Genomic DNA, 144,179 nt, shown 5'->3' with positions numbered 1-144,179 from the left:
TATGTACAAACAAAATTAGTGCTGGTGTCAAGTGTGTTCACAGAAAGATACATTCAGTAATGTCAGGTCAAAGGGGATAAACATAAACATGCTGATACGCAAATAAATTGGCAGCAACCAGATTAGCGTACAGAAGGGTAGAAGGAATGAGCTTTTGAGAATCCACACTGGAACAGAATTTACCACTAACAATCCATGAGGGGAAGTGGCCTAAATTTGGTCATATGTCTTAGTAACTGGATGGCTGGGTATTTAAACTATCCCAACTATATTATCTTCTTATCCAGCATACAACCTGTATACTTACAACAATAATGATTAAAACCAAATTGGATAATTATTATGCCAGATAATTTCATATGATATAGTGCATTTTGAGTGGTCTGAGAACACACTCTCACGCTGTAGTTTAAGAATATATGTAGGAAACACAACAAGAACTGTAATGCTATCAGATTAGACACTAGTAATGCATTTTGTAAAATTGTATTCATTTATGTGTGTAAAAAAAATACTTGCACTGTTATGGTGTGAGACACTCTACTGTCATTTGGATTTCCCCTTTTTATACTGAATATAGAAGAAAATATTAGGCATCATATAAAGATGTAAACATCACTGCTTTACTGTAGAAAGACTTATTGTCGTAAAAATCATAATTGGTTGTACATTTCCCCTTTTAAAAAAATACAGAGTAGAATCTTAGAGTGGCAAAAGATTTTAATTTTAATGAAGCTAAGATAGAACCTCCCATTCAACTGCCGACAAAGTGCAGAGACAATATTTCAGATTCAAAGACAGTTTAAACAATTAAACTACATGAAGACTTTATAACTCTTTTGGACTATTCAGACTAAAAACTCCATGCTTCTAAACAAGGAGATTTTTTTTTAGGTTTGTTCTTCAAAACCTTAAGTATAAACTGATGGTAGACCAGTCTTTAAAATAATCATGGACAGAGAGCGGTTTATAGCCAAAGCAAGAGGTATTTGTAATTTAAGGAACTGCAACAGAAATGCAGAATCAGTTAAAAAGATGAACCGAGGAATTCCTAGCTTCACTGTGGGATAGAGAGGAGCAGTTTTATATGTATCTTCATTGAATTTATTCACTGTAAGTGGACTGAGCTTGGAGCCTTTTCTCAGCTACATCACAGTAATAACAAAATTAACTAAAACTGCAAGAGTACAGATATATAGCAACAATTTGAAGAGTGGGAGTTGAGAAAATATTGATAAAACTATTGTACAGGATGGCCTGGACTTTTCATATAGCTTCCCTCTAAGTAGTAGGAGAAATTTTCCTGGGTTAATCAAACTTTCTTAAAAGAGCTCTTTTCCCTATATGTTGTTGGAAAGATTACTTAAATGTTAGCCAAAAAGGGTCAAAAGTGTAAACAACAACTAAAAACAAGAATTCCAGAAATAGCATTAGAGATATCAGAGACTACATAATAGCTGTAGAGCAGTGTACCCAACTAGGAGATCTGGAAAGAAAACATTAAACAAATGTATATGGAGATTTTCAGGAAACATGGATTCTTGGATGAATATATTCACTCTAATCATAATAGATGGATCTTACTGAAGAGGCTTCAGACTCCCAGTTGGATGATATTCTATAACTCCAAAAATCAGAAAAAAAAGTTGAAAAGAAAACTATTGGAGTGAGGTATCTTATAGGAAACATGAGTGCAGAAAATGGTGGGTCTTGACAAAATGCATAGGGGGAAACTATGGTTTATCGTGTACCAAAAAATCTTGGGTGGAATGACTGCATAAAATTTGTGCAAAAGCAGTAAAGTTCCTGAACTGCCACAGAGTAAGATTTTGATAAATTGTGCTGATTGACTTTAGTCTGGCAACACTGTGGGTAAGAAAGCCCCCAGCCAAATATTGTGAAATTTAAACGTTTACAATTAAGGAGGAAATTCTACCCAATCTTTGGCAGAAAGTGAAGATGTTGATGATCAGTCTTGCCAGTCAATTCAGTGAGAATAATAACTTAACATAACCAAACAGAAAAAAATACATTTCTTCTAATTTTCAAGAAGGTTAAAGCAGCAGAATTGTAGTTTAGATTGTTATTTCCAGCACTGATTCAAGATTTACTTTCCCAATGAAGTAAAAATGTATGATGAGCCAGATATGGCTGCCAAAGTGCTGGCTGACTTTCAGCAGAGTTCAGAAAACTCTCATTCAGATGAAGTCACAGTTTCTTGAATTAACTCAACTAGCAATGCTTTCCATGAATTAGTAAAGTATTAAGCAGTGTAATTTTGTACCTGGGACGGTTTTATGTGGGAAAACCTGTACATGGTAAGCACGTTTCAGAAACCCATTCAGTTGTGCTGTTGGACCACCCTCTACTGTTGATGAAATTAGAAGTTAGTTACAGAGCAAATGAGGGGCATTGGAATTTCCAAGCATGCCTCTTTAAGAGACAGGAATTTAGGGATTGGTTACAAGATGCCTTGTAGGAATGACTTTTGGAGTTTAATATAAGAGGAGGAACATTTTTGTAATCTGGGAAGAACTGAAATCCACCCTGAAATGTAGGGTGATGATCAAAAAGAATGAATTAGGGGAGAAAGGCTAATCTAGGTTCAATGATAGTTTACAAGAGAATAAAATAATGGTGGAATGAGGGAGAAAGTAGGAGATAAGGAAAGGCAGCTGTTGTTTGAAGCTGAGCAGAATGCAAAAGGTCTCATAGGCAAATTACATGTGATAAAGATGATTATTTACACACAAACTTTCTTTGATAATAACTTAAAAATCTCAGAAAGTTTTAGGTAAGAGGGCAAGACAACACGAGTAGAAAGAACAATACATAAAGTTAGAAACCCTTCCACAAATGAGATGACAAACAACCCTGAGGATATATTGACAATCTTTAGCAGTTATTATTCCCGGCTGTACAGAGCAGAGCCCATAAGTTTTAAAGGAAGAGGGGAATCATGGAATTCATGGGGGGGGGGGGTAAACATTACTTAGTAAGGTAATTATGAAGTATCTGGACTGGGCAAAGGGATAACAGGTGAAGAAATAAAGACAGCATTAAAGAAGTTGCCCTCTAGTTCTGATAGATTGCTGAGCGAGCTCTGAAAACTAGGAGGTACAGAGTTATTTGCATTGTGACAAAACATATTCAATAAATTATTAGAGGGGGGACATATCCCAGAGTTATGGAAGAAAGCCTTAATAGTGGTACTTCCAAAGGATGGGAAGGCTTGTCTTGATACAGCATCTTAAAGACCCATCTCTTTACTCAACCATGACTATGATAGCTAAGAGGGTGGCTATCTAAGAGAGCAATGTTTCTTTGTGGAGGGTAGACAGCAGTTTGATAATATCAACAGAATGTTAATCATACAGAAAGAGATGAAATTAAGGAAAGAAGCTCTGCTGTTTGTAAGTTTAGATGCAGAAAAAACATTTTTAGAGTATGTTGGGCCTTTTTCCAAGGTAGACAAGAAAAATATGTTTTTTTTTCAAGAAAGTGTAAACAGTTGGTAGAGTGAATATATATAGGGGAACTCTAGGGAGAATAAAATGGTGGGTAGGTTGTCTATACCTGTTTAGTTCAGGGAGGGGAATAAGGCAGGAGTGTACCTTCTGACCTTTGCTGCTTGTTATTTACATAGAGAACCTGGCAGCCAAGATGAGATTATTAGAGATTGAGTTTTTCCTGTTAAGAAAAAAACACAAAAGATGGCCCTATTTGCAGATGATGTGTTGTTTTATTTAATCAACTTAGAATAATGTGTCTGTCTTTATATCATGAAAATGGCTCCAATCCATTTTTGGATTTAAAATCAATGAAACTTAAACTAAAAGTTATTGCAAAGAATTATAATCCCACTCATCAGTTGGTGCCACATTATCCTTACATATGGGGTCATGATAAAATGAAATATTTTAGTATTTGGCTAAAAAAAGACACAGTGGAAGCAGCAAAGAAGAGCGTGATAAGGAAAATAAGAATAGGTAAACTTTTAAAGATGGATTTGGAAAATAATACACCGTTTATAAAAATGTTTCTGGTTCACCGTGGGTCAATCTTACCTGTATTCTTCAGAGGAAAAGATCTGACAGAGTTTAAATCAGGAACTCAAGAAATTCATATGGGGAATGAAAAAAAATCAAGAGTCAGCTGGCAAAAGATGATCCTAGCCAGAAATCAAAAGGAACTGGTTCTGCTTAATTAATTAATTAATTAATTAAACATTTGTTTGCCATTTATTTATTTAACATTCATTTACCAGGATAGTCCGACTGGACAACAATTGTCTATTTTCAGCGGAGTCCTGGGGAGAAAAACTCCATAAGTTTACAGAGGAAGAAAAATTTACAAAAGGGACATTGCAAAGTAGTAGCATAAAGATTGTGGACTGTACAGCAGTTAGTATACAATAAGAGGATATTGTATAGTATAGAGGATAGTGTACATACACACACACACACACACACACACACACACACACACACACACACACACACACACACACACACACACACACACACACACACACACACACACACACACACACACACACGTACATACACTCATATATGGGTTATTGCTCACACATGTATAGTTAGATGGTGTTGTTTGTGTTGTCCAGGACAGATGGGGTGTAGAAATAGTGAGTGGACAAGGCTTCAGGGGGTCAATTACAGTTGCATAGATGGTTGTTGAAGAGGTATGTTTTAAGAAGACTTTTGAAGGAGGGTGTGGAGTTTTGTAGTCTGAGGTCAGGGGGAAGGTTGTTCCATATTTTTGCTATTTCTTAGGCAAATAGTGATTCCCTGGAGTTGTTTTTGCATGTGATGGTTTCGATTAAGGCTTTGTTGGAGGACCAAAGCTGTCTATTTGAATTGTAGAAGTTCAGCATGCCAGTCAGGTCAGGGTTTTTCTCAGGATAGTACAGAATTAGATGAGCTAGGCTGAGTTGATGGTACCTTAACAGGTTCGGAAATTCAAGCTAGTGCAAGGCTTGTAGGGAAAGGCAGTGGTGGGCTCATGATTTGGCACTGGTAGTGAATCTACTGATTTTGTTGTAACATATGGAAAGTTTATTAAGGTCAGTTTTGTAAAGATTAGTTAGAATTGGGAATGCATAAAGTAGAGTAGATAGGAGGTGGGTCCTAGTTATTGCAATTCAAGATTTGGTGGTTAGATAACTTTTACAGTGATAGAGGGAACCTAGCTTTTTGTGGACTTTAGTGATGGTTGTTGATATGTGCTTTGTAAATTTGAGTTGCTGGTCAATGGTAACTCCTAGGAGTTTAGCCTCAGTGACAGGGGTGATTTGGGTTTTGCTGGTGGAGAGTATGGAGAAGGTAAGGTTGCTCGTTTTAGCAGAGTGGAATAGCATTAGTTGTGTTTTTCTGGGATTTAGTATGAGTTGTGAGTTGTTAAGCCAGTTCTCTATTTCAAAGAAGGCTTCTTGGGCTTTTTGTTGGAGAAGTTGGATGTTGTGTGCAGAGCATATGAGAGTTGTGTTGTCAAAATATTGGACTGTGTTGGCTTTAGAGGTAGTTGAGTGGAGTTGGTTTGTGAAGATATTAAAAATAAGGGGTCTTGGGATTGATCCTTGCTGCACGCCTAAGGAGGTTGGGAGTGGGGGGGATAGAGAGTTATGCCATTTGATGGATTGTTGGAGGTTATCTAAATAGCTTTTAAACCAGAGGAGGGCGGGGTTGTTAAGGTTGAGGTCAGAGAGACAAGACAGTAGTTTATTATGTGAGGCTGTGTCGAATGCCTTGGATAAATCTAGGAAGGTAGCTGAGACAAATTTACCTAGATTCCTGTGGGTGTTTATAGTATTGGTGAATTTGAGTAGGGGAGTGGTGGTCATGTGGGATGGGCAAAATCCGTGTTGGGTTGACTAGTAAAGGTTGTTGGTGAGGAGACAGAAGAACTAGTGATGAATACATCTTCCTAGGATCTTAGAGAGGGATGAGAGAATTGCAATTGGTTGATAGCTGGAAAGTCCAGGGAGGGGCCATGTTTGTGGTGTGGTATGATATATGAGGTTTTCCACAGGGATGGAATGGTGTGTTTGGTGATGGATCTATTTATTAGAAGTGAAATGGGATAGGTTCATAGGTTCATAGGTTCATACTAGGCTATCTGCCCGAGGGCATTTACAAGCCTAGCCCATAGTTTTGTGGCTTACGCCACCCCTTTAGTATGGGGAACTATACCCATTATTTTGCTGTGCCTCTGTTGAGCAGTGACACTGAGGTAATCCCTGGGGTATATCTGCGATCTCCCATCCATTGGTCAAGATTTCTCTTGAACAAGGCCAGCGAGCTCTGCCTCACATATACCGGGATTTTATTCCACAGCATAGGGAGTCTTTGGGTGATGAATCTATCCCTCCAGCACGTCCTATTAATAGCCATGTCGAGGTTTAAGTCTCCCGCCCTTGTGGCTCTGACGGATCTAGATTTTTTGAGGTGAAGCATATTCATCAAATCTGGGTTTGACATGGCCTTGTATGTTAGGCAAAGGTCACCTCTGAGCAAGCGGTAAGCGACTGAATAGAGCTGGAGTTCTTTCAGTCGGGCAGCATAGGACAGATGTTTGAGACCCTTTACCCTTTTGGTGAGGAATAGCTGTGGATGCAATTTGGAGGTATTTGGCAGAAAGGTTATCGGCTGCAGGGGTGGTTGGTTTGAGTTTGGCTAGGAGTTTTTGGATAGTAAAGGTAGGAACAGACTTAAGTGTGAAAGGTATGGTATTAATTTTGGACTGAGATGGTTGTGGGGTGTTGGAGGAAGTGATGTTTAAGAGTTGTTTAATACAAAAGGCCACCCAACTAAGGCTAATGTATTTAATACAAGTGGCACATCAGTACCCCAAATCATACCTCTCAACTGTACAGATTTTTGCAGTATGTCCAGATTTTTGCCTCATGTTTTTGGCCCATTTTTCATAAAAATTTTGCTTTTCTGGCAAATTAATGGCAAATCATTAAAGACTGAAGTTAAAAAACAATGACAGATATTTGAGTTAAAGACTTCATACCCTTCAGAAATGTCAAGTTAAAGCAAAATCTATTATTCTATCGACTTTCTAAGTTTTTAAGAGCAATATTTAAAAATTGTCCCTAGTTTTGGGCCTTTGTCCCCCCATTATTTATGGCTTTGTCCATATTTATTGCTCTAAGAGGTTGAGAGGTATGCCCCAAATGGAGGGAACGAGTAAGTCATAAAAGGGGCACAGGGGCTGAAAGAGACAGGATGGGGTTCTGGAATTAGCTCAGAACAGAAAATAAAGATAATCCTATAGATAGGTATGTGTATATGGCTAAAATTATTTGTAAGAAAGCAAGTTAGAACATGGAAAACAGAAGTAAGTCCTAAAAGAATAAATCCAACATACTAGTAGTCAATACAACTTAAACCTTATAAACACAAACTGGTATTACCTTAACAAGGAACACAGATACTGGAAACAACTATAGGGTATAGAGGGGACAATGGAGTGGAGTGAAGCCAAAATGCCCTTTAGTCTACATGATATGATCAGTTTGCTCACTAAGGATTATTAGCAGAACATAGAAGCAAAAAATATCAGTTGGGGAATGACACCTGAGCTAGTAAAATTAATGACAGAGCCCAGGACAGGGGAAATTAACTTTAAGAGGGTTATTAATAGGGGTTATAAGTTCCTCCATGAAAATGTTCTTTGAATAGCAGACAAAATAAGAATAGAGTAGGAAGGTAGATTACTTATAGAAATGCAACCTATGCATTGGTCCTAGATATGTGAGACGCCAAGGTATGTAACCAAATCTATAACATTTAGAACTTTTAGATAGAAATATTTGCAAAGATATTCCTACATAACCAACAGAATTAACAACATGTTCCTTACTGCATCTCATAGATATTGGAGATGTGAAGAGAAGCCAAAGAAGAAGAGGGAAAGTAACTGCATGTTTTTGGGGACTGTTAAGAACTAGCAATCTTAAATGAGGATGCCCAAGGAATAATTTTTGATTTTGGGAGGGTATTATTAGGGCTAGCAAGGGACTTGTTTTTAATCTCTTTGGGCAAGTCAGAAACCTCTAGAGATAAGAAATTGTTGAATTGTCTGAAGAAAAATATAAGAAGGAAATGGAAATCAGAAGAAGGTCCTGTAATAGTCAAAGTTAAAAAAAAATATGCTGGCAGGTTAGGCAGGCTGAACTCAGATTACTGAAAAGAAAAAACAAAATGTATAATTAGTAAATGGAACTTATTGCTCTAGAGTGTACAAGAATAAATATTGCTAGAAGGAAGTTATTTTTGTTTGCCAGCGTTTTGTGTAATAGTTGGGGATTGTCTATGGAATAGAAGTATGTAAGCCAGCTAAAGTGTATATTCACCCAAATGTGTAATAACTGTTAGTATGCATTTCTGCTGTATACATTAATCTAGTGGTCAAAAATGTGAAATCAGAGAATTATACAGCTGCATCACCAGTGAGAATATACTAAATGCAAAACACTTTACATTACAGTCTGAATAAATTGGGTTGGAAACATATATTAACTAGAACGGAGTGTTTTGGGATTGTTAAATTGGGTGCATTGTTTCCCCATCTTTGAATAAATTGTTATGATCTGGCTATTGGTAATTTAAGGGGGAGTTTTTTTTTTTACGTCACTCTTTTTTATAGAGTTGGTGTTTAGGTGTTAGATGTAAAAGCACTGATGAAGGCTGTGGCCGAAACCAGTCTGCTTGCTTTTCATTTATTCACTTGATTATTCCTGGCAGTATAGAGTGCAGACCATTCTTCTATGTTTTGGACTTTGTGGAGGTTTATGCACCTTACTGTACTTGTGTGGTCTTGTTTTAATATATTCAATGCACCATGCATGAGGACTGCACAGCTTGAATGGCTTGTTTTGTCAAAGTTTTGTTAATAAAGCATTCTTCAAAATATCAGTTTCAATAAAGATGGTCTAAATTAAATGGAATGTTGCAGAGAAAAGTACTACTGTACAAGCTGGCATAATATCAACTACTGCAAACAATGTCAGTCATGAACAATTTGCCTTGTTAGATATTTTGTCTAAATGCGAATATACCTTTTCAGTGCATGCTGAAATACTTGTCCTAATTTAGGCAAAACTTAGTGAACAGTTTCTCAACTGTTATGGGGATGGAAATGGCTAAACTCATTTCGTAATACTTTCCAGATTTTTTAGTGCTCACACTAAAAAGTACTTGACAATGCATCCTAATGAATAATGTGGCAGTACCAATGTGCATTGCCTAGAAATTTCATTCAGGTTAAATGTTAGAGGTTTTAACTTTAACAAGGTTACAGGGCTGGAATAATACATAAAGTATTTTGGCAATCAGTGTTCACAATGCAATAACTAGTACATCTGCCTAGTGAAACTTTGGCAGTTTTGTTCACTCCTAAGGACATGAACCATGGCAATACAGATTTTGATTTTATCATACTCATAACCTGCTGCTGGTACAAAACAAACCAGCAGTGATTTGTGATAAACCAGCTTCCAGATATGGAAGCAGAACACTATTGGCCATTTTTTGGGGGCTTTTGGTGTAAATAGATGAGAAATTGTATGATAAGTACCAAGTAGGCCTCTGACCTTTATAGGTCAAGAAAAAAAAAACAGGTGTTTAGACTGACTTACAGTAAGTAGAATTACTTTCATTTAGGGAAGAGACGACTCTTGAACTTAGTAAAAAGAGAGCATTTTGAGATGGCCGAATAGCATGACTTCCATCTTTTTTTACATTTAGAGTAAGACCACAGTGTGTTAAACCAAATGTGAATTTTGGCAAGATTTCTAGCTAGATATTTAATGATTATCTCTATCTTGTTAACTGACCAAATTACCATGCCATCAGCATACAATCTGGCCTGAATTTTAAGGAAGGATTTTTTTTATTTTGTTTATAAAGATGGTAAATAGAAACTAGCCCGTTACTGAACCTTGATGAGTGTCTATGTCAACTTTTTCCAGGTGATGGACAGAGGTCCAGATTTGTTAATGCCTATACTAAGTGTTCACAATCTGTATTCAAGAACATCCCTACCACATTTTATTGTGCTTTCTAATCATTCAGAATGATTACACTACATGTAAATGTAGTCTTCACTTTGTGATAACCTTTATGAATCCTCCTTGATATTTAAGGCTGCAAGAAAACCAGTAGGAAAACTAAAATTAGAAGCAAGAAGGAAGAAGGAATGAGTTATGCTTGTGTTGTCTGTTCATGGTGTACACTTAGTGTAGGCATTAATGAATTCCAGGGAGAGTCTTTTATTTTTACCATGAAATAATGTTTGGAGAAGGTAATAACTGTAGTCCATTTTCCAACTTCTGGAGGTCAGGGAAAATTCCAGTAGTTTTGAAGAGGGTAATTTTATTTTGGAAAGGAATGAAAATATATTTATTTATTTATTTATTTAACATTTGTTTACTGGGAAAGTCTGACTTGGAAAAAAGCTAATTTTCAGCGGAGGATCAGGAAGAAATGCTCCAGGAGCATATGATGTGGGACATGCCTTTGGGCCTTTGAGGTAAGTTTTCCTGAACACACAACAGCATAGTTATGCAGTGTCTAGAGCTATTGGTTTATCTTCTGTATGTATACCTACATGAAATGGAAAGTAGCTATCACTTTGTAAAGATATACACCATCTGGCTCACAAAGTTTGCTATGCTCATGACATTAACTTGCTTTTATTTGAAATGGTGGATGGAAAGATTAGAAATTATTTATGGTGCTGTGACATCTAGGTCATGCTAGACTCTTTTTAGGAGACCTCTTTTATTTATACTCCCTGGGAGGTTATGCATTTCCAGAACTCCTAGGGTTCCACAGTAATCAGTTTTTCTGATCTTTGAGATACCAGATTTGAGCTTATTGAGTAGAGTTTTTGGATATTTCTGGCTGTGCGGACATTAACCCAGATGAAGACTGAATTCAGTAGTTTAAATATTTTCTTTCTGGAATTTTTGTCTCTGATTTTCATTTTGTCTTTCTGAGATATTCCTGGTTATTACATATGGTTGACTTTGATACAGATGGGTAATATTTTTCTAGATGATGCAAGAGTGAATTGAGTAGGTATGTCAGGATCGGTCTTTGTTCAGCTATTGAATGCTAAAAAAACGAGCTGTAGAACTGCAAAAATAAAGTAGTGAAATTAACAAGTAGCAAACAACAGCAACATTGAAAAATAAAACACCAAATGGCCATAGTCAGCCAACATCCCACACCCAACCAACCAAGGTGGGGGCTGCAATCCCCACACCCCCCACACCCCACCAAACTATATATATATATATATATATATATATATATATATATATATATATATATATATGTTTACTATCATTATTGCGAAAGGCAAAACATTTGCCATCACATGATAGCTGCATAGGAGCTGATGTAAATCAAACTCCTATATGACAAATCATGTTTTTGCAGGGGTTTTTGCACCCCACACCCCCTTCTACTAATATATTCCAACTCCAAGATCGCACTATAGTGGGGATATGGATGAATTTCCATTCCACACTGTACTGCGATCTCCATACATGCAGTCGAACACACTTATACGAATGCACTATTGCATTTGCATAAGTGTCTTCGACTATCCCATTCACTTTGTGCACGACATTCTGATTTTTGGCAGCATACATGCTGACAGAATGTCATTCACACAAATTATAGTAAACCATATATATATATATATATATATATATATATATATATTTATATATATATATATATATACACACACACACACACACACATATATATATACATATATATATATATATATATATATATATATATATATATATATAGATAGATAGATAGATACCAACTCTGAGATCCCACTACAGTGGGGTATAGGGCAAATTGAAAAGGTTTCCCTTCACTTACCTTATGCATCACGATACTTCCTGGTTGTTGGCCAATTATAGGCATTTGATGTAGTTTTCTGATGCTGCCATTGTTCAAGAATTGTCTTTTTCATGCTTTTACATTCGTTATTTTGTGGTTCGTGGTTTTCATATTCAGTAGCCAAACATGGAGCCTGCAAGGACACTGCTACAAACATCATCAAAAGTTACACAGGGTCTATCAATGTCAGCTGATTCATGCAGAAATGACAGCTTATAATTATGCTTAAATAACCCATATAATACTTTACAGACACTGTGATGATGTGAGGTATTGCCAGCTATGACAGGAGAAGTAGGGCAGTGCATGTGTAACATATGCCAGCACAGCTAGCTGGAATTTTGTAAAGAATTAAATGTCATTTGAATATCAAACTGATTTGTACAGATGCTTGTGTTGAAAATGTATTTGTAAAGTTGCTTGTGTTAAAAATATATGAACAGTGTGCCCTGCTGGGAAGAAAAAGAAATGTACATTCATTATTGTAACTGTTTAAATGTATATGCTTTAACAGAAGATACTGGAAGAGAAGAGGTTAATCTCAAACTTTAAAAATAGTAAGAAATTATACTATTGAGCCTGGGACATAAAGATATCTCACAGTTTTGAATGAAGTCAAAGACTCAGTGTCTGTAAGAAGTATGGTTTATTAACTCCTGTAGGAAGAGTGGAACTGCTTTATGGTTTTATGACTTCCAGGAGCAATAGCAGATCTTAACAAGGCTCTCTGTGTTTGTATTATTGACACATAGATGCTAAATCATGGAAGTTTCTAGCAATGGGAGGTTGCATGGGAACCAGAAGTCAGAGAAGTGATGTATACGTCACTCTGGAATCAATCACTAAAATAATTTTTAATATTAGGTCATGGGGTGTTTTTTTTTTATTTAGTCTTGCAATTAGTGCAGAGGGTTAAGGCTCTGAGCTGTAGTTCATGTGGTACAGGGTTTAATTCTGTTAGCCCTCATTTGCCTACTCTGTAACCTTGGAGTAAGTCACTTAACCAGCCATTCCTCCCAGATCACCCCCAAAAAAGGACCGTCTATCCAGGGGCTTATGTGGTTAGCATATGGGATTATTATTAGCCAACAACTTTGTTTCATAGCTGATTAATTTTAATACATTGCTGCAGTCTCTGGACACTAGGTGGGAGGTTGGCATAGTGGTTAAAATGTTTACCTTATAAACACAAGGTGAATGGTTTGATTCTGACATGGGGTAATTGGCTAGGCTTATAATAGCCCAAATGGGCAGTTAGCCTAGTACTACTCTATGAGCTAATAAACAAATAACTCAGCCAAAAGAGACCAACAACTCCCTGTACATAGTCATAGAATCTTGTGACATTTCACCTATCATATTAATCACCCCATGAAGGATAACCATGAGCATTTTTCAGTTATGCCCACAATCTTAAGGGCAACACCCAAAAATTGTGCAGAATTAGTTGCAGATGTCATCACCTATACTCATTCAGAACATATAGGAAATCTGATGGCCAACAAATTCAGCTCAAATTTCACCTCCTCATCACCCCTAGTTCTCCCCTAAGAAATACCCTCCACCAGTCTACTGCCAATTATCATCAAAGATCAGGTTGCCAGTGTGCTCTGTAAAGCTAAAAACATGGCTTCAATGGGACCTGATGATATACCCAGTTGACTTTTAAACAGCTTAAATCAGGACTTATCAGGCCCATTAGGATCTCTATTTAACCACAGCATCTGGACTGGCTTTGCCCTGATACAGTGGATGAGAGCAAATGTCATCCCTTTGCATAAAAGGAGACCATCTACTGACCCGGGAAATTATGGACTCATAAGTTTGACTAGTCTTATATATAAGGCTGTGGAGGGAATAATTATGGACCTGATAAATAATGACATAGGAAACCTCCAACCACTGGAATCAACCCAATTTGGCTTTGTTAAGGGCAGGTCATGCCTACAGAATTTGGTGGATTTCTTTGAGAAAGTCACTAAAGCCATGGATGAGGGTAAAACAGTACGTACTGCCTACCTCTACCTGGACAAGGCATTTGACACAATTCTCCACTCAGGTATTATAAATAAACTTGCAAAACTAGGCATAAATCTCTATGTCAACAGATGGATAGCCAATAGGCTCGCAGACAGGACACATGTGGTTAAAGTGGGTGAATCCAGATTGAGCAAGAGGAAGGTTACTAGTGGTATGCCACAGGGCTCAGTGCTGGGACCACTCCTGTTTGGAATATACTTTTCTGAAGTCAAAGCTAATGTGTAAGGCCTGTGGATGACAAAGGTTGCCAATGACTGCAAGCTGGAAGCAATCATTGAATTCCCCAGTGATGCAGATGCCCTTCAGGAGAGTGTAGATCAGACAAATGACTGGTGCCAGAACCATGGCTTAAAACTAAATGCACAAAAATGCAACATCAATAACACAACCCTATGAGTAGACTCAGAGGTGCGAGATCTAGGTACACAGATCGATAGTAGTCTGAACTTTGACCGCCATGTGTCCACAGTGGTAAGAAAGTCCTTCTATGTGGGACAACTTCTAAGTAAAGGTATGGCATGTAGATCCAAGGAAATTATAGTCCCACTTGACTCAGCCCTTATTAGACAAATAATCAAGTACACAGTGCCATTTGGTATGTACTTGACTAGGCGCTTACAGCAGCTGGAGTGACCTCAGAGGTTCCTTACAAAGAAAATACAGGATATCAACAAAATGTCCTATGTGGATAGATTAAAAGCCCTATCCCTGTATTCTGTCTCCTACCAACTATTAATGGGTGACCTATGCCTGACCTATGAGGCACTCAGATCCAGCCCTGATTAAGCTGCTACACATCTGCAAGTCAAACAGCACAAGGGTCACCTGATGTAGGGATCTAAACTTAGTCACCAACTCAAGCAAAACATGCTGGAGAAACAGCTATGTGTCTCAGAGTTTGCCCCTTCTTTGGAATAGACTTCCTATTAACATTAAGCAGAGCCCTTCCCTGGCCCTCTTCAAATGCAGTTTGGATCAATGGATGGGAAATCACAAATTCCCAGTGGGGGAGTGCCTATGTGCCTTATGGACAGGGAAAATCTGTAAGATAATCAAGGCATAATCACAAACCCATGCCATCCTTTTGCCTCTGGGGCCATATATTGGGTATAATCTAATTATATTGTCTATGCTTGTAAGAGCTCTTAAGCCATTAACCTAGTAATCGCCTATGAACCTATGAAGTCTTGGAAATAATTTTATCTGTGGCTTCTGGACTATCGTGCTATGACATCCATGTTTGCTGTTTCATCATGCACATGTAAATGACACTGCATTGATCACTGAATTAATATGTCTGCATGCTTCTCAGAAACTTTTTATATAATTACATTATTGAACATCTCTTGATTTATTATGCCCTGAATCTGTGCCTGTTTTTCAGTTGATCCTTATAATACTGTACTATATTGAGCTGTTCTGGGCTGTACTGAATTGAGCCATATCGAACAACATTACAATGTATAGTGTTATATTATATTATACTGTATTATGGTATATTGTACAGTTAATAATCAGTTTTGTTATTGGTGTCATTCTGAGGCCTGAAAGAAGATAGAAGACAGTCTCACCTATTTCACTAAGTATCTTATCAACATTTTTGCATGCTGGCTAAAACTTTCTATATGCCTATAGTGTCTTTTATAGGCAACACTAGTCTACTCAGATTACTAAACTAGTAAATACAAATTCTAATCTGGGAAATGCCTGTATAGTGCTGCTCAATACTATGAACCCAAATAAGAACATACCCACCTCAAGGTCTTCTTAATTCTGGGAAGTATGCTTATTTATGTTGGCACTAAAATCCAGTTGAACAAACAGTGACATCAAAACGTTGTTGTTTATTGCCTAGAGGGCATCAGAGTCACTTTACAAACTTTTTTCTCTACTATAAATCAATCAAATTGAAAACCTCTTTGTTCACTTACAGAGAACTCTGGAACACTTTTTCTGTGTTTCAACTGCATCCAGAGCCATCCAAGCTAAGATAAGAATATTTTCTTGGTTAACTGCACTTGTATTTGTTTTATATAGTGGTCGCTATTGTTTTTGACCATTTTTAAAGCATTTATTTAATTTTATGGCAAAAATAGTCATTTCTTCTTACACTAAGAAATTTAGGGATCAGATATCTTGTGGCAGAAGGTGTTTACCTGGTCTCTTTGAGTTGGGAAGCACTGTATGAAGCTCAATGTATTGACTAGAGGCAAAGGCAAAGGAGTCAGTTTTCAAGCTTTTTTCTCTACATGGAGCATTCCATCAGGCTCCAGAGGTTATCAGTGCCCAGTATAGTAGCAAACACCTAGAAAGTGAAATTTAACTATAGAAATAAGTTCAGAGCAGCTAGCTTGTGCATCAAATAGCACTACCATATCCTAGCACTACCATATCCTAGTGCTACCATATCTTAGCACTACCATATCCTAGCATTAGATAACATCTTGCCCTTAACTCCAGAAACTACCCTAGAAGATCCCTAGTAAAACTCAATCCTTAATCCCAAAAAGCCAACCCTATTACAGGAACAGACAACATGGAGATGCAATTCCAAATGTCTCCGTGGTTAGCTTGGTAGATTTGGGCATCCTGAGGTCATGCAGCAATTGTCTCATGTTCTCAGACAACCAGTTAATCATTCCAGTAAATAACACAGTATGCGAGAGTTGTAAATACACAACTTCCTTTGAAGCAAAAATCTCACATACAAACAAGGTTGTCAGGAATATCCACACTGTATCATCCCTCGCACATACTGTTCAGCACAAACACAGATTGTGTTATGATGGGATGCTTAAAAGAAACCTTCCCAAATTTCAAAGACCTCCAAAGCCACCTAATGGCAGCATTGCTCCTCAGTAATCACTAAAGCACACACCAAAAGCAACACCAAATATCTCACATAAGCCTACACCAAATGGTCCCCAAGTGAAAAACCTATAAGCCAAGCATACAGTTTTCATAATACATTTGTCATTTGAGATTCCATTGTGTGACACACAGATGCCCCACTCACCAGGATGGACAAGGAGAAAATAATGGTTAGTTGTCTATCTGGAGCCAGGATCCGTAATATGCACACACTGAAGTTACTGCACCCAAGGTACTAATATAATTCTATCATAGTCCATGCTGGTGTAAATGATGACACATACCTGACTGGAGTATAAGAAAGAGATATAATGTATCTCTCAGAATACGTGCAACAGACAGGCTTGAGCCTTGCACTGAGCATACCTTCTACCTTCACCAAGTATATTGCACAGTATGAACATAAAATGATTAATTTTAATAATAATTATATTACTTCCTGGTGTCACTCCACGGGGATCCAATATCTGTCAGCATGGGAGAACATGGTCAAAAGACCACATTGCTTTGCCAAGGATGGGTTGCACCTGTCCCCTCTAGGCTCTCTGATATTGACTAAAACTTTATCCACCCCCTTATAGCCTTTTTTAGGTTATGCCAAAAAGACAAAACTACCAACATAGTGAAAAAGTCTGCAAGCAACCTTAAGGTGTTACTTCTCACTGCTCGGAACCTAAACAAAAAACTCCATACCCTTCAAGACCTCCTCACCCTGGAGAATGTGGACATATGTGCCATGATTGAGACTTGGTTTAAAGCTATAGAAAGCACTCTGAAAGTGCAAGGCTACACTGCCTTCCACATATTAAGACTGATAACAACACAGACTGGGGCCAACGATGGAGGTGTTTTGATCTATGTTAGCAACAAACATACCTCCAGGTTGGTTAAACAGGATGAGACCAAGGAGTTCATCTACATGCAAGCCATCATAGGCAACATCCCTCACCATATCATGGTTAGTTAAAGGTCAGCATCTATGCATCTTGAGTCTGTTACCTAAACCTACTAGAGACGCTCACCATCCAACCAAACACCGTATTCATCGGTGACTTTAACTAAGCCTCTATAGACTGGGAAGTATACACTGCCTCAAACTCACAGACACAACCCTTCCTGGACTTTATTAGTGCAAACACCCTGGGGGAAATAAAGCACACTCCAACCAGAGGATCAAACATACTGGATCTGGTATTCACCACCATGGAGAGTGTTGCACCTTCCCCATGTCACATCCTCACTAGTGTTGTCATATCACAAAGCTGTCTCATTTGAAGTAAAAATCAACCCAGAAAATCCAGCTAAACCATTAACAGTTAGGAACTATTCAAAGGCAAGCTACATCATATTAAGTAACAATTTGTCAAAATTCAAGGCTCCCCCAACCCCCCGAGACCACAGCTACCTATGCAGAATTATTCACAGTCACCATATAAACATATGAATGGCTGCATACAGGCTGCTGTACCTATCATAAATAAACCCAAAACATACACTAAAAACAAGCCCCACTGGTGAAATTCTCAGCTAAACAGGGTATATAATAAAATAGGAATAGCCATGGCCAAAATCAGGAAAAGCAACTCCATTAAAGACAAGAGCTCTCTTATACAACTAACAAGAAACTAAGTGGTCAGGATAGCCTTTCAGGCTAAGCGCAATCAGAAGTCTTTCTTCAGCTACATCTGGAACCTTAGAGGTAACACACAACAGTGTGCTGAACTGGTGGTTTTTGGTAACATTCGCATTGATCAGGGTGACATAGCAAATCTACTGGCTGATATATTCAGCTCTGACTTCATCCCCTACTCACCCCCAGCTCTACCAGGTGAAATCCCCTACAACATACTTTCCCACAGCTGTCAGCAGGGATGAGCTGCTGGCAGCACTCTCTAAAGCCAAAAACATTGTCTTCATGGGTCTTGACAACATCCCCAGTTCCCTGCTTAACACTCTAAAACATGACCTATCAGGACCACTTGAAGCACTCTTCAACTATATTCTTGAAACAGGTTATGTATGTTCCAACAGAATGGAGGATCACACCAGTCATCCCACTCCACAAAGGTGAACCTCCAAATGACCCCGGAAACTGCAGACCTATCAGTCTAACAAGCCTAATATGCTAAGCTATTGAACAAGTTGTCATGGAAATGGTAAACAAGGACACTGGCAACCTACAGAGACTGGACCCATCACAGTTTGGCTTTTTTAAGTGAAGATTATGGCTACTTAACCTGGTAGACTTTTTGAGAGAGTCACCAAGACGATGGAAGAAGGTGAGACAGTGCATATAATGTATCTGGACCTTGCAAAGGCATCTGATACAATGCCCCACCCAGGCATTGCTGACAAACTCTTTGTGCTAGGCATAAACACTTATATAACTCACTGGATTGCTGGCTCACTCACAGACAATACCCAATAAGTCAGAATCAGTGAGATCACCAGCACCAAGAGACCGGTCATCAGTGAAATACTCCATTTTATTTTATTTATTTATTTATTTGCAGTTGGTTTACCAGGATAGTCCATTGGGCCAAAATGAACCCGTTTTCAATGGAGTCCTGGGGAGAAAAGCTCCAGTAAGAAGGTTACAATAGGTTTTACATTAGATTACAATGTTTACAAGTCAACAAATTAGAGCAAGACATTTCATGTAGTATGGCTTGAGAAACAAGGTTACAAGTAGGTTTTAGGTTATATTACAATATTTTCCAATGATGCAGTTTAAAGCATAATGTATCAAGTAGTACAGACAGGTGATAAAAGTTTCAGAAGATATAATACTGGTAATGAAAACATTTCTATATAAGTACTGAGAGGTCTTGTTAGGGCTGCTCCTGTTTGGCATCAGTTCTCAGAAGTCAAGATTAATGATAAAGGCCTCTGGCTTACCAAGTTTGCAGATGTCTGTAAATTGGGAGCTATTATAAATTCCCCCAAGACACAAACAACTTGCAAGTGGATTTAACACAGGCAAATGACTGGTGCCAAAGGCATGGCCTAAACTCAATGTGAAAAAAAAAATCATTATAACACCCTTTGGGAAACTGTCAATGCAAAATAATTACTCCATCGATAAAATGCCCCTAAGAGTTGACCCAGTAGTAAGGGGTCCTGGAGCACATGTAGACAACAATCTGGCTTTTGGCCAACATGTAGCTAAGATAATAAGAAAATCATTATCTGTCGCACAACTTATAGGTAAAGCTATGGCATCCAGGTCCAAGGAAGTTATAATACCACTCTGCTTATGTATCTAACCAGACACTTGCAACAGATGGAACACCCACAAAGGCTTCTCACCAGGAGAATTCAGGGCATGAATAACCTGTCCTGCACTGATAATCAAAAGACTCTGTAAATGAATTCAGTCTCCTACAGTCTGCTGAGAGGGGATATTTGCGTAGCTTACAGGGCTTCTTCAGACCCAGCCCTGATGGATCTGTTGCACATGTGCAAAACAAACAGCACCAGAAGCACTAGATCCAGGGATCTGAACTTCACTTGTGACATAAACAGAACATGCTGGAGAGATAATAGATATTTATCCTAAAGGATCCCCATGCTATGGAATAGACTCCTCCTCCATGTAAAACAGAGTTCATCCTCGACCATATTCAAACAAAACCTTGACAGTTGGATAGGAAATTATACATTTACAAAAGCACAGATGAATTCTGTGTGGTAAAGCCAATAGCACAAAATGTAGCAACAAAGAAAATCTAGTTGTGTTCAACCAAAGTTTTAATTCAAATATAGATAATATAAAAGTATATGAGCCCTTTTGTTCCTGACATTAGGAACTTCATCAGAACAAATAATCTAAAATACAGACATCATACTAGATATTTCATGGCAAAACCACACCTCCAAAAGGGTTAAAACCAATAAGATTATATTAATAATTTAATACAGTATTGAGGCTTAGAATTTATAAAGAGGCAAACCACATTTTCTGGATAATACAGCAATACTGAACAGGCATCATTCAATTCTGGTGTCTGTGTGGCATCCAGTAATAATTGCTACTTTAATTCATTTTTGTCTAGGTGATCATTGACCAAATAACCCCTAGGATCAAAAACTACCTGTTCAACAACAGTAAACTCGAAAAAATGCATTGAGAATTGCAATATGCCTATATAAGGCATTTGTATTCTTGCATTTTTAAATGTCAAGTAGGTGTTCATAAATTCTGCCCTTTAATCTCCTAGAGGTTTTGCCCACATAAAATGCTGAGCATGTGTTACAACAGGCCAGGTAGCCGACCTGTTTAGAATCGGATGAAAAATTCCCTTTTATAGAATAGGTGCTCCTTCTGACCATAATTTGCTTTCTCGCTAGTATGTTAGAGCACTGTGCGTACCTCCCACATTTAATCATGCCTTTTTTCTGACTGTGCAAAATAGCATTCTGCTCCAGTAATTTTTTGAAAGATGTATCCTTTTTATAAACAACATATGGTCTATCTCCAATTTTATTAAGTTCATAATCAGCAGAAAAAAATATTCAATTATTTTTAAAGGCAATTAAAAATACCCTTACTGTCCAAATTGTAAGTAGTAATAAAGCCCTTGTGCTGTTGATTCAACAGATTTCTTCCACTGCTGTTGGCTGTATCAACATTATTGTCAGTGGGCATTAACACTGGGACATTTGTCCTACCTAGAATGGGTTTGTAAATCCCTGACTATCTTTTTGCAATGGCCTCCTGTTTTATTGGTTCCACAAAGGAAATAGGATAATCTCTCCTAATAAGCATGCTCTGGATATTGTCACAATTCACTATAAAGGTTTTTATGTCTGTAATCATCGTGGCCATTCTCACAAGCTGCCCCTTCACCACTACCTTTTTCTGATGCATGGTGTCAGCTCGAGAAATGCAGAGATAAGTATTAGAAAAAGTAGACTTGTGATAAATGTTAGCAAAAATGCCTTGTGGTCATGGTTTTTGGTTAATTCAATGTGTAAAAAACAAATGTTGTTCCTGTTATAGAACCATGAAAATTTTAAAAAAGGAACAATATTATTAATGTAATTAAAAAATTCCACCAATCTCTGTTCAGTTGGTCCACAAAATAAAAAACTATCATCCAAAAATTGACTGAAATCACTGTTCAAAATATAATTAATCTCCCAAAAGGCCATGACCAAATTAGCATAACTGGAGGCACAATCCACCCCCATTGCCACACCAGTAACCTTGTTGCCTCACAGTAAGACGCTGTCCGGTTAGATTCTCAGCTAGAGCGTCTTCTGCGTGGAGACATGCATGAATGGGTGTACCTTCGTTGAAGGTTGTGTATCAGGGCTGGTAACTCGGCACGTACAAATCAACTACCAATTATTAGCGAACCGGAGTTCCACTGTGGTGACCCCTAACCGGGAAAAGACGAAAGACACAACAACAAAGAACAGAAAATTATTTATGACCACTAATTCCATGAGTCTAACAATGATACTAATATAGAAAAATTCCATTATGTTCAGATCCTGCAACACTTGTTCAAACCATGAAAATTCCTCCTCATGAGGAATGACAGAAAAAAGATTGTTAACATCTATAGTAACAAAAATGAAATTCTCATCAAATGAGAGGGTATTAATTTTTTCTAGGAAATGTCATGAATCTCTGCATATTTGTGAAATGGCAGCTACCAAATCTTTAAGTGGTCAATACACTTGGCAATATAATGTGGTTTTGACCTTTTTACATCTATAATAGGTCTAAGGGGGGGGGGGGTCAGAAAGATTTTTATGAATCTTGGGTATGCTGAATATTCCGGCTATAACTGGTATATCATTAAATAGAAATTCATAATTTCTCTAATTCAGTTGGCCCTGCATTAACATGTTGTACAGCACAGTGTCAATTTTTGCATAAACAATAAAAATGACATTCCTAGATACCTCTTCATAGGTATCAGACAGCACTAATGACAATATCAATCCTAGGACCACTTCTTTTTAATGTCTTCACAAACCAACTCCACTCAGCTACCTCTAAAGCCAACATAGTCCAATATGCTGATGACACAACTCTCACATGCCCTGCACCTAGCATCCAGCTTCTCCAACAAAAAGCCCAAGAAACCTTCTCTGACATAGAGAACTGGCTTAACAACTCACAACTCATAATAAATCCCAAGGAAACACAACTAATGCTATTCCACTCTACTAAAATGAGCAACCTTATCTTCTCTATACTTTCCACCAGCAAAACCAAAATCACCCCTGTCACTGATGCAAAACTCCTAGGAGTTACCATTGACCAGCAACTCAGATTCACAAAGCACATAACAACCATCACTAAAGTCCACAAAATGCTAAGTTCCCTCTATCGCTGTAAAAGTTATCTAACCACCGAATCTCGAATTGCAATAGCCAGGACTCACCTCCTATCTACTCTACTTTATGCATCCCCAATTCAAGCTAATCTTTACAAAACTGACCTTAATAAACTTTCTATCTGTTACAACAAAATTGCTAGATTTGCTACCAATGCCAAATCACGTTCCCACCACTGCCTTTCCCTAGAAGCCTTGCATTGGCTTGAATTTCCAAACCTATTAAGGTGCCATCAACTCATCCTAGGTCATCGAATTCTGTACTATTCCGAGAAAACCCCTAACCTGACTGGCATACTGAACTTCTGCAATTCAAATAGACAACTTTGGTCCTCCAACAAAACCTTAATCGAAACCATCACAGGCAAAAACAACTCTGGGGAATCACTATTTGCCCATGAAATAGCAAAAATATGGAACAACCTTCCTCCTGACCTCAGACTACAAAATTCCATACCCTCCTTCAAAAACCCACTTAAAACATACCTCTTCACCAACCATCTATGCAATTGTAATTGACCCCCTGAAGCCTCGTCCACTTACTATTTCTACACCCCATTTGTCCACGACAAAACAAACAACACCATCTAATTATACCTATCTATGTGTGAGCAATAACCTATATATGAGTGTATGTACGTGTGTGTGTCTGTACGTGTGTGTGTGTATGTGTGTGTATATATATATATATATATATATATATATATATAGATATATATATATATATATATGGGTCTATATTACATAATCGAAGAGACACTTCTTCGAATATATAATCATCGACCCCTAAACACCGAAATGCGAAAACTGCAAATGGCCAAAACTCAACTGAAGGCAGATGTAACCCCACAGATACACAGGGAGAACATGCAAACTCCAAACAGGCATTGATCAGAGGTCAGGATTGAACCTTATACCTTGTGCATGGGAGGCAAAGACCTTAACTGTTATGACAACTGTAGCTCATACACTGTCTTTCTAGAAAAGTTAAAATAGCTCTCCACAAACAAACACGCCTACATTGTTACAAGTAAATATGCTCCACACTTCTTCGATTTTATCACTGAAACTTCTGAGATCAAATATTACCTTTCCTGACTACAGGCAACAACATACTCAGTCTTGTTCATACTATCAAAGACCCTGTTTACTCCTCACCAATCACCATACCATCACTGGTTAAATGACATCACTGTGTTGTTTTAGTCACCATACTGCCATGGTGCAGGTGACAGTCCAGCCCAACCATCTTTACAGATTTCTCCAGCGCCAATTTTTTTCTGCTCAGTGATGACTTGAGGCAGTTCAACAGCTCCTGTCTCTAGAAAACACTATAGCTTATACTGCTGCATATAGTCAAAGTTTATACTCTCATCAAAGGTTTGTGTTCTTATTCAACTCAAATCCAATGCCAAGCTAAGAAACAAAACCCACTGGTGAAACTTGACTATAAATAAACTCTGCAACAAAAGGAATCAATGAAAAAAAACTAGAGTATTATACTGAACTTAAAAGGATTAAAAAAAGAACTCAGGAGCAAAATGAAATCCTGCATAGCTAATTATGAACTGGACATTGTCACAGCAAAGGGTAACTATTGGAAATTATTTATTTATGTAAATGACCTGAAATAATAGCCATGATTTTACCAAGCTTGTGTCTAATGGCAGTACCTACTCTGACCATGAGGCTATAGCTGACAATCTTGCAAATAAATTCATCTGCAGTTTCTCCCTTCTATCACCTCTAGACCTTCATTAAAAAGTACCCGGTCCCTAATCCTCCAAGTAATTACCTCTTAATAGATAGTAAAAACATTATTCAAGACCAAGAATATGAGCGCTGTGGTTCTAGATAACATACTGCATCATTTCCTAGTCAGCATGACCTCATCCTGTAGTCATTCAACAACAGCCTCTATTCTGGATACATGCCAGGAGTATAGGAACTGCTTTAGTAGCTACCTCTATGATGGAGGCCCCACCATGGATGCAGGCAACCTCACCAGCATCATTTTCAAGCTTAAGGAATGAATCACACTCAAAAACTGGGACATAGGACACTTACAGTCCCTAGACCCTACTAAATATGTCTTTGTGAAAGACAGATCATACTCTTTAAACCTAGCTGATTTCTTTGAAAATCCCTTAACAAGCTTCTGTTTTAAATAGTATATCTGGTGTACGATAATGTCAAGTAAGTATATATATATATATATATATATATATATATATATATATATATATGTGTGTAGTTTACCATTACACTTTTGCCATGCAGTTGCTCGGCTATGAAGTATTCGAACAACAGATGTTCGAATGTTTCATATTTCGGCAGGTTACGTGAGCAAACGGTATAATTGCGAATGTAATGTGCATTCGCAATTATAACATTCGCTCATGTAAAGGGATTGCGGTACAGTGCGGTTAGGGAAATACATCCCTTTCCTCACTGTAGTGCGATCTCGGAGTTGGAATATTAAGTTAGTGGGGGTGTGGGGGGTGCAGGGGGGCTTGCCCCCCTGCATAAACATGATTTTAGGCTAGCTAGTTACGGAGTTAAGGGAAGGGTGGGATTACTGTTAAGTGTCAAAAATGTCGTGAATGACATTTTCAACATTAACAGCTGTTTTCTGACACTGGGAACGTTCAGAATTGTGTACTTTCGGCGAAACACTTCGTTAATAAGTGCACTTTTTTATTTTCGTAATTATGATAGTAAACCATATATATATATATATATATATATATATATATATATATATATATATATATATACTGTTATTATATATTGTACAGCTGCATTTTCATTTGATTTGCATATAAAGAGTGACTAATAAGAAATTAAAAAGTAAAAGAAAAGAATTGCAGTAATTGCATAACTATATAAATTACATAGCTCAGTAAAATGTGTCATGTTCAGTTAAGCAAAAATTCTTTCAATGTGATCTTATTGAGAACATTGTCTGTAGGGCTGGCTAGTATTCATTTGAGAACTAAAAGGTAAGTCTGCCTTCCAAAGCACCAGCCGGGGGTGGAATTCTCAATACGAGCTACATTTCATATGCTGGGATCAGCTGCACCAAGGGACTCATTGTTACTAACAGCTTAACAACAAGACTGCCTTATAACACAGCAGGGCACTCTCAAACTATTCCTGGAACAGAACTGTCAGAAAAAAGGTTCATTTTTAAGCCATGCCTTCAAATCTAGTAACCTTTAAAAAACTGCATTAATTTGCCCACATAGCAAGGCTTTGTGTAGTATGCAGGTAAGCAGTGTGTTAACCTTTTCTGAGAACGTCAAGAAGCAGACAGCAAAGTTCACAAAGCAACAATGGTAACAACAGTTTCTACTTGATTTGAACAAAGTTTTAAAAAAAGAGGTCTCATCTCAGGTAAACGTAGAGATAATTTGTGAAACCAGCTCTGGACATAACTTTTCTGAACATATGAACTTTAACACATAATGAAGAACTAATGAGATTTTAATTATATTTAGTATTAGACTCCTCGCATCTAACCTGACAGAGAAATCACAATTTTCTAATCATGTTTTTGAAACATTAGTACATAAGTTTATCATAGTTACAGATGCTGAATCTGGAACAATCTATGTAATGGTGTATAGATGCACATGACAAAATGCAGAAAATAGCTGTATTTATGTTAATTTTTCTTATTGAAGATATATGCTGTGAGAATTTAATAATGCATACCCATGTTTCTTATGATTCTTCATTACTTCACCATGGCCTTCCCTGTTTAACGATGCATGCTGCTCTTATATCTCAGTCGCTGTCTTGAACTCGATCCCCTTGATCTGTTTCAGTGAAGTAGGGCATTTTTGTGCCACTTTCGACAATGACCTCTGAGGGTACAGTGCATTTCTTTTGTAGTTTAATAAGACATCTGCCCCACGACATAACTTTGGTAAGTCTCTTAGACCATGCCATGGTCTCTGACACCATGGCATCTACTGCAGGAATAGGTCTGATTCATCTTCTCAGTAATATCCTTCTGTAGGTCAACTAGGTTGCAGTTTCTTTTTCAGGGTAAGACAAGTTGTTTTGCTGTATCTCGCCAACAAAAACTCTGCTGGGCTGATCCCTGCAATGCTCAAATAGCTATCTATAACACATGACAGCAAATAAATGAGCTTCTTTTCTGAGTTTTATTTATTTATTTTTGGCAATTGATTCTGTTTTTTTTTTTCAAACTATCATTAGTTTGGGGATTATCAGGAGGGGAAGTAACATATATTGTGTCTAACTGGCAGCACTCAAGATTCAGCAATGCCAAACTGTGTCTCATACTCACTCAATACCAGTTGTGTTGCCTTCGGTGCCCACTGTATTATAATTTAGTACCAAATGCATTATCATTCAGTACCAGCTCTGAAATACCAAAGTGAGCCAAGAAAGTGGACTTGAGGATGAAATGAATATTTCAGTATAATAGCCTGAAATAATCAGTTTGATGTATCTGTTATGTTACCAAATGTGTAAAGCTGTTGTCTTCCAAAGATGGGCAGCGAGTGGTGAAAGGATTAAATGTTCCTTCCTCTATGTCTGGCCCAGTTTGCAAGGTGGTTTCAGTGGTATAATTTATGAGATTTTTACTGACCACAGTGAGACATTGGCCCTGTTCCCACCTTAAATAGACTGATGATGCCCTTCATGTGCCCCTTCATGGATAACGGATGTGGAAATCTGTGGTACCACAGTTCTCAATTTTCTAATAATGAGATCATCACAATCTGGCAGGTCACTTTTCACTGGGTAAATATGTTTTAACTATAACTGATTTGGCTTGAATAAAATGACTGAGGATTTTTTTTTTATTTTATATATTTGTTAAGTGGGTAAACCTGCTGAACATAAGCATCTTTACCCAGGAGTCATCTGGGAGCGCTGTGTGGTTAAGTGACTTGCTCAGAGTCATACAGTAAGCAGATCGATGTGGAAGTAACCAAACCCTATACCTTTTGGTTGCAGAAATCATCTCATTAACTGTTCAGAACCTTAACCTGCTGTGCTAACTGCCAGATGATCTATAGTTTTCAACTCCTGTGGTTATCCTGTAATACAGTCCATCTACCAAAGCATTGTAAAGATGCCTTTTATAAAAATTCTGTGCAGTGACAGAGACCTGGTTCAAGGCTCCAGAGAGCACCCCTGCATAACCAGGCTATAATTCATACCACACCATTCGGCCACCTAACCTGGACCGAAACACTAAAGGCGGAGGTGTGTCCATATTCATTAAGGATATCCACAATTCTAGGCTAGTTGCTCAACATAATGCATCCGAAATTATCCAAGTGCAACTAACACTGGGCAAGACTGCAATCCAGGTTGTAGCTTGTTACAGATCCCCCACCATGCCTCAGGATTCCCACTTTTCATTTTTTAAGATACTGGAAAATATTATGGTACAACCCAATACCTTAATTATGGGCGATTTCAAGTACCTCATCATCAACTGGGAAAACTACTCATTTACCAATTCATTCGCTCAACGTTTTCTGGAATTCATAAATTCCAATGCCTTGGATCTGCTTGCCCACACCCCCACCAGGGCAGCAATATCCTGGACCTGGTCATTACCAATATTGGTAACCAGTGTTTCATGCCAGAGGTCAACTCCTTGCTGGTCAGATCTGACCACAAGCTAATCACCCTAGACATCCACATCCCACCCCCACCCCCATTAAGGATACCACTGTCAAAAACTACTCCAAAGCCAACTTCATGCTTCTTAAGACAGAAGTGACAAACTTCACGACACCCATGCAGACGGAAAATAGAGCTACGACTGCTGAATCTTACACAAATGCACTGTATAAGCACATACACAAGTGCATGGATTGTGTCATTGCCAACAGAACCAATAAGCTATCCTCCAAAAAAAGGAAGCCAGTCTGGTGGTCCCCTGCCATAAACAAACTCTGCAACAGAAGGATGATGCTGTTGCAAAAAAGAGTAAAATCCCAAGACTGGAGGAACTCCATGGTCAGCCTCAGCAAGAAGCTGAGATCCCTCAAAATCCTCTAAAGCCAGTTATGAAAATAAAATCACCACTGATTCCAAAGACAACCACAAAGCATTCTACAGCTATGTCAAGAATCTCAATGGCAACACTCAGATCTGCTTTGAGCTACAGCACAATGGCACTAAATATACAGAACCAACCAATATTGCCAACATCCTGGCAGATAGGTTCAGTGCTAACTTTACCACCCTCTCACCCTCCAAAGGGCCTATCTTAACACAGGAAGAATGCAAAGCCCCTGTAATCATGGATGACGAAGTAAAGACTGCACTCTCCAAAGCCAAGAACAGAGCATCCATGGGACCAGATAACATCCCAGGCTGCGTACTGCACGAACTACAGAACAAACTGGCACCCCACCTAAGTACCATGTTCAGTCATAGCCTCACCTCAGGCTATGTGCCTACTGAATGGCGCACAGCAATGGTTATCCCACTCCACAAAGGGGGTGCCACCATGAACCGCGGAAACTACCATCCCATTAACCTGATAAGCCTGATCTGCAAGGCCATGGAATGTATAATCTTGGAGCTTATAAACAAAGACATAGGTAACCTCCAAACCCTGGACCCCACTCAGTTTGGGTTTGTAAAAAGTAGATCATGTCTACTAACTCGGATTGACTTCTTTGAAACAGTCACTAGAGCCATAGATAAGGGCAAGGTAGTGCACACAGCTTATCTTGACCTTGCCATGGCTTTTGATACCATCCAAGACAAAATGCGAAAGCTCTCCACCAATACTAAATAAACCAACAAAAGAGAGCAAAGTGCGAATTTATATTAAAGTTTTTGGCTATTTATTCTCTCTCCAAGCACTTTGCTCTCTTTTGTTGGTTTATTTTGATACCATCCCCCACTCTGGAATTATAGATAAACTCACTAAATTGGGCATAAATCCCAATGTCACAAGATGTGTGGCCAACTGGCTCACTGACAGAACCCACACAGTAAATGTAGCCGACTCCAAGTCCAACTTCAGACCAGTGACGAGTGGAGTACCATAGGGTTTGGTCTTGGGTCCTCTCCTGTTCGGCATCTACTTCCCTGAAGTGCAGGCCAACACAGAAGGTCTTTGGCTAATAAAGTTTGCAGATGACTGCAAACTGGGAGTCACAATAGAATCACCTAATGATGTATGCATTCTACAAAAGGGTCTCACAGAGACAGATGCTTGGTGTCAAAGTCATGGCCTCAAGCTCAATGCCAAGAAGTGCATTGTCATCCTCTTTGGGAAAAACTCGGTACCCATGAACTACCACATAGGCAGTAGCTCACTAAACACTGAAAGTGTGATGAGACCTCTGGACACAGGTGGACAGCAGTCTCTCTTTTGATAACCATATCACCACAGTAGTCAGGAAATCCTTCTACGTGGCACACCTTATTACAAAAGGGTTCTCCTCTAGAAAAAAGGAGATCATTGTTCCTCTCCACTCATCCCTCATTAGACCCATTATAGAGTACAATGCCCCATTTGTCATGTATCTCACAAGACACCTACAACAATTGGAAAGGCCACAGAAATATCTCACTAAGAGGATTACTGGCCTCAAACAGATGCCATACGCAGACCATCTCAAAAAACTCCAGCACTACTCCGCTGCATATCGCCTACTCAGATGTGATATCTGCCTAACTTACAAAGCTATGGCAAACCCAGAGCTGTTGGACATGCTACACTAAAAATAATTCCAATCTCACTGAACCACACGCTCCAGGGACCTAAACCTTGTCACCACAATAAACAGAACATGTTGGAGGGATAGATTCCTGTCCCAGAGACTTCCAATACTCTGGAACAAACTGCCCATTAATGTCACGCAAAGCTCCTCATTGGTCCTCTTTAAGAAAAATCTTGATGACTGGATGGGAAACAGAAAATTCAGCCTGGGGATCACTTCTGTGGCACTGCTTGACAGGGGCACAGGGAAATAATTTTCTTGGGTGGCGAAAGCCAGGAACCTTTTTGGCTAGGCTTATATAAGCCCCAGGGCTGATAGCCTAGTACCTACCCATAAACCTATAATTACTATGTAACACTCAACTTCACTAGAATTGTCCATATCTTTTACAATGCTTTTCAAAAAAATGAAGACAACTTGGCTGTCAAAATAAGGTATTTGCTTGCACTGTACTCGGATGTTGTTTTGAACCTCATAATTCACATCAAAATGTCCTGACAACACAAAAGAGCATTAGAGAATGGGCAAACAGTACATTGACACCCTGATTGGAGAATTAATGTTCTCCAGCAGGGTATTAATGTACAAGTAATGCCCACTGACAGCAGCATATCAAGGTGCTGTGGAGTTCGGACTGGAAAAATCAAACTGTGTGTGTGAGAGAGACTGAGAGATAGTGAGAGCAGTCTTGTGTGAGTGAACGCTTGTATGAAAACAGAGGAGCCTGTGTGTGAGAGATTGAGAATGAGAGTGATCTTGTGTTAGTGAGTGTATATATGAAAGCAGAGGAGGCTGTGTGTATATATGCATGTATGTGTGTGAAAGCAGAAGAGACTGTGTATGTCTGTATTGACAGAGGATGGGCTATATGTAAAATTGTTGTGTTTTACTTGATTATTATTTTTTTAAGCACTATATTATTTTTTATATATGTTTGATGTAAAATTCTTCCTCCCAACACCATTAACTTATACTACATCAAGTTTGAAATATTAGATGGATGAACTATGTATGGTTCCAGAGATATGAATATTTGTTTGAAATGTGAGGACATAATTTGGGTCTGTTAAAAGGCTTAGGCTCCTCCCATTGGAAGTTACAGTACAACAATTTTACAGACAGTCCATTCTCTAAGCCCAATAATGCCCTCCAGGGTGTGTGTTAATGTATAATTAATGCCCTTCCAGGGGTATGAAGGCCATCCGTTGCACCCTGAGCGGGCATTAATTACACATTAACACACACCCTGTCAGACATTATTGCTTGCTTATCTAAGACCCTGCTGTTCATCAATGGAAATGACAGCTTATGGTCTCTCACCAACATGAAACTTTCCAGGTCTAATGAGTAGGTTTCAAACTTTTCACAAACTTAAGCAGATAGAACAATTATTTTTCCATCTAACAATACCTGTTTCTACCTCTTTAAGACATCCAAAGCAGTACGCCTCTAGCATCTACTTTTTTGATCCCACAAGTGTTAGCACCTACCGAAATGACAACAATGTGGTTAATGTCATAATAAGTAAAAACTGAGTTTATTGTTAATAGTTCTTTCAAGAGTCCAAACTTATGATTTTTTTTAATATAGTCCAATGTCCATGCAATTCTGTTGTTCAGCAGATCATGCAATAGCTTTCACAATGTGGAAAAGTTAGGGCTATATTTTCCCAAATATTTTACTATGCCAGAAACACTCATTCAAAGTTCTTTGATGATTCACATTGATTGATATCTTTGACATTGTCTTGATCTGACTTGTCCTCAGACTTTTTGAACAGGTATACAAAATGAAAGGCTGCTTCTGTCCTAGAGAACTGCACACCCCTTCTCTTTTATGTTCAGTTCTTCAGAGCTTCAAAATTGTTTTACTACACCAAGGACACAAGCAAAACATTGATGGGTTTTTGACAGTGGCAGTGAATCACTGATGTACAGTGCTGTCACACTGCATACAGGGTCATTTTGACAGGTCAGTGAATCACTGATGTACAGTGCAGTCACTCTGCACACTGCGAGTTTTTGACAGTGTCAGTGAATCACTGATGTACAGTGCTGTCACACTGCATACAGGGTCATTTTGACAGGTCAGTGAATCACTGATGTACAGTGCAGTCACTCTGCACACTGCGAGTTTTTGACAGTGTCAGTGAATCACTGATGTACAGTGCGGTCACACTGCATACAGGGTCATTTTGACAGGTCAGTGAATCACTTATGTACAGTGCTGTCACACTGTACACTGTGTCTTTTTGTCAGTGAATCACTAATGTACAGTGCATTCACACTGCACACTGCGTTTTTTTGACAGTGTCAGCGAATCACTGATGTACAGTGCTGTCACACTGCACATAGTATCATTTTGACAGTGTCAATGAATCACTGATGTACAGTGCCATCACACTGCATACCATGTCATTTTGACAGTATCAGTGCATCACTGATGTACAGTGCCATCACACTGCATACTGTGTCATTTTGACAGTGTCAGTGGCTCAACAGTCAGCATATTTGCTTTTGAGATTGGAAGATCAGAAGGTTGTGGATTTCTTCTGATATGAGGTACGTGGGATCACTTTTCAAAACTGGCACTGTTGTGTGTGCCTGTGTGTGTGGAGGGACGTTATTATAAATATAGAAGGGTATAAAGATATGGTAAAATATTGGAGTCAGCCAAAGACATATTGTCTGTGTAGGAAAGCTGATCATTTGATAAGTAATTGTGAAAAAAAGGAAATGTTTTGGGTATGGAAAGACAGAGCATGATATACAAAAATGTGAAATAAAGTGCTATAAATGTAAGAAAGAATGAGATTTAGGGATGGGATGTAAATATAAAGTAACAGAAGTAGACCAAGCGATGGTAGAAACATTAACTCATTCACTCCAGTGGAGTTCAGGAAGTTTGCACTGTAACTTCCAATGGGAGGAGCCTAAGCCTTTTAACAGAACCAAATTATGTCCTCACATTTTAAACAAATATTCATATCTCTGGAACCATACAAATTATGAAATATATATGGCAAACTCTTCAGCAAAAGCTATTTTTATAGTGGTAGTATTCTTTAGGTTTTAGGTCTTAAACCAAATTTTATAAGTCACAGTAAACACTATACCCCGGATTCACTAATCCTCCGTGTAAAACTAAATAAGTCTAACACGGAAACTGCAGTTGAACGGTATGACGTCAGTGTGCCATGCATATTCATGAGGGCACGCTGACTCATCCCCAAGTGTAACACGGACCGTGCAGGAAGGCAGGGGACGTGTCCGACTGACGAGTAGTGCAAAGGTCCACGCCCCTGCAAGAGTCAGATTTGTGAAAGGTCAACACACATGAGCGAGTCCGCTTAAATGTCAACAAACCCAACATTACACATCCCCACATACTAAACCCCTTTCAAATTGTAAAATGTAAAATTTGTATTTTTTTTATAATTCCCGATATAGCTGCCCGTATGTGCACGTGTTTGCGCGGGTGTGCCCATTGCTTAGCCACAGTTAGCAATTTTGACATCGAAGAGCATATAAGAACTATTTATGCAAATTAAGCCAAATAGCAATAGTGTAGTGGTAGAGACTTCGCCCAAAGAGGAGGCAGTCATGGTGCGAGTCCCACCACACCCCTTTCTATTTCATGTTTTAAAGTAGTATATGAAATAATTCCTGACATATATAAATAAAATTTTACTAAAATGCATTGAAATGGCCTATGTATCAGTGAACAAAAAGTATATTATTTACATATAAAAAGGATCCTGACATCTAATTGCACGTAGCTAAGCAGCGTATTACCCAGGGCAATAAAGTTGCCCATAGCTTAGCAGCGCTTTACCAAGCTCAATATAGTTGCCCATAGCTAGGCAGCACTTTACCAAGTGCAATATAGTTGCCCTTTGCTAGGCAGCACTTTACCAAGCGCAATATACTTGCCCATAGCTAAGCAGCGCTTTACCTAGTGCAATAGGTTTGCTTGGAGCTACGCACCGCACTAACCAGTGCATCGTAGGGCAACGTGGCTTAACGTGGAGCAACGTGGAGCAAAGCCAGCTAAACACAGCCACATCCCCTAGCCTGTCTGGACAGTTGTAAAATAAAAAGCAATGACAAGGTTCGAACCTGGGACACTATGCACCATAGTCAAAGCACTGAACCAGTGAGCCATAACAGATTAGGAGAAATATGCACTGTTAACATACATATACTAATAAATGGAAGATTAACCATTGCTAAGCAGGTCTGCAGTCAGCCGAGAAATTACAAAAACGACCAATCACAAAAAAGTGCGGGAAATTCGGTATATATTTAAGCTCCATAGGCGAGAATACTCGCCATAACTGATTGTAGCTGCCATCTGTAGTCAGAATGTCTGGTGCTGGAGAGGGTATTCGCTTTAGTGTGCAATGCTGGGGTATCGAGGAGTCGAAATACATGGTTTGGCTCCTTGTTCACCATCATGAGTCAAGACTCCTGCAGTGACCCTGTCCAAGGGACGGAGTACAAATCAGAGGCTGGGAACCGGTTAGCTCATGATCTCACCAGTGCCACAGGCATCCCTCGGACTGGTGAGCAGGTCTGTCACCACCATGCAGACCTGAAGAGACGGAAGCAGGACCGACTGAACCAATGGATACAGGAGGCACGTGACATGCGAGATTCCCCACCACTGAGTAGGTAGCCATGGAATGAAGTATGTTGGACATGCTAATTTAGTCTATATAATGGATAGGAATGTTTCAATATCCCTTCATTTACTCCACAGCTGCAGGTGACCATGCTGCGAATCAGCAAGCCTATGCAGATAGGCTGCTAAGGCTGCACCACCAGGCAGGTTAGTAATTCTTCTGCATGTATTGTTATTTAAAATAGGTGAGAGTGCCTGGAAAAAAAAGTGTTGTAGCTCCATAATAAAGGCATACAATGCCCTGAATAATGTCTCTGCATGTACTGTTATATAAAATAAGCCAGAGAGCCAGAAAAAGAGTGTAGTAACCCATTAATAAAGGTAAAAGAAGTCCAGAATACATATCTCTGCATGTACTGTTATATAACATAAGTGAGTGAGCCAGAAAAAAGTGTGGTAACCCATTAATAAAGGTCAAATAAGTCCTGAATAATATGTCTGTATGTACTGTTATATAACATAAGTGAGTCAGCCTGAAAAAGAGTGTTGTAACCTATTAATAAAGGTATAATACATCTTGAATAAGTCTTCTGTGTGCACTGTAATACCAAATAAATGAGAGAGAGCCTGTAGAAAAGTGTGTAATGTAATTAATAAAGGTATAATACTTGGAGTGTGTCTGTGTCACTTACTTTGAAATGTTGTTGTACCCTTGCATTTTATAAATAGTACTGTTGTATTAAGTGCTGTCAACCCACAGTTGGGCAGTCCCATATAAAGTGGATGAAGGAAGTGCCAGTAGTTGTGAAGCATATATACAGTCCTCAACAGTTGGTAATTGGCTGGCATGCATAGGTAAATCCGGCACATGAGTAGCTTGTTAATGTGTACCCCAGAAATGTGATTGTGCTACATGAAATGTAGGTTTCTGTAGAAATGTAACAGAAAATGTCACGTGAACACATCCAGATATGTAGATATATACATATATATAAAATATATAAGTATGTAGCAGTAAAATCTGCATCTTGGACAGTTAGTATGTCAGATATAGGTCAGGTATATAATGAACTAGCCAAACCCATTACACAACCTAATGCACGTTGCCAAGTGTAATAATACATGTAGGGGATATACACCTGCAGTCAATAGGAATGTAGTGTAGACTAAAAGTACTTATAAGATGTTAATGGAGGTATCTTTTTACACCCTAATGTATGTGCATAAACAATGCAATTCCACACCTCAATGGGTATGTCTAATCTCAACATTTGTTGGGACATATGTCCTATTGTTCTATAAATATCTGCATGAACTTTGATGCATGTGCCCTGTTCAAACACCCCAATCTTGGTGGCCTGTTGCCACCAATCATCCCTGCATGCTGTTGGAATGTCCACTGTCGTTCAATATATGCATATGTTATGCTTGCTGTTCAACTGTTGGAACCCTGGTGTGTTGGGTTAATGGGAATATTACTGCATGCTGTTACAACTAATTTGGAATGCTGTTGTCTATGTTGTAATTAAACACACCTAAACACAGAACGTATGGGAAGGCCGGTCCCAGCGGACCCACCTGTCCCTCCTCAGCTGGCAATTGCACCTGGCACCAGCAGGTCCGGTGCCCAGCCCAGGCTCCCCTCCCCCGTAGGTCCTGTGCCACCTTCTGGTGGAAGCGCTGCAGGGGATGGGGCTTGCCCCCACCATGCAAGTGTGGGTGGAGAAGGGCCACCTGTCACCCTCCGAAGGGTCCGGGCTGTGGTGCGTAGGGAGATCCAGCATTCAGTCGCTGATCCCCTATGCCAGCTCGAGGCGAGAGTGGCGTGACTCACGGGTGAGCCTGCCCCTCCTACGCAGCCCCCAGCACAGCCACCCTCGGGGCTGTGAAGGTGCAGTGGTGACTGCCCATGGGTAGGGATCTCAGTTCCACTGTTACCATCTGTGGGCTCATGGGCTTGCGATTTCCAAACATCCATCCCAGTCAATTGTGTACACCCACCCCATGTGTTATATTCTACCCCTGTATGCATAGCTCGAGGCGAGAGTGGCGTGACTCACGGGTGAGCCTGCCCCTCCTACGCAGCCCCCAGCACAGCCACCCTCGGGGCTGTGAAGGTGCAGTGGTGACTGCCCATGGGTAGGGATCTCAGTTCCACTGTTACCATCTGTGGGCTCATGGGCTTGCGATTTCCAAACATCCATCCCAGTCAATTGTGTACACCCACCCCATGTGTTATATTCTACCCCTGTATGCATCTTGTTTGTCTTGTCTGTTTACCTCCCCAACCTACCTCCCCAAATATACCTACTTCCTGTACCTCACTTTCCACTCTCACCTGAAAAAAAAAAAAGGGCAACCTAGCTGCCCATTTCGCACACATGTCCGCTGGACATGTAAACTGAATTGGTAGTACAACATACTTTGTTGTCCTCACCCATCTCTCAGGGGTGGAAGGTTCCAAATTTCACTCCAAATCTATTGCATATGCACAGCTGTTGCTGGTAAAGAAATGGGCAGCTATGGACCTTGCCTACACCCATCCTGCACATCCTGAGCTAGTTTCCCTACTGTCTTTTTCTCTTTGTGCCCCCTTTTTCACCACTTTCCTATCTCCCCATTTTCTTTTCTTTCAAAGAAATTAGCGCGGGGGTTAGTGGGAGTAAGCACCTTTAAGCAGTAGTTAACGGGTTTGCACCAGTGTGTGCATGTGTGTGCTTAGCATTGCTAAGTGTCACGCAAACCCGCTTACAACTGCTTAAAAGTGCCTTAGTCACTCTGTATGTCAGGGCCTTTGTTCTGCTCAGCAGCAAAATAAAACACCTCTGTCAGTCTCGAACCCCAGACCTTGGACACACTAAACTGCATGAATTACCACTAAGCCACAGCAGATATACAATAGTGTGGTGCTGAAATAAATATATCATGCATTACAATGAGGGAATGTAAAGGGAAAATAGGAATGCCATAACACAAATCTTGTTCTGTGGGTCTTTACCAGCAGTTGTTGTGGAACTGCATGACATAACTGTGAAAAGAGAACCAGCCATTCTAGCAGGGAATAATGTTACAGTAGCACCTTACAAACCCCACACAGTATCAGACCAAGATAAACACTGGCATAGTTGAATAGTGCAGAGGCCAGACTTCCCAACTGTGACTGCTTTACAGGGATGTCCCTGATTCATAAACAAATGTTAGCTGTGCCCCTCTGAATCACTCTGAAAAGTACTAACATTAGGCCGAAAAGTGGGGAATCATACTTAATGAATAATGTCAATAAGTGAGAGTAGACACTGCTTGCACGTCAGAAAAGGTGTAGTAATACATATGCTCCAATTCCCTCGAAGTCTCAACTGAAATATGTCTGTAATATATTGCAGGTGTATCTCACTTATATGTACCTTTCCCTGAGGCTGTTTAAATATATACCTGAGAGTATCTGAGGCCTGGCAGAGGCAGAAACACACAGGCATATCAGCATTTCTGCTATTACACACTCTGCAAATAGCTTTGGAAGGAGTTCCACAAGGATGCCCTTATGTAGGAGTACACCACAGAAATATCAAAGGATGTAGCCATGTACTGCTAGCAACCAACTGTGACAATGCCATTGTTCCAGTGCTGAAAAGACTGGTGTGGTGTACAGACAAAGAATAATAGGCTAACCTCTGGCTACCATCTGGATATGTCCACAGGTGGGAGCTACACAGACAGACTACTTGCCTTGATAGACTAACAGATACACAGCAACCCTGTATGTTCAGCAAGATAAACATCACACTATAATAAATAATGCTCTCTGCAGTTCTGCACCCCTACCCAAACGTACTATATACCTGTGTATTCAGGCAAAACCAAGGGTGTAGGTAGGCATACTCAATACTGAAATTTCTCCAGTTGTCTTGAACAGTCTGTGCTAATGTCAACACAAGCAAACCGCAAACTGTTCAGAAGTGAGTAACTTAATAATTACAGTATAGCAGTTCAAAAACAGTGCACGTGCCAGAGGAATACATTGCAATAACTACTTTTGTATGGCAGTTAATTGTCTAATTCAAAAAGAAAGTACATACTCCCATGTATCCTGTGTTAGCATTTGGAGGAGTGAGTAAAAGTCTACACTGAGAAGTGTGTACTGGAAGCAGCAACATTCAGGTTTGAGTACAACATGCATATCACTGGCTACAAACCTAGCTTCAGATATGAGACATATACCTACCTTTTGACTGACACAACGGTGTCCAGAGCAAACAAGCATGGGCCCTACCTTGGAAAGCTGAAAGGGCTACGCCTACCTAACCTAGCATTTTATAGCAGTGGGCTGCAATCACAGTGAGTACTGCAATTACCACACAGCAGGCTGCCTGCAATTACTAAATGGTGGGCACCAGTTGGTGCAGAGGCCGATGCACATGTGCCGATACCTAGAAAAGCAGGCTGTACCTGCTGTCCACACATGCAATATTATCATTGCAGGACAGAGAGAGAGAGAGCGAGAGTGAGAGGCAGAGACAGAGACACAGACAAAAGAGACAGAAACAGAAACAGACAGAGAAAATCCAAAAAAAAAAAAAATAAAAAAATAAAACAAAAACAGTAACAACAGACAGAGCAGAGAAATACAAAGTTAAGGTATGTAACACATATGTATTTGCTGGCATGTAGTAGATGTTCTTGAAGAGTACTCTACATACTGTGAATCATCCATATGTGGCAGCAGTATGTATCTATATGTATCTGCACATGTGCATAGGGCAAGGGACCTACTGCAACTGTTAGTGAAGGGTGGACATATATATGTTGTTGAAGGTTGTTATGTGCATATATCTATGTAGGTTGTAGTGTGTGGCATAGAAAACAGCATGCAGTGCTGGTATATGTCATGTGGTGGTTAAACACTGTGGGACTGATTTGTCAGATCTGCTGTGTTACAGCCAGTGAGGCCTGCTAAAGCTACATGGGCTGAGGACACCAAAATGCATTCTGCACAACACTGTGCAATATTATTACATAACTGTATATCTCACAACTGTTGCATAATTGATATCCCCACCATGAAAGGTGGACTATATATGTGCCTATATGTACATCTATATGTACAGCAATGGATGTTTAGATGTATGTGTATATATATATATATATATATATATATATATATATATCTATATAGAGAGAGAGAGAGAGAGAGACACGGAGTCATACGTACTGCAACAGGTGCATGGTGACCAAGGCATGGACTGAAGACCAGTGTCGATACTGCAGTGCCATCCCTCCTTTCCAAAACACTGTACCCATTAACTACCACATAGGTGGAAATCTACCTAACACTGAAGGTGTGATAAGGGAACATGGGACACAGGTGGACAGTAGCCTCCCCTTTGATAATCACAGTGCCATTCTAGTCTTGTAATCTGTCTATGTGGTACGTGTCATCACAAAAGGTGTGTCATCTAGGGAAATATAGGTCAGTGTTCCCCTCTACTCATCACAATGCCCCGTGTGGTATGTACCTCACATGACAACTACAGCAAGTGGAAAGGCCACAGACATACCTCACAAAGAGTAATACTGGCCTCAAACAGATGCCCTATGCAGACTGACTCACAAAACCACAACTAGACTGTGTCGCATACCACCCACACAGAGGTGACCTCTGCCGGACATACAGAGGTATGTCACACCCATAGCTGTTGGACAACCACCATGTCAACATATCACAATCCCTCTGGGCTACACACTCTAGGGCCCTAAACCTCGTCAGCTCACTAAACAGCACATGCTGGAGGGATAGGTTCCTATCTCAGAGATATGCCATACTCTGAAATAACCACCTATCAATAGCAAACAAGGCTCCTCATTAGCAGTTGTCATAAATACCCCTGATGATTGTTTGGGAGATAGGTAATCCACCCCGGTAATCACCTCTGTGGTTCTGGTTGACAGGGGCAAGTGAAATAAAATTACATGTGTGTCAAAGGCCAGGGTAGCATATGGCTAGGCTGCTCTAGGCCCTAGGGCCAATAGCATATTACCTACCTATGACACAATGCACACACACATGTACTCAGTGCAATACCTGCTATGTGAGGTTGAATGATTGTGACGGTGAATGTGTGCAAGGTCTGTAAAGGTGTGATAGCTTAGTGTGAATTTGTTTCTGTCATGGTAGTTTGTGTCCTAGCTGTGTGGCCAGCAAAAGATGTGTATGTTATTGCTAGGCAGACATAGTAGTATGGCATACGTTGTAACGTAGTTCCTTGTTGATGACTGTGGTGTCCCGTTGTAGGCTAAAGCAACACATGTATGCTTAGTGAGTGGTACTGCTGGTGAATCCAACTCCAATATGAACTGTAGTACTACCTGAAGCTGTAGGCTTAAACAGCACAGTATGGTGTATGTTCACATTGCTTGGAAACACTGCCTTGTGTGTTTCCTGTAGTCTGCACAGGTTACATACCTCAGGCATAAGGTTTTGTAAGTAGTGGCACACAGTACTGTATGGTACACAGGTAAAGCTCATCTGGGTTGGCATACATTTGTGTGTTGTATGTATGTCTGATGTGTGTGTAATTATGCCTGTACCATGCCCGCAGTCATATGTGTGTTACAGGGTATATGTGTGTATCTAGCAACATGTAAACTCTGTTACAGCAATATGCCATCTATATTAACAACTGTGCACATATGTTAGGCAGGGGTATGGCATCAATGACTAGGGTAGTTTACTGGTAATACTGTAACTGTACTTTACATTCAATGCAATGGATGACATCTTTCTTCATGCATTAGCTTGATATATACCCCTGTGGCGAGGTTGTGCATTGTATCACAAACAGTGTGCCGGGTACTGGTGTATAGTGGTTTGATATATAGAGTGTGCCAGGCACTGTCAGTCAGTTGTGGCCAGAGCACCAATATGTGGTATTGAACGTGTGTATCCTCTGACAGACAAACGGATGCTATATATGGCAGTTAAGTGATATCTGTAGTTAAGGGTGTAAAGTGTGCCACATGACTCGCGCACACATATTGCTCATTTCTCTTTCAGGGCGATGGCCCACCAACGTAATCCCTGTTACACAGCAGCGGAGGAACAGGAAATCCACCACAGCCTGGTGCAACACTACTCCCTGCTGTTTTCCAGAAGCAGCCAGCACCAGCATGAGCAGACTGCACCATGGCAAGATCTTGTTCATCGGGTAAATGACATAGGCATGCATAACCAGACATATGAGCAGGTACGTCATCACTGCAGTGATTTAATTAGACATGTCCGGCGGTGTGCGTCTGATATCCATAGACAACAGCTTGCCACAGGTTGTGGGGTGGCCATTCATCCTCCCATCACCACAGTAGAGGAGCTGCTCCTAAGCATGGTGGCTCCTGGCCAACAACAGCAACAGACATGTGTCATCATGGAGGCCGGAGCCACCCAGCATGTTGACATGGAGCATGCAGGTAACATGCCCTATCTGTAGGCTACTGTTACCTGTATTGTTAGATTATGCATATGTGAGATGTGTTCTGTGTTTTTAGCAGTTGTGCTGCCTAGTGTTGTGCAGTACTGATATTTGGAATATTATCTGTACACCTGTGACTGTTGATTGTTGTTCTACTGTAGTTTAGCAAACCCACAGTAGCAATGACACAGTTGTGGCCACTGACAAACTGTCTCATATTCTTGTAGGTCCCTCTTGTGTGTCAGCAGGGCAGACAATCCATGCTGGTGAGTGTGTTATAACTTTAATATTGGTAATGAAATGTGCATGTCATAGGTGAGGTGTAGGCCATGTACACGTAACACATCTACGCATAATGCATGCTGTGCATGTTTGCTGTGAGACATTGCACATCTCAGTAATGTCAGTAGCTGCCTCAATCACATGCAATGCACAGAGCATCAGACACACCTGTGGCAACACCGTACTGCACATTGGATAGGCATAGTTGATACACATGTACACAACATAACATGTTTGTCATACGTAGTACACCTCAACATGCTACACATGGCATAACCACGCACCCGCTGTAAGGTCACACTTCAGTATCCCACGTCATCCACACAGCACACATCATATACCTGAGGGGTAGAGGCCTATCATGGGGCTGTGCAACACTCTTCAACACATAACACAGTCATGTTAGGCAATGCTCCCTATTGGGCACCTCACACACCCATGTACAAATTGTCTGTTTAATTGTGAATGTAGCCACGGCACTGCAGTTCAGGTACAGCATGCTTGGTGGTGGTCTGTCACACATTAGTAGCCTTGAGTGACCACATGATGCATGATGATGATGATGGCTCATGGTACTACACCCCATCCAGTTACAGCGACCACAGTACTACACATAGCAGTCATTGCGTTGCACCTCAATGTTGTGTGTGTGCAAACATATGCACCAATACACAATATGCATAGCATGTTGTGTGTGCAAACATATGCAACTATACACAATATGTATAGCAGTCACCATCTGTACAAGGTGACACATATATGTCCTGGAATGCTATTGGGTGTATAGGTCACATGACACATATTGGGTATGTGTGATGTTTAATGTTGCAGTCATGTAGCATGCCATGTCATGACTGGCACTGACATATCTGCAATATGTCCCACACTCACTATAACCACTGTACAATGGCCATGTCAAGCATTGGTATTCCATCACGTATACATGCACCACTCATCCCGTGTGTGTACATAGCATGCATGTGCTACACCTGTGCCCACAATTATCTGCTACAGACACAGACACTGTAATCAGACATGGAAATCTATGTGACACACAGATAACACATGCAGCCATGGTATGTATACCTGTGAGTGATGGTGCACAGGACATTGCAGAGCTTATAATACTTGCACAGCAATGTTGTGTCCTTGTACACATTGTGTTCCATGGTGTAGCCAATCACTAAACAACTACACACATGCATCAAAGCCATGTATACTGTTATTAACTAGGGCTGTCTACACCCACACTGCGTGGTCTTGAGCAACACATATTCTGCATGCTGACACGTGTGAGGTGACTGTTTGCCTTGTGATACTGTCACCCACCTTCAACCACTATTGAGTATGTTTTAGATTGCTGGTGTGTGTGTGTGTGTGTGTGTGTGTGTATCTGCTGTAGTGAGGAGTGTATTAGTGTGCATGTGTGCATGTGTGCATGTGTGATAACATCATGTACAGATTGTAAAGTGTGTTTCCTGTCTTCCTCTCACAAGTGCTGAGGTTGGGTTGGCTGAATGCAGCATGGAACCTGAAGTCACTGCCACAAATAGTGGAGATGATGATACATGTATTGTGGCACAGGCAGGTTTGACAGGGTCTGTCGTTGGTCTGCCAATCAACAGTACACAGCTTTCCACCCCATCTATGCACACACTCATACTGCCAATACATCCCTCATCATCAATGGCCTTAGCCGAGGGACAGCATACAGTTGGCATTGACCAGGATAGTGTGGTATCCATGGCACATGCATCCCCTCATAGCAGCCATACCCAGATTCCTGGAACGGTACCACATAGGTAGATGTCCAGGGGTTCTCGTGGGAGTACCGCTGGTTGTAATGCCCCTGGCAGACATGCCCCCACAGGTCTTACAACCTCAGGTATGTTCCAGGCTGTAATGCAGGCACAGGCACATATGGAACGGTACACCAAACAGGGACTAAGGGTGCAGAGGGCCCATAACACCGCTATCAATGACAGTATCCATGACCTTGCCGGTGCCATCCGTAATTACACCGAGGTCATTGATAGATGTTGGGGGAGACATTAGATGCCCTTCACAATGTGTTTTCCATGAGCCAGGACCATGCGGGATGGTTGAGACGTTGATGTGGACGTATGCCAGCAACATCAATGGCTGGCAGTTGTCGGAGACGACCCACAGATCACAGCCACTTCTGTAGTGGCAGTACCAGCCCCAGCAATGCTGGGTCTGGGCTGTCGATTGACCGTCCTAGTAGACCATGTGCACATGTCTCTGGCCAGTCCCAGCAGGGACATGGGTCCAGTCGACATACCTCTGCCTCTGATGATAGTACCCAGTCAGGCTTGGTACCTGATACTGTCCGTAGCACCCCTGCCAGGCACATGTACCATGTCCGTGCCCAGAGACAATGATCTGTACAGCCTGGCAGGTACAGTCTGTGGCTGTCCCATAACCTCCCGTATATGGCAGCCACATGGTGGAGCTGTGTGCATGCAGACACACACACATAAACCAAACACCTAGGGCTCACACATACACACACACATTACATCAACATTGGCCCATGCTGTACTGTTGTCCCTCACACACACACACACACACACACACACACACACACACACACACACACACACACACACACACACACACACACACACACACACACACACACACACACACACACACACACACACACACACATGTCGATTGGATGGGTCAGTGTCGGGCTCTGGCAAACCAACAACACACCCTGTGCATATGATGAAATCTGTGCCACCCCCTGTCATCTGTAACATTGATGCAGGAACAGGCTAACATGGTGCTGATGCACAGGGTGACATTATAGCAGTGTAGCAATGTTAGCATGTTGTCAACAGGAAAGTGTAATGATATCCTTGTAGGTATATCTGAGCAGGCATGATGCATCAAAGCTATGATTGTCAATGTAGTATTGTTTACACCAGTGTTAAGTCTGAGTATGTATTGTCCGCCCATGTGCCACTTGGCTGAAGTGTATAGTGTTGCCAGCATGTGTTAGTGAGTGGACAGTATGTGTGTGATGTGTGCAGTACAGATTAGCAGGTGTACATCTGTGAACATGGTGGGGATGCACTGTCTGCATGTACGTGCATAGTGGACACATGGGACGTGTGACATACCCTATATTACACAGTGTTAACATCTCATAGTATCTCTCAGTGGCCATTATGCATTCTACTACAGATATGTTCTAACATGGGTACACATGTGTGTATGACATGGTTTGACACTGCTGTGGGTGATACTGTTACTATCCATCAATGTTTTGCATTCTGGTAGTATACACAACCTCAACAGCCTGATTATAACTAATCATTAGATGATGTCCTGACAACTGACACACAGATGTAGGGAACTCAGTAACAGCTGGATCCTTCCGGTACTATACTATAACAGTAACCAGTGGTATTGACCACCACCCATTCCTGGGACCACACCTGTTTGGCATATAGCCCTGTTAGGTACATGCAAACACACTAGGGATATATCCATCCACATCTGGAAATGCATGCATTGGCCTACAATGAATTCTCTGGATGGGACACATATCCTACACAAGGGTATCATACAGACAGATACCTGTTGTCCAACACATGCTGTATAGCTCTAAGCCAACTATAGCATAGTCATCCACATTTACTATACATAGTATCCCGACAGTATCACATAGGTGGTAGCCCCCAACATGTATGTCGGGTACCAATGTGTACATACAGCCAAGTGTTATGTCATCTGTCCTTTGGTATCCACATATCCAAAGGTATTGTGAAGTCCCTCGGTGTATCACATAAAAAATTAGGGGCCTGTATGCATATCCACAAGGCTGTTGTACACCTATAATGACTGCCCATTATTGCCAGACTTTGTGTATGAACATGACTGACATATTCCCCAGGCATGTACCCTCACTCACACTAGTCTATAGAAACTGTCATGGGTGTGTGTGACACAGATGACCTTGGCCACAGATCACTACAGTGGCCGGCCTTGTCACATACATACATATGTGACCTACGATCTGAGAAGCAGTGACACAATCTGTCAAAGGTAAGAAATGTATTCATGTAGTATGCAGGCTTCACACCTATGTATTAATTGAGGTCACATGTACATATATTTATTTGTCACACAGACACCTGATGTGTGCAATGCACATACTGTTTTAATCCTGATATGTCATACTGTAGTAAAAGCAAAACCCACACTGCATTGACCAACAGTGTCACACACTCAGCAATTACAGGATTCAAACCCCTACCTAACTATGTTATGACACTAGAAACATACGCATCACCACAACATGCTATATGCTTTACTGGGGTTTTTATTTCCACTGCTCTATTTGTAGAATGCTGACATCATCAGACTTGCCAAAGAGGAATAAACCTCTTTTAAGGTGTTTCCCTAGTCTCCAAAAAGGGCATTCCTCTCAAAGAAAGTCACACAGACACATACACTCAGCAACTGCAAAATTCAAACCCCTACCCAACTAGGTTAGGATACTAGAGACATACGCATTAACACGACTTGCTATATGCTTTACTGGGGTTTTTATTTCCACTGCTATATTTGTAGGATGCTGACATCATCAGACTTGCCAAAGAGGAATACACCTCTTTTAAGGTGTTTTCCTAGTCTCCAAAAAGGGCATTCCTTTCAAAGGAAGTCAAATAGACACATACACCCCACACAGCAATTGCAGGATTCTAACCCCTATCTAACTATGTTATGATACTACAGCGATACGCATTAACACAACACGCTATATGCTTTACTGGGAGTTTTCCTTTCCACTGCTGTATTTGTGGGATACTGACATCATCAGACTTGCCAAAGGGGAATTTACCTCTTTTAATGTGTTTTCCCAGTCTCCAAAAAAGCCACTCCTCTCAAAGGAATTCAAACACATACCCACCCACCTGCACACACACATTCAGTCAGCAATTGCAGGATTCAAACCCCTACCCAACTATATTATGATATTAGAGAGATATGCATTAACACAACATGCTATATGCTCTACTGGCAAATTAGGTTTCCACTGCTGTATTTGTGAGACACTGACATCATCAGACTTGCCAAAGTGGAATCTACTTCTTTTAATGTGTTCCTAGTCTCCAAAAAGGGCACTCCTCTCAAAGGAATAACAGACACATAGTAATTGCAGGATTCAAACCCCTACTTAACTATGCTATGATACTAGAGAGATACGCATTAACACGACACACTATATGCTTTAGTGGGTGGTTTCTTTTCTCCTGCTATATTTTTAGGATGCTGACATCATCAGACTAGACATGGTAATGTGTGTGCACTTTGTTTTATGCAATCCCAGGAATGAACCATGTGGGTCAGCAGGTGTTAAAAGCTTGAACAGGACTCCACAATTCTTAGCTTGTGTGATCTATCTGTGGACAAATTGCCATTCCTTCATATGACAATACATATTTATGCACAGATTGTTGATTTTGTGGATACGACATGTGTCTGGGATGTTGATAAAGGGCTATTCAAAGTCTATGTGGTACGTGTGCAGCTCCTTTTAGTGATGTATGTCCTGGGTGGCTGCCTTGCAAACAGTCTAGCAGGTTTGGGAACTATGATCTGCCCATGACCAAACCAAAGTTGGTAGGGTTGTGTGTTTGTAGGCTTCCAATAGCACTGTTTATGACTTCAGTCATGATGGACTCCATGGCCTTGCAGATCAGACTTCATAGGCTTATAAGACTATAGTTCCCATGGTCGGTTGTGCACCAACACTTGTGGAGTGTGCCATATGTTGCTGTAACACATTCAACAGTTTCAGATCCTGTAGAGAGGGTGAGGCTCAACAGACTGTTCAGGTGCAGGGTCTTTGTTCTATAGTTCACTCATGACACATATAGGGAAACAATGTAATCCAACTGATGCCATGTTTTCGGCTTTGGGGGGAGAAGTTTACCCATTCTACATGTGATATCTCCTGGTATGATGATAGGGCCTTTTGTCAGTGGAAGGTGGGTATGTATATATGGGCCTGTCTGACAGGATGTTGGCATTGTCAGTCAGGTACAGCTGGCCCTGACTCAGGACATATATGAGTGTACATTGCTATTTATGACATGGCTGAAGGAGGGGTCATGGTTCTGTCTGGACTCCTTCACAGATAATCTTTCCAAAACACCGACAAACCTAAGCACTAAACCCCTGTTATACTCTTTTACACACTTAACACCCTACTGATACTTTGTGATCAGTCAACAGACTATGTCATCATAATATCCTGGCATGTCCAAAGGTTGGTTTCGTGTGTACTCTCCAGTCCAGCTGGTGAATATTGGAATTCTGACGCAATGTTACAACTGCCTTATGTACACAGACAACCCTCTCCTCCTCCCAACAAACTCAGATATATGTGAGAGATGTAACTATATAGACAAACAGGAGGCTGAGCTCTCTCGACCCATGACTGGCACAGTCTATCAGGTGGTGAAGGTAACCACACACACCACAAATCCAGTCTCACATAGACCTATAGCGACAGCAAACAAAATACATTACCACACAAAAACATACTCGGAGGCTCTAAATAAACTCTGGCTAAGCAGCAGAGACCTCCAAACCAGACACCCAAACAACTGCTACCCCACAACAATACCCACATATCACATAGTTCACAAAGTCAGTGTGCCTCACAGTCACTGCCCTTAGGGCTAAACAACACACCTATTACACTTGTAATAGGTGACTCTTATTGTCAGACACACTGACGTCCCACTCAACAGGCTGAACAAGGGGAAGGTCACTTTGAGCTGTTTGTTGGGTGCCAGGATTCGCCACATAACACATGCACTCAGGTCACTCCAAAGCAAGTACAAATATGGCTCCATCATTGTCTATGCTGATGTGAATAACCTCAGATGTTCCTCCCTGGACTACATGACAAGAGACACAGAGGAGCTCTCTGATCATGTAGCACAGGCCAGTATGACCCTGACCTTGTGTAGCATCTTACCCTCACCAAGAATTATGTCACAGTATACAGACAAACTGATCACTTTTAACAGTTGGCTAACATATTGGTGTCATTCAAAGGGGATCCAGTGTCTGTCAGCCTGGGATGACATGCTCGACATGCCACGTAGCTTCGCTATGGATGGCTTGCACCTGTCACCCCTGGACTTTCGAATACTGGCTAAGGCTCTTGCCACCCCCATAGTGGCTTTTTTAAGCGAGGCTCAAAAGACAAACCCACCTCCATAGACATTACAAGGTAAAAGAAACTAAGGGTAATGCTGCTCAACACCAGATGTCTAACCCTCAAAATGCACGCACTCAGGACTCTCCTCAGTATGGAGAATGTTGATATCTGTGTTATTAACAGACACCTGGTTCAGGCTCCCAAAAGCACAGCAGCAATACCAGGTTACACTTCATACCATGCTTTTCGGCCACAAGATTCGGACCGGCCAACAAAAATAGTGGGAGTATCCATATACATCACAGATATACACACCTCCAGGTTAGTAGCACTGCACGAAGCATCAGAGACCATACATGTGCAACTAACAGTAGGAAAAACTGCCTTTCAGTTTGTAGCCTGCTACAGACCACCCTCCCAAACTCAGGAACCACACTCAGCTTTCCTGGGAACACTGGAGAATATGAAGGTCTCTCCAAACACCATTATATTGGGTGACTTCAACTACCCAAACATTGATTGGGAATACTACTCAAGACCCAACACCCTCGCCCAACAGTTGCTAGAATTTATAACCTCAAATGCTATGGCACAACAGGTCACCACACCCACAAGAGGGGAAAACATATTGGACCTGATTATCACCAACATGGGGACTCTATGTTACACACCAGAGGTATACCTCTCATTGGTAAGGTCAGACCATACATTTATCTCACTGGGCATCCATATCCCATCCCCACCCATATCCTAGGTAATCTCAGTGAAGAACTTCTCAAAAGCAAACGTCACACTTCTCCAAACCGAGGTGGTATCCTTCAAAGACCCAGGGACAGTGGTAAATATGGCTCAGACCACTGAATGCTTTACAAATGCATTCTATGGACACCTGCTGGAATGTATGGATCATGCTATCCCAAATAACAACAAGACTCACTCATCCAAAGGCAGGGGACCTGTCTGGTGGACCCTGGCCATTAATAAGCTATACAACTAAAGGAGGAGGCTACTACATGATAGAGCAGAATCCCAAAAAGGGAAGGCATCTCTGACCAGCACTAGCAAAAAGCTACGATCAGTCATGAATTCATCTAAGGCCCACTTCTAATGGAAAATTGCACCAGACACTAAGGACAATCACAAGGCCTTCTTTAGTTATGTCAGGAACCTGGGTGGAAACTCCCAGATATGCTGTGAATTACCGCATACTGACAGAACATACACTGAACCCACAGACATTGCCAACATCCTGGCAAACAGGTTCAGTGCAAATGTCTCCCCCCCATCCCCCCTAAAGAGCAAATGTCTATCCCAACAGAGTGTAGCCTCCCTGACATCACAGATGAACAGGTGAGTGCTGCCCTCTCCAAAGCAGACAACACAGCATCAATGGGACCGGATGGTGGCCCGGCCTGCATCTTACACGAGCTTCATGACGAACGTAACCCTCACATTAAGTCACTGTTCAATATCAGAGTTACTACAGGATATGTACCCAAGGAATGGCGTACAGCAACAGTGGTCCCGTTCCACAGAGGTGGTGCCACAACGGACCCCGGACAATATCGCCCTATAAGCCTAACTAGCCTGGTCTGCAAAGCTATGGAGCGTATCATCATGGAACTCATACATATAGACATTGGGAACCTACAGACACTGGATCCTACACAATTAGGCTTTGTTGTGGGCAGATCTCCCCTCTTGAACCTGTTCAACTTCTTTAAACAGTTACCAGGGTCCATAGACATAGGGAAGGTTGTCCACACAGCCTACCTGGACCTCGCAAAACCCTTCAACACAATACTCCACTTGAGCATTATACATAAGTTCACCAGCTTCGATATTGACACATATGTCACAAGATGGATTGCTAACTGGATCAGGGATAGCACCCACATGGTCAGTATTGCAGGTGCCATGTCTGACTATACACCAGTTACACGTGGCATCCCACAAGGCTCAGTCCTGGGACCTCTCTTGTTCAGTATATATTTCTCTGACGTACAGGCTAACACAGGAAGAATATGGCTGACCATGTTCACAGATGACTGCAAACTGTCTACCATAATCAACTCTCCAGCTGGCACAACCATCCTCAAAAAGGGTCTCACAGAGATGGATGACTGGTGCCAGAGCCATGGCCTACAGCTATATGCCATTAGATGCATAGTCATCCCCTTTGGGAATAACAATGTGCCCACAAATTACCACATAGGTGGTAATCCATTACGTACGGTAGGAGTTATTAGGGATTTGGGGACATGAGTAGTTAGTACTCTCGCCTTTGACAATCACGTTGCCAAAGTGGTTAGACAGACCTTCTATATAGTACACTTTATCCCATAAGGTTTCACATCTAGATCAAGTGAGGTCATTGTGCCCCTATACTCATCAGGCCCATGCTTGGATACAATGCCCCATTTGGGATGTACCTTACCCGATACCTGCAGCAACTGTAATGGCCATAAAAATACCTCACCAAGTAGATCTAGGGACTCACACAGATGCCCGGCAAGTTCGGATAAAGTAACTCCAGCTCTACTCAGTCGCTTACCGCCTACTCGGATGCGATCTGTGGCTGCTGTTTAAAGCCATGTCCAACCCAGAATTAATGGACATGCTCCACCTCAGGATATCCGAATCCCTTAGAGCTACACGCCCCAGGGACGTAAACCTCAGCACAGATATTAATAGGACATGCTGGAGGGACAGATTCTTATCCCAGAGGCTCCACTCACTCTGGAATGAGATCCCAGTCCCGCATAGACAGAGCCCCACTGACCACCTACAGGAGACATCTTGACAAGTGGATGGGTGATCGTATGTTTACCCCTGGGATATCTTCTGGGTCCCTGCTAGACAGGGGCACAATAAACTAAATGTAAATGGGCTATCTTGTGTGACCTACTATTCACAGGCACAGTCTACTAATCTAACAGGGTTGCGAAAGCCAAACACACAATGGCTAGGCTTATACATGCCCTAGGGCAGATAGCCTAGTATCAACCTCTGAACCTATGATAATGTTCGGGATGCACATTGTTTATTGATGATACTGATTGCAGGTTTTTTATCTTCTTTGCTTTCCCACGTTCTATGAACAACCTAAGTATCTGCAGAACATATTTGATTATGACAGGGTTCCACTATATTATATATGTGTCTGTTGTCATATAAATGTGTGCACAAGACGGATTGCTGAATAGTGAGAGGTTCCTGGGTTAACACATGCAACTGCCGGATATGTAGGGCCCACTGCTGTACTCAGACATGGCCTAAGTGTGTGAGCATGCCCAGTTCGGCCTTTCAGTGTTTTGTTGCCTGACATTTGTCTCATTTATTCAAGTGTGTGAGCATGCACAGTGTGACCTTTCAGTATGTTGCTGTCTGAGGTCCACTACATTTGTTGATGTGTGTGAACATGACCAATATTAACATTTATACTATATGTGTGTTGAAAATCAGGTTCTATTCTTACTGCAGGACTCACCTTTGTGTCATAACTCGACAGGGATTATGCTGTGCCTGCAGGGTTTCCATGAGATACTTTGCATAGACTTATCAACATTTCTTCATACAGGCTGACCACTGAAATGCTGTCATGGTTTAGTGGTTCAGTACTATGACTATAGTGCACAGTATCCTAGGTTTGAGGCCTGCCACTGCTTTATATTTTCATACTGAGCAGACCAGATTGCTTAAGGGCCAATAGAGCAAATATGAGCATGTTGGCTTTTGTTCAGCTATGCCCAACTTAGACCAAGCTTGTCCAACATTGCTCAACATTAACCAACATTGCTGAACGTTACCCAATATTGCTCAACATTGACCACAGTTGTGCTAGTTAGTGTGTGCAATTTTGTTTACATAAACTGAATGGTGGTAAAAGCTGTTTAGCCATGCTTTATATTGTTAAACACATGGCAATCATGCCTAGGGTGGTGCTGCAGGGCTGCCTATGTTGGATGCACATACTACACTTCCTATACATATTTGAAAACAGGTAGTGTCAAGTTAGGCATTCCTTTTACTATATGTGCGTGTCAGAGTGAGGTTTCACTTCCAGGGTTCCTACTGAGCCAGAGTATGTGCTTTGCCTCTTTGCCAAGGCCAAAGCATACTGGGCACGCCTCCTTCTGCCTACTGGGGCAGGCTCAGGTTGTTCCTCATCCTAGTCATGCTCTGCCTGTGATGGCCTTAGCAATGGTGGGGGGCTGTTTGGCCTGGGCCTATGCTGGTCCTGCTGCAGCTGTTTTCGCAGGATCATATTATGTAGCATAGCACATACCATGACAATTTGGGTACATGTAGTTGGTGAGTACTGCAAGGCTCCACCAGATGTGTCCAGGCACCAGAACCGTGACTTCAGCAGCCCAAACACATGCTCGATTACATTTTGTGTTTGTGCGTGCGCCTCATTATGGCGTTCCTGTTCAGGTGTGTGTGCGTTTCTGATGGGTGTCATCAGCCACGGCTCCAGTGCATAGCCAGCATCCCCCACTAGGTGACCATGAGGGATGTCCCCATTGGCAAATGTCTGGTACAGCTGTGTCAGATGCCAGATATGGGAATCATGGTAGCTTTCAGGGCAGTCAGCACACACATTCAATATTATGCCCTGAGCATCACACACAACCTGGCAGTTGATGGAGGGGAAGCCCTTGCGGTTAAAGTAGACCCTACCCCGCTCACTGGCTGGTGCTTTGATGCATATGTGTGTGCAGTCTATTGCACCCACTACCTCAGGTATTCCGCTATTTCCTGGAAGAGACGCATATTGCTGGCCAATACCTCATGGGAATTGAGGAAATATACATGATCACCGACATGTGCTGACATGGCATCCAGGAACTGGTGCAGTACCCTGGATGCTGATGCCTGTGATATCCCCATCATATCACCAGTTGGTCTCTGGAAGGTACCTGCTGCTAATATTCTTAGGCCAACACATACCTTGGTTTCCACTGGGATGGGTTCCCCTCTGTTGGTTCTGTGTGTGAGGTGTGGCCTGCACAGCTCAACAATTTGCTGCATGAGGTCTCTGTCCACTCTATAGTGCTCCACTATCTCCAGCTCATGTAGCCCCTGATAGGTTACCCTAGGCCTGTACACTCTTCTCCGTCTCCTCACTGTGGGTTTTTGAGCAGCATTTGCATTGTCACCACCCTCAGCATGTTGCATATGTCGCCTTATAACAGCAATGGCAGCCCCTAACATTTCTTTGTCTTAGTAAAGTTTTTTCAGTTTTCACTTCTATTAGCATACTGCAGTGTTGCAGTGTCTCTGAGAGAAACATAGTGGAATGTTGTTTGCAGAGTTTTAAGTGCTGGGCTGGGCTGGGCTAGTGTACTGCCTGTGTAATTGTCTGATTCTGATTGTTTTCACCTGCTAGCTCTGCTAGTACTCCCTGGTTAACTTCCAACTATTTGTTTTGTTTCCTTTTCCCTTTCTGTTTCCTCAGGGGGCAGCACAGCGTGCACAAGCGCAAACACGCGCACACCAGCTCACACGCGTGCACACATGCTTGCACGGACTAAAACTTGCTTACTCTTGCTAAAACACATGCACACAGGTGCAAACACGCTTACACAACTTTAAACAACCTTAGACATGTTTACTCCGGTTTAAACACGTGCACACAGGTGCACACATGCGCACACAGTCTTATTCGGATATACAGGCGCGCACCCACTCGCAAACACATTGCAAGCACTTCTACAAGAAACTTTAGTGTTATCCACGGCATACACCTTCAATTTCTTGCCTTTAGCTAGGGTACCTGTTGACACCCCTCTTCCAGTGATGAGTAACTGACAGCAAACACATGCCACTCTGCTCCAATGAGCTTCACTTCTTTCATACATACCCCCCTCGTGATGTCACCTATCTTCTACTCTGATACTCCCCTTATCCTACTCCTACACTCTACTGACTGTGCTCATTTGCTGTGCAAACTTGGGATTCACTATCCTTACCCTCATTTGCATAGGATTGCCTACTAATGCTTGGGTACATCTCTTAGACTATGTTTCCCCCCTTAGCAACCTCTACTCGGTAGCCATGTTGTCTTCGGCCTGCCATTCCCTTGCATTGTAAATTAAGAATTACAATAAAATCCACATTTGTGGATTTTAATTATTGGTTTTCTGTTTTATAGAAAACAGCGTGTTTGCGCGGTGCTGCGCTACGCTTAAACATCGGTGATCGGGATAAAAAAAAAGATTCTTTAATTTTTATTTTGCATCGGTGAACATTGCCAGTGGCCATATTTTTGGCCATTGGCGTGCTTCCTCAACTGGATGCATCCTTTTTTTGGAGCTGTCATGGCTCCGTTTTGCTATTTGCAGAACCGTACTCAGTTGTCAACGGAGTACATTTCTGCAAATAAAAGTGCTCTTACTCGGACAGGTTCGGGTTTCCTGGATCGCAAATTTACCTCATTTGCATAGCTTTCACCTGCTATTGAGGTAATTTGCATATCCTAGCCCTGTCCGTGTAAGAGTCGTTTTAGGAGATCTGTTGCACGCCCCTACCAGCTGTTCCTGGATCACTCGGTGGACATGTTGGCTGCATGGAGTCTTACTCTACTCTTAGGCTCCATGCAAGCCTTCGTGAATCCGGCCCCATAACTATTATGTTTGTAATATTTTGTAAACAACTTACAATATCTCAGCAACCACTCAAGTCACACACATACTGTCAGCAGCATTTGATTCATCTAGCTGAGAGCTTTCATATGAGGCTAAGTAGTTCTGTCTGTGTTAGTTATTGGGATATTTAGAAAAATGTGAAAATTATATCTATATAAATAAATATTATAAAAACAGTTAATATTTCTTCACCTGCACTAGACAGAGGTCAAATATTAATGCAGTTGAGTTTGCTATTGTGTAAACTTTAAGATTAAATCTTTTAAAACCTTGTACATAGCATGGCTTGGAATTATTGATGTAAATATGAACAAGCAATATTTGACACCTAGAGGCATCAGTAGGAGGTAACTGCTGATGCACCTGGAGGCATCACTCAGTTGTAATGAGTTAATCATGGCCAGCCTTAGGCATAGGAGAACTAGGCAACTGCCTAGAGCACCGTACATGCCAGCCTCACAAAGGGCGCAATTTTATTTATTTATTTTTCATTATCCATTTGAAATTTCTGTTCTTCTTCACTTCTTATCGCCCCGTACTGCAACGTTTGCGCCCTTCCACCACTTCCGTAGTCCAAAGCAAGATTCGCACAGTACATAGCACTGTCCCCTGCTGTGTTCTTCCATTCCCTCCCCCCTGCATCTATGTGATCAGACAGTAGCTAACATTACTAAGCATCATTGAAAGCATCCAATCAGTGATGCTTTCATACCACTGACGTCCCTGGCTACTGCTCCAATCAAGAGGAGGGTGGATCTATTGAATTTCTTATTTCCCCAGAACTGGACATGCGTGAATCGATGGCCTGATTCTCTTGACCACAGGCAGACAAAGATCAACTTTATTTTAATTTTTTGTTTGCATGCTTGCTTTAAGGTAAATGAGTCTTATTATAAAATTATCTGCTCAACTCATTTTACACGCAACACAATTGATGAGAAACATCTGCAGGTAGTTGTTAATTCTTAACTTTTATTTTTATTAGTTCTTTTCTTACCTGGCAAGACTCACGAGGTAATCTATAATGCAGATCTTTCTCAACAACTGTACCTTATGAATCTTGCCAGGTAGTAAAAAAAATAAATAAAAATAAAGGCTAATGTAACAACTGTCTGCAGATGTTATGTTATCTCAGGGTCGGGAAAATCTGCTCCTTTTTTTAAAATTTTTTTTAAAGATAATTAAGCCGGAAAATAATGTGGCATGCTGCATGCATACACTTGAGTTTAATTTATTCAAAATGCTGCTGTGTGCCAACATGAGGTTTGACTAAATGAATGTAGTCAGTCAGTATTGGCAAAGATTAGTTTCATAACTCACTGAACTGAAGTTGAAATTCAAGCTTGTAGTTCTATTAACGTTTGTTAATAGAACTAGCTTGAATTCAAATTGCAGTTCAGTGAGTTATGAAACTAATCTTTAGCAGTACAGACTGACTGCATTCTTTAATCTGTTAAAAACAACGATTTTAACACTTTGCTCCCCCCCTCCTTATTTTTGGCTTTGTCCAGAATTCTAAGCAAAGGAGTTGAGATGCTTGCAATTGTGCCTGTTCTTTTGTGGTCAAAGGTCAAGTGGCAGGAAAACCTGGAAGTGGGGGGTATGATCTTGGAATTCTGACTTTTCTGTGGGACATGGGATACGCCAAGACCAACCTGGGTGGGATTGCAGTATCAGATATTGTTTGTACACATGATGTTTAAGTGAAAGACGCAGGTTGAGATTTTACATTTTAATTTTGAACTCTGCTAGTTAAGCTTGTTGACTGCAATGGGTAGTCTGCATATGTTGTATTCTAGGGAGATGCTGTGTTTGTTTTACTAGTTTTAGTACATTGGCTGAAAGAAGCCATATTTCATTTGAAAGCACTTCACTAGTCCAGGAAAATTGGCTAAGCATTGGAGACCCCCCCAACACACACTTTTACGTTTTTGTTAATTTTATGTTGCTGACACTGTTTAATGTTTATAGCATGTTATAATTTTGATCCTAGACTTGCTGTGGTGATAACTGTCTTTCTAATGATGGAAGCATGTGTTTGTCTTTAATGTATTTGACTTATTTATTGGGTAGTAAATACTGTGGGAAGAAATAGCCAGGGAATTGTTGTGGCTAGGCTTGTAAAGGCCCTAGGGCCGATAGCCTAGTACCAACCTAGGAACCTATGAACATAATTTAGGCCATTGGAATGGCTAGGCTTACTAAAGTTTTGGTCTAGGGGCTAGCAATGCATTTGGGTGGCAGGTCTATTTATGACCGAGGTGTGTGAAGGAAAGCTATTGATATTTTTCTACCACTTACCCAAGATAGTTTGTTATTGTGGATTTTGTTTTCCTACTTTTACAAATATCCAGTGAAAGGCAAATTGTTATACTTTACTATAAGAGCTTTTAAATTAATACCTGTACTGCTGCAGTTTCAGTTTTTTGGTCAACAGTGTAAGTTGAAAATGTTTTGTAGACCCGACATGGGGAAAAACTGAATAAATGGCACATGAAAAGTGGTCTCAGGTATCAGAGATGCAACATCACATAGTCTTGTTACTACTTTTGCACAGTGGTGTCACCATCAGCCCATACATGGTCAGTTTACCACTTGCTCAAGAATTAAGCACACAGCTAAAACCCCTGCCAATAACAGACTGTAATTCCCTATCTACCAGGTTTATAGAGCTACTTGCAAAATAATATAAGAAGATGACAGCATTCAGGTTCATTTATCCCAGTAAGATGCCCAAAAGTGTAAACTGCTGTAACTGGGAGGAGGGAGGGAGGTTACTAAGCATTGTGCTGGATTCTGTGATCTGTTTGGGGTCCTGAAAATGTCTGGATTTGTTTTGTTTTTGCCATTTGTCTTCAAGTGTAAGCTACTGTAAACCAGGAGGGGAAGGCTGCTATGCATTTTGTTAGGGTGGTGAGAATGTCTGGATTTGTTTTGACTACTTGTCTCTGCTTGTACTTGTAACACATCTGGAGTGATTGAATTTGCACAAAGATGTACTGAGGCAGAACCAAGCAGTCTGCTCAGAACGGATGCAGAAAAACGGCATTTTTGGTTTGCTTGCATGCATTGCATGTGTAGGTAAATGAATGCAGGTTTGATAGATGCAAAATTAGTTTCTGTAAGCAAATTCTAGGCAAATGCATTGAATATTGCCAGCCTGCATTTTCAGTGGCGTAAGTGTACTGAAGTGGAAGATGTGTGACTGAGTTTTTATGGAAATTGCTACTTTGACCAGTTTAAGCTATGTAACAAGGCGACCAATTCAAAAGTGCTCAATGACTGTCTCACGCTATAGCCATTTTGCAAACCGGTCTGTATCTGGTGTCAATATTTCCATAGAATGTCCAGATTTTTGCCTTATTTTTTGTCTTTTTCATAAAATTGTGGTTTTGTGGCAAATTAGTGGCAAATCATTAAAGACTGAAGTTAGGAAATGACAGACATGAGTTTCAGAATTTATACCCTTTAGAAAATTCATGTTAATGCAAACCCTGTTACTCTAGCAGCTTTCTAAGTTTAAGAGCAATATTTAAAACTTGTCCCTTTTTTAGGCCTTTGTCCCACTTTTTTATGGCTTTGTCCAGATTTCTTGCTCTAAGAAGTTGAGAGGTATGAGTCCTGTGTATGAACAAACATTGTTGGAGAAAGCATTTCTTTCCATCAAAGGTGAAGTTCATTTGACAAGCTTCCCCTTTCCTATCTGATACAATTGCAGTAGATTAAGCTAAAAATGCTAGATGCATAATGATGTAGACACTTCTAAAAAGGCAGTGGTTTACAAATACCTGTTGTGTGGGCTTTTGGTTTCATGAAGTCATTACCATTCCTTTTCATGCTAGTTTTGGTGTAGAAATAGATGTTGTACAGTGGGCTGTTTCATAAGTCATTACCATTCCTTTTCATGCTAGTTTTGGTGTAGAAATAGATGTTGTATAGTGGGCTGTTTCATAAGTCATTACAATTCCTTTTCATGCTAGTTTTGGTGTAGAAATAGATGCTGTACAGTGGGCTGTTTCATAAGTCATTACCATTCCTTTTCATGCTAGTTTTGGTGTAGAAATAGATGTTGTATAGTGGGCTGTTTCATAAGTCATTACAATTCCTTTTCATGCTAGTTTTGGTGTAGAAATAGATGCTGTACAGTGGGCTGTTTCATAAGTCATTACCATTCCTTTTCATGCTAGTTTTGGTGTAGAAATAGATGTTGTATAGTGGGCTGTTTCATAAGTCATTACAATTCCTTTTCATGCTAGTTTTGGTGTAGAAATAGATGCTGTACAGTGGGCTGTTTCATAAGTCATTATCATTCCTTTTCATGCTAGTTTTGGTGTAGAAATAGATGTTGTACAGTGGGCTGTTTCATAAGTCATTACCATTCCTTTCATTCTAGGCTGTGTGGTCAGTTTAATTATAAATTATGTACAATACAAATCACAGCTTTCTTTCTAATGCAGCGAAGCAACTACATTACACAATATCTTTGTTACAGTATGGCAAGGTGTTCACTGATTTTTTATGCATTTAAACATTTGAAAGAAATAACTGGAGTGGCTTTTGTGGGAGTTATCTACCTGTGGGAGTTGCTCAAATAGGGGCGTTCCTTGAGTATGGTGTGGGTGAGGCTTAAGGGGCACCAGAGGCTTCACCTAGGGTGCCATTTCAGCTAAGGCCAGCCCTGGAGTTAATAGAACAGAATAAAGAGAGTGAGGATATCGAAATAGAGAAAAAAATGAACAGTGTACAAATAGAATGTGAGGAAGCAAGAAGATCTACAAAAAAGTCAGTAATGCAAGTTTTAATTTTAATAAAGGAGAGGAGGAAGAGTCTGGGTCGAATGATAGTGAATACATAAAATGGAATTTAGTCAAACAAAAAATAAATTCTATTGGTAAGAGGGTTCGAGATAGAAAAAGGAAAACTGTAGAAGGGCTTAATAAAGAAAAAAAGAAAGGGAAAGATTAGGTTTAATAAAAACTTAGCATTTTGTGTAAAACACTTGCTTTAAATATTAGTAATTTAAAGAATGTTATAAGAAGGATACGCATCTTTGAATGGTATAAGAAGCAGGAAAGTAACATTTTTATATTAGAAGATACTGGGTTTTTAACAAAAGAAGAGAGACAAGAATTGGAACTGTGGTGGGGAAAATGTAATTGCTAACCTGGAGAGAGATATACATAATCAAGAATAATTATTTTGTATAAGGGAATGATAAAAAAATGTAGATATTGCATTTGTTAATGTAGGCCATACTATGATTCTTGATTTAAGATTGGGAGATCAGGTATTTCGAATTTTAGTGGTTTCTGCATTTGTAACAAAAAAGGAGAGGTAAGATATGTTTAAAGATGTAATTCAGTATGCAGGACTGATTATGAGTATAGTTGTTGCAGATGATTTTTATTGCAGCATAAGGTAGGAAAAAAGCATATGATGTTAAGGTGATGATAGATATAAGATATGGAAATTTATGTATTTGAAATAACAGTACATGGACTTATGGCGGATGTTAACATAAAACAGAAATTATTTTTTTTTTATTTCGATAAGGTTAAAAATGATAGATGAAGGGGTTGTAGAAACAGTTTTCTTTGGATCATAGGGCTATATGGGTTACATTAAAAAATAACTCCAACTATATAAAAATTGGATAGGGAATAAAAGGGATTAATGAGGTTAAATGGGATGAAGAAGGGAGGATGAATATAATAAATTTATGGAAAGGCCACACAGAAATGAGGTCTTTTATAAAGATTGGTCTGAATGGTGGCTGTATTTTAATCAAAAATATAAAAATGTATTATATAAGCTGGGAAAGTATAAAAAGAATGAAAGAAAGACTGCATTATGAGCAATTAAATGAGGATATTTGTAACAGCTTAGAAAAAATGAAGAAAGTTATTTTATTAAAGCACAGAAATTATATGACTTAAAAAGAAAATACAGTATTTGTTATATAAACAAATATATTTTTGTAAGGAAAGAAGGTGGAACTTGCACCATATTTGACAATATTTGAGTAAACTTATTAAAGAAAATTATAGTATTATGAAACAGATGAAGGATGCATCAGTTATATTAGTACACAAGATAAGATAATGGAAATGATAGAAGGATATATTAAAGGAGGTTTTAGATGAAAGAAAATACAATCTATTAAAGAATGGAAAATTATCACTTTTTCAGATAAAGATAATAAAGATTTGGAAAAAAGGATTAAAATGGAGGAATTGGAAAATATTTTAGGAAAAGGAAAGTTAGAATCTGTGGCAGGTCCAGATTGACTAGAGTACAGAATGTATAAAAATATAACATAAATTAAAAAAAAAATAATATATATATATATATATATATATATATATATATATATATATATATATATATATATATATATTTCTTTTTTAGAAGTGTTAAATGAATGGCTAGGAAGGGAATTTCAATATAAATAATTGTGTAGTGATATAATTAAGTTCATATGGAAAAAAATGACAAATGTGAAATACAGAATTGGTGACCTATTTTGCAAAAAAGAATGGAAAGTACATTAAGTAAGATTATAAATAAAATATGACATAAAAGGTAAGAAAGTACAGAATTGTTAGCGATTAGAGAATTAGTGGATGACATTTTATATAAGACAGTCCAAGCAAAATTAATGGTGAGTGATCTAAATAAAGCATCTAATTAAATTCAACATAACGCCCTTTGGAGAATGCTTGATATCTATAATATGAGTAACAAAATAAAAGCTGTTGGTATTACACCATATAGGTTAAATATAGTTAAGATACAGATAAATGGGTGGTTTAGTAAGGAAATTATACTTGAAAAGTGTATAAGACAAGGCTGCTCTTTGAGTAGTATTATTTTTGTGTTAGTAATGAATGCGATTTATACACACATTAATACAGAGATGAGGGACATGGCATATATAACTAACGAAGATATTAATATTCCAATTCCATATTTTGGTGATACTATTTTTGTTACAAGAAATCATAAAGGCATGATTAATGTAATAAATTATTTACAGGAATTTATACAAGAAATATTTTTTCTATAAATAAATACAAAGTTCAAGGTTTAGGTTATGAAGGCATGTCAGGAGGTATTACTTTAAATAGAATAGGGTTAAATATACTTGGATTAACTTTTGAGGAAAGAGTAAACATGAGAGTTATATGGGAGGAAAAGTTAAAAGTCGTGGAAAACAGGTGCATTTTTAAAGACCTTTAGATTATCTTTTAAGAAAAAAATATTTGATTAATCCAGTTTTACTAGCTAGAATTGCTTATTTAGCAAGAATATTTAGAATTCCACTAACATTTGAAAAGTACTTTATAGTATTATACTTAAGTTTATTTGGGGATCAAGATTAAATCCAGTAAAAAGAAATTTTATATTTTAAAAAAGAAGAAGGTGATTTGGGGTTGATACATCCTATAGGTATGCAGCCTCTTTACACTTGTATAAATTATTAAAAAGCTTGAAGGATAATGATAATTCTTTATTGGTGAAAATTTTAAAAACTAAATATAGTGCTGAATGGATACACTTTTGAGTTTAAGAGAAGGAAATTATATGATTCTAAGGAAATGAATAATTATCAAGACATTTTGCTTTAGAAAATGAATATCAGTGAGATTGAAGATGGGAAAAAGTTGTTGTATCATAATATTGTAGAAAAGTTTTATTATATTTATCCTTGGAAAGATGTGTGCAAAAAAAGGCTGCAAGTAAGGCAAGAATGGAAAGATATAAAAACGTGGGAATGTTCAGATTTTTTATGGAGGTTAATGATACAAAAGTTACCAGTAAATGCAAATATGCCTTACAAAAGCAAGAATAATATAAACGGTATATATTGTAATCAATTTGAAAACAGTGAGCATATTTTTATGTTGTAAAAGAATTACACCATTATGGAAAAAGGTGATGGATTTAAAATATTTAGACAATTATACAGATGTAAATAGTGTTAAAATAGATTTGATTGAGGATGGATATTATCGGTACAAGCAAAAAAGTTACATCAATAGAACTGATAGAAAGTTGTTATCTATAATTTGGATAATATGGAATCAAAGAGTGAAGGAAATTATATTCAATGAAAAGTGGGATCTAGCAAAAATGTTAAAAAAATAAGATTGTGGCTGTGGAAAGTGAAGTGGGAGTCCAATAATGAAACATGAGTAAGTGTGATGTGTAGAGTATGTATTTATAAAAACTGTTAAATTTTTGTGATTAATGTATATATTGTAAATAAAATAAATTGTATATATTGTAAATAAGACATATTGTATATAATGTAAATAAATATTATTTAAATAAAGGACTCATACTCTTTTTGATATATGTCATGGAATCATGAGCTACTACCAGCTTAAGCTGATGGGATCTCAGTTTAACATCTCATCTAAAGGAGGGCACACCAAGGAGTGCAGCACCCTCTAATGCTGCATTGCACTATCAGCAATTTGAAATGTAATCCAATCACCTGGAGTGGGAATAGAACCCACATTCTTCTGGGCTTCCAGCATCAAAGACTACCTTTAGACCACTGACACTTTCCCAAGTTAGGTCAAATACATTATTTAAATCAGCAGCTATCAAAAACTTGTCCCTTCATCTTTCAGTTTCCAACATTGCTTCCCTCATTTACCACAAAATATATTTTTCTTTCTTTCTTTCTTGCTTTCTTTCTCTGTCTTTCTTTCCTTCTCTTTCTTTCTTTCTTTCTTTCTTTCTTTCTTTCTTTCTTTCTTCTTTCATTTTGTTACTGGGGAAGCGACTGTTAATTCACTGCCTGCATTTTCATCATACATCTCCCTGCACTTATTCATGACTATTTCTTGTATCCTCTTTTATTAGTCTTCTCAAATCACTGGAGTAGGTCTCAAGTTTTCAAATAGCTGATCATCCTCTGCTTTTTAAAAACTATATACATTTCTCATATAGCTTTGTACAGTCTCTATCTTTGGGTCACAGGATTGTGGGAAATACATGATGATTGAGTCACACCATTTACTCCTTGCCACTGCCCATCCTTATACTGCAGCACTGTCTCAAGAAGGGTAAAGCATGTCAGTCCTGGAGTACATTTATGGTTAACCCTCCAGTCATCCAGGTTTAATTTGAAGGATGCTAGAGTATCGCTTTGTTTAACTTTAACTGGTGCTATTTTTTAGACACCCAGGTAAAATATCAGGTTCCATAGAACTAACATTTTTGGTTTTAAAGAACACTTTTTGAGTAAGTTCAGAGTATTACTGGGTGTTATTTCTTAGTTTCCTTCTGTAACTAAATAAATACTTAATTTGCCCTACTAGCACTTTTGATGCAATATTTAATATGAAGAATCTTATCTCATTTATATGATTTAATATTTTTTCCTGTTATAGAGGTGGACCCCTAAAGAGGTTTGTACATAAACTTCCATTATATTTGGCTCTAGTTGGATCAAAAAGGTCTAGACACTTATCTATGTGGGAATAGAACTCCTCTGAATAAATGACAGCTATGTCGGTATGATGCTTTGCAATATTATGTGATTTTAAGTGAATTTTGATCTCTCTTCATAGAGTTTGAAGTGGTTTGCTCATTTGAAATCCTTAAATTCAGAATTATTCAATGCAGAAAGTTCATAGATTTTGAATGAGAAGGTTACAAGTTTAGGTTAAGATTTAACAAGGGCTGGAGACACTAGAGGAAGAGTGGTTATATTAGCTGCAACCAGGTCAAGAATATTATGTCCTCTGATTGGTTTGTTAATAAATAAAACTTTCCTGTAACAGATAGTAAAGTGTAAGAATCTCTGGGCATACTCCAATTTGGAGGTACAGTTGCTCTGGGTTATTGAGAAGCAGTTGAAATCCACCATTATAAAGGTGTTTTTGTTAAGAGGTATTTCCTCAAGTACATTTAGGAATCTTTCATGGTTAATAGAAGATATAGTGAGTAGGCTATATCAGGCTATAAATTGATAGTCTGTCTTGTTCCAATTAATACAGTGTTAATTGAGTTTAATGTGTGGATCTCTGTAAATCAGTCTAGCAATGATGATGTCCTTGACAAATATGGAAACATCAGTTTTCATCAGGCCCAAATGTATGTTAGGTGCAAAACCCAGGTATGGAGGCAGTGCTATCAATACATTGAAACCAGGTCTGAGTAAACTACACAAGCATGTATGTGTTCAACTTGTGGGGGTGCTTCATGATCAGGCAATTTGTTGTTAAGACTTCTGTCATTGAGAAGAGTCACCTTGATATGGTCTGATTAGGGATGAAAATGTCTGCATTGATATTTGATCTACTGGGATTTGCATTAGTTGAACTTTTTCAAAAGAAAAAACATACACTACCCGGGCAGCATAGGCTTTAGTCAGTAAGCAGAAGACCTGGAATGAGAGATATAGGCCATCAGCGATAATGGAGACCACTGGACCATGGTAATATGTTTGCTCAGAATGTTAAGGCAGTAGCATAATTTGACATCTGCCTACTACTGCCCTAACATATTAAACATTATTTTCGACAGTTAGAAAATTACTGATCCATCACCTGAAGTGCCAGATTCTGCAGAACAACTAGGATTTGCAATACACTTTTGTAGCTTCCCTCATAAAATGTTTGCTTTTCTGTTAAACCATAAAAAATTGCAGTCTGACAATAATGTCAGACCTTTGAATTTTATACTTATTGTTGAGTTTGTTTCAGAAAGTTCATGTTGATGCAAAACTGTTGCCCTATTAACTTTTTAATGTCTCTGATTGTTATCTTGTCCCTCCCAAACTTCTTACCATTCAGAAAACACATGTTGATATAAAAACTGTCTTCAGTTTAACTGTATAACAGCCTTGATTGTGTCCTTCATACTTTTGCCCCATTCCAAGTACGTTGTTTGATTTTAGCGTCAATGCATAATGATATAAAACATGTTTTTTGTTAATGTTTTAAGTGAAATGAAAGCAAAAATAAAACAAGCTTCACGCATATTGAAGACCAGCCTTTGTAGTGAAGTAAAAGAACCCAGCACTGCATTCACAGCCGCAAATTATACATGATCTAGTGTTCTCCATTACTGCTGTCTGTCGTTGGTGAAGCAAGTGAGTCTATATCACTTTACTGAAGGGCTATTCGGCAAATAGCCATTCGTTGAACCCCTATTTATTGAAGCTGTTCTTCATTGAATGGTGAATTTTAACTAGGGGAAATCAGTGGTTGGCCAACCAAGCTACCGTAAAAAAAACATAAAATTTAAAACCTACTAAGGTGGGGGGGGGGCTACACACCCCATACCCCCAATGTCTGTGCCTACCACACTCCCCCTAACTAACTCCAAGATTGCACTACAGAGGGGAAAATGGCAAATTCCAGATGCTGGCCATCCTTTGATTTGCCCTAGTTAAAATTCTCCAGTCGTTGAAGATAAATAGGGGTTCAATGAATGACTAGTCACTGAATAGCCATTTGATAAAGTGATATAGACCTGCAGCAAGTTGGGCTGCCAATCATCTCATCCCATGCTGACACATACTAGACCACCACCCCCAGAATGACACCATCTCGTAAGTCAGTTACTGAAGCCAATCAACTTTTCTTTGTATATAGGTGTCATTTTGGGTGAGGAAAGCATTACACATAAATGGTGAGATCCAGCATATTTCTCTGCATGTTTACCAGGGTTGTGTTACACAAGTCATACAGACCCACATAGATTACCACTGGGTCATAATCATATCTCTCCAATGAGAAGGACTTTAGAGCCCTCGTGATGTCATTGGTCTGGGCACCAGAACAACAACTGATTGTAACCCAGTCTTTGTCCAGTGTTGTGAATCACCAATTACTAAGGCATTGCTGTTTTTACTCTTGGAATTTAGGTGTTAGCTAGTTTATGTGTAATCTATCTTCTGGTGAGGTATGTGCGAGCAGGGTGCTGATGTAACAATAGACATCTGGTGAGATTTACTTTTCTTAATCTTAAGAGGTTTTGTTAGTGACTTTTTAACAGCTTCAGCATAAATCAGTTTAGTGTATTTGTGATTAGAAGTGGTTGGTAGTATGTGATGTTTACTAGCCATCTTATTGTATGAGAGGGATGCCCCTAGATTACATAAATATTTATCTCTCTTACAGATTGAATTACTTATGTCAAGTAGAAGCTCACTGTGAACATATGGCACTTCCTACTCTGCTTGAGAGTTCCAGTTATTATAATGCTGGCAACAGCAGGGATACGAGCAGAGTTACTTCTCATTTAGTCCAGATGGGTCTTGGATTTAGTTTGGTCTGAGTGTTTAAGATATACTGTCTGTAGCCTGGCTAGCAGTAAGAAGTAGAAGAAGAATTAAGCAAAAGCACAGCTAACTCTGAGCAGCACTGTTTTAGCACAGCCATGAACAAATTATAAGATCACAGGATCACTGGAGAATACCAGATAATGACACCAAAGGGCCTCTTTGATCCTAGCTGTGCTTCCCAGAAGTATTAGAAAGGTGTCAGTCCTATAAGTTATATGGGGGTATATAAACTTGGACATGAATGGTCGAGCATTGACAAGCTTCCACTCCCTAATAGAGACATATGTGTCAGACCACAGATAAATTTGCAATTTCCTATCCACTTATCAAAATTTCACTTGAATAAGTGTAAGAAAAAACTTTCCAGACAAAGGGCAGCCACTGAGACACATTTCTGTACCATCAGCATGTCCTGCTTATGTTGTTGTCCTTCATTTAGGTCTCTGGATCAGGTTTTCCTGGTGATATTCATTTTGAAGATATGTAACAGGTCCAGTAAGGCTGGATCACAGGGTACTTTACAGGTCAGGCATAGGTCATCTCTCATCAGTCTGTAGGAGACCAAGTATAAAGGTAATGCCTTTAGGCAATCAGTACAGGACTTGTTTTCTTTGCCATGTATTCTTTTTTGTGAGGAACTGTTATGGTTATTTCAGTCACTGCATGTACTTTCAAGTACATTCCAAAGAGAACATTGTACTCTGTGACTGGTCTGATGAGGGCAGAGTACAATGGAACAAAGACATCTTTGGACCTGGATGCCATACCCTTGCTTATAAAGTTGTGCAACATGGAAACATTTTCTTACTACTATAGACACATGATGGGCAGAGGCCAGGTCACTGTCTAAGTGTAATCCTGAATGCCTAACTACTGGATGCATTCATAGGGGAATATTATTGATGTAGTTATTTGCAGGAGTGGTCATCTTACCAAAGTGTACTATTATGCACTTCTTATCACTGAATTTAAGGCCGTGACTCAGTCACCACTATTGGGCAATGTTTGTGTCTTGGTGTGATTCATTGCCTACACCTAATTTTCAATAATCTGCAAATGGGGTTATCCAGAGGGCTTTGCTCTTAGCCTTCATTTCAAAGAAGTAATACTAAACAGGACTGGACCCAGCACTGAGCCCTGAGGGGCTCTGCTAGTGACTGGCCTTTTTGTGAAGGTAGACTCCATTATCTTAACTTCTTACATCCTATCCTGTGAGTAACATAGGAGTATATACCTAATTCAGAGATCTTGTCTAAGATTACTGAGTGGGGAATTGTGACAAATGCTTTAAATGACTTCAGGTAAGCAGTATGCACCATTTTGCCCTCATCCATTGCTTTAGTGATCTTCTCGAAGAAGTACACCAAGTTGAGTAGGCATGACCTTCCCTTGACGAAACTAACCTAAGTTTGGTCCAGTGTCTGAAGGTTTCATAAATTATTTTTTATCATGTCCATAATAAGTCATTCCATGGCCACACATATCAAACTAGTCAGACTTATTGGTCATTAGTTTCCTGGGTCCATGAATGGACCACCCATGTTTAGCAGAATAACAGTTTAATTCATTCATTCACTTGTTCCAAAGCCAGTGACCGAAAACTCCTGTCTATCTACAAACCTAGCAAATCTGCTGGGCATTGTCTGTACTCATACAAGTAAAGTTGTGGGTTCTATCTCCACACCACGTTGATGGATTATGAATTCTGCAGTGTATCATAATTGAAATGCTTCACCTATGAGTATGTCATCCTTTGGATGAGATGTTAAACTGAAGTCCCATCTGCTTGAGTTGGTTGTAGCTCAGGTGGACATAAAAGCTCCCCCGGCATCTATCAAAAAAAGTAGGGGTCCTTTATTTAACACAACATAAAAAATATTTGCATATTTACAAAATGTGCATATGTATGGGACTATTTTGAAATCCCGATGCCCAGAATATTGATGTTTAAAACACTGAGACGAAAATCACAAAACCATGGTAATTCAAATGCTAGATTTTTACTAGGGTAGGTTAGCACTTGCCCTACATGCCATTTTCCCCACTGTAGTGCAGTCCCTGAGTTGGTATATATAGTTACAGGGGTTGTCAGGGATGTAGCCCCCCACCTAGGTGGGTTTTACTTACCTCGTTGTGCATTTTGTTTCCATTTGGCCAAGTGTTTATTTACCCTAGTAAAAATCCGATGTTCGAGTTTCCACGTTTTTTTGATTTTCGTCTCAGGATTTTAAATGTCGATATTCTTGGCATCACACACTCATTTATTTATTTTTTTACTATTTATCATTTTTCTTATAACATCCTCATTGTTATTCTTCCATAATTGACTCCCATTCCATCTTTCACGACCATAATCTAATTTTTTGCAATATATCCAAGATCCATTTCACAATAAACAAAATTTCATTCAAGTCTTTCATTCCAAATAACCCATTTTCCATATAATAAATTCTTATCTACCCTTCTCACATATTCTTTTTTTCTTGTTCTTATAATGTCTATACAAATATCATATTTATATCTATATTGTTTATGTCATTAATATTCTCATTGTTTTCAGACAACTTTTTCCAGAGTTTCACTATTCTTTTACATTTCAAAAAACATGCTCCATTGTCTCTTCCTCCAGCAAAATAAACACACTCTTCAGGTTTCTTTTTATATGGTATATTTCCTTTTACTGGTAACTTGTTTACTTCCAATCTCCATAGGAAATCCTGACACTCTACTATCTTGGTACACCACTGCTTTTCCTTGCTATAATAGTTTTAATCATTTTTTTAAATAAATTTCACATGGATTTACATAATAATATTATTTCATCATACTATTGTATCACGTCATTCTATTGTTCTCTCTATCTTCATTTTTTATTTTCCATGTTAGTATTTTTTATCGATAGTTTTTAGTTTCTTCATTTATATATTCTTTTTCTATTTTTCTTATTCTCATCATCTTCCAGAATGTTTTGTATTTATAGTTAAATATTCTCACTATCAATTTTTCATTCTCTTCCTTTACATATATTAATTCTCTGTACAAGTTTAAAGAAGCAGAATAAATAACTGGATTTGTTAACCCCAGTCCCCCACCCCACTTCTTCTTCACTTATATACAACATAATTCTTTTCATTTGGTTTAATCTTGAATCACATATGAAAGAAAACATCAGTTGCATAATTTCCTTCACATATTTTTCTGGGATCATATAAACATTTGACATATATGCTATTTTCTCTATTAATACAGAATTCAACAGAAAAGTTTTTTTCCTGAATGTAAATCTATATGTCCTCTAAAGAAGACATGTTTACTTCATTTCTTTAATCAAACCCTCCCATTGCATCATAACTACATCAGTTTTCCCAAATTTTATTCATAGTAAAGATACTTAATTCATTGAAAAATACACCCTTCCCCAATTTTCACCACATCACTTCAGGATCATTCCCATTTCCTTTAAACATCCATTCAAACAAAGCAACAGTTCACTCATCCATATTTTGTTCCTATCAACTATCATTATATCATCTGTGTATGTCAAAAGTACTGGACTCACCACCTCCTTTTGTATCACATATTTAGCATCTTTCATTTTATAAGCTTTTTCACTCACTATCACATTTATTACCACTGCAAACAATATTCCACTAGTGGGACATCCTTCTCTTATACCACTCTTCATTCATATTTCTTTACTCAGCCACCCATTTAATAATGCTCTCACTCTATTATTTTGATATGCTGACATACACACATTCCTAAATCTATTACCTCTTCCACATTTCTCCATAACATCCAACAAAGCATCATGTTCTACTGTTATCAAGTGCCTTGCTAATATCACCTATTGTAAGTTTCACATCCTCCGTTTTACTTTATAATATCATCCACAATTTATGTCACAGCAAATAACAATTATTGATATCCCTTCCCTTTTATTCCAAGTATACTTTCTTCCATAATACCCCTCAGCCTTCTTTCCATTCTCCTTTGTATTGTTCTGATAAAAAATTATAATTTGTGGTATTTAATGTGATGGGTCTCCAATTTTTATTTCATTTTTTTAATCTTTCTTTCATATAAATTTTAACATCCCACTACATAACCCTTCATAAACAAACCCTTAATTCCACCATTCATTCAGTTCATTTACAAAATACTCTATTTACCAATCCATTAATTTCTTATACATTCCATACCTTATACCATCTGGGCCTGATACCGAATCAGCATTTACTTTCCTAAGTACCTTCGTTGAACTAGTCCGTTACCTTAAAGTCTGAGGTTAATGCAAGATTAGAAATGACACAAGACACCAAGGCTCAAACTTAACAATTTATTAAACAAAAATTACTAGATAAACAGAAAAAGACTAATAAATCATGTACTTACAAGCATATGCATAAACAAAATCATCTTTGCCACTGATAGGGAGACTTCAATCTTATCCAGTGCAGCTATCTGTTCAGTCAAGGCAAGGCCGACACTGGCAAAATGGCTCTAAGCTCAGTTCAGGCTGGTACTGTGATCAAATCCGGATGATGATGATTTCCATTTTAGCCTTTGAGCTTTTTATAGTCTTGAACAAACAACAGGGTCATTAGGTTCAACTAATGACATATTGATCACAAGCTCATCATGAGTTGATGGAATATTGTAGAAAATATGACATTACAAGATCATCATGAGTTGATGGGATATTTTAGAAAATTACAGATCATTTCCTAAGTTGTAAACAAGTCTCATAATGTCTGGTCTTATGCCTTACTTCCCTTTTCTAAAGAACAGATAGCTCACAAACTTGTGATATAGTTCCTCCTTGAAATCCCCATATCCTGGTAAACATCTTTTAAGCTGACAAACAACTTACAGGTCAACAAAAGTTCAATTAAACCAGTAATCAGTGAGCAAGGCCTGCTCTTAAGCATATTGTATTGTTACAATATTAGCAGCATATAGTGAGGTAGTAGCATGTCAGATCTAGCAATAATCAATCTAGCAATAATCAAACATACACAGTGATACGTGACTCGAGGCATAACAAAAACCTGGTAGACTGTGCGGATCCATCACACTCATCCACTAATAGCAATTTCTTTTACACATTCTTCCTTAACTCATTTTTTTTTTACTTTGCATTCTCTCTTGTTCTTTTTACATGCTGTATTAAAATATTTATAATTTGCCTGTGGTCCTTTTACCTCACATTTTACATTTTCATTTCTGTCTTTATATTAATATCATCTTTTACTGTTTTACCCATATATATAGATACCTCCTCTCTTCTCCCTTGTAAATAATATCTCTGTCTAAACAATAATGCCTTTTTTTAAATTTTTATATATTTCTCTTTTTATATAACAATACTCTCTGCTAAGCTTCTCTAAATTCTTTAATACATTTCTGTACATTTTCTCATATTTCACTTTCTCTTCCCTTCTTACATCATCCTGCCATTGAAAAAAACACTTTTTGTGCTTCTTTTTTTATTCAATCCGCCATTTAGACCAATTTTTATAGAGGTCCTTTATGGTTATACAATCCTTCCATAACTGCAATACTTCACACCCTCCAATTTCATCCCATAATTTTGGTTTATTCTTTTTATTCCATTTCCTGTTTTAATATACTTTCTTTCTTCAATCACCTCAATCTGTATTGCTAAACAGTCAGAAAAAGCTCTCACAGCTGTATCACAACCTGCTTCTCCAAGACTTCTGATAATACAAAATAATCAATGACACAGCTAAAAGTGTATCGTGACACAACTGAACACTGCATTATGATACTGCTTAATGTTGCACTATGAACCAGATGAATACTTAACAATGGCATACTAAATTCAACATTATATGACTGCTGACTTCTGTATTATGGCATTTCTGAATACTGCATTGTGACACTGCTGAATTCTACATTATGGCATGACCAGGATTCAGAGAGATTCCCTCCACTGATACTAATTTTCCAAGCAGGTTGGTTAATTATCATGATGGAAATGATCTCCAATTTAGAGACTTGGCAAAGTCACACAGAGAAATACCCCAATAGAAGAACAGTAACATGTCTCTGGGTTGAACACAGTGCTGTTAGTCCTGACTGCACTAGAGTTCTCCCTACAAACCTAAGCATCACAGCAGCGTAGGTTCCCCTCTATAGGCAACAAACATTCACACACGCGCACGCACACACGCACATGCACACACACACATATGCAAATATAAGATCACACAGACTTGCTGACACTCATGGAAACTATCCCACACACCTGCACCACAGACACACTGACAAACATACACAGACACAGTCACATACAGAAACACACAGTTTTGTATTTGTTTGGCGGGGAGTCACTGTTTGGATGTTTCACTGCAATGGAATATGGTTTATTTGGATTTGTGTGATAAATAAATACACTATTTCATTTCATTGGTGTGGGCCACGCTTCCGTGTTTTCAGTGTTTTAAAAGTCGTTTTACTGATGCTTGATATTATGAATGTACGGTGTTCTGACATGTCGGTTACTTGGTCTTGTTGTTTTAAATGTCATTCATGTGAAATGTCAGTCTACTGAAGTAGACCCATGTGGACACACGCACACAAACACACACACACACACACACACACACACACACACACACACACACACACACACACACACACACACACACACACACACACACACACACACACTCTTACTGTGCTGAAATTGGTAGGGTAGCTAGACTGAACTGAAGGGGGAGATTGCCCCAGGTGCTGTCATGTCCAAGGTGCAATTTGCAGATGCACTAAAATAAATAAATAAATAAATAAATCTATCTATCTATCTATATATATATATATATATATATATATATATATATATATATTTAATCACATGTTTTTTTATTATTTCTCTTTAAGGGAAATGGCAATGCATATGTCCTAAATGGATGTATGTGATGCTCTTGTGTGCCTCACACTCCTGCTTACATTATTTTCTTTAGGCACTGCACCTAAAAGACCTATGACTAGCTGCTCAGGGTAGAGGGGTGGTGCCACAATGCAAAGGCAGTCTCTTTGTCTATATGTTTGCCGCCCACAGTGAGCTGAAGGATATTGTGTTTGGCAATTGAAATCACTCACTGTGGGTGCATTAAACAATTGTTAAAATTTTTCATTCCTGCCTGGCAGTGGCTCAGTTTCACTGACTGATTCAACTGCTGGGGGTCAGGGCCTGAAGGGACAGCAGCAGCTTTCTTATGTGGGGACTTGGTGACAGAGACTGAGAGGGCAGAAAAAAAGAACAAGTAAGGAGGTTACTTACTAGTATGCTTGGGCATACATGGGAAAACTACTGAAGGGATCATTGGGGTAAGTGTTTCATTCTGGTATCATCTGAGTGTTTGTGCTTATATCATGGATAAACTACTGAAGGGGTTACCCGTTCAGTAAAATTTTTTACTTTGGTGTCAGTGAAAGTGCTTGTGTTGTGTGTACATCATAGACAAACTGCTGAAGGATCTTTGGGGGAACTGTTTCATTCTGGTATCATTTTGCATGTGCATATATCATGGACAAACTCCTGAAGGGATTGCCAGGAAATATAGAGAAAGAATGCAAATAATGCAGATGCACTGCTTGATAGGCAGCAGTGTAGCAAAGCCAAGAATAATTTTAATGGATTTTAAAACAAGGATATAGTAAATTCTTCCGCTATGACTCACCAAAGATTAAACAGCCTGATGATGAGATGCACTAAAATGTAAGTATCTTTGCAGGGGGAGCAGGCTCTCCTGCATCCCTAATGTGGGGGTGAGCCACCCACACCCCAGATTTATATTACTAGTCTTTTTTGGGTCATTGAAAAAGTAACACATGTCTCTGTCTCTCAAGAAAGCAGTGCCAGGGTGGGGCATACCTCTTAACCTCTTAGTGCAAGAAATCTGGACAAAGCCTAAAATAATGGACTCAAAGGACCAATAATAGGGACAGGTTTTAAATATTGCTCTTATAAAGTTTAAACTTTGAAAGGTGCTAAAATAACATTATTTGTATGAGTATTCATTGTATTAGTATTCATTTTTGAAGGAAATGAAGCCCGAAACACAAATATATGTAATTATTTAATGAGTTCAATCATCACTGATTTGCAAAAAAAAAAAAAAAAAAAAATGCAGGTTTTATGAGGTGAAAATCTGGACATTCTCCAAAAATCTGGACAGTTGAATGGTATGGCCACAGGCAGGGTAAGTATTCAGCACATGTTGCATAATACTTTGAAAGTCCATTTGTTGCCTAGGTGAAATAAGGAGAAAATTAATCAAAAATATATTTGTCCAGTCAAAAAATAAGGCATCACTGTACTCTGTATTCTTAATAGACTTCTTGAAGTCTCCATTAGAGTGTCTGAAAATAATTATGATTACTGAAGGTTTGCAGAATACCAAATTGTGTTGGCCAAAGTATTATACTGCATGTCTGAGCCAGAGATTGGTGTCGGGTTTTGGAAACCTCTCTTCCTTTAGTTTTTAAGCAGCTAAGAGTATCATAAAACACATGTATATCTAATGCAGTATACAAATAGTTATTGGATTTGATATTTAGCATTACTACTGGGCTTTTATAAAATGTGGGAGGGGGCTAGCATAATGGTTAAAGTGCTTACCTTCTAGACACAGGATACAAGGTTTGATTATCAACCTTGATAGAAATTGACTAGTCGTAAAACAGCCCACATAGGCAGTTAAACTAATACTAACCTATTAAAATGAAGCTGATTTTAGGTCAGAAACTTCCTTTATTGATGACTAGCATGAAAATTGTATATAGATCTATCATGATTTGTTATGTGTGGTAACAAAAGAATTTTGTGTGTGTGTGTGTGTGTGTGTGTGTGTGTGTGTGTGTGTGTGTGTGTGTGTGTGTGCGCGCACATTCAAAGATAAGTGCTAGGTTATCTGCCCTGTGGGCCATTTTAATCCTAGTCCAATTTCCCATCAAGAATCAAACCCTGTACCTTGTGCAAATGAGATAAATCTAGTATGACTCATACCATCAGAAACAATTTAATCCAATGGACTATTTTTTTCTTTTTTTTCCAATAATTTTTGTCTATTGCTTACTTAACTTGCTTAGACTTTTCATTTATCTTTATTTGTTATATTTGGGGGGCATGTTACAACTGAAATAAGGCATGTATTGTCTAGCTGAGCACACCCCTGTTGCTTAACAGTAAACACACTCAGTGTAAGCATCTGGTATGATATTATGTCTCTGGGGATGCTGTTGGCAGACAATAAACCACACATTGCTGTGAAGATGATTGCATGTTCAATGTAAACCAACTTGAAAAATGACCAAAACAAGAGGAAACAATGTGCTTTTAGTGTAAACTGTCATTTATTATCCACTTTCGTCCAAGTCTTCATCAGAAAATCCAAACGCATAAATGTTCACAATACTGCACAGTTTAAATACTTCTGCTACCAATAAAACCACTTTACAGTTATGACATCATTATTAGCTACTAATTAAACATTTAAAATAACATACACCTTATAACACCGAGAGAGTATTACTTGCGTAAATGCACTCTATGTTTTTAAAAAAAAAAAACATTTTATGTTAACTACATTGTTTAAACCAGGTTCTTTATCTGAATCTAGCCTAATCTGACACATAGCTTCCCTTTTCTCTAATTCTGTTTTAAAATTTTCACCTCTCAAGTTATGAACCTTCTGGTCTAGCACTGAAAACAAAAACTTGTAAGGAGAACATCTTAAGGTATGCTTATAAAATGCATTCTTATCATCCTTCCTTTTTATATCGTAATAATGTTCCCTGATACTAACACTCAATGAACGTGTGATCATCCCCATGTAAAAAGCAATACAGTTGGAACAAACTCCTATGTAAATTAACCCTTTGTCCTTGCAATTGAAATGAGCAGGAACTCTAATGGTATATGGTAAATGTGTCAAGTTAATGAATGGCCCTTCTAAAATATACCTACACATTTTGCAATTACCACATTTGAACATACTCTTAGATCTGAATACTTTGTCTTTCTCAAACAAGAATTTCATATTATAATGATTCTTATACACAAAATGTTGTCGAATACCAACTGTCTTGTAAAGATCCTGATTCCAGTTCATATTTACCAAGAGAGTTGTTGTTGTTGTGTCTTTCGTATTTTCCCGGTTAGGGGTCACCACAGCAGAACTCTGGTCCGCTAATGATTGGCAGTAGATTTTTATGTGACGAGTTGCTGGCCCTGACGCACAACCTTCAATGAAGGTACGCCCAGTCCCGCATGTCTCCACACAGAAGATGCTCTAGCTGAGAATCGAACAGGACAACGTCTTACTGTGAGGTGACAATTCTACCGCAGCACCATCACCGCAGTATTTACCAAGAGAGTAATAGTATAATTTGTTATGCTGCTGTTGGCATTTGGACTGTACCTGCAAAAAAAAAAAAAAAAATGGATTGCGCTGAATTCTGCTTTATTTTTAATATTTATATGGTTTCACTAAAGCTGTGTTGTGTTTTGTCATGCATCACATGACAATGAAATTATTAACTCTGAAAATGCTTCAGAAGAAAAAAACTCCTGTTTGGACATGAGTTTGAGCTTCTAGGTCTCTTATGTTTTTGTGAAAAGTTGCTGTCATGGCATTTTTCTCATCCCTGTTGAAAATAATTGTTTTTGCTGGGGGTGGGTGAGATGAGGGTCTTGTCCTGGGATGCAAATGGCCTAGCTATACCTCTGGTCAGCATACCCTATCTAACTCTTGTATTGGGATGGCATGGAGATACACACACACACACACACACACACACACACACACACACACACACACACACACACTTACACTCCTGTAGCGAGATTACATGGAGATGCACACACACTGTTTACTGAATTATGACACCACTAAATGCTGGATTATGAATGCTGAACTATTACACTGCTAAAAGTTGCATAATGACAGGGTCAAGTTCTCTACTATGTAATTGCTAAATACTGAATTATAACACTGCTGAAAGATGTATTATGACACTGCTAAAATGTGCATATGACACTGCTGAATATTGTGTTATGACACTACTGAACGTCTGTTACACCACTGCTGAATAGTACATTATAATCCTGTATTATGATACTGTTGAACGTTGCATTGTGACCCTAATGAAAAGTGTATTATGGCATAGCTGAATACTGTATTGTAACACTGCTGAATAGTGTGATGTAACACTGTTCCATGCTGCATTCTGACATTGTGAAATATGTATTGTGACATTGCTAAATACTGTATTATCACATTTCCCATTTCTGCATCATGTATTAAAATGGTGCTGAGTTCTGCATCATGACACTGCCGAATAACATAATTTTACTGCCGAATGCTGTATTATGATGCATCCGACACTGTATTATGATGCATTATGACACTATTCCATACTGTATTATTGTACAGCAAAATACTACAGTACAACATAAAACAAAAGTGCATTATGACTGTTGAATACTCTGTTATGACCACTGAATGCTGTATCTTTTCATTGCTATAAGGTACATCATATGACTGCTGAATACTGTATTATGACATGTGACTGGTCCAACCTATGGCTACTTCCACTAGATGAAGCGGTCTCATACTTTAACTCTACATTTCTTGCTATCCTGGATAACCATGCTCTCCCACGCAGAACCAATAACAAAGTAGCACCATGGCTGTCCAATGATACAAGACAAAAAATTATTAGCAAAAACAAAGTGTGGACCTCCTGGAGAACTACTAAGTCCCCAAATGACCACCTTATATATAAACAGCTGAGAAATGATACAAAGAAGTCTATTATGCTAGACAAAAAGAATTACTACTGTAATCTGCAACAAAAGCAACAAAATCAACCACAAAAATTCTGGTCAGGCATAAACAAACTTCTCCACCCAGGCCAATCAACTACCCCTACCCCCTTAACAACCTCCTAAAATTGTTGCTAACACCTTTAACACTTTCTTTACAGAAACCATACAATCCCTAGCCAGTAAGCTATCTCCCTATACCCCAAGTACCACCAACCCCAAACCTGATAATAAGATCCCCTTTAAGCTTGATCCAGTACCAACATCTTTTATTAAGTTCCTACTTAAAAAACTGAAACCCCTCACCCTTTCAGCAGACCTACTACCTGCAGAATATCTCCAAAAAGCCACTAATGAAATAATATATCCAATATCAATTTTAATCAATAGAACTATCCACAAAGCCTATATCCTCCACATCTGGAAAATCTCCCACATTGTTCCTCTTCATAAAGGGGGAGATTCCACTGAACTTTCAAATTATAGGTCTATAGCCATTCTGTCTCCCTTGGTTAAAATAATGAAAAAATGTATCCACAAGCAATTTCTTGCCTATCTGAATCAAAACATTCTCCTAGCTCCCTCCCAGCATGGATTTAGACCTTGCCATAGTACAACCTCAGCCCTTCTCTCCTTCTCCCATACAGTAAATCAAAACCGTAATGACAACAAGCTCTCCTCAGCCCTCTTCCTTGACCTAGCCAAGGCATTTGATATGGTAAATCACCAGCTACTCTTAAACACATTAAAATCACTCTCCATAGATAACCTAGCAATTACCTGGTTTCTTTCTTACCTGAGTGACAGACAACAAGCTGTACTATGGAAGAATAACCTATCATACCTTTTACCAGATACCCTTGGAGTCCCACAGGGATCTATATTAGGTCCCCTCCTATTCTTCATATTTATTAATGACCTGTACAAAGTCATCCCTGATGCAACTTGTATTCAGTATGAAGATGACTCAACCCTAATCTGCTCTGCCATTTCCCCCACAGATTTACAATCCTTGTCCCAAATCACTTTCAACAAAGTAGAGAACTGTCTCACTGGTCGCCAACTACTATTAAACCTAAATAAAACCAAACTATTACTCTTGTCCCCCACTCACAAGGTCCCCTCACCACCTCTCACCATAATATCGAACAGTGGTACCATAATGTCCCCAGAACCTAGTACTAAACTACTGGGAGTGATCATTGACAACAACCTCAACTATTAAAACAGTTAATAAAAAAATTAGGCTCTTTATACAGGATTAAACCATTCCTAACCCCGTCTGCTAGAACTGTTATTGCCCATACACATCTGCTATCGACCCTTCTTTATGCCTCATCCATCTTCGTAAACCTAAGCAAATCAAACCTCAATAAATTTACTAGGTGCTACAATAACATTGCCAGATTTGCCACAGGATCAGCTTATAGAACCCATCACTGCCTTAACCTTCAGTCGTTAGACTGGCTTAAACTACCCTATCAACTGCAATATAACCAACTAATAGTTGTTCACAAAATCCTCTACCAACCAGACAGTACACCCATACTGAAAAATATTATTACCCCTACAGTTATCTAAAATCCCTTCGCTCTTCCAAAAAATTGCTAGTGCAAACTGTTAAAAGCAACAATTCAGCTGGTGAGTCACTATTTTCCAACTGTGCCGGTAAACACTGGAAGCTACTTACTGCTGAATTCACCACTGTCCCCTCTTTATCCCAGTTCAAAAAATCCCTTAGAAAATGCCTAAAAATGCAGTGGCTTTGTCCCTGTACAAACCCTGACTAACCCCCACTCAAACATAATTCATAAATGAGAACCTCATTGCAAGAATAAAACTCTGACTCTCTAACTGTTTAAACTTCTGTGTATCACCCACCTACTGGAAAGATTTAAAGTTAATACTACGCCATGTATGATAACCACCTTAATATATGTGTTTTCCTTTTTCCGATGAAATCTTTAACTATTTCTTTCTCAGCTACTTGCTTCTAACCTTTGCTGTGTTTATGTGAGAAAAACATGTATGTACCTGTGTGTACATATCGTTAAACAAATCTCAGTTTTGTGATAACTCACTGTAATAATTTCACTGTATTTACACTTGTTTTTGTACATTTGGAGCTTTTCACCCCGGGCCTCCACTGAAAATGGACCTGTATCCAGTCGGACTTTCCCGGTTAACAAATGTAAAATAAATAAATAAAATAAATGACCACTGAATGCTGTATCATGTCATAGCTACAAGATGCATCATAACTGTTGAATACTGTATTATAGCACTGCTGCTGAGTGTTGCATTATAATGTTACTGAAAGGGGTGCCATAAAACAACTGAATACTGTGTTATGCCATTATGGCATTACTGAATGCTGCAATATAACATTACAAGAAAATGTACTCGGATACTGCTCAGTGCTGTACAATGACCCTGCCGAATGCTCACTATGACATAAATTGGGGAGGTTTCTGGCACTACTGAATAATGTATTATGGCACCGATGAATTGTGCATTATGACGCTGTTGAAATTTGAAACCTCATTAACATCACTGCTGACAGATGTATTATGAAACTTTCAAATTACAGTAATATGACACTGCAGAATGCTGCATTGTTACACTACTGAAAAGTGTATTATGACAGGGCTGAGCTCTGCACTATCTCCCTGCTGAATTATGACACTAAATGGTGAACGATGACACAGATGAATGCTGTGTTGGGATATCGTTGATTACTGGATTATGACACCAATGAAAGGAGCAGCCTGGCACTTTTGAGTACTCTGTTATAACACTGATGAATGATGCTTTATGACACAGCTAAACACTGTATTATGACACTGTTAAATATTGTTTTACAGCACTGCTGAATTATGTATTATGACACCTTTTGAATTCTACTTTATGACACCATCAAAATGAGTATTATGAAAGTCTTAAATGCTCTATTATTGCAGTGCCGAATACTGTATTGTGACACTGCTGAATACCACATTTTCGCCCCTCTGAATATTGTATTATGGCACTGTTGAATGCTGTATTACAACACCACAGAAAGGCAAATGATGGCTTGTTCTGTGATATAGTTGTGTCTTTTGGCTTTTCCTGGTTAGGGGTCACCACAGTGGAACTCCAGTCTGCTAATGATTGGCAGTAAATTTTTATGTGCCGAGTTGTCAGCCCTGACATGCAGTCTTCCACGAAGGTACACCCATTCACGCATGTCTCTACACAGAAGGCGCTCTTGCTGAGAATCGAACCGGACAACATCTTACTGTGAGGCAACAACATTACTGCAGCACCACCACCGCAGTATAAGGAATGCTCAAAAGAGTGAATACAAAAAGAGCTCTTTTTAGATCTATTCTAAAAAGATCCATATATATATATATATATATATATATATATATATAAACTACAAGATTGCACAACAGCAGGGAAAGGGCAAATTCCCAAATCCTGTTGTACCATGATCATGCACACAAAACAGCTGGCAGGCTGAAAAACAAGACAAAAAGGGCATTTACTCTTCTGAGAGTTCGTTTTTACAGACTGCAACCAAATTAAGACACTGTTGAATACTTTATTATAACACTGCTGAATTCCGTATTATTATACTGCTAAAGTCTACATTGTGACACTACTGAATGCTGCTTTAAAATTGCTGAACAGTGTATTATGACTCTTAATTACGGCACTATGACACTGCTGAACGCTGCATACTGTGTTAGGACACTGCTGAATTATTTATTATAATACTGATGAATGCTGCACTTAGGACACTGCTGAATTATTTATTATAATACTGATGAATGCTGCACTGTTGCACTACAGAAAGGTGTATTATGACACTGCTGAACACTGCATTATGACAGTGATGACTATAGCATTATATCATTACTGATAGGTATATTATGACTCCATGAAATTATGTAAAATGCTGCTGGTGAATGGTGCACTATGATACTGCTGAAAGTATATTGTGACATTGTTCAATACTGCATTATGACCTTGAGCAATTAGTCACTATGGCAGTACTGAAAATTGTATTATAACACTGCTTTAATACAATGTTATGGCAGTGTTGAATGCTGCATTATTACACTGTTAAATAATGCATTATAATACTGCTGAAAGGTGTATTCCGACACTTCTGAACACTGTATTGTGACATTACAACACTGCTGAATGCAGTATTCTGCATTATGCCCCTACTGAATTCTGTACTATGCCCCTACTGAATTCTGCACAAAGACACTGACAAATACATTATTATGACACTGTTGAAAACTGTATTATAACATTACTTAAATGTGTGACACTGCTGAGTGCTGCATTGTCAGAATGGTGAAAGGCGTGTGCCAAATACTGTTAAATTCTGTATTATGAACCTGCAAAACAATTTGTTATAATCTTAAATGTTGCATCATATTCACATCATAAATACTGTATTATGACCCTACTGAATGATGTGTTATGACATTGCAGAATGTTGCATTATGGCACTGTTAACTACTGTATTCTGATCCTTGCTAAATGATGTATTACAACATAGCAGAATGGCACTGTTGAATTCTATATTATGATATTACTGGCTGATACATTTTGACTCTACTGCATGATGTAGTATGACAGTGTTGAATACTGTATTATCACAGTGCTGAATGCAACATCAGGACACTGCTAAACGATATACCATAACACTGCTGAATACTGCATTATGAATGTACTGAAAGGTGTATTATGACACTGTTAAATACGATATTATGCCACTGATGAAATGTGTATTATGGCATACTGAATTCAGTACATTGCCTCTGGTGAATTACTGCATTATAACATTACTGAAATCTGTATTATAAGACTGCTAAATACTGCGGCATGATATTACTGAAAGATATATCATTATACTGTTAAATTCTTTAAAATACTGCTTCTGAATACCACAATGTGACACTACTGAGAGTTGTACTATAGTGTTGCTGAATTCTGCACCATGACACTGTTGAATACTGTGTTTATGGCACTGCCGAATGCTGAATTATTACATTGATGAATGTTGTATTATGACTTTACTGAAGAGTGCGTCATGCCACTGGTGTATATTATTATAACACTGCTGAATGATGTAATATGGCAATACTGAACACTGCATCCAGACACTGGTGGAAAATGCGTTATGACATGGTTGAATTCCATACAATGGCCTTCTGAATGATGTATTGCAACACTGGTAAACACTGCATTATGACACTTTAAAATACTGTATTATGATAACTGTTGCATGCTGCATTAAGACACTGTTGAAAGGCATTTTATAAGACTGCTGAATATTGAATTTTGACACTGCTGAATGGTGCATTATAACATTTCTAAATTTTGTACAATGGCCCAGTAAATATGGAATTATCAAAGAAACCACTTCTGAGAAAATAAATACGGCATGGAGAGAAAATGATAATGCAAGAACCTTCAGAATAACAAACTTTAAAATTTACCAAGGTTCAAGTAAAACAGCTAAGTACAGATAAGAACTGTGTCAACCAATAAGAGAAGCAGTATTCAGTGTCATAAAAAACGTGATACCTAAGAAACCCTGTAGGCATGTGACATCAAAAGGAAAAGACGTTAATAAAAGAAAATCAAGTGGTCACGTATTCCACCGTAAGGAACATTTTAAATTAAGGTTGTCATTAATACCAGGTGGAGACTCAGCCCCCAACAGAAGCTGCCAACTTAAATTGTTTCACTTCGAGTAAATTATTAAAATCATCCATGAAAGGTTGTACTTGCAAAATCACAAAAAAACTTACATTTATCAAAGTTAGGGCATAATTCACTGTGTTTACCTAATGCATTGAGATCTAATAGCTGCACAGTGCTCCTTAATCCTGTCTGATAACCTGTGGCTAGTTTTTCCTATGTAGAAAGCTGAGCAGGAGACACAAATAGCTGCATGTACTACAACTGTGCTGTGACAAGTGTAGTGTTTGGTAACGGTAATAGTGTAATTACAATGTGCAAATAAATATGAAGAACCTATGAGGATATATGGACAAACAACACAATAGTTGCACATAAACATGCCAGCAGGTGCATCAGAAAAGACATTATCAGACAAAAGAAAATGTTGCTCTCTATTTCCAAACATTGTCCATAATATCCTAGTTCTTTTGTAAGAAAATGAGGGACCATTGCCAAGTAAGCCATGCAAGTCTCTGCTAGAAGCAATAATGTTTCGGTTCTTTTGCAAAATATTACTAATTCCCATCATGTCTCTGCAATTGGGGATAGGAAAACTGCTGCATCTGTCAGATGACTGTGAGTTTATAAGTGGATTAGGAGAGAAGCCAACCTTTACAATCGCTTCAAATCTTGAATTTCTATCACCAGTGACTTCATGACAATAATAAAATGTGTAGTATGGTTCTTGGTAAATATTGTATTGATAATTGAAAGCTGTGTCCTGGATGGTGGAAGGTAGAGACCACAAATTAAGAATTACGTACCCTTGGACAAAGATGGCCACCATTCTGTAGACACTGTACATCTACAGCTCTCCAGATACTCGGAATAAAAATCAACCCTGAGTTTATACTATAAGATTTTTTGTATTAATCATTGGATATAACTATTCTACTACAATCAAACATTGTCTGAGAGGTAAAAGAACAGAAGGAAACTAATTCAAATTCACAGGATTAGAGCTGATTGTCTGCCTGACTCTGAAAAGAGTATTAAACAAAGGATCTGTCTGACTTCTGTTTCACGATGTCAAAAGAGGAAAAAAGCATGGAAACAATAACAACTAAAACCAAATTATCAGCACTGCAGTCACCAGAAAAAGATTCAACAATCAAAAGGCAGAAAACTGTAAAACAACAGGAACTTTTAAAAGCTGGAATGACAAATAAACCGGATCAGCTGGCTAACATGGAAGACATCAAAACTGCTTTGTTGCCCATACAAGAAGCTTTAAAAGAACTTTCACACCAGGTACTTTCTTTTGGTGCCACATGCAGTCAAATTCTTGAAAGGATAGATAAATCAGAAGCTAGGATATCCGAAAATGAGGACAGAATAACATTGCTTACAAAAAAAACAGATATTCATGACCTGGACATTCAATCTATGCAAAACAAGATTCTGGACTTGGAGGCAAGATCCATAAGGAACAACATAATTATTAGAGGAATTCCTGAAACTATTCAATATAATGATTTAATGTCTACCATTATACAAATACTGGAAACGTTGTTCAAGGACTCTGATATGGCTAAGCAAATTGTTATAGAAAGAGTCCATAGAGCTCTCAGAGAAACACAAGCCTCAAATATTCCTAGACTGGTTTATGTCAAAATTCTCAATTACCAGGATGTAAATAAAATAATTCTAACTGTCAAAAAGAATGGAGGTTATGTTATGTGGCAAAATAATAGAGTTTCTATGGGACATAATTTACCATTGCAAATAAGACAGGCCAGACAAGCATTAGCTCCATACTGCAAGTTCCTTATTGAAAAGAATATTAAATTCCAGATGAAATACCCAAACACATTAATTTTTACAGTTGATGGATCCAAATATTCCTGTTCTACAAAAAAAGAAGCAAAACTTACCTTTCTGAAGATTTTCAAATCCCTCCCAACTTCGGAAGCTTAACTGGAACATTCAGTCTGTTTACAACAACATGGATACTGGGATTCCATGCCTACTATACCTCAAGGCTCCAAAATCCTTTGTTTGTTCTTTTTTCTTCACCAGGCCCCTTGGTTAATAATTAACTAGTTTTTTTTTGCAGGTCCAGCTTGTTTACGAAGATTCCACGAACTTTTCCAGCTTCTACGAACTGTGTTCCTTCGTGAGGCAACAGGAAGTCCTTTAGATGCTGCTGAGGGTCTGCTTTCGTTGTGGCATATCCGGAAGTCCGTCCACGTAATGGCTCCCCCTTCGCAAATTCGAAAACAAGATTTCATGACCAGGAAGTAGATAGAGCTCTGTGGAAGAAGGGGAACCTACTGGGAACGTAAAACGCAGCTTCGTGGACTTTTAATGTATGTTTCAACTTTTATTTCTGTAAAAGGGAATGTGAATTCATTCAGGTAGGATTTAAACTGAATATTAATGTAGTGGTTAAAATGTGTCATGTAACTAATATGGTAGAAGTAACATAAAGGTATCATAGTTATTCTATTTTCCTAGGTAGTTTGCCTGAATGTGGATGTGCCAATAATATTGTACTGTACTGCAGTATTTATTCTCCTGCTTTTAGATTGTGTTTTAATACTGTAAATGTTTAGATACAAAGGGGTTTTAATACTGGGATAGTTAGTAAATTAAAAGCACATAATATATACTGGTATTTCTAGGAAAATGAAGGTTATTTTTCTGATGTGGTTCTGAATGTTTTGGGAACTGTCCTATTTAGATATTGTTTATATATTTAAATATAGTATCTGCTAAGCATAGTTAATGCTACTTGTATTCACCAATGCTGCTGTCATCACAATGTTAAATAAATTAGATTAGATAAACAATGTCAAATTTAATGCTTTAAATATAAATTAAACATATAGTGTATTATTTTGAAGTCAATAACATTACTGTTTAATAGGAGTACTGTCATATATCTGTTTAGGTTAGATTTAAATAAGATAATTAGATATTCTAGGGTAATATAACCAAATTATAGAACTAATAATATATGTTAACTATTAGAGAGGTAGAATAGTAATTTTACATGTAAGGAATATCATTTGTGTTAACTAAATAATGTGTTCAAGAGCTGTAGATAGATACCAGTATTTAGTAGGGAATGTTTTGGTTAGGTTTTGTAGAGTTAGATGTAGTTATTATAGGTTTTTTGCATGTTTTTAGTGTCTTATTTTGTAAGATAAAGAACAGATGTTTAGCAAGGATGTGTATCAATAGAAGTTTATACAGTGTAAAAAAACTATGTATGTCCTGGTCCAGGGGAATAGTGGATAGGCACTGGTTAGGGATAGGACGTCAAGATTGCTTCCAGATATTATATACTGTGCGAATACATCTGAATCTAGTATCGTCTTTCAATTTTAAAATATACTTTAAAGTTTTAAAAATCTTAGTATGTGGATAATAGACTCATGGAATGTTAAAGGCTTCCAGAACTTGAAAAAAAGGAAATTATTTTTTCATTTACTCCTCCAGTCAAAAGCATGTTTTATTTTGTTACAAGAAACCCATTTGACTAACGATCAATGGACTGCCCTCAAAAATAAGAAATGGATCAGAGAGGTGATAGCTTCGGAAGGGACAACTAATAGTGCAGGGGCGGTGATTATTATTAAAAGTCAGTACCAAGAGAAAATCCTAGATTTTAAAATGGACAAAGAGGGAAGATGGTGTTATGTGATTCTTGTAACCAAACTTTACAATAAACCGGTGATACTTCTTAACATATATGCCCCATGTACCAACCAACAATTTTTCATAACATCACTTTATTTTATCCTGAATCAATATAATAATTACTATATAATAATAGGAGGTGACTGGAATACATACCAAGACCCTAAATTAGATAAATCAAGTTCCCATAGGTCCTTTAATAACCAAGCAGTGATAGCACTACAGGAATTTAAAACAGATTTTAAATTATATGATCCATTTAAATACAATAAGAATCAAATGAATGCAAATAACTTTACATTTTATTCAAGTTGTCATAAAATGTGGTCCAGGATCGACTTTTTTTTAATTTCAGACGCACTAATGTTTTTTGATCCCTATATATACATACAAGCTCGACATTTGTCGGATCATTCTAGGATCACATTAACTTTCAATAAGGACACTAATCATAAGATACGTTTTAGAGGTTATAATTGGACATTAAATCCATATCTATTGCATAAAGAAGATGTAATAAAAGAAGCTCAGGAGTTCTTTAACCAATTACTAGCTAATCTTTCGGAACACCGTCATCCGTCTGACATAGAATGGGCAACTAACAAAGCACAAATTAGAGGAATGTTTCTCCAAAAGGCTACTTATTACAAGAAATTACAAGTGAGGGACATACAAGAATTGGAAACTAAAATTAAATTACTGGATCAAGATCTAATTGGAAATTATAGTAAACAAACTGAAACGGAGTTATTAAAATGTCAGAAGGACCTTTTTTTACTACAAAACAGTAAATTATCATTTTATGAGCAGAAAATGCTGGTAAAATATGCCAATCACATACAGACCCCTTCAAAAGCACTAGCACGTATTATTAATCAATCAAAAATACCTTCTCAAATCTCTGAAATACACTTTAATAATAAAACATATACCAATACTGAAGATATTATGAAGGCATTTGAACTAATATTTTCACAAGTATATGGTGAGCAACAGGAAGTAAATATAAAAATTTCTTCAGAGGAGATAACTGATGCAATTAAGAAGTTGAAGCCATATAAAGCTCCGGGACCGGATGGTTTGACCACAGAATTCTATAAAACTTTTAGTGATATATTGGGGAAAATACTTCCACAAGTATTTAATTATATAACTAACAATAAAATTACTGACCCACACTTTAATGCTTTGAAAACTATTCTTATACCGAAAGAGAATACTGATTTACATAACCCTGATAATTATAGACCTATTTCAATTTTGAATATAGATATGAAAATTATGACATCGATTTTGGATAATAGATTGGAGAAGGTAATTAACCTGATAATATCAGAAGAACAAGCCGGTTTTATAAATGGCAGACAAACTACAGATAATACGTTATCACTTCATACACTGATTTCTTATGCCACTCACAGGAACTTTAATGCATATGCACTCATAATTGACACACAAAAAGCTTTTGATAGAGTGAACTTAGAATGTTTGTTTGATATTTTAGCATGTTTTAATATACCGCAAGAATTCATTTTAACTTTAAAAAAACTATATAGCAATCCTTATACAAATCTAGTTATTAATAGGAATCTCTCAAAAAGAATTCAAATTAAGAATGGTACCCGCCAAGGCTGTCCGTTATCTCCTATATTATTCAATTTATATTTGGAACCATTATTTCTACATATCAAACAAAATATTTATCACAATGCTCCAATAATTTATGGTACGAAGATTTTCATGGCTGCTTTTGCGGACGATTTGAATATTTACTGCACAACACCTGTTTCAGATGTTAAGAAATTATTAAAAGCTGTGGAAGACTTTGCAAAAATATCTAATTACAAAATAAATTAAAAAAAAAAACAAGGTATTCCCATTAAAGACACCTACACCCTTCTCGCTTTTACCATTGGTAGGGCAAGTAAAATCCGAAGAAAAAATAAAATATTTAGGGGTTGTTTTTTCAACAGATAATAGAGACTTTTACGTAAATAATGTTAAGTTAATTTGGGAACAGATAGTCTCTGATTTAAAAAGATGGGATAATCTGCAATTACCAATAATGGCAAAGACCTCAATTATTAAAATGAACATACTTCCCAGAATACTATATATCTTTAGAGCTACTCAAGTTCAAATTTCCGGGAAATTCTTCAAACAACTTCATACAGAATTAGCTAGATTTGTATGGGAACCTAGAAAAGTTAGGATATCTTATGACAAACTGATGACTCCGAAAAATAGGGGTGGATTGGAACTACCGAATTTTGAAACATATTATTTAATAATAAATGCTAATAGACTTCTAAGAGTAGTTAACTTTGATAGGATCAATTCGAATTGGGCTCCTAAGTAGTTGATTTTAAATCATAAACATGTTGCTGGTCTGGATATTAATTGTAAGGCATTACCTTTTTTAAACAAATATACCCTTAAAATGTACGCTTTGATGGAGCATATCAAAATATATATAATATCAGTACAAAGTCTGTTTAACTCACTAAATCTTTTACAATATATGATGATTTTTCAACCATTTCATAAAAACCCGAATTTGAAAATTGGTAATCAGTTGATAGACCTTAAGAAATTCCCACTTATAAGTAATTTAACCATACTCGATTTATATCCCTTTCTAGGTATCTCAATACATAACATACTAAGAGAGATGGATCTCCCTAACTCGTATTTAATTATAATAAGACAGTTAAAGGACTTATTAATAAGCTATTTTAGTAATAGGAATTTCAAAATTAAAGAAGAAGATTTAAACATTTGCCTAAACTTATGGCAAACCTTAACACAGGAATGTAAATATATAACAGCGTCATATAGTTTGATGAAAGAGGTGAAATACAATAACCAAATAGTTTTATTGAAATACTGGAAGGAGAAATTGTTAATGATTTAAGATAGTAAAATAGTGAGAGCAATTAACCTAACCTTAAAATCAGTGTCCCTTCAAAAGTTATTATTTACTCAGTTGATGATATTTAATAATGCGTATTATACGCATCTCACTTTACATAAATTTAACTCAAAAAATTCACCCAAATGCCCATATTGTATAGATCAAACGGCTGACCTTTTACACATGCTCTGGAGTTGTAAATGTATTTTTAAACTCTGGAATTCTTTGAAATTCCAACTACAAAAAATGGGATATCAACAGTCTACACTTTCTTGGGAGTTTATGATTCTGCATATTCCGCCAACTAATTTGGATAGATCCCAAAGGATCATACTTGTAAATATTTTTTTGTTAATGAAGCTGTATATAGATACAAATTGGTTGAATCCATCCCAGACTTCATGGGAAAATTTCAAGAGTGTAGCGATAAAACATATCTTAGCACACAAATTATTAATTAGTGATCATAAGAAAAGTGTAAATAATACAAAAATATGGGAGCAAATCTTTAACATTGTCTTAGCATAAGGTTCCATTCCACTTTTCTCCGGGAAGTACAGACTAACTATGGAGTTGTCTATAGAAAAGCCTTATATTGATACTAGATTTTTATTCTTTTTTTTTTCTGTAATATCTATTTAGAAGTGTATAGTTATGTATAATGACTCTATGTAACTGTTGGAAGCATTCATGTATATATTGCAAATAGGTTGTAGTATTGTATTAACATTTAGAAAAAAGAAAAATAAAGAATTATTATTGAAAAAAAAAAAAAAAAAAAAAAAGAATTATGTACCCTTAAGTCCAAGATTACCATTTCCTGGAATATTCCCTTTTCTGCAAGGAAGGGTGATCTCCCAGTTGATATCTGTATCTAAGTATATCTAAATATCTAATTATATACAATATATATATTTGAGTGTGTGCATTTAGGGGTATTTAAAGGAGAAGAATAATGTTGCATATTTGCTTTTCTCATGTATTTTCAGTTTTATTCTGGTATTTTGGTATCCTGAAATTTCATTAGGGAGCCTACTCTATTATGACATTATTGAATACTGTACTATGACACTACTGAAAGATACACCATGAGTGTGCTGGGTATTATATTACAACACTGATGAGCAGGGATAGATCTAGCACAAAGTAACCTAGACAGCTGCCTAGGACCCTCTACTTGCTGGGAGCCTGGCCATATACTAAATAAAAAGAATGTGAATAAAACCTCCTGCTGCTCCATATATTACATTAAAAAAACTTCTGCTGCTCTGTATACATTTAAAAAAGCCCCTTTTCCATACACACAACTGATGATCACTTTAATCCATATGCACAAGACATTTGTGGTGCAGTGATTTGAAAAGGCAGGAATTATCTTACTGGTTTTGAATAAATTTATGATGTGATGCGATCTTTCAAATGGGAAAACCAAGAGCTGCTTTTCTGAATGGGTGAGATGCCAGAAATTAATCTGCTTATCTGAACGAGGGTTTTTTGTGTGAACTGTCCCATTTAGAGGGTCATTGTTTACTTAAGTGACTGACCGTGATTCAAACCTTGTACCTTAGCTGCCAAAGACAAGAGCCTTAGTCCTACAGACCAACTGCTAGACTACATAAGCTCTATTTTCCTTTGGGAACTTACTGAGAATTAAATTAAGTCAGTGTCAGTTTTTGTTGTTAGCAAATTACATGTTGATGCAAAATATGTTTTTCTGTGAACTCTTTATGTGATTTATGGTAGTCTGTTCTTATCTGTCTCCAGTTTTGCAGAACATTTCTGAGTTTGCCTATATTCATGTCATGTCCTTGAGTATGTCATTTAACCAGACAATGTTTTGCATACCTATTCATAGGTTCATAGGTAGGTACTAGGCTATTGGCCCTAGGGCCTATATAAGCCTAGCCAAAAAGGTACCCTGGCTTTCGCCACCCAAGAAAATTATTTTCCTGTGCCTCTGTTGAGCAGATCCACAGAAGTGATCCTCGGAGTGAATTTCCTATTTCCCATCCAATCATCAAGATTTTTCTTGAATAGTGCTAATGAGGAGCTCTGTTTGACATAGATTGGTAGTCTGTTCCAGAGTATGGGAAGTCTCTGGGACAAGAATCTATCCCTCCAGCATGTTCTGTTTATTGTGGTGACAAGGTGTAGGTCCCTACAGCATGTAGTTCGGAGGGATTGGGATTTCTTTAAGTGGAGCATGTCCAACAGCTCTTGGTTTGACATAGCTTTGTATGTCAGGCAGAGATTGCCTCTGAGTAGGCGATATGCAGTGGAGTAAAGTTGGAGTTTTTTGAGACGGTCTGTTTGACGCCAGTAATCCTCTTTGTGAGGTATTTCTGTGGCCTCTCCAGTTGTTGTAGATGTCTTGTGAGGTACATACTAAAAGGGGTGCTGTATTCTATAATGGGTCTAATGAGTGATGAGTAGAGGAGAACAATGACCTCTTTTTTTCTGGATGAAAAACCTTTTGTGATGAGGTGTGCCACATAGAATGATTTACTGACCACTGTGGCAATGTGATTATCAAAGGAGAGACTAATGTCCACCTGTGTCCCAAGGTCTCTTATCACACTTTTGGTGTTAAGTAGACTACCACCTATGTGGTAGTTCATGGGTACAAGGTTTTTACCAAAGGGGATGACAATGCACTTTTTGGCATTGAGCTTCAGGCCATGGCTTTGACACCAGGCATCTGTCTCAGTGAGGCCCTTTTGTAGGATATCCACATCATTAGGAGTTTTGATTATGGCTCCCAGTTTGCAGTCATCTGCAAACTTCATTAGCCAAAGACCTTCTGTGTTAGCCTGTACTTCAGAGAAGTATATACCAAACAGGAGAGGACCCAGGACTGAACCCTGTGGTACTCCATTTGTCACTGGTCTGAGGTCGGATTTGGAGTCTGCTACTTTCACAGTGTGGGTTCTGTCCATGAGCCAGTTGGCAGCCCATCTTGTGACATAGGGATTTATACCTAGTTTAGTGAGTTTCTCTATAATTCCAGAGTGGGGGATGGTGTTGAAAGCCTTGGTGAGATCTAGATAGGCTGTGTGAACAACCTTACCCTCATCTATGGCTTTGGTGACTGCTTCAACAAAGTCTATCAGATTTAGGAGACATAATCTGCCTTTTATAAACCTGAACTGGGTGGTGTCCAGAGTTTGGAGATTATCAATGTTTTTGTTTATGAGTTCCATGATGATACATTCCATGGCCTTGCAGACCAGGCTCGTCAGGCTAATGGGGTGGTAGTTCCCGGGGTCCGTCATGGCTCCCCCTTTGTGGAGTGGGATAATGGTCATGGTGCACCATTCAGTGGGCACAAAGCCTAAGGTGAGGCTATGATTGAATATGGTACTTAGGTGGGGTTCCATTTCATTCTGTAGTTTGTGTAGAATGCAGCATGGGATATTGCCAGGTCCCATGGATGCTGTGTTCTTGGCTTTGGAGAGTGTGTTTTTTACCTGTGCAGCCATGATTACAGGAACTTTGCATTCTTCCGGTATAGAGATGGGCCCTCTAGGGGGTGAGAGGGGGGTAAAGTTAGCACTGAACCTATCAGCCAGGATGTTGGCAATATCAGTTGGTTCTGTATATTTAGTGTCATTGTGCTGTAACTCAGAGCAGATCTGAGTTAACCTCTAAACACAAAAAATCTGGACAAAGCCAAAAATATTGGGGGACATGGTACAAAAATATGGGCAGATTTTGAATATTGTTTTTATTAAGTTGAGAGAATAACAGGTTTTGCATTAGTATGCATTTCTGAAGGGTATGAAGTCTAAAACTCAAATGTCTGTAACTATTTGGTGACATCAATCCTCAGTATGTCACCAGAAAACCCCACATTTTGAGGAACAGACCAAAGATATGAGACAAAAAGCTAGATGTTCTGGGAAAATATGGACAGTTGAGAGGTATGGGGGGGGCAACTGGAAATTTAAGATTTGGGCTAGACTTCTCAATGGTCCTCTGAGTTGTAAGCTTAGTAACTACTTGCGAAACAGTGTACTTGTGGTGTAAAGGAAGCAAACTGTTTGTAGTAAAGAGGAGTATCATCTTATGAGCCATGTTCTTTGAATGTGATCCTTGGTGTCCTTCTTCTGTTAAAAGTTGACAGCAGAAGCATAGCTGATTCAACCAGCAACCTGGGCCGGTATTGTGAACCAGTGCCCCACCCCCTCCACTATTCCACTTTTCAGGTGAAGAAAAAAAAAGCCCTTCACTGTAATGTCACTTCATACATTGGAAGCTTGGAAATGATCAGCTTATTTCAATTAGATTTATGCCCTCAGCTCTTCAAATGAAGAGCAAAAAAAAAAGAATGCACAACACATACCCCTCCTTTCCGCCTCAGCCATTCAGATCCCATTTCTTTGCCCTACACCCAATCTACCCTCCAACAATTTCTCTTAATTTTTTTTTTTTTTTTTTTTTTACTTTTAAACTGTAACAAACAGTATTGCATTAACGAAAGACTGGGATCAGCTAGTTGTGGCCCTACCAGTTTGTGCCCAGGATAGTTACCCATCTCACCCCTCCCTAGCTATGCTACTGATTGACAGGGCATTTATTATTTAAATGTGAATAAATTAGACAGCATAAAGTCTGTGAGCTCAATGTTAATATTTCAACTATAAATACATTTTTAATTTAGCTTCTTTTTTTGCAGGCACACAGGTATGAAATGTAGTGTGTTTTGGCTACAGCAGTTTGCCTAGCACATGGTGCAGATGAGTAAGGCAATGAGCTGTTAAAGAGCTGCTTCCTGTAGTGCATGGTTTGATTCCCTCAGCCTTCATTTGTCTATGTGACGCTACCAAATTACTTCATGAGACCTCACTCCTAGGCTGCTCTTGAAAAGAGACCCTTGAGTCCAGTGGGCTGTCCCAGGCTGTTAGCAAATGCACTCCACATCTGTTTTTTTACTCCCTGCACCCTTCACATAGATGCTAATTAGTACTTTATCATCCGCTATTTGAGTATAAATTCCAGTACGTCTCTTGTAATTTAATGGGTTCCCAGATGCATTTTCACTAAATGTGACTTTCAAGGGAAGAAAAGTTTATTGTTTCTCATGCTAAGACTGTTTTCACTGTGGGAGTGTGTTGTTTTGTTTAGAAAATTGCTGTTGGCATACCTCTCAACTCTACCTGATTTCTAGGGACATCCCTGATTTTGACTCAAATTTTAGCTCTGTCCCCCTTCATTTCTATTAAAGCTGATGGCCTTTGGAGGAAATGTGGTGGATTACACAAATAGATACAATAATTAATTGCAGACTTCATTTACTTCAGAAAATGTATATTCATTCACATTCTCTTATTCTGTCAGTGTCTTAGGTTAATAGTACTAATATTTTAACTGTCCTTTGGTTGTCCTGGATTATTTCTGGATTTGGCCCTGATTCTGTTGAGATATGATTCTGTTTCATTGAGAGCTATGTCCGTTATTGTTTTTTTTCTGTAAAATTTGAAATTAAAGTTTTAAATTAAATCCAAATTTCTGTGATCACTGTAAAAGTAAAGAAGCAAATAATATGTACACTGACAGGTTTGTACAGTATTTATGGTAACTGGTGAAAGGCAGCCAAGTACTGGGATGTTGGTATGGCTAACAGGGGCCTGATTCGTTAACCTGCAGAGGACTCCATTTTTCCACGTTCTGGATCTCTAGATTCTGGATGTGTATACTGCAATAATACAGCATTATTATCCATTCAAGTAGGTCAAACCTGTACTGAGTGATGTCAGGGGAGAAGCTATTCTTGATGACAGGGAAAACACAGGGAGGTGAAAAATGAGATGCAGGTGTCCTGCAAGCAAGTATGCCCCCCTCCCAAAAGCTATATGTTATATGCATTAATATTTTGGATTTTGCTATGATGTGGGTTAATGATGAAAAGCTGTGACAGCATTTATATTGTCTTTAATTCCTTTGTTTTTTTCCCATTGCACTAAAGAATGAATTAATCATTAATGGGCTTGGATTGTGCAATATAGTCTGAAAGTATTGCATTTTAGTAGTCTAAATATGTTACATTTTAATAAGTTTTTGCAGTGCCTTCTTTACAGCCTCTAGTAACTGCAAAGGGGTTGACATTTGTCAGTTCATATAGTCTGTGTTATTAAGAATGATGATAAGAACCATCTGATATTCAGCATGCATTATGTAGTTATTGTTACATATTACTGTGATAGTCTTCTCTAGAAAGATTGGATTGTAAAGGATTTTTGCATATAGTTAAAAACTGTTACTCTGGCAGTTAGCTCTGACTTCTTAATGAGAAACTTCCTGTGGCAATGGTGCAGGTTTTAAAACTTTCTACCTTCATTTATCAAGTATGTAACATTGAGCAAGTCACTTTACCAGATAGTGCTTTGGAGCAATTAGGGATTTGGCCTAGACCACTTTGTAGTTTCCTACTGCATGCCTAGTAACTATGAACCTTTTGTCATCTGACAGCAATTCCCTGTTGCTTAGCTAATCTAGTTTAGGGAATGCTGTGGCAATATCACCACCAACACATCATTGTTCTAGTTAATGTAACACAGGCAATTTATTCTTCAAGGGCAGCAAGCACTGCAGTTATTGATGGAGCACTAAAATGCAAAGTTGTCTGCTAGCAGCAAGTTCTGCTTTACTAATAATTCTCTTTAATGTTGAATTATTCAGATAACTTGCACTTCTGTAAAGATTGTGCATATTGACTGAGCATATGGTATCAGCTGGTTAATGTTTCTTATGGTGTCATGAATACTCTTCTGTTTGCACTGTGCTACACCTGGCAGGATCTAATGATACGATGCTAGCAATCTTTATACAATTTCATTTAGTTCATCTAAAGCTACCAATAAAGTACATGCACGTTACTTGTTCATAACAGTAAAGGGTGCACACAATCAACAATGGCTATAGCTACTGGTTGGGGCTCTCTGTGGATCTGGTTGGGGCACTCCGTAGATGAAAGTACCTTATGCTCTTATCATTTGGTCATTGTTAAACAGCATTTAATCAGGCTTTGCAGGACTAGTGTGCATGTGTGTGTATGAATTATCATCTAGTTTATCTTTTTTAGTCCCACTTAAGTTGACATAATTACTGTGTGTTTGGGTGAAACAAATTTGAAATATGTGACTATGGTTATTATTATTATTATTATTATTATTATTATTAATAATAATAATAATAATAATATTATTTGGCACAGACATCTGAAAATGATGCAGTCAACAATGTAGCTATAATTGCTGGTTTTGGGGGATGTCTGTGGATAAAAATGACTAACCCTCCTGAGCTGGTAAATTTAAAAGGGACTAGTGTGCTTTTGTGTAAAGCAAATTTCTGAGTTATGTATTATGACATTTGAATTCTGCATTATGGCACTACTGAACCCTGTATTATGATGTTACTGAAAGTGCATTACTACACTGTTGAATTCTGTAAAATGGCCCTACCAAATGATGTGTTATTACACTGGTGAATGCTGCATTTGACATCATTGAATTTGGAATTATTACAAATGATGACACTACTCAAAGCTGTATTATTTGACTTTTGAATACTGTATTATCTCCATGCTGAATATTATATTATGACACCACTGAATGCTATATTATGATACTACTGAGTACTGTATTATGACACTACTGAATGGTTTAAGCAAGACAAGGGCCTGGAGAAGTAAATATTGTGGGAAGAAATATCCAGGGAATTGTTATGGCTAGGCTTGCATAGGCCCTAGGGCCGATAGCCTAGTACCAACCTATGAACCTATGAACACTACTGAATGCTGTACTGTGAAAGTATTGAATGACACCATTGACTTTGGAATTATTACAAATGATGACACAACTTAAAGCTATATCATTTGACCTTTGAATACTGTATTATTTCAATGCTGAATATTACATTATGACACTACTGCATGCTGTATTATGACACTACTGAATGCTGTGACACTACTGAATGCTGTATTGTGAAAGCACTGAATGCTATATTATGACACTGTTGAATACTGTGTTAAGACCCTTGAATACTGCATAATGACATTACTGAATGGTGCTTTATGATGATGCTGAAAGCTGTATTGTGACACTACTGAGTGCTGTATTGTGACACTACTGAGTGCTGTATTGTGACACTACTGAATGTTGTATTATGATACTAGTGAATGCTGTGTTATGACACGAGTATTGAGTCATGACATTACTAGATGGTGCATTTTGGTACTGCTGAAAGTTGTATTGTGACACCAGTGAATTCTGTGCATTGGTTCTGCTGCTTGATGTATTATCACAACTGTTGCTAACTTCTCTGTTATGACCCAGCTAAATGCTGCTGTACTGCAGAGCAGAATACCTTATTATGGCACTCATTAATGTAGAATTGTGGCACTCCAAAAGGTGTCTTATAACACTGCTGGATATTTTATTAAAAAAAATGGTGAAAACTTCCTTAGGATTTTGCTGAAAACTGATAATGACATTATGTAATTCTGCACAATGTCCCTGATGACTGATGTATTATGACAGCTGCTGCAGAATACTATATTATGACACAGCTAAATGCTGCATTATAGCAGTGAAGAATACTTTATTATAGTATTAAATGAAAGCAGCATTATCCCATAGCTGAAACGTGCATTGCCACACTGTGAAATACTGAAATATGACACTGTTGAAAGATGCTTTATCATACTTTTGAATTTTGTGGAGTTGCCCTGGTGAATGACATATTATGACACTGTTGAACATTGATCTATGATAATGTAGAACACCATATTATGACACTGTAAGCCGCGGTGGTGCAGCAGTAGTGTTGTTGCCTCACAGTAAGAGATTCTCCTGTTCAATTCTCGTCTGGAGTGCTTTCTGTGTGGAGTCTGCATGTCCTCCCCGCGGTCAAGTGGCATTCAAAAGACATGCATGAATGGTCGTGCCTTCGCTGAAGTTTGGGTGTCAGGCTGGCAACTCGGCACCGTAAAAATCTACTGCCAATCATTAGCGGACCAGAGTTCCACTGTGGTGACCCCTAACCGGGAAAAGACAAACAAACCATATTATGACACTGCAGAAGACTGAATTTTGGCACTTTTTGCAGTTATATTATGGCTCTGTTGAATTCTGTCTTATGGTACTGTTGAATGTTGAATTATGACCTACTAAAAGTTGTGTAATGACATAGTTGAGTTCTGTACTATTGCCTGGCTGAACAATATATTATGAAACTGATAATACTTCATTATTATACAATTGAATGGTTTCTTATGAAACTGCTGAGTACCATCCTATGGCTCTGTTGAATCCTGCATTAATACAACACTGAACACTGTATTGTGACACGTCTGAATATTTAGTATGAAACCATTGAATAATGTATTATGACCATAGGTCTCAACCTCTTAACAGGCCAATGTGGAACACAGACCCTAACTATGTGTGACAAATGGTCAAAATGTGGAACACCCTATTTTCGCACTGCGTGAAACGTGCCCTCGCCATGGAGCATGGTAGAACATCTTTAAAATTCAATAAGACACACTTCTCAGATCCAAAACCTTTATTTTTATATTCTGCAATACCATAACCACACCATAAGTAAATGAGACAGCACTTTACAAAAATAAAAATCACATTTACTACATTTTCTAAACAGACATTACAAGTCACACAAATGATTTTTGTTAGACCAAGTAAAATAGCATCCTGTCATATGTCAGATGCAGACATTATATGCTGCTGTGGCTTTCTTGGCAGCCTCTAAAACTTGTTTCAGCAGCTTAACTTCACAGCAGTCCAGTTCTTCATTCATTTTAACTGCCAACAAAGAGTTCAATGTTTTTACACTCAGAGACTGACACAGTTCAGTTTTCACTTTTCGCACCATGCTAAATGCTCTTTCCGCTTGTGCATTTGAGTGTGACAAGCAAAGCAGACTCAACATCAGCTGCTTAAAGAGTGGCAGTTGCCCTTCAGTGCAAAGGTCCCTCAGAAGGTGTCCCCAGTACTTTGACACACATGAGTGGGGCCCATCTACTGGGCATGTCAGATTCCCTATGTCCTCGATCTGATTTTGGGTAAACTCATCGATTAATTGTTCAGCCTCAACATCATTTTCACACACACCCAGACGGAAGCCAACATTGCTGACAAGTCCCAAAGAAATGTCCAATTTTTGGCCGGATTAAAAACTAATGCAGCATCTTTCAGTAAGTGATCCTGCATGGGAAACTTTTTCAGCATTTTCTGCAGCACTGCAGCATAAAAAGCTGTGACTTTTTTATAAAAGTTAAATTCAATGACTGTGCTGGCAATATCCTCCTCATGGCTGTTCATGTACTCCTTGACTTCATAGCCAATACGCAGTTCACTATTTGGTAGAACACAGCTAGTGTCAGTCAACACTGACACATCACTGTGTTTGATTAGTCTGACATCAGCTGCAGGCCTGAGGAGTATGCCAGTGTACTGTTGCAGGAGTTTATGCACAGTGGCATGCAGTGTCAGTAGCTGGCTTTTTTTGGCTCTGAGGCTGGATATTGAATTCCAATATGGGTTTAAGTGCATACTTAAGAAACAGAAAAATCATATGCACTTCATGAGTCTGCAGGTTTTTTAGAAATTAAATCAATTTTAGCAGACCTTGGCTCTGCAGACAGAAAATATGAATTTAGAGCTGGCCACATGTCCGGAGTTCTGTTAATTACCTTTCCAAGACTGAGCCATCTAGTAGGTGCATGTTGAATTGATCTTGAGGGGGTCAGTATCTGTGAACAAAGCAAATTCTTGCAGTTTTTGTTGCCTTTGTGCACTGGAACTGAAATGGCAATACACATCTGATATAAGTTCTTCAACTGGTGAATGTAGTGCTTTTACAGCAGCCTTACTGCAAAGATTTGCCAAGTGGCAGAGACACCCCATATTTATAATTGTGGGCTTCACCTCCTTTAAGCGGGACAGCACAGAATTGTGTTTTCCAATCACTGAGGCAGCATTGTCTGAGTAAAAGCCCACAATGTTGGAAACTGGAATGTTAAATTTTGTCAGAGTGGACATTAAAGCATCAAACATTGCTTGTCCAGTTCTTGACACACATTCTGGCATATGAAGGAACCTTATCACATTTTTGCTTGAATTTTCATCAAGGTAACCAACAAGGATCACTAACAGTTTGTCTCTTCCCATGTCTGTGCTTTGGTCCATATACACACAGAATGGTGATTTCTGGCAGGCAGCTGCAACGTCATTCTGATAATGAGGCCCCAGAACATCCTGTACAATGCATGCTGCCTTTGTTGCTCCAAATGTAATTTTCCAGAAAACATCATGATCCTCTCCACACATCTTCATCAATTTCAGGATGTGTTCTCCTGCTGCAAATGATAAGGTGTGTTTAGCAAGGAGAAACACAAAACCAACCTCTGCCTCAACCACCTTTGTACTTGCTAAACTCTGAGGCCCAAAGAAATCCACCATAGATCTTCCAGCTGCATGCTTGCAATTCTGCCTGTTTCTCACTATTGGCATGTCATTGCAGATCATGTCTGCCCCTGTGATGGATTGTGAAATCTGTGTTCCAAGTCTTGCAGAAGGCATATTTTACTCAGCACCTACTCATAGAAAGCCAGTCAAAGGCACTTGCCCAACTTGTCTGAAAAATTGTGTAGCTTCTCTTCTTTGGGGTGCGATCTGTATCTACATCCCTGTCCTCATTGTAATCTGGGCAGTCTGTACCTAGCAGGTTTGTAAAGCAATGGTGTTAAACAATGACAAACAGATGGGGCTATACTACAAATAGGAAAATTAGAAAATCTCTTCAAAAGCAAAGATGAGACAATAGGGCCATAACCTACCCATATCACTGGAAGTTTCCTGACTTTGCACCCTCTTATCTTACTCATCTCTGCTCCTTTTGTTTACTATGAAGGCCTGTATTATCAGATTATTCACTTCCTTGCTTCAACAACAACACTCACTCCTCTGGTGCTCACTTACCCACCTAACCAGTGTTGCAGAAGGGAAGAGTGACTTTCATGACATTCAGTACTCTCAAAGCACTCTTGATTATATCTCAAAATCCATGCCAAGGATAAACACTTCCAGCTTAACAAATGCACTTGCAACACACACACATGACAATACTACTTGCATTTTACATTCACCACTTTAGATGTGTTCTACCCATGTCCTACAGCCAGTTCTGGGCCTGGCAAAGGTGCCTAAAAAGGGTACTTGAAACCAGGGCCCTCTGTATTTTTACATGACTGTGCCACTTAAGACATCATGCCTTGGAACAGTTATGACCAAAGAATGCACAGTCAAGTTACATTCTAAAGTTCTACCAGAAAACAAAAATGGATACTTTAAATCAACTCATTACTATAAAGAACTCACTTCTGACATCCATCCTGACATACCTCTCAACCTCTAAGGTGCATTCCCATTTATCTATCAGGAGTTGCTTCAGTTATCATTTAAAATCTTTTAGGTTGCAGACTGTTCTTAAATAAAGCATGATGATATTCCAGCTGTTATCAATGCAGTGTGACTACAGGGAGCATCCTGTACTGTTGTTAGGTTTAGTTAAGGAGAGTAATGATTTGTTACTGGAGCATAGAGTCCTCTTAGTAGTGTAAGGTTGAATGATGGAGTCAGATGAGGGGAATTGTTCATGGTTGCACAGTAGTCTGAATGTTATAAGTAATTGTGAGTACAACAGAGAATAGTCTAGTCTGAGGCAGTTTTGTTCTTTTACAGAAAGGCAGTGATGTTATCTATATTGTTGATTGTTAATTTGACTACTTTATTGTGCCATTCTTCTAGTTTGGCTGAAAGAGAGGACATGATGTTGGGTAGGATAGGAAAGGCATATAATAGGACAGGGAGTAGAAAAGAAGTAGCTATGTTTTGTCTAGCAGAGTCAGTAAGGTAGGGTTTTACTCTATACAGGCAGCCTAGATTTTGGTGTTTCTTCTTTATGGCTTGCTGAAGCTGGAAATCACATTTTAGGTAGTAGTCTATAATCACACCTAGTAGCTTGGTGTGGGTAGCAGATCTATATTGGTTTTGTTGGATGACAGTATCTTAAAAGTAGTTTTTGGGATGAGAGAGTTGAGGATGAACAGTAGTATTTAGTTTGTTTTGGATTCACGAGTCATGAGTTGTCGAGCAAAGCTTCTATGGAGGAGAAAGATTCCTGGGTGACTGAGTGGAGCATAGGTAGTGTCCTAGAAGCACATACTAGAGTGGAGTCACTGGTGTATTATACTATGGTGACCTCTTTAGCTGCTGTGTTTAGGTCATTGATAAATAAACAACAGCGGTCCTAGGATGGAGCCTTGTGGGACTGCGATGAGTATGGGAAGGAAAGAGTAGAAATCGTCTTGCCATTTCACTGCTTGGGGCCTATTAGTGAGGTAACCAAGAAACCAGTTAAGTGAGAAGACTGATGCCCATAGGAAGAGAGTTTAGTTAGAAGAACATTGATGATTGACTGTGTTGAATGCCTTGGATAGATCCAGAAATATGGCTTAGGTATGAAGGCCTGAATTTCATTTGTGACTTATTGTATCTATATACCTTGGAAAGGTGCTGGTTGTACTGTGATTGGGTCTGAAACCACACTGTGAGGGAGACAGGAGGTTATGAGAAGTAATATATGTAGCAAGTTGAGAGTCAGTATATCATTCCATGTTTCTGAATAAGGATGAGAGAATGGCGATTAGTCTATAGTTTGTGAGCTTGGTTGATGAGCCTCCGTTATGGAAACTTATTATACAGGATTCTTTACATAAGGTAGGGACATATTTTTCTTTGAAAAAGTGGTTCATTAGAATCAAGATAGGATATGCAAGGCTATTTGCAATGAGCTTGTGGTATTCAGATGGAAGCTGGTCTGAGGCAGTTGTTGTTATCTTAAGGGTGAGTAGGTAATTTTAATGGTAGATGCTGGCACTGGATTGAGTCTGAAGGTCTGTTGTTGCTTCAATAACTGGAGTGAAATGGCTGGATTTGTAGTATTTTTGTAGGAAGGATGTCACTGTATTTATAAAATGTGAGTTTAACCACGAAGCAATGTGTTGAGGGTTACTGATTGTGGATGGGCTGGCTTGGGTTGATTTTCTAGGACTGAGCAATGTATTTATTGATTTCCAGAATTTGTTTGATATTTTGATGATGAAGTTTGGTTCAGTGGCCGTGGCGGTGCATCGATTAGCATTGTCGCCTCACAGCAAGAGGTTCAACAGTTTGATTTTCGGCTTGAGCACTTTCTGTGTGGAATCTTTATGTCCTCCCTGCAGTCAAGTGAGGTTTTAAAGACATGCAGGTAGGTGTATGTGTGTGCCTTCTGTGAAGGTTAGGTGCCGGGCTGGCAACTTAACACCATAAAAATACCACTGCCAATCAATCTGTAGACTGGTGATCCACTGTGGTGACCCCCAACTGGGAAAAGCCAAACGACATTGCTTTGCTTTTTGATAATGAAGTTTAGTTGTGGCTATAATAAGCTTTTTTGCCCTATTTTATTGCATTGTTTGCTATGGTTTCCTAGCCACCTATATTGTTCCAGGGTTGCTTGTAGCCATGGCTCCCAGGCTTTATCTCTATGTCATATGAGTTGCTTTGTTTTTTAGTTAACCAGGGAGCTGATTTTTTTTAACTCTTTTGGTACTCAATGATGCATGCTTTGCCAGGATATAAAAAAAATATTATGTATCGTATCTACTGTTTTATCAAAGGGAAGAGTTTTAGGATCATTGCTGGAAGTGTTTTTATTGAAGATACTGAGGTTTTTGACTGTGTTATAGTGATGAACGTTGTGTGGCTGGTTGGGATATCTGATTATGTAGCACAGCTGGTGGTCACTTAGGCTGTCTGGTAGGGTGCCACCTTTAGCAACATTGTTTGATATTACTCTGATCCCATATCTCTCATTTCAATGTCTAGTAACAAACAGAAACTTTCCTAGATTTCCTCAGTACTCAATCACTTTTTTAATTTAAATTCTTAAACTCTCAAAATATTTAAAAAAAATAGCCTTTGGATATCAGATCACAAAAATCTAGAATGTTCCTCTTTTGTAAATAAATTAATATAGCTGTCTTTCTCTGTTAAATAATTCACCAAACAGTGGGCAGGATTCACGATGGCTTGCACGGAGTCTAAGAGTCGTGTAAGACTCCATGCAGCCATCGCGATCCAGGAACAGCCCAAAATCCCATGTAAGAGACCAACTAAAACGTCTCTTACACGGGCAGGGCATGGATATGCTAATTACCTCACTTGCAGCCGAAAGGCATGCAAATGAGGTAGATTAGCGATCTACGAAGCTGAAACCAGCCCATGTAAGAGTCGTATTAGGTGCAGAAATGTACTCAGTTGACAACTTAGTACGTTACTGCAAATAACACAATGGAGCCATGACAGCTCCAAATAAAGTGTGCATATGTAGCAGGCAGCATGCCAATGGCCAAATATGTGGCCATTGGCACGGTAACCCGATGCAAACATGAAATAAAATAATTTATTTTTTTTGGCGATCGGCAAGGTTTAAACGCAGAGCAGCCCCGCACAAATGGGCTGCGCTAAATAAGACATAAAAATAAAGGTTTGAAACCCACAAATGTGAGTTTTATGCAATGCATGGATTTGCAATGCAGGGACTAGCAGACGGAAAACAACATGGCCACCGTTTAGTGGTTGCTAAGGGGGGAAGCTGAGTGTAAGACACGTAACTAAGCATTAGTAGGCAATCCTATGTAAATGAGTGGTAGGATAGTGAATCACACTGTCACATAGCAAATGAGCACATTCCGTGTAGTGTAAGAGTTAGATAAGGGGGAGTAACAGAGTAGGAGATAGGTGACATCACGGGGGGAATGTAAGGAAGAAATCAAGCTCATTGGAGCAAAGTGGTATGTGAAAGATGTCAATCACACAGCATAGAAAGAGGAGTGTCAACAGATAAGCATGGGAAAGTCAAGAAATGAAAGTTGTACACTGTGGCCAACACCAAAGTTTCTTGCTGTGCGTGCATGCGCGCGTGTGCGAGCTGGGAGGCGCGAGTAAGACAGAGTGTGCACGTGTAAGGCAGCGTAAGCATGTAGGAGCCTGTGTAAAGATCTATAAACCTGTTTGTGCTGGTGTGCGGCATTTTAACCCAAATAAGCAGATTCTAGTCCGTGTAAGCATGTGTGCGTGCATGGTAGCCACTGTGAACGTGTTTCTGCTGGTAGGCGCACTGCTCCCCCCTGAGGAAACAGAGAAGAAAAAGGAAGCAGAAGAAATGGTAGGAAGCTAGCAGGGAATACTGGTAGAGCTAGCAGGTGAAAACAATTAGAAGCAGGCAATTACCCAGGCAGAATACTAGCCCAGCCCAGCACTTAAAACACTGCAAACAGCATTGCAGTATGTTTCTCTCAAGAGACACTGCAAGACAGGAGTAAGCTATTAGAAGTGAAAACTGAAAAAGCTGCACTCAGACCAAACATGCTAAGGGCTGCCATAGCTGTTATAAGGAGACATAGGAGATTTGCTGAGGGTGGTGACAATGCAAATGCTGCCAGACAACCCACAGTGAGGAGACGGAGAAGAGTGTACAGGCCCAGGGTCACCTACCAGGGGTTACATGAGCTGAAGATAGTGGGGCGCTATAGAGTGGACAGAGACCTCCTGCAGCAAATTGTTGAGCTGTGCATGCCACACCTCACACACATAACCAACAGAGGGGAGCCCATCACAGTGGAAACCAAGGTATGTGTTGGCCTAAGAATACTAGCAACATGTACCTTCCAGAGACCAACTGGTGATATGATGGGGATATCACAGCATCAGCCTCCAGGGTACTGCACCAGTTCCTGGATGCCATGTCAGCACATGTCGGTGAGCATGTATATTTCCCCAATTCCCGTGAGGTATTGGCCAGCAATATGCGTCTCTTCCATCAAATAGCGGAATACCCTGAGGTAGTGGGTGCAATAGACTGCACGCACATATGGATCAAAGCACCAGCTGGTGAGCGGGGTAGGGCCTACATTAACTGCAAGGGCTTCCCCTCCATCAACTGCCAGGTTGTGTGTGATGCCCAGGGCATAATAATGAATGTGTGTGCTGGCTGCCCTGGGAGCTACCATGATTCCCATATCTGGCATTTGACACAGCTGTACCAGACATTTGCTAAATGGGACATCCCACATGGTCACTTAGTGGGGGATGCTGGATATGCACTGGAGCCGTGGCTGATGACACCCATCAGAAACGCACACACACCTGAACAAGAACGCCATAATGAGGCACACGCACAAACACAAAATGTAATAGAGCATGTGTTTGGGCTGCTCAAGTCATGGTTCCGGTGCCTGGACACATCTGGTGGAGCCTTGCAGTACTAACCAACTACATGTACCCAAATTGTCATGGTATGTGCTATGCTACATAATATGATTCTGCGAAAACAGCTGCAGCAGGACCAGCATAGAGCCGGGACAAACAGCCCCCCACCATTGCTAAGGCCATCACAGGCAGAGCGTGACTCGGAGGAGGAACAACCTGAGCCTGCCCCAGTAGGCAGAAGGAGGCGTGCCCAGTATGCCCTGGCCTTGGCAAGAGGCAACGCATAGCACATACACTGGCTCAGTAGGAACCCTGGGAATGATACCCCTCTCTGACTCACTCATATAGTAACAGGGACGCCTAACATGACACAACCTGCTCTCAAACATGTACAGGGAGAGTAGTATGTGCATCCGACAGAGGCAGCCCTGCAGCACCACTGAGGCATGATTGCCATGTGTTAAGCAATCTAACACCATCTAGTATATGCAAACATGAAGACCCTGCCTAACATCTCACCCTCACCAAGCATGATGCCACACTATGAAGACAACAAGATCAAGTACAATAATTGGCTGAAGTATTGCTGTTAGCAAGGGGAACAAATGGCTGACAGCCTGGGATGACATGCTGAGCAAGACATGATGCCCCACCTGCTAGGGATGGCACGCACCCAGCACACCTGGCTGTGTGGATACTGGAAAAGGCTGTTGTCACCCCCACTGTGCCTTGAATAGGTAAGGCTGGAAACACAAACCCACCACCATAGGTAGCACAAGGGATAACAACCTGGATGTAATGCTACCCAATGCCAGAAGTCTAACCTGCAAGGTGCATGCAGACCAAACCCACCACAGCATGGAGAATGGTAATATCTGTTCTGTAACAGAAACCTGAGTCAAGGCCCAGAAGAGCACCCTAATACTACCAGGTTATGCCTCATACCATGCTCTACAGCTCCAAAACATGGAACACACTACAATAGGAGTGTTGCTATCAGTAATTGTCAAGGATAACCAAACCCCCAGGTTGGTACCACAGCAAGAAGCAGCATGGACTATCCACGGGCAAGTAACAGTGGCTCAAACTGCGTCCCTGTTTGCAGCCTGCTACAGACCACACTCACAAACCCAGGAACCCCAGCCAACCTTCCTGAAGACACTGCAGAGTATGAATGTCTCAACAAATACCAAACAAGGCACACACAAAGTATGACATAGGTGGCAATCCATTATGTATGGAAGAAGTAATTAAGGACCTAGGGACACAAGTGGACGGTAACCCGTCATGTGACACTCACATTGCCAAGGTGGCCAGGAAGACCTGCAATATTGCCCACCTTAATATGAAAGGATGCACATGTAGATCAAGAGAGGTCACTGTGCCCCCATACTCTTCCCTTATCAGGCCCATACGTGACAACAATGCTCCAGTTTGGATGTACCTTACCTTACACCTGCAGCAGTTAGAAAGACCCCAAATGTACCTCACCAACAGGATAAAAGGTCCAAACATTTGTCATCTGCTGTCTGGCTGAGGAAACCACAGCCCAATTCACAAGCATACTGCCCAGTCAGAGGTGATGTATGCCTGATGTACAAGGCCATGTCCAATCCAGAATGAATGGACATGCTCCACTGCAGAAACCCCAAATCCAGCAGAGACACCACAGTGAGATATCTGAACCTCCACACATAGATAAATAGGATGTGCTGGAGCGACAGATCCATAACCCAGAGGCTCCTTACACTCTGGAACAGAATCCCAGTCCATGCTAGGCTGAGCTCCACACTCATACTCAACAAGAGAAATCTGGTGAAGTGCATGGGAGATAGTAGGTGTACACTGAGGGCCATCCCTGTGTCACATCTAGTAAAGTAAACCCTAAATGGGCATAATATGCACATTGCAAGGGGTGTCGAAACTCACACACAGTCTGTCCATGCTCAAACATGGCCAGGGCAGATAGCCTAATATGAACCTATGAACCTATGATGATACATATTGTGCAGGACACAAAGGATTATCACACAGCTGTCCTACCTGATGGTAGGAACCATGATGATAATCCACAGATATGCTCTGCAGTACTCAAATATCACAAACAATGCACCAAACCCACACACATTGCCAACATCCAACCTAACAGATTCTTTGCAAACTCCCCACCAGCACCATACTGCCAAATATCTATCCCAGCAGAGTGCTGGCCCCCTGACATTGCAGATGCTGTGGTAACAGCCAGCATCTACAAAGCACACCACACAGCATCAATGGTACCAGATGGTGTCCTGGGTTGTGTCCAACAAGTACTGTAAGAAGAATGGAACACCAAATAGCACTACTGCACACTATTAGTCTTACCACAGGTATGTACCCAAAGAGCAGTGTAAAGCAACAGTGGTCCCTCACCACAAAGGTGGTGCCTGAATGGATACTGCAAACTATCACCCCTCAACCCTGACTATCTAGGTTGGCAAAGTAATGGAGAGGATGATCATGGATCCCAGGAATAACGAGATTGGGTACCTACAGACATTGGACCCTACCCAGTGTGGCTTTCATAAGGCAGCTCCTGCCCCTTAAACATGTCTGACTCATGTGAAATGTACATCAATGCCATTGATGTGGGGAATGTGGATCACACAGCCTATCTGGACCTTGCTAAACCCTTCCATACAATACCCTAGTTGGTCAGTACAGATAAGCTCACCAGCCTAACTATAAACCCCTATCCAAGTAGATGGGTTGCAAACCAGCTCAAGGACAGAACTGACCTGGTCAGACATGTTGCAGCCATGTCAGACTGCAAACCATGTACAACTGGTATCCCACAAGGCATGGTCCTGGGACCTCTGGTGTATGCTATATATGTCACATAGGTACAGGCCAGCATGGATGGACTCTGTCTGAACAGGTTCACAGAAGACTACAAACTGCCCACCATATCGGACCCTCCAGCTGACACAAGTATCCTACAAAAGGCACACATAGAAACAGACAAGTGGTGCCACAGCCATGTCAGTAAGCTAAATGCAGAATAGTGTATAGTCATCCCCTGTGGAAACACATTACATGGCCAGAAATTACCACATAGGTGTTAACTCAGTAAGTACATCAGGAGCAATAAGAGACCTGGGGACACAAGGTGATAGATATCCTGCATGTGACAACCATGTGTCTGTAGTGGTTACAGAAACATATCATATACCCACCTAATCATGAAGGTAAGCACAGCTAGGTCAGGGTAGGTCAATGTGCCTCTCCAGTCATCCATCAGCAGCCTCACAATTGCGTACAATGGCCATTGAGGGATGTACCTTAGCAGACACCTGCATCAACTGGAAAGACCCCACAAATACCCCACCAGGAGGATCACAGAGCTGTAACAGATGCCATGTGTCACCTGATTAAACAAACTGCAGCTCCACACAGTGCCATACCACCTGGCTGGAGGTGATCTGTGCCTGATGTATAAAGCCATGACCAAGCTGGTATCAATGGACATTTGGCACCATGTAAAATCTGAATGCTGGTGACCTATGCAGATGACAGGCCTGAACCCCAGCACAGACATAAACAGGACATGCTGTACCGATTGGTCCATAACCCAGAAGCTCACTCCACTCATGACTAAACTCCCAGTGCAGGTTATCCAGGGAGTCCCTCATTGACTGTCATCCAGATGAATCATGATGACTGGATGGGAGATGGTAGGTGTACCCTGGATATCACCTGTATGTCACGGGTAGACAGAGGCACAGCACACTAACCTTGACATATGTCATGGCAAACACCAGTAAATGTGTGTTGAAGGACAAACACTCTCTGACTAGCATTACAAATGGACTAGGGCGCATGGCCATTGTTTGTCACTGTCCACACAAGTTGTGGAATACATTAACAATGTCGGACAATCATGTACTATGCTGTCCATATCTGAACAAAATGCAACATGGTCATATCTGCATAACTGGCCCTCAACCAGTCTGGTGTGCTCACTATAAATATTGCAAGCAGTGATAGGACTGAAACTGATGATACTGTCCACCACAGTGAAAGTACTGAACCAGTACGCTATACGACAATACACTGTTTGGTCAGTAGGAAAGGATGTTGACAACTGTATACAAACTATCCCATGGCAACCCTGCAGGCACAGCATAATGCCTGTTAGGTTCAGACACAAAGCAGTTGGGCAGTAAGAACACAACCTGACGTCCAACACTCAACTGTACATGTGAAATATAGATGAAGTCCACACACAAACACAAATATGGTGGATCGCAGATCCCAACATAAGGAAAGTTCACACTGGGCATGCTCGCACACTTAGATAAATGAGATGTGTCAGTCAAGAAGCCATAGAAACTGTGAACTGGGCATGCTCACACACTTAGGCCATGTCACAGTTCAGCAGTTGCACACACATATCTGGCATTTGTATGTGTTAACACAGGAACCTCCCACAATACAGAAATCTGCCCAGTGCACACAGTGAAATTACAACAGAGACATAAGTAAAGTACTGGATCCCACTCATATGCAAACATCTTCCACAGTACACAAGTTGCTCATAGAGATAGGGAAAGCTATGGCAATAAAGACCCACAAACAGTATATGAGCAACAGATACTTGCATCTGACAGGTAAACATATGGCCGTAGAGTGCAATACTAGGCTGTTGTCCCTAGGGAATACAGAAGGCTATCCACAGTGATTTTTGGCGTCTGCCTCCGCAGTACAGTAGACAACTGTGCCTGTGCAAAGTTAATGCATAGATATGCTATCCCCTGTACTGATGGATATTAGAGATGTACATACCTCTTCATACATAATGATGTCAGCACACTATACATATGTCAGGAGCACAAATGATACCCAGTAATTTGAATAGCGTGCTCAGCTACTGTGTCTCCCACAAGTGTCATAATATAGTTAGGTAGGGGTTTGAATCCTGCAAGTGCTCAGTGTGTGCGTGACTGTGGGGGGGGGGGGTAGTGAGTGTGCAATTCCATGTGTAAGAGAAGTGTCCCTTTTGGCAACTAGTACAACACAACACATGCTGCATATTCCACTGTCTAAACACTGATGATTTCAGCACCTTATAAGTACAGCAGGAGAAAGCAAACCTCCACGTAATGCAAATAGCGCGCTCTGCTACTGCGTTTCTCACAAGTGTCATAACATAGTTAGGTAAGAGTTTGAATCTTGCAAATGCTCAGTGTGTGTGTGACTGTGTTGGGGGGAGTAGTGTGTGTGCAATTCTATGTGTATGAGAAATGTCCCCTTTGGCAACTAGTACAACACAACACATGCTGCATATTTCACTGTCTAAACACTGATGATGTCCGCACTCTATAAGTACAGCAGGATAAAGCAAGCCTCCCAGTAATGCAAATAGTGCACTCTGCTACTGCGTCTGTCACAAGTGTCATAACATAGTTAGGTAGGGATTTGAATCCTGCAAGTGCTCAGTGTGTGTGGAGGAGTAGTGTGTGTGCAATTTATGTGTAAGAGAAATGTCCCTTTTGGCAACTAGTACAACACAACACATGCTGTATATTCCACTGTCTAAACACTGATGATGTCAGCACCTTATAAGTACAGCAGGAGAAAGAAAGCCTCCCAGTAATGCAAGTAGCGCGCTCTGCTACTGCGTCTCTCACAAATGTCATAACATAGTTAGGTAGGGGTTTGAATCCTGTGAATGTGTGTGGGGGAGTAGTGTGTGTGCAATTTATGTGTAAAAGAAATGTCCCTTTTGGCAACTCGTACAACACAACACATGCTGCATATTCCACTGTCTAAACACCAATGATGTCAGCACCCTATAAGTACAGCAGGAGAAAGCAAGCCTCCCAGTAATGCAAATAGCGTGTTTTGCTACTGCGTCTCTCACAAGTGTCATAAAATAGTTAGGTAGGGGTTTGAATCCTGCAAGTGCTCTGTGTGTGGGGGAGTAGTGTGTGTGTAATTTATGTGTAAGAGAAATGTCCCTTTTGGCAACTAGTACAACACAACACATGCTGCATATTCCACTGTCTAAACACTGATGATATCAGCACCCTATAAGTACAGCAGGAGGAAGCAAGCCTCACAGTAATGCAAATAGCACACTCTGCTACTGCGTCTCTCACAAGTGTCATAACATAGTTAGGTAGGGGTTTGTATCCTACAAACACCATGTGTGTTTTTGTCACACAGTTTGTCCATGTGTGTGTGGTGTTGTTCCCAATATTGCACGACATACATTATATCAGTAATGTCAATGCACACATGATGTATGTGTGTGCCACCTACACATATGTACCTGTGACCTTCAATAGTTTCCATGTCCGAAGCCTGCCTCATGTGAATACATGGAATATGCATTAGACAACTGTATGACTGTGGTGTTCTGTGCAGAGGCTGCATGTGGTATGTGAATATACAGTGTGGGATGTAGATGGTGTCATCCCACCAGCAAGGGATACATGACTGGTCTGGAGCATATAGTCCACATGTTGGTGATGAACAGGTGCAGCATGTTTTCACCTCTTGTGGGAGTGGTAACAAGTTGTTCCATAGCAATGCAGGGAATGAATGCTAGGAACCCTTCAGCTAGGGTCTTGGAGCTAGAGTAATGTTCACACTCTATGTTTGGGTAGTTACAGTCCACCCATATAATGGTGTTTGTAGAGACTGTCATATTCCCAGTGTTGTCAGGAAGGCCAAGTGGGTTTCCTGGGTATGGGAGGGTGGTGTGTACCAGGCTATGAACCTGAAGGCAGTCTAACCCACTGTTAGTTGCACATGGATAGGCTCTGATGCTTTGTGCTGTGCCACCAACCTGGGGGTGTGTGTATCTGAGGTGCCTTTGGATACATCCCCCCTGTTCTGGTTTGGTGCATGTGTAGGGGACGACAAGCATGGTATGAGGTATGACCTGGCAGTGATGGGGTGCACCTGGGAGCCTTGTACCAGGAGTCTGTTACTGCACGGATATTGCTGTTCCCCATGCTAAGGACAGTTTCCACTGCATGCATCTTGAGGTTTATACTGCTGGTGTTGAGTAGCATTACTATTAGTGTCCTATCCCGTGTGATACCTGTGTAGGTGGCTATGTAATGTCAGCCTTGCATACAAAGGCACTATGTGTGTAGCAAGAGCCTCTGCCAATATACAATGGCCCATGGGTGACAGGTGCAAGCTGTCCCTAGCAAAGCAACGTGGCTTGTCCAGCATGTAATCCCACGCTGACAGGCATTGGATCCCCTTTGAATGTCACCGAAACATATGGTAATTGTAGAAACTGATCATCCTGTCTACATATTTTGGCAGCATTCTTGGTGAGGGTAAGATGCTACTCAAGGTCAGGGTCATACCAGCCTGTGCCACAAGCTCAGAGAGCCCCTCTATGTCCCCTAACATGTAGTCCAGGGAGGTGAGTCACAGGTCATACACATTGGCACAGACAATGACTGAGTCATATTTCTACATGCCTTGGAGTGACCTGTATGCTTGTGTTATGTGGTGGATCATAGTGCCCGACGGGCATCTCAGTGTGACCTTCACCTTGTTCAGCCTGGTGAGCAGGACCTCAGTGTACCTGATGATAGAGGTACCTATTACAACTGTAGCAGGTGTGTTGTCAAACCGTATGGGCTGTGACTGTTTGGCACACAGGCTTTGTGAGCTGTGTGTTGCATGTGCTCTGATCTAGCATAACGTTTGCTTGTGTGTCTGCTTTGCAGGTGTCAGCTGCTCAGGCAGGATGCTATTCTGAGAGTCCAAGAGTGTACCTGTGTGTTTCTGTGTTTGGATTGCGGTCGTGGCTGGTCTATGTGAGACTGGTACTGTATTCACTGTAGTATCCCACTCCACCTGACAGGGTATGCCAGTACTGAGTTAAGAGAGCTTAGCCCCCAGTTTGGCTATGTGGTTGCATCTCTCACATGTGTTGTAAGTGTATGGGAAGGGGAGAGGGTTGTCTGTGTACATGAGGCAGCTGTAACATTGCCACATGACTCACAGATTCACCAACTGGACCAGAGAATAGATTGACAGGTGACCTTTGCACATGCTACCATAGCATTGTGAATCCCATACTAATTAACGACACATAGGGCCTATGGGGAACAAGGTACTCAAGGTGAGTATGTGAGGGTGTAGTGCTCCTGATATGTTAGTGCTGGCATATATGAATGCTGTCTTGAGCAAATGCGAGGTAAGTCATTTGCAATGTGTTACAGGCAACTTACATGCAAACAGGACAAACAGTGATGTTCTGTCAAGTGAGACATGGACATCAGTACAGTAAGCAATACAGGTGTCACTAGGGATCCACAGAGGCACTGTAAATCTGCATTGCAGGTGGAATCAGTGTTTCAGGAACATAACAAGCAAACATGCATACAAACAAAGCTACAGTCAGCAGGCCTGTATGTAGACTATGCTACAACAAACAAGGTGTACGACTTCCAGTAGGTAACAGTGCATATATGCAGGCACTATAAGCCTGTACCCAGACATTCACAGGTCAGACGGGCTGGGTCCAGCCCCACTCCCCACAAGTGTACAGACCATGTACCTTCGTAATGTTGAATAACTGGCCTGAAACCCAAGTGCTCATACCTGTAATAATACACATTTTGAATAACAGACACTGAGCCCTCACTCAGCAGTTCCAGAGTTAGTATGATGTATGCTACCTGTCCTGGCACCACAGTATCCTTGACATGTATGGAGACTCTCCCTCCCGTCATAGTTAGTTCTGTGTTTTGGGGCTGTCATGCATGGTATGAGGTGTGACCTTGTAGTGCTAGTGTGCTCTTGTGAGTCTTGAACCTTTTGTGTATTACTGCACAGATATCAACATCCTCAAACATCCTCATTGCAGAGTCGAGTGTGGACAGCATGCAACTCGCAGTTGACATGACCATCATTGAGTATCAATATGTACATTTTTGTATCCCCTGTGCTACCTATGTAGGTGGCCATCTCCTGACAGCCTCACCACCAGTATGCAAAGATGTGCAGACAGTACACTATGGTAATTACTATGGGTGTACAAAACAATACAATGACATTCATACTGTAACTGCATCAGGCATGCTGGGATATACCCACAATGATATCATTACACTGTACTGTTGTCAACATTATACTATTACTACACTTTACTATTACTACACTTCTATGTAGTCACCCTGTGCATCAGCACCATGTTAACTTGTTCCTGCACCGATGTTACAGATTGCAGGAGGTGGCACAGTTTCATCATATGCACAGGGTGTGTACTTGGTATGCCTGAGTCTGCCACTGATACAACCAATTGACATGTCTGTGTATGTGTGTTGGTGAGGGACAGCAGTACAAGATAGTGCAATGTTGATGCAGTGTGTGTGTGTATGCGGTAGCCCTAGGTGTTATCAATTTGCATGTGTGTATGCATGCACACAGTCCCACCTCATGGCTGCCATATACAGGTGTTTGTGGACAGCCACAGACTGTACCTGCCAGGTCATACAGATCACTGTCTGTGGCCACGGACATGGTACCTGTGCCTAGCAGGGGTGCTACAGACCGTGTCAGGTACTAAGCCAGACTGGGTACTGTCATCAGAAGCAGGTGGTTGGTGACTGGAGACAGGTCCCTGTTGGGACTGTCCAGAGCCACGTGCACATGATCTCCTGGGGCGGTCTGATGACAGCACAAACCCAGCATTGCTGGGGCTACTGCTGGCACTATGGGAGCGGCTGCGGGCCTGTTGTCATCTGCGACGGCTGCCAGCTGCTGCTGTTGCTGGCATACGGCCACGTTGACGCCTCAACCGTCCACCATTGCCCTGGCTCATGGAGATGTAGTTGTGGAACAGATCTAATGTGTCCCCCCAACGTCTGTCAATGACCTCAGTGAAGTTACGGATGGTAGCCGCAACATCACGCATACTGTCATTCATAGCTGTGTGACATGCTCTCAGCTCCCTCAGACCCTGTCTGGTGTACCGTTCCATACATGACTGTGCCTGCATTACAGCCCAAAACATAGCTGAGGTTGAAAGACCTCTGTGGGCACGTCTGACAGGGGTGGTATGCCCACGGATGCTCCCACGAGAACCCCTGGACGTCTGCCTGTGTGGTACCATGTCAGGACCCTGGCCATGGCTGCTGTGTGGGGATGCATGTGCCACCGATACCACATTACCCTGGTCAATGCCCACTGTATCCTGTAAATCACCTAGGGACATTGGTGACAAAGGATGTATTGGCAGGATGACTGTGCGCATTGATGGGGTCGACAGCTGTGTACTGTCAATTGGCTGACTAATGATGGCCCCTGGCACACCTTCCTGTGCAATTACACAGGTATCATCATTATCACTATCCACAGCAGCTGATTCAGGTTCCCTGCTGCACAACACCAGAGCAGCACCAGAACCTGTGGGAGTAAGACAGGAAACACAGTTTACAATGTGTACACAATGTCACCACTGATACACACATGCACACATGCACACAGGGCACATGCACACATAAACACAGGGCACATGTACACATGCACACATGCACACAGGGCACATGCACACATGCACACATGCACACATGCACACAGGACACATGCACACATGCACACATGCACACATGCACACAGGGCACATGCAGACATTATCACATGCACACATGCACACAGGGCACATGCACACATGCACACATGCACACATTCACACTCCTCAGTATATGAGATATCAAAACACAGACACAAACACACCTGCAATCAAATACATAGCACTACTGCTTCAGTCTATTATTACTATTAGTATCAAGAGTATTGAAGGCATTGTTATTACACACTCACCAGCATGGATAGGCTGCCTTGCTGTTACACCAGAGGGACCTGCAGAAATGAGACATTTATTGTCAGTGGGCACAACTGTGCCATTGATACTGTGAGTATGATACAGTTCAGTAGTGCAACAGTTAGCTTCCACAGGTCTACTGCTGATATTGAGAATATCACTCTTGCACAATAATTACCAAGATTACAGTTACAAACCGAGGACACACCTCACACATGCATAAACTAACAGTGTACAGAACAGTCAACTATACATATGACATGTTACCTGCACGCTCCCTGTCCTGCTGCCACAACACTTAGGAGTCGTCCCTCCAGTCTGGTGAGGGGGGGATGTCTAGCCACCCCACCACCTGTGGCAAGCTACTGCCTGTGGATATCCGACACACGCTGATGGACATTTCTAATTAAATCACTGCAGTGATGGCGTACCTGCTCATATGTCTGGTTATGTGTGCCTATGTCATTTACCTGACGGACCAGGTCTTGCCACAGTGCAGCCCTCTCCTGCTGGTTCTGGCTGGTGCGGGAAAAGAGTATTGCAAAATCCCGCACCAGGCTCTGGTGTATCTCTTCCTCCTCTGCAGTGGAGTACACAGGGTTTCGCTGGTGAGCCATAGCCCTGAAAAGGGGAAGGAAAATATGTCAGCATTATATGTCAGCAAACTATGGCACACATAATACACATAATACTCGACTGTAGTGATATAACTTAACCCCCATATATAGCATCTGTCTGTCTATTGGGGGATACACATGTAAATGACCAGATATCAGTGCTCAGCCGACAACTGTGCAACAGTACCTGGCATACTCCATACGACAGACTAGTATACTGCAGCAGTCAGCACACTGGTTCAGGTCCAATGCACAACCTCACACTGGGGGTTTGTATCAAGGTACTGTATGGGGAACATTATCAACCCATGCACTGCATGCAATGCACGTTACATATTTCACTGGTAATGCACACTACTCTTACTTGCCATAACCCTACCTACACCACAGTCACATACAGGGTAACACAGCACAACATATGGCAATGTAGTATGTGTTGATCACAATACCTCACACATCTGTCTCTGGCCTCACACCAAGGACACACACTACCATGACAGACAGACAGTCATGGTGAGCAATCACACCAGTACATAACATGCACCCAGTCACTGGCACACTCATTCCACCTCACATATTTGGTTTGCAATGGGTTCATGGGTGTGCATTGTGTCTTAGGTAGGTAGTATGCTACTGGCCCTGGGCCTACAGCAGCATACTGTTATGCTACCCTGCCCCTTGTGACACATGTGATATGATTGTACCTGCTCCTGTCAAACAGTTACACAGGGTGACTCATATGGCATATTACCTATCTGCATAACATTCAGCAGGGGTATGTCTGACATCTACTCATGGGGAGCCTTGCTTCTTAATTCTGTGTGGTTTACTCCAGGGTATGTCGTATCTGTGGGTAGGGACCTGTACCTCCACCATGTGCTCTATACCGTGGTGACAACGACGACAGACATAGGTAATTTGGGTTGTGGATGTTGGAGGTGTTACCATGGTTGTTGGACAACTGTCATGGGTGTGACCTATCTATGTATATCCAGCAGTGGTAACCTCTATGTAGGAAGTCTGGGTGCACTCTGTGGTCTTGTCAGTCACTCTGCATAGGTAATGTGTTTGAGTGCATTGACACAGTTACTTACGTATGTCTGTGTCCTTCTCCATATCTGTAGCTGTCATGGGAGGTACATACCGTGTAGGACATTGTGGGGTGTAGAGGGGTACAGTGACCTACATGTCCATAGATGACACACCATGTCTGCTGACACATTCCATGTACAGGTATTACAGGACTAGTGTGCCACTGTGTATATCAATGGGGAGCCTATTGTACACTTGTTGCCCCTGTTCCCCCCGACACATGCAGTGGTGGGCAGGCCTGCACATATGTGGTGGTTACTGGTGTCAGTGTTTTGGAATGGGATATGGTACTCCAGTATCCACACTGGTGTTCACTCCATGCCTTTGTCACCAGGCACCTGTTGCAATACATCTGCACACATGTGCCTCACTCAGTATATATATATATATATATATATATATATATATATATATATATATATATATATATATATATATATATATATATATATATATATATATATATATATATATATATATATATATATATATATATATATATATATATATATATATATATATATATATATATATATCGATAGGTATATATATATATATATATATATATATATATATATGTATATAGATAGATATAGATACATACCTATAGATGTGGGAGAGAGAGAGAGAGAGAGAGACAGAGGGAGAGAGAGAGAGAGAGGGGTGGGACAGAGAGAGAGAGATAGTCATATACAGACATATCTGTTGTCAGTCAGATCTGTCTGTATATGTATATGTATCTACATATATCTATATATGTATGTGTGTATTACATATATCTGTACGTACATATTCTATCAATCTCGATGTCTGTGCAGTAAGTGAAACCTGGTTCAAGGCTCCTGAGAGCACACCAGCGGTACCAGGCTATACCTTGTATCATGCTTTTTGGCCCCAAAACTCGGGCCAAAACAAAAAGGGAGGGGGAGTGTCCATATTCATCAAGGACACTCACACCTCCAGGTTAGTGGCAACACATGAAGCATCAGAGACCATCCAGGTGCAAATAACAGTAGGTAAAACTGCTATACAACTGGTAGCATGTTACAGACCAACCTCCCAATCTCAGGCACCCCAGTCAGCCTTCCTGAAGACATTGGAGGATATGAATGTCCCACCAAACACCATCATATTGGGAGACTTCAACTACCCTAACATACACTGGGTGCATTATTCTAGCCCACACACCCTAGCCCAAAGGTTCACAGAATTCATTAATTCAAATGCAATGGAACAGCTAGTCACCTCTCCCACAAGGGGAGATAATATACTAGACCTGATCATCACAAACATGGGGACAATGTGCTACACACCAGAAGTATGCCCCTCACTAGTCACATCTGACCACAAACTAATCACCCTGGATATACATATCCCACCTCCACCCACGACACAAAAGACTACAGTGAGAAACCTCTCAAAAGCTGACTTTACACTTCTTAAAACTGAGTTGATATCCTTTAAACCCACTGGGCCAGTGGAAACCACATCCCACAATGCAGACTCCTTCACAAATGCTTTCTACGGTCATCTCCAAGAATGCATGGATCATGCAATCCCAAATAAAACCAAGACCCTCTCCACCAAGGGCAGACATCCTGTCTGGTGGACCCCAGCCATGAACAAATTGTATAACAAAAGAAGGAAGCTACTGCACGACAGAGCAGAATCCCATAAAGATAAGGCATCTCTGATCAACACTAGTAGAAAGCTACATTCTCTCATACAAACATGCAAGGCCAACTTTGAGAGGAAAATCGCTATGGACACTACAAATAACCACAAGGCCTTCTTCTGCTATGTTAGACACCTGGGCAGAAACCCTCAGATATGTTCAGAGTTAGTTCACAGTGACAAAAACTACACTGAACACACAGATATTGCCAACATTCTGGCAGACAGGTTCAGTGCAAATTTCTCCCCTCCTTCACCCCCAAAAGAGGAATTACTTATCCCAGCTGAATGTAACCTCCCTGTCATCTCAGATGTCCAGCTGAGAACCGCCCTCAACAAAGCTATAAACACAGCATCACTGGGACCCGAAGGTATCTCGGGTTGTGTGCTACGTGAACTCCAAGAGGAGCTAAACCCGCACATAAAATGCTATTTAACCGTAGCCTTATTACAGCATATGTACCTGGACACTGGCATACAGCAACAGTAGTCTCACTCCACTAAGGAGGCACCTCTACAGACTCTGGTAACTACCGCCCCATAAGCTTAACCAGCCTGGTCTGCAAAGCTATGGAAAGACTCATTATGGAACTCATACACAGAGACATTGGGGACTTACAGACACTTGATCCCACCCAGTTCGGCTTTGTAAAGGGCAGATCCTGCCTTTTGAACCTGGTTTACCTTTTCAAAACAGTCACTAGAGCCATTGATGAGGGCACAGCAGTCCATACAGCCTACCTGGACTTGGCTAAAGCTTTCGACACAATACCCCACTCTGGCATCATAGACAAGCTCAACAGCTTAAATGTAAATCCATATGTCACAGGATGGGTTGCAAATCGGCTAAAGGATATAAACCATAAAGTCAAAATCACTGGTGCCATGTCAGACTCAGAGCCAGTCACAAGTGGTGTGCCACAGGGCTCTGTCCTGGGAGCCCTCATGTTCGGCATTTATTTCTCAGATGTGGAAGCAAACATGGAAGGGTAGTGGCTGACAAAGTTCAAAGATGACTGCATATTAGGCACCATAGTCGATACACCAGCTGACACATACATCCTACAGAAAGGCCTCACTGAAACGGACAACTGGTGCTGGAGTCATGGCCTTACACTGAATGCCAAATAATGTATAGTCATCCCCTTTGGGAAAAACAAAGTACCCACATATTATCACATAGACAGTAACCCACTGAGTACAGACAAAGTAATCAGGGACCTGGGGACACAAATCGATATTGACCTCTCATTTGACACACACGTTGCCAAAGTGGTTGGATAGACTTCCTACCTTGCCCACCTTATCATGAAGGGATTCACATCCAGATCAAAGGAAGTCATTGTACCCCTATTCTCCTCCCTTATCAGGCCCATGAATGTGTACTATGCCCCATTTGGTATGTACCTCACCTGGCACTTGCAACAGCTAGGGGGACCCCATAAGTACCTCACCAAGAGGATCAAGGCTCTCCAACAAATGTCATATGCTGCCAGACTAAAGAAACTCCAGCTCTATTCCGTAGCATACTGCCTACTTAGAGGTGATCTGTGCCTGACGTACAAGGCCATGTCCAATCAGGAATTGATGGACATGTTCCACCTTGTAAAATCCAAATCCATCAGAACCACAAGAGCTACAGATTTAAACCTCAGCACAAATATGAATAGGACATGCTGTAGGGACAGATTCATAACTCAGAGGCTTCCCATACTCTGGAACAGAATCCCAGTTCATGTTAGGCAGAGACCCTCACTGACTCTCTTCATGTGAATTCTTGACGAGTGGATGGGAGATCATAGGTTTACACCAGGGGTCATCTCTGTGTCACTACTAGACAGAGGCACAGTAAACTAATGCTATTATGTAAGGGGTCTTCACTGTGTCACTACTATACAGAGGCACAGTTTTCTAAATCTATTCTGTACACTGTCTGCAGATAGCCTAGTACTAAACTATGACACTGTGAAACTATATATGTCTATGTATTTCTACATCCCTGTCTATCTATGTATACATATATGCATATTTTATATATATATATATATATATATATATATATATATATATATATATATATACATACATATCTCGATATACATACATGATATATATATATATATATATATATATATATATATATATATATATATATATATATATATATATATATATATATATATATATATATATATATATATATATATATACTCCTTTTTAGTTCCACATATGTATACACACAGTAATGTACTGAAGAACATCCATTACTGTACAACCTACTTGTACATTGCACTACAACCTACATTGCTATGTGCACATAGCTACCTTCACATACATATGCATGTAGAGCCTTCAGTGACAGTTGCAGTATGTCCCCGGTCCTATGCACATCTTTATATACATAGATACAGACCATTAACACATATGGAGGGTTCACAGTATGTAGACTATTATATTAGTACTTTACATTACCTGTGTTTGTTGCAGCTGTTTGCGTAGGCTTGCAGTTACTTGGCCTGCTGTCAACTTGTTTGTTTTGTTGTTACTTTTTTAAAATTTTTTTCTTTCATTCTTTTTCTTTCTCTCTTTCGCTTTCTCTTTCTCTTTCTCTTTCTCTCTCTCTCTCTCTCTCTCTCTCTCTGTCTCTACCTCCAGAGGGTGCAATGAAAGTTTTGCATGTGTGGACTGGGAGTACAGGATGCTTTTGTAGGTATCTGCACATGTCCATGTGATGGTCTCTGCACCAATTGTTAGCCAGCATTTACTAATTGCATGCAGCCTGTTGTGTAGTGATTGCAGTTCTCACTGTGATTTCAGGACAGTGCTATAAAAAGTTCTGTTAGGTAGGCGTAGCCCTTTCGGATTATCAGGGTGGGGAGCATGCTGGTTTGCTGTGGACACTGTTCTGTGAGTGTAAGGGTTGGTATGTCTCTCATATTTCAGGCTGTGTTGCAGACACTGCAATGCATGTTGTTCTGTAAGCTGAGTATTCCTTCCTCCAGTTTCCTCTTCTCCGTGTGTATGTAAACTGACACCTACAACTAGTAATACTGTGTATATGGGTGTGTGTGCTTTCCTGTGGGAATTGTGGTGTAACTGGTATATAGCAGTGGCTCTTGCAATCTGTTGCTATGGCTTCAATATTTGCCCTTTACATTCACTCCTTGTATGCCTGCTAGGTGTCTTTCCTGTAATGTGTTGCTATGGCTTTCCTATTTTCCATTTACATTCACAGCTTGTAATGCTTGCTATATCTGTTTGGGCAGCAATTCCCTATGTGTTTGTTGTGGTAGGGTGTTACTGCATGCAGTGTGGTCTGGCAGGCCTCAGATACTCTCAGGTGCATCTTTTATCAGCCTCATGGAATAGTACATATCAGTGGGATACTCCAATGAAATATTCTGATATTCTGCAGTTGTGACTGTGGGTTATTTTGAGCATATGTGTTACTACACCATTTGTGACGTACAAGTGGTGCATACTTTCAGTAATTCATAGTTACCATTGCATGTGTAGTAACACCTTTCTGCCTACTGTTAGTACATTTCACAGGGTGTCAGTGGGGCACAGCTGACATTTGTTTTCACATCAGGGACATCCCTGTAACTCAGTCACAGTTGCTATGTCTGGGCTCTTAACTATTCAACTATGGCAGTGTTTATCCTGCTCTGAGTATGTGTGTGGCTTGCCAGATGCTACTGTGACATTATTACCTACTAGCTACCAACTAGCATGGCTGTTTCTCTTCACACAGTACTATTTTACAAATCCACTAGATTTGACAGTAACTTTACATGACATGCTTTGTGTACTAGACATGCTATATTCCCTTTACATTAATTCCTACTATTTCATGATATATTTCTTTCAGCACAATGTTCTTGTATAGCAGTCATGGCTTAGTGGTAAGTCATGCAGACTAGTGTTTCCAAGGTCCTGGGTTTGAGACTGACAGAGGTATTTTATTTTGCTGCTGAGAAAACTACAGGCCTTGTCATTCAGAGTGACTAAGGCACTTTTAAGCAGTTGTAAGTGGGTTAGCGCTGGTTTGCGGAGGTCACGCATGCGCTTAGCTTGCACACTGCTTTTAGCTAAGCGCACAGAAGCACACTCCCGTTTACTACTGCTTAAAAGTGCTTACTCTCGCGCACACCCGCGATATTTTCTTTTAAAGAAAAGAAAATGGGGAGATAGGAAAGTGGTGAAAAGGGGGCACAAAGAGGGTAGGACAGTAGGAAAACAAGCTCGGGTTTTGCAGGAGGGATGTAGGAAAGGCCCATAGCTGCCCATTTCTTCGTCAGCAACAACTGTACATATGTTTGTAATTTGGTGTGAAATTTGAAACCTTCCACCCCTGAGAGAGGTGTGAGGACAACAATATTTGTTGTACAGCCAATTGTAATTGCCAGTTTACATGTCCAGCAGACATGTGTGCAAAATGGGCAGCTATGTATGGGGCGTAATTTTTTTGTGGGTACAGAGTGCCCTTTTTACAGGTGAGAGTGGTATGTCAGGTACAGGAAGTCGGTATAGCTGAGGAGGTAGGTAGGGGAGGTTAACAGACAAGACAAACAAGATGCATACAGGGGTGGTGTATGACACATGTGGGGGTGTTACACAATTGACGGGGACGGATGTTTGGATATCTCGAGCCCATGATCCCACAGATGGCAACAGTGGAACTGAGATCCCCACCCATGGGCAGTTGCCACTGTGCCTTCATTGCCCAGGATGGGGCTGTGCTGGGGGTTGTGTAGGATGTGCAGCAGGCACGCCCGTGAGTTGTGCCACCCATGCCTCAAGCTGGCGTAGGGGCCCAAGCACAGCGTGCCTGATCTCCCTACACACCACAGTCCGGACACTACGGAGGGTGAGTGGATGTTCTCCTCCGGCCATGCCTGCAGAGGGGGGACGAGCCCCATCCCCTGCAGCGCTTCCACCCGCAGGTGGCACAGGGCCGCTGGAGGAGGGTCCGGCCTGGGCAGTACTGCCAGGTGCACTCTCCAGCTGAGGTGGGAGAGGTGGGTCCGCTGGAACCCGCCTTCCCTGTCGTCCTATGTTTTGCACTATTTAATGCAGTTTGGGTTAGTAACGTACAATACCATTCACAATTAGTTGTAACAGCATGCATTAGTATTCCCATTAACCAATTACCCATAAATTCAAGCCATTGAACAGCAAGCATAACACATGCATAATTTGAACAACAATACACAATCCAACAACATGCAGGGTTGATTGATGGCAACAGGCCATCAGGTTTGTATGTATGAACAGGGCACATGCATCAACGTACATGCAAATATGTATGAACCAACAGGACAAATGTCCAGGGGAGTTAATTGTGAATACACATACTCATTTCATGTGGAATGGATTATTTGTGGTTATAGGGTAGGGTGAAGAAATATTTCATTAACAACTTCAAATACCTATATATATGCTGTACATTTCTACTAGCTGCAGATATATACACACTACAGGTCTGACTACAGTTTCCTATGTGTAAACTTATGCATGTTGGTTATAGGAATGTTACTGCTACATTAATATACATTTCATTTTTATTCATACACATTCATATCTGGCTCTGTGCAGCTACAGCATCCTGCTACATTTGCTTTATATGGCTCTAGACAACTGTGGATGTTTGGTATTTCATACAACCATACTATCTGCATATTGCAAACTGACAGCAACATATCCAAATTGCGGGACACACATTCCAGCTTCAGTACTTTATTCCACACATTTCGCTGTTTGGTTGTGCCTGTCACATTCATTTCATTCTGTACTGACTGCAGTATACTTTATTCAGGAGTTGTTACAACTTTATTGGTGGATTCATACCTCTTTCTCACATTCTAACTTGTTTTATTTTTACAATTCAGGATGGCACTTAATTCTAGGCTTTATTGACATGTTTTACTTGGTTAAAACAAAAATCCTTTCCAACAGTCTCACTTGTGTCATGTTTCAGAATTTAAACGGGGATATATTTCACACGTGTTTTACTCAGCTTGTGTAGCTGTAATTTTTAGCCTGCTGCAGGTTATGTACTATTATATTGCAGGTGGAACATCTTTATTTCAGACTTGTTTCATTTTTATTTTTGGATTACAGGCTGCATCACACTTATGTAATCACACAGTACTAGCAGAATCTATCTTACACTGTTACTTGCACTTTATATTAATAGGTGACTACACTGCACTATTTTGCAAGCTGTCATACTTATATTTTTTAACAGTTACAGGGAGAGAATTACTAACCTGCCTGGTGGCGCAACCGCACAAGCCTATCGGCATAGGCTCGACGATTCGCGGAACGGACGCCTGCAGCTGCAATATAAATGAAGTAATATTAGAATACACATCTCCATAATATCAGCTAGGTTAACTTTCTACATAAATAATTACATGTAACTTACTCAGTAGTGGGGCGTTGGGCATTTGCCAGGCCTCCTGGATCCAACGGTTCAGTTGGTCCTGCTAACATATCTTCAGGTCTGCATGGTGGTGACGGACCTGTTCACCAGTCCTTGGTATTCCTGTGGCACTGGTGAGATCATGTGCCAACTGGTCCCACGCCTCAGCCTTGTATGCTCCCCACAGGACCTGGCCCTGCATGAGTTGGGCCTCATGATCGTGGACGAGGAGCCAAACCATATATTTGGACTCCTCAACGCCCCACCTCTGTGCTCGGAAGCAACTACCCTCTCCTACACCTGCCATCCTGACTGCAAATCGGTTCCACAATCAGTTATGCTGTGTATTCCTGCCTATGGGGCTTATATATGCCATTTTTCCCGCACTTATCTGTGATTGGCCATTTTGGAAATGTATCAGCTTCACAAAACCTGCTTTGTCATGCTTCTCTTTCCATTCATTCCTATATATATGCTATTACTGCATTTCTAAGAGCAACTGTCATGGCTTAGTGGTTCAGTACTTTGATTATGGTGCATGGTATCCTGGGTTCGAGCCTGGCCATTGCTTTTTATATTTTATGACTGTCTACACAGGCTAGGAGGTGTGTCTGTGTAAAGGCAGTTTTGATACAGCTTGCTCAACTTTGCCCGCCAGTAAGCTTGTTGGCGCAGTGTGCAGCTCCGCGCAAACGGGTCACGCTGATTTACACGTTGTTTGGCTTTCAGCACGCATATTACACTCAGCTCAGCTATGGGCACACAGTTTCAGTGTGTTAACACGCTGCTCAACCCCGGGCACTCATTTTACACCTGTTAAACCACTGCTCACCTACGGGCAGATATACTCAGCTTGTTAGAGTGTAGCTCAGCTATAGGCACTTCTGACATTTGTTTTTTTTTTATAATCACACATTTCTTCATAATACATGGCCCATTTCATTACATTTTACATAAAAATAATTTTATATATGTACATATATGTCAGGGAATTGTTTTGTGCTTATTTCACTAAAAATAAAAATTAATGTTGTGGGGGCTTGAACCATGACTGCCTACTCTTCAGCCAACATCTCTACCGCTACGCTATTGCTTCTTGGCTTAATTTGCATATTTAGATTGTATATGCTTTTCCACTGACTGCTAACTGTGGCTAAGCGATGGGCACGCCCGCGCAAACGAGTGCAATTACGGGCAAACATCTTTAAAACTTATAAAAAAAAATTATAACATGTTCATTTTTACATTTTATGTTTATAGTCTGTGGGGGCATGTGTTATGTTGTGTTTATTGACATTTACACGGACTCTGTCATGGGGGTTTACTTTCGGGACTGTTACTCTTCTGGGGGCGTGTCCGTTTGCAGGGCTCGCCCTACGGACACGCCCCCCTACTTTCTTACATGGACCGTGTTAGCCTTGGGTGTGAGTCAGCATGCCCTCATGAATATGCATGGCATGCTGACGTCACACCGTTTAACTGCAGCCTCCGTGTAAGCCTTGTAACTCTTACACGGAGGCTTCGTGAATCCTGCCCAGTATCTTTACAAATAAAGATCTAGCCTGTCTGGAATGATGCACCTCTGTGTACCTCACCATTCCTCATCTTTATCTATGCAATATATTTCTTGATCATTCATCACATTGTACCTCTTCTGCTACGCAGAACCTACCAAATCATTTGCCCCACCCTCCTCGTTTCTTTTACTTCACCTGCCCACATCTGTTCTCTTCATCATCTCAATGGAAGTCATGTTAGATTAATTAAAGCAACATTATAGCATGATGATATGCTTACCTTAGCTAACCTTGTTACATGAGTTGTTATATGATCTGATAATGTTTTGTACAATATTTAATGTGTTAAAACTGTTTATAACATTTAGTGTTTTAAATGTTTGCATTAAATGTCTGTAACATTTTTCACCATACCTAGACTTCAAATGAGCTAGTCTAGATTGATAACTTGGTCAATAAAATAAAGAAATAACATATTAAAAGCATATAAATTCTAGCAGCTTTTCTGATATTTCAAGAGTAATTTATTCAATGTCTTAAAAAAGGTGACTTTAACATTTTTGAGAATATATTCTTAGTTTGCTCTTTGGAATGGCCTTTATATAAGTCCCAGTTTCATATCTATTCCAGTTTATACTAAGATGTAAGTGATTTTAACATCTGGTTGCATTGGCAAATGATCTTGTTCATTAGGGCCTTCCAGGAGTCATGGACCTGTATGACAATCAATCAGGTAACAATACAAAATGACTAAACTCATACATTGAGCAGTACATGTTGCTACAAGGGAAAATCTTCATTACTTTGAGGTATTGAGCCCCTGAACATGATTACCTTAATAAGTAGTGCAGGTATGGAGCCCCTGAAGCTGATTACCTTAATAAGTAGTGCAGGTATGGAGCCCCTGAAGCTGATTACCTTAATAAGTAGTGCAGGGTTGCAGTCTCCTGCATGAGGGATGTGGGATCACTGACTCTGCATGAAAATCAGACATTTTGCATGTAATTTATAGGACTTTGTTTTACCTGAAATACCATGTAGTATGTTCGTTTTATGATAGGTAATCCTATACCTAGTTGTTTTGATTCAAGTACTCTCAGCCATACCTCTTAACTGTCCAGAATTTTACAAAATTTTCAGATTTTTGTCTCATGTTTTTTGCCTTTTCCTTAAAAATGTGTGATTTTCTGGCAAATCATTGAGGATTGAAGTCACTAAATAATGGTAAACATTTGAGTTTCAGATTTTATGTCCTTCAGAAAGATGCATAATAATGAAAAACCTGTTATTCTGGTAACTTTCTGAGTTCACAAGAGCTATTTACAATCTCTCCTTGATTTTGGGCCTTTGCTGCCCATTACGTTTGAATTAGTCTAGAATTCTTGAACTAAGAGGTTGGGATGTATACTCTCAGCACTGCCTTTCCTTTGCCATTTATTTTTACTGTATCACTCATGTCTTCAGTGTTCATTCCAAAAACAACACATTCCTTCAGGGAAAAATCTATCACATTTTGTTTATCTCTCATCAGGTCTAAAAACATACAACTTAAATCTGGCAGTTTTAAACCTGAAAAGCAACAAACACTTCTGTTAACACTGCTTTACCTACGTATTTAGGAATCTGACTTTCCTATGGCTAGTCATCTAAAATTAGAGCATTATCTTCCCTTAAAACTTTCATTTTCTGGTCATGATGTTTTATCTGTTCTGTTAATTTCTGAGTTATTTTCATAATCTAATAGTAGTTTTTTGTCTGTGAATGCACATTTTGCTTCATTTTTGTCTAACACAATAATATATCCATTTTATTTGTGGTTTTGCTCTTGCTTTTTTTAGTTTTGAAAAGATCATCTTTACTGTTAGTGTACTTAGTTTATACTTGTTGCTTTTTGTGTCTTCCTTTTTTGCATAAAGCTGCTTTTTCTTCTTCACTTGTTTCATATTGCAATTCTTCTAGAACATAGTATATATTTTTGTACCATAATGTCTCAGTCTACATCTTAAATCTATTTTCCTCTTTCACCTTATTGATCGTCTGGCATTAAAATTTTCTTAGGTTGCATCTCATAACAGTGAAAATTATACTGTTGAACTCAACTTGCATTCACCCAATGTACCAAATTAAAAAAGTGAAGCCAAAATAACTTTACTGAGAACAGTCAACCTTTGCAAAAATGTAAAACCTCATTTTTATGTACTGAGCAATGTTCTCTAACTACACATGCTAGCCACTATAATTTTTAAGCCTCTGTTTAATATAGACATCTCTGAGTTTACTCTGCCTTAGTGTTAATGAGCATACTGCACTACCCCCAAACATTGTAAGTTGCACCAAAGTTTTAGTAAAACCACATGCAGCAATACAAAAAACATGCTCAGTAGCAGTTATAGTATTAAGCCAGAACTGGTACCAGGCAGCCATACTGCTGAGCCAGAGCCAGTACCAGGCAATCGTACTACTAAGCCAGAGATGGTACCAGGCAATTATACTACTAGGCCACAGCTGGTACCAGGCAATCATACTACTAAGCGAGATCCAGAACCAGACAACCATACTACTGATGCAGATCCAGTACCAGGCATTCACAGAACTGAGCCAGAGCCGGTTCCAGGCATTCATAGAACTGAACCAGAGCCAGTGCCAGGCAATCATACTACTGAGCCAGAGCCAGTACCAAGCAACCATACTACTGAGACAGAGCCAATACCAGGCATTCATTCAAGTGAGCCAGAGCCAGTACCAGGCAATTATACTACTGAGCCAGAGCCAGTACCAGGCAGTTATACTACTGAGGCAGAGCCAGTAGTAGGCAATCATACTACTGAGCCAGAGCCAGTACCAGGCATTCATACTACTGAGCGATATCCAGAACCAGACAACCATACTACTGATGCAGAGCCAGTACCAGACATTCATAGAACTGAACCAGAGCTCGTACCCGGCATTCATAGAACTGAGCCAGAGCTGGTACCAGGCAATCAAACTACTGAGCCAGAGATGAAACCAGGCAATCATACTACTGAGCAAGAAATGGAACCAGGCATTCACACTACTAAACCAGAGCCGGTACCAGGCAATCAAACTACTGAGCCAGAGATGGAACCAGGAAATCTTACTACTGGGCCAGAGCTAGTGCCAGGCAATCATACAACTGAGACAGAGCTGGTACCAGACAATCATACTACTAAGACAGAGAAAGAACCAAGCAATCATACTACTGAGCAAGAGCTGGTACCAAGCTGTCATACTACTGAGGCAGAACCAGAACCAGGTAATCCTAATACTGAACCAGAGCTGGTACCAGGGAATCATACTACTGAGCCAGCTACAGAACCAGGCAATCATATTACTGAGCCAGAGCCAGTACCAGACAATCATACTAAAGAGCCAGAACCAGAACCAGGCAATCATACTACTGAGCCAGAGATGGAACCAGGCAATCATACTAAACATGAAACATGAAACACAGGAGGGAAGAATAATATTAGCTGGGGGCTTACATTTACCAGAAACAGACTGGACTAATATTGATTAAACAGTGTTAGTAGGGACATTATTCACAGTGTATATTCAGGAACATCAATTGCATCAGATTGTAATAAAACCTACCAGGGGACAGAACAGACTCAACATTGTTTATGTTCATGGGGTTATAAAGGTTAATTTGTTGCTAGATAATTCTGCCAAACTAAAATCTAAACCAATGCACATAAGATTAATTACAAATTATATGGAAGCAAAACAGTCACTATGTAAATCTAACTGGAGTGAGGTGTTCAGTGGAAAAACTGCAGATGGAATGTGGAAAGTTTTGAAAGAGAAACTGAGTGCAAAAAAATCAAAAACATGTTTAACATCAGGATCTAGGCATACAACATCAGGGGGATAGATTTCCATAAGAACAAGATTTCTGATTAAGGTGAGAGACAAAAATATAAAAAATGAAAAAGAGGTTGAACTACAACTTTGGAAACTGAAATAAACAAGCCAGACAAACAGATTAAGTATAGTGTGAGACAAGAGCGAGAAAAAATTGAAGAAAATGTATTTAACGATATTAAGCATAATAGGAAACCTTTGTATAGCTACATAAGATGCAGAAGGAGTAAAGAGAAACAAATTGATAAACTGTGTGCAGACTCTAAAATTTATTCTCAGACACAACAGATTATATATATATTTACAAAATCTTATGCAAAACAGTTTGGCTCCACAAAAAGGGGTGATAAGTTGTCCTAGTGACATCCAAGTAACCCCAGATACTGGAATCAAATTAGATTATATTGAAAAATAACTGCACAAACTGGATTCACACAAAGCACGGGGAGGAGATGGAATTAGTAACAATGACCTGAGAACACTTCAGCAAGAACTTACAGTACCATTATATGTATTATTCACTAGGTCATATAAATATGGGGAGATTCCTCAAGATCGGAGACATGTGGTTATTAAACCTGTCTTTAAGGGAAAGAGAGTAGGACAAACCCAGAGACATATAGAACCTTAAATCTACTTTCATGTTGTGGAAAAATAACGGAAAAGGTAATATTTGATAAGTTATTGTCAGAACTGGATAGGTTGGGACTTCAAACCATATATCAGCATGCATATGTTGAAAATAGATCTATTACCACCTGTAACATGATGTTCTATAACAATATAATATAATAACAGCTATGAATGAAAAATTGTGATGTGATATAATTTATATAGATTTAATTTCAGCATTTGAGAGGGTCATACACAAAACACTGATCAATAAATTAGTACAACTAGCTATTGATATACTCTTGATAAGATGGATAGCTGCATGGCTTATAAGTAGGACATGACAAGTATCATACAGTAACTGGACAGGTGAAATCTTTGGTTACAGTCAGGGTGCCCCACAGGGCTCTGTCCTAGGCCCTTACTTGTTTAGATTGCATCTTTCAGACCTAACTTTTTAATCTGACGTGTTCTACAGTCTATATGCAGATGACCTGAAATTGGGTAAACTGTTTACATGTGTTATAGATAAGGTATGTCTGGAAAATAACTTCACTAAATTGACCATTTTGGCATAGGAGAACAATATGCTGATAAATACATCAAAATCTAAGCATATGAGATTTGGGAGACATAAATTAAAAGGTGAATATTTAGTACAACACACAGTGATTGAAACTGTAGACTCATTTAAGGACCTGGTTATATGGGTAGATCCAGCTAAGAGTTTTTTTTTCTAATCATAGCAACCAATTGGTTAATGATAGTTATAAAACTATAGGTTGTATAAAAATATTTATAAAGTCTGGGGATTCAAAATGATGAAGTCATTGTTTATTAGTTACATTAGACCCAAACTTGAGTATGGAATAACAGTATGGAATAACAGTATGGAAACCCTATAAGAAAACAAGCATGAGTGAACTGGAAAGAGTACAGTGGAAATATATCAAGGGCATCCATGGATGTGAAAATGTAAGTTATTATGAAAGACTAAAATATCTGAACTTATACAGTGTCTCTTATAGATATCTAAGATGAGATCTTATTCTGGTATATAGGGCATTTAGAGACAACTACCTCTGAGAATGTTTGGAATTATCAAAAAATACTAGAGAATCATCAGAAAACCTATGTAGAAGATTTTGTAGGCATGAAAAGTGTACTAATTGGTTCTCTGACAGAGCAGTTGATGCAAGGAACAGACTACCAAATTACATTAAAGCAAGTACTAGTTTAGATATTTTTAAGAACAGCCTGGACACTTATTATGGGAGCAAGTGTTTTGGTATATTGGCAAGCTAGAAGGCCATTAATGTCCATGCTTGAAATATTTGTATGTATGTATGTATACTACTGAGCCAGAGACAGAACCATGCAATGATACTACTGAACCAGAGATGGAACCAGGCAATCATATTACTGAGCCAGAGACAGAACCAAGTAATGATACTACTGAGCCAGAACCAGTACCAGACAATCATCCAACTGTGCAAGAGCTGGAACCAGGAATAAGAACTTGATTTATGGTGTGGCAGTCTGTCCTCACTTCTTTATCCCTCCTAATTTCAGTTTTCTGTATTTTGGAATTGTCTGCCAAAGCTGGATCCAGGCAATTGTACTACAGATCCAGAGATGGAACCAAGCAATCATACTACTGAGCTAGAGATTATACCAGGCAATCATACTACTGAGCCAGAACCAAACAATCATACTACTGAGCCAGAGCCAGAACCAGACGATCATGCTACTGAGCCAGAGTCAGAACCAGACAATCATACTACTGAGCCAGAGCCAGAACCAGACAATCATACTACTGAGCCAGAGTTGGTACCAGGCAATCATACTACTGAGCCAGAGCCAGAACCAGACAATCATCCTACTTTGCAATAGCTGGAACCAGGAATAACAACTTGATTTATGGTGTGGCAGTCTGTCCTCACTTCTTTATCCCTCCTAATTTCAGTTTTCTATATTTTGGAATTAGCTGCATTTAAGAATATCCTGAAGTTGGCTTTCTAGTACAATCTCCTTTCTCAGCTGTGTTTTGCAGATACCTTTATAGCTCATTGTTCCAGCCCTTTTCTCTTTTGTGTGGTTGTCCTTTTTTTACTCTAGTAGGTGCATTTTTTTCAAGTACTGGCTTTATTTATTTATTTGTTTATTTACTTGTTCTTTTTATATTAAGTGTTTAATAAACTGGTGATCACAGACCCATCCCAGCCATGACCTGGTCAAGGGTAAATAAAATATATTTTTACACTCCAGACTAGCAAATCAGCCAGTATGTTTTGTGAGGTGGGAGAGAAATTGAGTAGTTTTGAGAAAAAGCACACAGACATATAGGGAAAATATGCAAACTCTGCAAGACAGTGCCCAGAGATCAAAAATGCACTGTAGACCCTGAAGTTGTGAGGCAGTGATATTTACAATTGACTCATCATGCTGATTTCTTTCATATACTTTAAGACTTTTCATTTTGTTCACTCCGTTTTGTGACACTATAACCCAGATATACTCTTTTATATCTAAATGTGCCTGCTAAGTGTTCTGCATCCATATGCAATGCAAGTATAATAATTCAACCAGATTTATGAGAACCTACTGGATAAGATGAAAGTAATACTGATTGCAAGATGTCTTTGCCTGTTATATCATTATCATCATCTTCTCCAAAGTTGTTTGTCTTTTCAAAGTGAATGTGACATATGTCAGCCTCAAGTCCACTGACCCCATTTGAGCTTCCATGATATAATCTTTCCTTGCATTGTTCCCTTGTTTTATTTTAACTGTTAATTTACGTCTGTCTTTTATAGTATTTTCAAACAGACTTTTTACTTTTATTTATTTATTCAAGGAACTTCCCATACTCCTTGTGCACAGGAATGCTATTGTTGGTGGTGCTTCCAGCTTCCTGCTTCCATTGTGGGTGCATAGACAACTCAGAGAAGAAGAAAGGAGTATTGCAAGTGTCTGCAAGGTAGAAGTTGGAATAGAGTGAGAGAAGGAGAGTGTAAGCATTGAAGTAGCAGATCCTTTTTGAGTGAGGCTTTTTGAAGAAGGAATTATAGCAGAAGGAGTGGAGAAGTCATTCATATCAGCAAAAGGGGTGAAAGAGAAGAAGGTGGTCAGACCTTCTCAAGATTCAGAGTGCTTTTTTCAGGAAAGACTGTTTGAGGGAGATAGCAAAGTGCAGCAAGATTGTATTATTACAACCCTCCAATTGGGAGGGTTGTGGGATGTCTACTTAAAAGATATGTTAAGCCAGAGTGAACTAGAGTGAAATAGCACCTTTGTGAGGTGAAATTATGGATAAGATACAAGAGGAGGAGGCACAAGAGATAGAAACAAAGAAGAAATAATATGCTCCAAAGGTAAAGGAAGGAGAGAAGAGAGCAGAAGAAAAGAGAGAGACAAGAAAATATGTGTTAAAGTTGCACAGCAAAGAAGAAAAAGAGCTTAAAAGGTATAAAGTTTGGGATGCAGTAATTGCAACTCTTGGTATTTAGCAAAATAGGCAAGAGCTTTTATATATATTAATAAAGAGACATATTGTGGCATCTTGTTTGAGACAGGGCATTATATGGACAAATTCTTAGAGAAATTGGAAAATAAGAAAATTGCAGTCCTTAGAATTTGTATGTATTGCAAACATATAAGAGAGAAAGAGAGAAAGAAATGGATTATTGTGTAATTTTGAACCAAAGTTCAGGAAGAAGTGTTAAAGGATTATTTAAAAACTGTACGCAGAGAGGTGATGGACATTACAATAATTTATGATGATAGTGGATTATGGTCTGGGGATGGGATTGCGGAGTGATTTTGAAAAATGGAAATGAAAAATTATGCATATTTGAAGTGTGATAAATGTAGATGGAAATAGAGGCTGTGTTAAATATAGGGACAGCCAACACATGCGTTTCTGTGGAAAAGATGATCATTTGATTAGTAATTGTTATAAAAGAAAATGTTTCATTTGCGGGAAGCTGGGGCCTGAAGCTAAGAAGTATGATATTTTATTTTATTTTATTTTACATTTGTTAACCGGGCTAGTCTAGCTGGATATATGTCCATTTTCAGTAGAGGCCCGAGGAGAAAAGCTCCACACATACTAAATTTCAACGGGACAATTTACAGAATAAAAAATTAAGTACAAAATGAATATACATTTAGTAACATGAAACAAACAAAAAAAATACACGAAATACCTAAGGAACATACTATAAAATAGTTGTTCAGTAAAAGCATTACACAAAGTCAGGATTAGCAACATGGTTTCAAAAAATGTTGAAGAGAAGAAGTAGAACAGGAGATAAGAAGGGAATACAAAGGAGGAAGAGGGAAAGAAGCAATAGTCTAGAGAGGAGAAGGGTAAGAATGTGTACGAGAGGACAGGGGAGAGAAAAAGGAGGAGTAGGTTAGAGCATTAGAGGAGAGCAACAGGGCAATAAGAAGAAGGAATAAGTATATTTACTAAGTAAAGTGTAAAGTTCTAGTGGAGGAGGGGAAAGAAGAGATTAGTCAGGAGTCCTACAGGAACAGAGCCAGTGATTTTGGAAATACAGTTTGATTTTTTGTTTGGACAGAGGTAAGGAGGAGGTTAGAGTGATATCAGTGGGTAGCTGATTCCATATCCTTCCTATAGTATTAGTGAACAGAGAGTCACCAGCTAGGTTATGGGACTTTACAGATTTGGTCATGAGTTTGGAAGAAGATCGAAGGGAGGTAAGATTATTGTAAGGGATTAAAAGTTGAGAAAGTATAGGGGTATTATAAGGTTGGCAAAGTATCTTGTGAGCAATGGTAAGTTGTGAGATCAAAAGACAGTTTTGTAGCTCAAGCCAGCCTAGGAGTTTTAGGTTGTGACAGTGGTGTGTTTTGAAAGGGTTGCTGGTGGCAAATCGGGCAATACTATTGTAACAAGTTGCTAGTTTATTTAGGTTGGCCTTCTTAAGGTTAGTGAAGATAGGTGAGGCATAGAAGAGAGTAGATATAAGATGGGAGTGGGCAATAGTAGCTCTGGTAGAAGGTGTGAGAAAAGGTTTGATACGGTATAATGATCCTATTTTTTTATTAACAGTTTTGATGGTGTTATTGATGTGTTGATCAAAAGTAAGATTGTTGTCGATGGTTATTCCTAGCAGTTTAGTTGTTGTGTCAGGAGAGATAACAGTAGTGTCATTAGACAAAATGTTGAAGTTTAATGGGGAGGCTCGAGTGATAGGAGTGAAAAGGAGAAGTTTTGTTATTTTAGCATTGAGGAGGAGGTATCATCTAGTAAACCAAGTTTCTACAGTGTTGAAGGTAGTTTGAGTTAGAGACAGTAGTTCTGTGGGGGTAGATGCTGAGCAAATGATTGTCGAGTCGTCAGCATATTGGATGCAGGTAGCTTGAGGGATGACTATGTTGAGATCGTTTATGTAAAGGGAGAAGAGAAGTGGACCTAGAATAGAGCCCTGTGGGACTCCAATAGAAACAGGCAATAGAGAAGAGATATGATTGTCCCAAAGAACGGCTTGATGTCTGTTGTTAAGATAAGATGTATAAAATGTGTGGGAAAATGGGACATGCATGGATGAATTGTAAAAAAAATATAGAAGATAAAGAACAAGATGAAACACAATAATTTGTATATAGGGGTATAGAAAAGGAGTGCGGAGAGCAGATTGAAAAAAAAATTAAAATAATGAAGTGGAAGAACTGGGACAAGAAACAAGTGAAGATGAATATGTACTTTGGAGAGAGGTGAGAGGTAAGAAATTCCATAGGGAAAAGGATAAAAAGTAGAAAAATAAAGTTTAAGAGTGTTGTTGTGAAAGAAAATAAAAAAAGATAAAGGATAATGTGAAAGGAGGTAGCAAAATGTTATTAAAAGGAAGCTGAGAATCTTAGCTATAAATGTTAACCATATAAATAATATTAAAAGAAGAATATGTGTTTTAAAATGGTATGCATCACTTGATACGCATATAATTATACTAGAAGACCCAAGAATATTAACAGAAGACAAAAGGGTACAACAGGAAAAATTATGGGATGGAAACATTATTTGGAATATGGGAAAAGATACATGTTCAAATATTACATTGTTATGCAATGAGACAATAAAAGTTTTAGATTATATTATAGTAGAATGGGTCTATATCATTTGAGTGAAAACCCTTTTCTTTGACCACCTATTTATCAAACCCCAATTGCAGAAAGCTTGTTCCAGTGAATGGACATTTTAGTGAATGTTTTCCTAGGGGAAAAATGCTTGGCCACCCTAACAAACACCAAAAATGTCACAAAATTTAAAACTCAGCAAGGTGGGAGGCTGTGACCCCCACCCCCTAACTAAATATACCAACTCCAAGATCACACTACAGTGTGGAAAAGGGCATATTTCTGATGATGGCCAAGCATTTTTCCCTAGAAAAATTCACTAAAATGGCCATTCGATGGAGCAAGCTTTCGACAATTAGGGTCCGACAAATAGGAGTTCAAAGAAAAGGGTTTACACTCATGTGAAGTACATCCAGTTGAA

This window comes from Protopterus annectens, chromosome 1.part2 (assembly GCF_019279795.1).
Source record: "Protopterus annectens isolate FY-2018-M chromosome 1.part2, PAN1.0, whole genome shotgun sequence".
Lineage (NCBI taxonomy): Eukaryota > Metazoa > Chordata > Ceratodontiformes > Protopteridae > Protopterus > Protopterus annectens.
This window is presented reverse-complemented; position numbering follows the sequence as displayed.